A 144,179-nucleotide genomic window follows, 5' to 3' on the forward strand; every position below is an offset into this window, starting at 1 on the left:
CAATTATATAACACCAAGAGTGTTATATATAATCATAATTTTATAACCTGAATGTAAACTGTAAACTGAGGGATAAATTGAATGGGCCCATGCAGGCTCATCGATGGGAAGTAAAAAATGTACTATTCTTGTGGAGAATGTTGAAAAGGGGGAGGCCATATACATGGTATTGAAGAGGGGGAAGTTGGAAAACTTCTGTATTTTATTCTAATATTTTTACAACATCATCTAAAGACTCATCATGGCATTCTGGGTCAGATGTGAAAATAACCATATGGGACAGTTTAATATAACTGAAAGAACATAAGGGACAAGAAGATGCATATGATTAGAGGCAGTGATATTATTAATTCAGAAAAACAAAGGTAAAGGACTCACACAGACACAGTTGGCAATGAGCACCCAAGCATGAGGAGTTGGTGAAGAGAGAGCTGTTCTTCTTGGGACTTTGGATCTCCATCTGCTCATGGACAGAAATTTCACTCCTGGGAAACAGGGCATGCGAGGCTTTCCAAAGGCAATGCCATTAAACATTAGACTCAAACAACTGCCTCCTTTTACTCTTGACTCCATACTCACCAAGCAGCCTTCTGCTGACTTGGCATTGTGCACAGTTTATCTGCAGGGACGTTCTGATGAGTAATTCTACTCCATGCGATTGTTCATTTAAGAGTGGACTGCGTTTATTATTTGAGCCATCAGTATCTCAATTTCATTCATCCCTAGAAAGAAAGAAAATTTGCTCTGAGAGCTGACAAAATTAAAAATTTCTTTACTTGTCAGCCTGAGGACCAGCGTATAGACAGCCAATATTGTCTAAGGTAGAGGGCCAACTATTCAGAACAGTCAAAAAATCAAAGCATGTTTAGATTTTAGTAATTGAGAATCCTCAATTTTTATATGACAATATAACATTTTCTATGCCTTTTTTTTAGAGGGGAGGGCAGATGAGAGGCACACCTGACAATTTTCAGAGTCTACTTCCAATGTGATGTTTAGGCGTTATTTCTGGAGCTCAGGGGATCATGTGATCCAAATGATCAAACCCAGGACTTCTGCATACAGACATGAGCTCCAGACCATTAATCTCCATGGGCCAGTTTTTAATTCAATACTGCTTCATAATAAACCAGATGACACTACTTTGGGAGCTATGAAAAAGAGAGTGAGGATAAGAAAGGCCTGGGTTCAGAATGTAGAGATTGAGCATTGGAAATAAACACAACATTTGGAATGGAGATGCCCCCACACATGATATCTGTTTCACATACTATTCCTTACTGTGCCAACTACTCCAGCCTCAGCTCTTAACCACAATCTGTCTTCTCATCTATTAATGTGAAGGATGAACTGTTGAAGATACCAAGAAGCATCTTAAATTCAGGATTTAAAGTAATATTGGTAAGGTTAATGAAGGTGTACAGAAAAACAGATAAAAGGAGAAAAGTCAAGAGAAAACTACAGTCAATATGTCCGCATATGGCCAGCTTCATATACTCATTCTATTCTTGAAAGAGATATAATCCAAGGCACGAAAAATCATGGGCACACAGGCCATGCAGCTGAAAGCTGGAAATCCGAGGAGAGGGCAGACCAAGACCCCTGCCCTGCTGCACCCATCATCCATAATCACCAGTTCACTATGGCCCTGGTTGTGCGAGATACCAATCTGATCAAACTCCTGGTACAACAGTATATGGGCTGATATCATCAGGACTATTTTGGAGTGAGTGCAGGCACCCTCTCTGCTCCTTCTTGTACTTGTCAAAGACCTGGAAGCCAAAAGCATGCACCACAAAAGCTGCAGAATCTGTAACAGTGTTTTGAATTCCTGGACCATGTGGATACATTTGCAGCTGCATGACAACTTCATTCTCGTTTAATACCATGATTCCCATTGGAACATAGCACTTTAGATGTTGATGTGTGTTGTGTATGTAAATATTTTAGGGGATTACTATGTTACTCACCTGGTGATTGTGCCCTACCCTAGGGTGTGACCTGGCATTCTGCCCCCACCCTAGGGTAGTACTTGATTCTGCTTCCACCATTGGTTGGTATCTGATCCCACCATTGGGTGGTACCTGATTCTGGGGGATGAAAACAAGGGTCTGTGGAAGGCGAGGGGCTTTTTGCTGGAACTGAGGCTGAGTCTTTGGACTTCAGTCTTGTCCACCGAATAAAGCTAATATTTCCACAAGCCTGACTGTCTGCGAGCTGTTTACCCGCCGTTTCACCTCAGAACCCTCGGCTAGACAGGGTGGCAGACGCGTGCTCCGAGCTGGAAGAGAAAGGCCTCATCCTCCATCCCTCCATCAGTCAGCCTCTTCAGGGACTGACTTGCAACAGATGTGTAGCTGAAATCACTTAATGAATTGACAAATGAAATAACAGAATGGTCAACTAGCAAGCCAGAGTGATAGTACAGTGGGTAGGGTGTTTGCCTCAACCAGTGCTCGATCCCCAGCATCCCATATGCTCCCTACCAGGAGTGATTTTTTTTTTTTTTTGGTTTTTGGGTCACTTCCGGCAGTGCTCAGGGTTTCTCCTGGCTCTACACTCAGAAATCGCTCCTGGCAGGCTCGGGGGACCGTATGAGATGCCGGGATTGGAACCACCGTCCTTCTGAATGCAAGGCAAATGCCTTACTTCCATGCTCTCTCTATAGCCCCTCCAGGAGTGATTTCTGAGCACAGAACCCGGAGTAACCCCTGAGTGCTGATAGATGTGCCCCCCCCCAAAAAAAAAACCCTAGGGGCCGGAGCGGTGGTGCAGGGCGTAAGGCAGGCTAGCCTAGGATGGACCGCGGGTCGATCCCCTGGCGTCCCATATGGTCCTCCAAGCCAGGAATGATTTCTGAGCGCATAGCCAGGAGTAACCCCTGAGCATCACAGGGTGTGGGCCCCCCCCAAAAAAAAACCCAAACCAAAAATAAAAATAAAACAAAAAACAGCAGAACTGTCAATTAACAACAAGAACTAACTAAAGCTGACAATGACCTAATGACCTCATTGGAGATACAATAATTTTCACAAATTTGCTTATTGCTGTACTTGTACTTCATTTTATCCTTCTTGTCGCTTCTGTCTTCATTTTTTAAAATTTCTATTATTTTAAATATAATTTAAATCGCTCCTGACAGGCTCAGGGAACCATATGGGATGCTAGGATTCGAACCATCATTCTTCTGCATGCAAGGCAAACACACTACCTCCATGCTATCTCTCCGGCCCCTTTTAAATATAATTTTGCTCTTGGGACTAGAGTGGTGGTACAGGTGGTAGGGCATTTGCCTTGCATGTGCTAACCTAGGACAGACTGCACTTCCATCCCTTGGAGTGCCATATGGTCCCCCAAGCCAGGAGCGATTTCTGAGCACATAGCCAGAAATAACCCCTGAGCATCACCAGGTGTGGCCCCAAAACCAAAACAAAACTTTTTTTGTTCTCATTTATTTGGAAATGTCCTATGAGCAACAATGTCTACTATGTGATACATGCTTTTAAATAAAGTTTAAACATAAAGAGTAAAGAAAAGTAAAGTGGTAGCATTATATTAGTAAGGTGATAAGGAGTTAGGAGCTGTGAGTAAATCTTAATACTTAAATGAATTAGTTCATCTGTTTTTCCTCACTGGGATCCCAGGCAGTGGGGCCATCAGGATCATCTCAGCATATGTGGCAGCAGCATTGGGGATTAAACTTGTGGCCTCACACTTGTGGACAAAGCATATTAAATCAGAGTCATCTTCCATGATTTAAAAACATTTTTGTGTTTTGTCGGGGGGGTGGAGTGAGAGGCCACACTTGGCCATTTTTAGGGCTTATTTCTGACTCTACACTTAGAAATCACTCCTGATAGGCATCAGGGGACCATTTGTATTTATAGAAAAATTGAGAAGTACAGAAAATCCCTGTATACTACCTACTCAGTGTTTCCCTGTTGAATCACATCTTGCATCATTATCATCTATTTGTAAGATTTAACCATACTGATACGTTACTACGAAACCACAATCCATAGTAAGCAGTACCATAGATTGTAAAGTAAATGAAGGAAAACTGAAAACGGAGAAGAAATAGTAGGAACAAATGCAATTTTCACTAGATTCCATAAATGCAAGTGATAACAATACACAAAACCTGTCATTTAATTGTTTGTTAGTGTCTGGCTGTTTTATTTTGACCGATCACTCTAGCTTTGTATTCCCATAAGATTCCCACCCTTCCATGAAGAGTTTCCTATTTGAAGGACACCAAGTGTCCAGTTTACTGAGGAGTGCTGACTGGACTAAAATGACTAGGGTGATATCTACCATGGAACTTTGTTCAGGGAATCTGGGCTAGAGCCAATCAACATTGTTTTAAATACAGGAGTGGTTAGAATTAACTTATGAGTGTGAAACATTGCATTGTGGGAGTTGAAGGAGAAAATGTGTTCCCTTTTACTTCATCTTGTATCCTTGCTGGGAAACTGGCCCTTGGGGGATTGTCCAGACAGGAGAGGCTGGCACATGGCAAACTGACAGGCTCCTTGCAGGGAGTGAGTTTGAAGATTTATCTCTCCATCTCTATTTTGTAAGTTAATACTACATCCCTTTAATTTACACCAGTTTCACTAGCATCACTAGTGTGATAACTCCTGAATCATAACCAAGATCTCTGTCTCCTAAGGCTAATTTCCAAGTATATAAAACCATTTAACTCTGGACGAGCAATAACAACTTTTAATTCAATATGCAAAATCTGAACTTATTACAACTAAAAAACAACTCTTAACAATTCTATAGTTGGGTCTGGAGCAATAATAAAGCAGGTAAGGCATTTGGCTTGCATGTGACCAACCTGGGTTTGATCCCTGGCATCCAATATGGTCCCCCCAGCCGGCCATGAATGATCCTTGAGCTCAGAGCTCAAACAAAAAAATTCCAGTCTCACTTCTGCTAACTTTCTTTGTGCATTTGTAATTTCTCATCACCTAAATCACTGTGTACTTCTTTCAAATTTTTTTTGATTTTAAACAACTCTTTGTAAAAAATTCAAACAATATATAAAACATGTTTAATGGGGCTTCAGTGATAGCACAGAGGGTAAGTAAGACCGACCTGGGCTCAATCCTTGGCATCTCCTATGATCCTATATGGTTTCCTTAGCACCATCACTAATGTCCCCTAAGCACTGCCAGGTATGGCCCCAAACTATATATATAATAATGATTTATAAAAAATTGTGTAACTGGTCATGGATATAAAACTTTTGTGCTGTGCTGATTTACAACTTAAAAGTTTTCACCCAAAACAAAGTTCTTCCCTGGCTTCTTTGTTTACAACTTTTCTCACTCAAAACAGATTTTCCCCTACTTACTTCCAATTCTACATGTCAAAAGCCTATCTGGGCAGGACTAGCTCAAGTTAAGCCTTTTGGTTTTTATTCCTCACCCCGGGTTGGGTTGGTCTTGGTACTTAATAAAAACTTTGGGTCTCCCTCTCTACTTCCAAGAGTATTTCAACCTCTCAAGCTTGGCCTAATTTACTTCCTGCAGCACCCCCTGCTTCAGATCCATTTCTCTGGGGTGTACATATTCTGGCCTGTAGAGTCTTAGAGTGCTGCTCATGAATTATGTCCAGAGATACTCAGACAAAAGTGAATATGAAGCTTTTAAAATCTACACTATTAAAATGTTCAAAGGTAATGATGTTTCAAAGGTAATAGTATCTTGAAGATCTAGTTACTAGATTAAACCACAAAAAACAATTTGGCTGATGTATATCTTCTGAGGAATTGCGAGGTATTACATCATCCTGTAATACAGTGCGTCTGGCATTTGGTATTTGGGTATTCGTCTATGCTACCTAAAATTACAAGCATTTTTATTTCTCGGGTATGAGTGTAGTTTTCTATCATTTGCTTACTTAGGATTTTAAGAAATAAGTCAGAGTGACATTTTTTTTTTTGTTTGTTTGTTTCTGGGTCACACCTGCGGCACTCAGGAGTTACTCCTGGCTCTGAGCTCAGAGGTCACTCCTGGCAGGCTCGGGGGACCATATGGGATGCTGAGATTTGAACCAGGGCCTGCCCTGTGTTGGCCGCGTGCAAGTTAAATCGCTGTGCTATAGCTCTGGCCTCCATGTCATATGACATCTATTTTAAAATAAAAGGAGTGACTTTTTAATGAGGCAAATCATAATTTCCTCCCACCCCCTTGGCTACATAGCTATCCAGGGTTGGAGAGATAGCCCCATGAGCAGAAGCCTATGTGATGTTTGCTTTACTCTCTCGTCCCCTAGAGTCCCCCATACTTCGATTGTAGTCCAAAGACTATCCAAAAGACTATTTCTTCCAGGTTGAAGCCTAAACCTTCAGCAAGTCATGGCATGATCTGATCACTTGTAATATTTGTTTTGGCCACACCCGCGGCGCTAAGGGGTTACTACTGGCCTTGCCCTCAGAAATAGCTCTTGACAGGATCAGGAAATTATATGGAATCTGAGGATCAAACCAGGGTGCTTACCAGGCCAGCTGCATGCAAGACAAAGGCCCTACCACTGTGTTATCACTCTGGCCCACTTGTAATTTCTTGAATACCCAAACCAGACCTTGGGTTGTTTGAGGCTGGATACTTTTTCCAACTGTGAAGTGATGATTCAAAATCAGACTTATCACATGAAGATATCAGCACATAATATACAAACCATATTGCATGATTCTGAGTTAAAAGTATTGGTTGTTGCAGACAAAATGTTTTAAATGTATGTGTTGTCCTTTGAGATGTTTACTTGGATTTGAACATAATTGTTTTTGTTTTGGTTTATGGGCCATAGCCAGCAGTGCTCAGAAATTATACCTGGCTCTATGCTCAGTAATCACTCCTGGCAGGTTCAGAGGACTATATGGGATGTTGGTGCTGCATGCAAGGCCAGCTCTTAACTTGTTATACCATTATGGCTCAGGATTTTTAGCATCATTGGAACTTCCAATTTCACACAGTAAAAGGGGAAGAGGGTGTTCTGCATAGACTTGAAAACTGTGTGTGTGACTTGAGCCTAACTGGAAGCACCTTCAATCTCGCCCCTCCAACACAAGTCTGATTTGCAAACTTGGAAGGGGTGCATGCATGTCTCTATTTTCCCAAGACTTTCTGAAAGCCAGACTGACATAGTCTTGATCATTTAAAATGGGGTGGAGATTGCCAGGGATCTGCCCAGCCCTAGCAATTCCAGTTTCACAAGTTGCCTCCCTGCAGCCCTATCCTGCCTTCCTTCTGACCCTGGCCCCAAATTCAACCAACCAAAGTAGAAAGGCTGTGTGAAGAGCTTGTTCTGCAGCCACCTTCCATTCTTGAAAGGGTTGACCTTCCAACGAAAAAGTGGCCCTCACTCACTCGCACCCTGCAGCTCCACCACCTCTTATGCTGGCTAACTCCAGTAGCTCCCAAGAAGTCAGCACCCAGTTGAGTGGGGGCCAGAGCGATAGCACAGCGGCACACAGCAACCCACTCAGGATGGACAGTGGTTCGAATCCCGGCCTCCACATATGGTCCCCCCAAGCCTGCTAGGGGAGAGAGGTGATTTCTTTCTGCTTTCTTCCTTCCTTCCTTCCTTCCTTCCTTCCTTCCTTCCTTCCTTCCTTCCTTTCTTCTTTCCTTCCTTCCTTCCTTCCTTCCTTTCTCTCTCTCTCTTTCTTTCTCTCTCTCTCTCTCTTTCTTCTTTCTTTCTTTCTTTCTTTCTTTCTTTCTTTCTTTCTTTCTTTCTTTCTTTCTTTCTTTCCTCTCTCTCTCTCTCTCTCTTTCCTTCCTCCCTTCCTTCTTCCCTTCCTTCCTTCCTTCCTTCCTTCCTTCCTTCCTTCCTTCCTTCCTTCCTTCCTTCCTTCCTTTCTTTTTTCTTTTTTTTGATTTTGGGCCACACCCGGTAGTGCTCAGGGGTTACTCCTGGCTATCTGCTCAGAAATAGTTCCTGGCAGGCACGGGGGAACCACATGGGACGTCGGGATTCGAACCAACCACCTTAGGTCCTGGGTCGGCTGGCCCCAAGGGAGGTGATTTCTAAGCACAGAGCCAGGAGTAACCCCTGAGCTCCACTGGGTGTGACTCTCTACCAAAAAAGAAGGTCTGGAGAGATAGCATGGAGATAGGGCGTTTGCCTTGCATGCAGAAGGACGGTGGTTCAAATCCTGGCCTCCCATATGGGTTCCCCCCAAGCTTGCCAGGGGAGGGAGGTGATTACTGAACAGAGTCAGGAGTAAACCCCTGTGCACCAATGGATATGATCCCCCAAAAATTAAGAAAAAGGGGGTCTGGAGAGATAGCATGGAGGTAGGGCATTTGCCATATATGCGGAAGGAAGGTGGTTCGAATCCTGGCCTCCCATATGGTCTTGTGCAAGCCTACCAGGGGGGTGATTTCTGAGCACAGAGCGAGGAGTAAACTCCTGAACACCACTGGGTGTGACCCCCCCCCAAAGAAATAATAAAAAAAAAAAAGCTGTTCAGTAAATGTTTCTGGAGCATCCGGGGCCTCATGGGGCATCCCAGGCCCCAACGCAGTGACGTCACTTCCGGTGCGCGGGCCGGTGTGCAGAGGTCCGGAAGTGGTGGTGGTGGTGGAGCGCGTCGAGAAAGGCCCCATTCATCCATCAGTCAGGACGATGACGAGGCTTCGGAGGCAGAAGTTCCCGTCAGCGGCGGCGCAGCCGTCGCCCGGAAGTTGGCACCGCAGCCTGAGGGCGGACACTCACTAGGCCTGAAGAGAAGGCGCTTCCATTCCCGCGAAGCCGCTTCCGGAAGAGACGAGAAGAGAAGGCGCGAGAGAGAGCACGAGGGGCGGTGGAAGACGCGCGTGCGCCTGCGCGCTGGCGGCTCTCGCGACTTCTCGTCTTTTCTCGCGAGATTCCCGAACCGGCCCCTTCTCGTTTGTGTTTGTTTTTTTTTTTTTCCTCCTCCCGCGAAGTCTCGCGAGAGCGGCCCCAGGCAAGATGGCCGTGCCCTGTTTTGGGGCGTGAAGCGGCGGGCGGCGACGCGCGTCGGCTCGGTCCGTCCGTCCGTCCGTCCGTCCGTGCGTCCGTCCGTCCGTGTCCGCGGGAGATGCGCCGGTCCCGGGCTCGGGGGCGCGCCGGGAGTTGATGCTGCGCCGCGCGCGCCGGGCCCCCGCTCCGAGCGGCGATGACCGGGGAGAAGCTGCGCTCGCTGCGGCGGGAGCGCAAGCCCAGCAAGGAGGAGGACGGCGGCCTGCTGGAGCCCGGCGAGGACGAGGCGGCGGCGGCCCTGGGCGGCGGCGGCGGCCCCTTCACCCCCGGCGGCAAGGCGGCCCGGCCCGGGCCCCGGCTCTTCGGCCACCAGCACCCGCGCCTGCCGCTCAAGACGGCGCCGCCCGCCGCCCCCGGCCCCGGCCCGGCCCCCGCCGCCAGCCCCAGCCCCGGCCCCGGCCCCGGCCTCGGCCCCGCCGAGCTCTGCTACCCCGTGCACGAGTGCGTCTTCAAGGGGGACGTGCGGCGCCTGTCCTCGCTCATCCGCACGCACAACATCGGCCAGAAGGACACGCACGGTGAGGCGCGCTCCTCGCACCCCCCTCCTCGGCCCCAAGCGGGGGGCCCGTGCCTCTCCGGCGGCCCCCTCCTCCTGCCCCCAAGGGGTCTGTCTCCCTCTTTCCCCGAAGCCCAGCCTGCGGGGATTCGCAGATACCCCCCCCCCCATTCCTTCTCCAGCAGACCCCGTTCTCCTTCCCCCAAGGGCTCTCTCTCCCTCTTTCCCCGAAGCCCAGCCTGCGGGAATTCGCAGGTACACCCCCCCCCCCCATGTTATTCTCCTACCCCCCTCCTCCTTTCCCAAAAGGGGTCTGTCTCCCTCTTTCCCTGAAAACCACCCTGCGGGGATTCTCAGATACCCCCCATTTTATTCTCCTACCCCCCATTCCTTTTCCAGCAGACCCCCTTCTCCTTCCCCCAAGGGGTCTGTCTCCCTCTTTCCCTGAAACCCAGCCTGCGGGGATTCTCAGATACCCCCCATTTTTACTCTCCTACCCCCCCATTCCTTTTCCAGCAGACCCCCTCCTCCTGCCCCCAAGGGCTCTGTCTCCCTCTTTTTCTGAAAACCACCCTGCGGGGATTCTAAGATATTCCCCTTTTATTCTCCTACCCCCCCTTCCCCTTCCCCCAAAGGGATCCGTCTCCTTCTTTCACTGAAACCCAGCCTGCGGGGATTCTCTAAAACACCCCCATTTTATTCTCCTACCCCCCTCGGTCCTTCCCCCAAAGGGGTCTGTCTCCCTCTTTCCCTGAAAACCAGCCTGCGGGAATTCGCAGATACTCCCCATTTTATTCTCCTACCCTCTATTCCTTTCTCAGCAGACCCCTTTCTCCTTTCCCAAAAGGGGTCTGTCTCCCTCTTTCCCTGAAACCCAGCCTACGCAGATTCCCAGGTAACCCCCATTTTTATTCTCCTACCCCCCTCGCTCCTTCCCCAAAAGGGGTCTGTCTCTTTTCCTGAAAACCACCCTGCGGGAATTCTCAGATACCCCCCATTTTTACTCTCCTACCCCCCCATTCCTTTTCCAGCAGACCCCCTTCTCCTTCCCTAAAAGGGGTCTGTTTTCTTCTCTCTCTGAAACCCAGCCTGCGGGGATTCTCAGATATCCCCCATTCCTTTTCCTGCAGACCCCCTTCTCCTTCCCCAAAAGGGGTCTGTCTCCCTCTTTCCCTGAAATCCAGCCTGCGGGGATTCTCAGATACCCCCCATTTTACTCTCCTACCCCCCATTTTCCAGCAGACCCACTTCTCCTTCCCCAAAAGGGGTCTGTCTCCTCCTCTCTCTGAAACCCAGCCTGCGGGAATTCCCAGGTTTCCCCCCTTGACTTCCTTCTCCCCATTCTTTCTCCAGCAAATCCCCTTTCCTTCCCTAAAAGAGGGTCTTGTCATCCTCTCCCCCTAAAACCCAGCCTGCGGGGATTCCCAGGTACCCCCTTTATTTCCTCCCCCACATGCCTCCCTCTCACCATAAAACCCAGCCTATGGGGATTTCCAGGTGCCCCCCCCCCCCTTTTCCCCTCTTCTCCCCATTCTTTCTCCAGCAGACCCCTTCTTCCCTAAAAGGGGTTTGTCTCCCTCTCCCCCTAAAACCCAGCTTGTGAGGATCCCCAGGTCTCCCCCTTTTTTTTCTCTTCCCTCCATTCCTTCTCCTGCAGACCCCTTCTCCTTCCCTAAAAGGGGTCTGCCCCCCTCTTTCCTAAAACCCAACCTGCAGGTGTCCCCAGGCTCCCCCCTTTATTCCCCCACATTCCTTCTCCAGCAGACCCATCTCCTCCTCCTCCTCCTCCTCCTCCTCCTCACCTCACCTCCCCTCCTTACCCCCAACATCCAAGCCAGGTTGCCCTTTCTGTCTGCCTGCCTGCCTGCCTGCCTGCCTGCCTGCACTGGACAGTTTCGTCCATCCGAGCATGCCATGTTCAAGGGGATGATTGGTGCCAAGGAGAGTTTTCTGCTGTGTCCACTGCTCACTTGGCCTTTGGGGACCTGATTTGTCTTTACACTTTTTTTATTTTTTTTGGTTTTGGGGTCACACCCCGCTGCGCTCAGGGGTTACTTCTAGCTCTTTGCTCAGAAATCGCTCCTGGCAGGCTCAGAGGACCATATGGGATGCCGGGATTCGAACAACCGTCCTGCATGCAAGGCAAATGCCCTACCTCCATGCTGTGTGTTTTTGAGACAGGTGGACCTCCCAACACACACACATCTCCTCCGCTTTGTAGGTGTTCAGCTCTCCTTCAACTTGGTCTTTATTTACACCCTTTTGCTACTGACTTTTTTTTTTCTTTGCACCTCGATTGGCCATTGCTGTGTAGTTACAGAGAAGCTGCCCACCTGCCCAGTTAGCTTGGAGATTCTGGCCACCCTTGGAGACTGGTTGTCATTTCTACCTGCCACCGGCTTTTAGAAAAAAAGTTGACCGAGGGAACTGGCCTTTGCTTTTAAGAAAGAATGCATCAAAAAGAAAGAAAGAAAGAAAGAAAGAAAAGGGGGCCGGGCGGTGGCGCTAAAGGTAAGGTGCCTGCCTTGCCTGCGCTAGCCTTGGACGGACCGCGGTTCGATCCCCGGTGTCCCATATGGTCCCCCAAGCCAGGAGCAACTTCTGAGCACATAGCCAGGAGTAACCCCTGAGCGTTACCGGGTGTGGCCCAAAAAACCAAAAAAAAAGAAAGAGAGAGAGAGAGAGAACGCAATGCTGATAGTAATTGTCATTTTGATGACTAAAAACTATTATGATTTTTCGTAATAACTACTTGTTGGCCTGTTTATGATTTGCCATTCAAGGACTGTATTTCTATCTTTAGATTTCTCAAGACATCAATGGAAAACAATGTTGACTGAGTTAATTTTTAAGCTAAGATAAATTTATTAATGAGAGCTAATGTGAGCACTGGTATTTTAAAAGTTTAATAAATCATTTTAATAGTAGTTGGCAAATATAACTGATAGCTTTCCTTTTGGTTGACTACATTAGTCCTAGAAACAGTGTATTCAGCAATACATTATTCCTGTGTATACAATGGTTTGCTCAAATAATATAAAACACTAATAAATTATTTGCCTAAGGATACACACCTCTGATTCCATTGGAGTTTAGGCTTATCTGAAATAAAGGCAAAAGTTAAGATAGAAAAAAATAAATGAGGTTTCATTTGATGGCACAACTAGCTACGCGTTCTGAATTTTATTTTAAACTCCTCTAAAAAGTTCGTTTTTTTTTATTCCTACATTTGATTTATTACTGTAGTTGCACTAAACATAATGCTATTTGTTGATGGTATTTATAAACTAACCGTTTGGGAAACAGTTTTTTTTTTTTTTTTTTTTTTTTTTTTATTTTTGGGCCACACCCTGTGACGCTCAGGGGTTACTCCTGGCTATGCGCTCAGAAGTTGCTCCTGGCTTCTTGGGGGACCATATGGGACGCCGGGGGATCGAACCGCGGTCCGTCCTGTCCTAGGCTAGCGCAGGCAAGGCAGGCACCTTACCTCCAGCGCCACCGCCCGGCCCCTGGGAAACAGTTTTTAGTGAGATGTGTTAGGATACATTGTTAGGAAATTTTTAGATTTGATTTTCATTCTGAGGATGTTAGTCTGAAAATGTTTAATGACAAACTGTTGAAGTGATTTTATTGGTTCATCACTGAAGATACTGAATTGTAGTTATTGTGCCTTATATGTCTATATGTAGATATACGTATTAAACAGTGTATATGTAACCAATGATTCATTTAATTGGAAAGTTTCTATTGAAGGTGCTGTTTCTTTAATTCCTTTTAATCTGACTGCATAGCTTTCTTATTACTGTCATTCTTGGTATTTTTTACTCACCTGAGCCTTCATTTGCATTTTTAGAACATACCTCCTTTCAGATTGCAAAAGAAAGATGCCTTTTGAATTCCTTCAAACAAGTCATGCATTTGGGGTGTTATGACATGATCAGTGCATAGCAGAGCTGTATGGTCATGCCATTTCATATCACGTGGCTGATTACGGTAGAGATTCCTTTCACAATATAATGATTACTGTCATCATCACAGATATGATTTATTTCGTGTCAGCACTATGCTAAGCATATGTGTGCATTATCATATTTAATGTTCACAAGAACCCTGCAAAGCTTGTAGTTTTATCCTTATATAGGAGAGAAAGTAACGCCTAGAGATGGCTGCTGAGTTTGCATAGTTAAACTGGGAATACAGCCTTCAAAACAACCACGAGATTTTTTTTGTGAATATTTTTGTTCTCATGAGCCACTGCATTGAAAATAAAGTCTATCACGTATAAGTGACATTTAATAGCAGCCATTAATCTCTACTTTAGTAGCTCTGTGGAGACTTTCTGCCTTTGGACAGCTTACAGAATTTTATTTTCTCTTGTGTTTTTTTCTTTCTGCTTTTCAGAGCCCATCCCTCTCATTTATTCTCTTCTTTTTAATGAACTGGCTCAGTAAATTGAGCGACCTTGTTTACATGATAGCCCTTTAGATAGTTGACAAGAGCTATCATGTTCTCTGTGTCAAGTTCTCAGATGACATGGATTGTAAAGGGCTTGGAATGATCCTCGAATCATAGAAAAATGCACGGACACATGAAATGAAACAGTGAAAATCCAAATGATTGTATTTCAGCAAATCTACAGTTTGTTAACTTGTCCCTTGGAGAGTAGTGCCCACAAATAATTTTAGTGTTTGAGCTATTATAATAGCTTCATAAGCAAAGATGAAAAAAGAGATGGTTTTGCCTCTGAGCCATACAGATTTAGCAATATGTGCAATTAAAAGGCAGACATTTAATAATACAGTGCAAGGATATGTTGTTTTTTGATAATTTTTGATACTAGTTTTCTCAAGTGCTTGCCTTTTTCATTTATCTTCTGTTGCATTTATTTTTCAATACTTGATAAGATCTTTTTACTTTTTGAATACTTTATATCTGGTTACTTTTTTTTGCCCCCCCCCCCCCCCCTCCTTTTTGTTTTTCGGTGGCCATATCTGGCTGTGCTCAGAGTTTACTCCTGGCTCCTTGCCTAGTAATCACTTCTGGCAGGATTCGGGGGATCGTATCAGATGCTGGGGTTTGAATAATGAATGTTACTTTTTAAGTACCTTTAAATTGAGAATACAGAAGACAAATCTCATCAACAAGTCTTGATGGCACTTCCTGTTAAACTTGTAATTTTTTTCACTTGAACTGAATTAAATTTCCTTAGATGTCAAACGTGTAGACATTAGTAAGAAGTTCTGAGGTGCCAGTGATGGAAATCCTCGATATATGGATTGCTCAAACCAGCCGCAGCCTTTCTTAGAGGTGACAATGTTCTGGTCTATTCTGAAAGATTTGATCATTTCTACTCCCATTGCTTTTATTGCCCGGCACTCGATGAACCATTTTGTTGGTGCACAGAGAATTTTCATTTTTACCAAGGTGTATGGCAATCTTGAAGCTGTCTCATACTCTTTTTTTTTTTTTTTTTTTTTTTGTGGTTTTTGGGTCACACCCGGCAGTGCTCAGGGGTTATTCCTGGCTCCAGGCTCAGAAATTGCTCCTGGCAGGCACGGGGGACCATATGGGGCGCCGGGATTCGAACCAATGACCTCCTGCATGAAAGGCAAACGCCTTACCTTCATGCTATCTCTCCGGCCCTGTCTCATACTCTTAATAGAGATTTCAAATTGGGAAATTTGGTGGAGTCCTAATGAAGTAAGTGGTTTACGTGTAACATCCCTGCTGGTGGTTGAAGATGTTTTCCTCAGACAGAATTTTAAAGAATCTTAATTTCAGGAGGATTAAGACTTTATATTTGAGAATTGAGATAGTATGATTACGTGGTGACTGCTGGTATGTTTATTTTGATTTACTCTATATAGATCTTTAACCCTTCCTAAGATATTTATTCCTCAGGTACTCTTTCTCTCTGCTTTTTTGTTACTAAATATTTATGATGAGTGATAGAAGAACAATGTATAATATGCCTAAAAAGAGACCATTTAAGGCTAAACTGCATGCAATAAAGAAATTCTGAACTAAGACTCAAGTGAATAGTATCAGCTGATACAGTTAGGGAAGCAGATTTTTTTTTTTTTTTTGGTCACACCTGGCTCCATGCTCAGAAATCGCTCCTGGCAGGCTTGGGGGACCATATGGGATGCCGGGATTCAAACCAATGACCTTCTGCATGAAAGGCAAAAGCCTTACCTCCATGCTATCTCTCTGGCCCCGGAAGCAAATCTTTTAAAGCACATTAGAATGTTCTGTACGTATTTGTTCTTTTTCTATTTGTTTTCCTTTTGTAGTGATTCTGAACTGTGTTTTTCTAAGGCAGACTTTAATTTTTCGCAGGTTGGGAAAAAGTGGTTTCTTAAGCCCCAGTGTAAGCACCTGGACTCGTGAATTCTGTGATCTAACCTGCTGATGTGCAGAGGACCCTCTAGGTGTAATCAGTCTCCCTTGTTTACCTCCTGCAGAGTGGGAACTGACATTCTCCATGGCATCATTAGCACCATAGTATATGACATCCCACTTGTTTACTCTGGTGAGATGAATTCCTCTCTATTCTACAGAGCTGCTTCTGTGAGAGAGCAGTGTGTGTGTGTGTGTGTGTGTGTGTGTGTGTGTGTGTGTGTCTCTAGGGTGAGAACTCAAAGGACCAAAGTGCTTGCTTGGCCTCGGGAGGCTCCACTTTGGATCCCCAACACTGCATGGTCTCTCAGGCACTGCCGGATGTTGTTCTGGGAGCCCTGGTACTGCCAGGACCAAATTGCACCTCATCAGCTGGTCTCAGGACCGAATGAACATTCGTGACCACCAACCAGTTCTCCTTTCTTGTCCTGTACTGAGCTACCATAGAATCAGGAATTCTGACCTTCTAACTTGGATAAAAAGGAAATAGAAGTGAGCAGTTCTTGGCGATTGTGTCTGGCCATCCTCAGATTAGAGTGTCTGGAACACCCGTTACGATCTCCTTTAATGCAATGTATAGTTGAATTCTCAGGCTGTTTTAGATTCTAGGAATGAGTATAGTTCCTCAAAAAGTGACTAGGGCCAAGCAGACAGACACTGTTCCTATTCATATCTCATTTATTTCTTTCCGGAAAAGGTTGAACGTTAGGTTAATACAAGACTGACACATGTTAAAGGAATCTAGGATGAAAGGGCCAAAGTCTTCTGATGGTTGATTCTGAATAATGTGTCAGGATGCGTGAGGTTTAATGTTTTGGTTTGAGTTTTCTTGAGAATCTATTTTAGCTTGTTGAAATCCCCTGAAATTACCCACAAAAGCAAAATGTTGAATATGACCTGAGTTTGAGACCTTTTTCTACAAACTGGTTTTGTTTTGTTTGTTTGTTTGCTTTGAGGCCACATCCAGTGATGCTAAGGGGTTACTCCTGGCTATGCACTCAGAAATCACTCCTGGCTTGGGGGACCACATGGAATGCTGGGGATTGAACCCAGGTACATCCTGGGTCAGCTGCATGCAAGACAGACACCCTACCGCAGCGCTATTGCTCTAGCCCCTACAAACTGTTTTTTATGCGCTTATTCTAGCTACATAAATAAACTCTTCAGTCAGTTCACATATATGACTCATAGGGCTTTATGGACTCAAAAGGGAGGCCAAACTTGTCTCAACTGCCATTCAGCAGAAGGTAGTATTTTTGAGCCTTAGTTTGCGCTTCAGTGTTGGTCTTGTCTGATGCTTGAAACGTGCAGCTGTTCGTCTGTGGAGGGGTCAGTGGATCTGACTGCCTTACATCTCACCCTTAGTTGTTGGCACAATTCACATTAGTGTCTTGTCATCTTGGCTGCAGATGTGTTATCGGTTTTGCTAGTGCAACGGTCTTCAGACACTGGTCCATGGACCAGTTGCTCATCTGTAGGTTAGAGACAACGTTAAAAAGCAGTGGTCTATACTAAAATTGGAACGATACAGAGAAGATTAGCATGGCCCCTGCGCAAGGATGACACGCAAATTCGTGAAGCATTCCATATTTAAAAAAAAAAAGCAGTGGTCTACCACCACGGTTCTGTCATTGCGGGTCCCTGGGCCAGTGTGCAGGCTGGGCCAGCTCACAGGTACAAAAGGTGCTAGTGTCCGCTTGCTGTTATTCAGCACAGTATTCAAAGCCAGTCAAAGCCCCTGCACTGCCTTGCGTAACTGAAACATGAAGTCCTTTGGTTGGCTTTTCTAGAGGAATCCAGTGGAGACCTGCATTCTCCAGCAGTGAAATGCTCTTGGAGGGTAAGAGCAGGTGTTAGTATTCATCTAATGGTGCTTAATGGTCAGTTTTCTCCATTTGTCAGTCATTTGGTCTTACAGAGTTGGGGTGATTGTAGTAAACAGTGGCCCAGTCCCTCTTCTCTTCTTGTGAAGCTTCCATGGCAGTGGGGAAAGTTGGACAAGAGTCCACATGAGGACTGAGAGGTAATGCTACATGCAGAGTTTAATAGAATGGGATGAGGTTGGAGAGTGCTGGAGCACAGGGGCTGAGAGCTAGTAATTATGCTCTCACCAAGAGAAATTTAAATAGCTACCTAAAGAAGACTTGGGAGACAGTATCCGGCAGAACAGAATCAGGTGGAAAATAGCGGGCATAAAAGGACCCTGTTCTTGAAGGAATCAGAAAAAGACCAGAGCGACTGGAGGGGGTGGCAGGAAGTGGCAGGAGGTAGCTTTTTTTCTAAAGGGTAAGTGAGGGCATGTCGGACTTGTGTAGACTGTTGTGAAGGGTTTTTGCTTTTACACTGAGCAACATAAGAAGCAATTAGAGGGTTTTGAGCGAAGGAATGACATTCTGATTTTTAAAGGGCCTCTAGCTGCTAGATGAAGCAGAAAGCTGCGTGCTTAACAGACGATTGGACATGCTATTGATTGGGGGTAATTGTGGAAGTAATGAGAAAGAAGGTAGAGCTGACTAACAGTTGATGGATTGGTTTGAGAGGGGGGGGAGAGAGAGAAGAGAGAGGGGGGATGGGGATGGAGAGAAAAAGGGACAAAGTGAGGGAGGGATAGGGAATAGTATATTGTCATTTATGAGAAAAAGTGCAGAATTTCCCTTGCTTGGATAAAATTTGAAGGTATATGAACTGCTTTATGGTAACCAGTATCTGTAATTTTCGGCTTTGCTTTCTCTGGGGGAAATAAAAAATATTTAAACTATTTTTTTCTTTGTTTTTGGGTCACACCTGACAGAGCTCAGGGGTTACTCCTGGCTCTACGCTCAGAAATCGCTCCTGGCAGGCTCGGGGGACCATATGGGATGCTGGGATTCGAACCACCATCCTTCTGCATGCAAGGCAAATGCACTACCTCCATGCTATCTCTCCGGCCCCTAAACTATTTTTGTAATAATACAGCGTCATTGCTTGACTTTTGTACTGTCTTGACATTTTGCTGTATTAGTGATGGGTAAAATTATTTTTTTTTTTTTGGTTTTTGGGCCACACCCGGTAACGCTCAGGGGTTACTCCTGGCTATGCGCTCAGAAGTTGCTCCTGGCTTGGGGGACCATATGGGACGCCGGGGGATCGAACCGCGGTCCGTCCAAGGCCAGCGCAGGCAAGGCAGGCACCTTACCTCTTGTGCCACCGCCCGGCCCCGTAAAATTATTTTTTGATATTTGGGCTATACTCAGCCATATTCAGGGTTTACTTCTGCCTCTGTTCAGGCATCACTCCTGATAGAGCTCAGGGGATCATATGAGATGCCAGGGATCAAACTGGGGTTGGCATGTGCAGGCAAACACCTTACTTGCTGTCTTATCACTTTGGCCCCAGTGATGGGTAAAATTCTTGGAACCTCAGTGTGAATCAAGGCAACTGTTCTAGATGATCCTCCCTCCCCCCTTCTGTGCCTCCTTTCATGTGTGATCATCCCCAAATTTCCTGAAAGCCTGGGTAAGAGGACAGACAGACAGACAGACTGAGAACGGGGCAGGAAACTGGTTATGAGGAGGCCTGTCTGCGGCTTCTTCTGAATCTTCTGGCTTTGGGAGAGCTATGGAAATTGCCAACAGGAACTGGAATAGACATACGCAAAGAGAATTTATGATCCCACAATCTGCCCAAAGACAGACCTCCCCCATCCCCCAGATAGATGAAACGACTGGTCCAGAATGGAGGCAGAAGGCTGCTCTGTTTCAGACAGGCACCCCAGGCCAGGTAGTGAGTGGAATGGCATAGTTTCCCCTCCCCCACACACACACACACACTACACACACACACACACACACACACACACACACACACACACACACTCCTAAGCATTTTTTCTTTTTTGTTTTTTTGGGCCACACCCGTTTGATGCTCAGGGGTTACTCCTAGCTAAGCACTCAGAAATTGCCCTTGGCTTGGGGGATCTAACCGTGGTCCTTCCTTGGCTAGCACTTGCAAGGCAGACACCTTACCTCTAGCACCACCTCTCCAGCCCCAGCAGTTTTTTTTCTTTGCTTGGTTTTCCAATAAAGCCTCTCCCTTGGTCAGCCTGTTTGAGTAATCTGTTGTGTCAGACAACAGCCTGCCCCTGTCCATAACAAATGGAGCCTGAAGAGGGGGCTCCCTTTCCTCCCCCCTCCTCAGGCCTCAGCTCTGCAGCTACTGTGCTGGTGTCTCAGGGTGCTCAGAGATAGGCTTCCCGGCCAAGTGGATCAGGCCCCACTGCTGCCAGGGCCCTTTTGTCTCTGGGTCTCCTGAAGCGTGAGGGAGGGACTGTCCAGCGTGCCCTGACCTGGTCCTGGACAGAGGCTTGATTGTTCCTGCCTTTCTCCTTAGCCTCCTTATCCTGCCAGAGTTCCCTGCTCTTGGCCATGTTCCCTGCCTCCTCTACCTGTTTTCCTGCAGGACTTTGTTTGGTAGCATCTCCTCCCAAGCCTGAGGAGGTGGTTTGGGGCTTGGGGCCGGGGGTGTGGCTGGGGTCTGGAAATCTTACTTGGTTCAGACACTTGTTTGTGCCAAGGGCTGAGCTCCCATCTCCCCTTCCAGCAAACTCAGGGAAAAGACCCATCACTCCTGGACATCTCTATAAAGTCACCACTTTCATTTCTCTGTTCTTATTCTCTTTCCTGCACTATACCGTGGTGTGACCTCTGTTTCTCTCATTGATCCGCGCCCCCCTCTCCTTCCCCCAGCTTCTGGATCTTTGCAGGTGGGTGCCTTCCCAGTGACCTTCTTCCTGGCTGGGAAGAGACCCATGTCTCCCCAACTCAGAATTAATGGTGAAAATGCAGGGACTCATAGAACTTTTCCATGTCTGCTAGTTTCCAGTCATTGCTTTTGGGTCTGGGGGAAGGAAGGGGCTGGGGGAAGGAAAGTTCCCTACCATCCTGAGGTGAAATAATCCTCAGGGAAGACACATCATCTGCTCCCACTAGTGTGTAGAGACACTGGTAAGGGTCTCCCCAACTTAAACTGTTACATTCAGCATGTACACACTGCAGAGGGCTTCTCCCTTCCAGGAAGTTGTGGGTCATTTCTAGCCTCTATCATAGAGGCACCAGGAGAATTTTTAGAGATGACTCTGTTGGGGAAATCATCGACTGAATTCTGCTTTATTCATTTTTTTTGGGGGGGGGCACAAATGATGCTCAGGGGTTACTCCTGGCTATGTGCTCAGAAATCGCTCCTGGCTTGGGGCACCATATCGGACTCCGTCCTCGCTTTATTCTTAACTCTAGTTAGTATCTCAAAAAGTGGACCAATCACTTTATCTCTATTATGACTAAATGGCTTGTAGGTCACTTGCTAGCAGTTTTAGGAATTTAATTGCCTTTGCCTTAGAATTTAATGTAGAATTTCAAAGGCAGCAGGGAGAAGTCAACCTAAATTTGGATTGGGGTCTACAAAAATGTTCAGATCTTCTCACTGTAAATTCATTTCTTCTTTTTGTTTCATTTAGTTTTGTATTTTGGGCCACATTCACTGGTACTCAGCAGTTTACTATTGGCTTTGCACTCAGAAATTACTCCTGTCAGGCTTGGAGGACCATATGGGATACCAGGGATTGAACCCAGGTTGGCCGCGTGCAAGGCAAACACCCTATCCATTGTATTATTGTTCTGTCCCTAAATTAATTTCTTTTTATTGGGGGAGGGGTTAGTATATTTGGCTATGTTCAGGACTTATTCTTGGCCCTCTGCTCAGAGATCCTTTCTGGAGGTGCTCAGGACTTGTGGTATTGAACAAAGGTTGGCAGTGTGTAAGGCAAGAACCTTACCAACTACTATTTCTCTGACCATTATTGTAGTAATAATTACTACTACTTGACTACTACTACTGCTACTGCTGCTGCTACTACTTTTGTTATCTTTCAGGATGGTTTTCAAGGAACCATGAGGCGCCTGAGATTGAATCTGGGCCTCCCACATCCTGTGCAAAGTATGTGTTCAGCCTGTTCTCCAGCTCTTAATTTAAATTTCCTTTTTTTTTAAATTTAAATTTCTTAATGGAAAAAATTAAAAAGAGTGGGAGGAGGAGAAATAATTAAAGAACCATCAGTTAGCCAACATGATTTTTAAAAAACTTGAGATAATATCTTCACAAAGATTATAACCCTTGTAGTAGTTCCAAAAATACCTCTTAAGGTTTTGTGGCTTCTAGGGACATTCATTCGAGAGTTTCCAAAACATTTGTGCACTAACTTCAAATACTTGACATTCCAAATATTTCTTTAAGCCAATTCATGTGTTGGAAACCCCTTAGAAAAAGCTAAGAGATCACACTTTATGTTTCTTTTTAATGTTATTTGCCATTTGCACAACTTCATTACTATGCCTTAGCACACTTTACATTTTATTTTGTTTTGTTTTGTTTTGTTTTTTGCTTTGGTTTTTGGGTCACACCTAGCAGTCCTCAGGGGTTACTCCTGGCTCTAAGCTCAGAAATCGCCCCCGGCAGGCACAGGGGACCATATGGGATGCCGGGATTCGAACCACTGTCCTTCTGCATGAAAGGCAAACGCCTTACCTCCATGCTATCTCTCCGGCCCCCTACATTTTTTTTAATGTTTGTATATTTGAATTACACTCAGGGCTGCTTAGGGGCTCTAGGTCAAAACTAATGTTGCCCGGGTGTCCATGGAGTGCTGGGACTTGACATTGGGTTTTCTGTGTAAGTCATGGACTCCAGCCCTGTGACCTGTCTCCCTAGCCTAGCCCAGTTTTAAAAAAAAAGTTAATCTGGATGATTTTGATAAGTTAAAAAGAATTAATTCTTTAGTTTGAAACATCCATGTCTCTAAAGTTATAAAATTGAGTATAACAGTCCCCCCCCCAATTGTTGTTTATTGTCTGACTTGTTATCTAACACGGAAAGTTGGGCCATACGAGGTGTTTTAGTTAAGTTGGAATTGCTTGTGCTAACTTCACCCAGGAATGTTAGTATGAAATACGCAGGTCAGTAACTTAGCCAAAAAAGGTAAAAGATTAAGCTAGATGAAAGAAATCTCTAACCTGATATTTTTAATGACTTGAAATTTTAGAACTTTGTGATGGGCTAGAGCAACAAAAGGGGCGATGAATCTTCATGAGGGAAAGGAAGGAAGGAATTCTATTTTAAAGTGAAAGTGGATGGTCTGTGAATCGGATTAAAGGGCATAGGACAGACTGAAAGAGTCTTAAAGAATTGTGTAAAAGGTTTGTGAGAAATCGTAGGAAAAGAAACCTGATGGTCAAATTGGTTTAAATCTGATGAATTCTTATAACTATTTTGTAATTAAGCTTCAGTGTCTAATATGTTTTAGTAAGTCAGATTTTTAGTATTTTTTTTTTTTTTTATTTTGTGTGTGGCTTTTGGGTCACACCTGGCAGTGCTCAGGGGTTACTCCTGGCTCCATGCTCAGAAATTGCTTCTAGTAGGCACGGGGGACCATATGGGACTCCGGGATTCGAACCGATGACCTTCTGCATGAAAGGCAAACACCTTACCTCCATGCTATCTCTCTGGCCCCAGATTTTTAGTTTTTGTCAAAAGGATGAAAGTAAAATGGTGATCAGACTGAATTGTTAAGTAGCTTGCTTAGTAAGTGGAAGGTATATGTTGTAACTTAATATATTAATAATTAGTATATTAGCTTAATGTATTTGTATCACTTTAACCATCAGGTCTTTAAGTAAACTGTACCTTGGTTTTAAAAGGCTCTGTTGATGTATTTACAGTTGGTTTTGGGAATGGGGTTGTTGGGGTCTGAAATCGCACCCAGAGTCTCACACACGCAAGTCCAACGCTCTACTTCTGAGTAGCCTTAGCCTTAGCCTTAGCCTTAGCCTCTTGCAGTTTTCAGGTCTTTGCCCCTTTGGTTAAATGGGCAATTGAGTATTGCTTTATCAGAACCTGTGCATTTTTGTACTTGTGGCAAAACTTGCCGGAAATCAAGATTTCTAAATAAACTTAGTTAATGGGAAAGTGACTATGGAAGTCTTAGAAGAGCTCCTAAGGCATTCCATAATTATTTGCTCCCCTTATGGAAAGGGAAATACATATGGATTAGGTCTGTTTAGTTTACTAAAGCTTTATGAAGTGCCACACAGGCATGTTTAACATTTTTAACATATATGTAAATAGCCATGTGGCTATTCTAAAATTATATAGTACTGATGAAGAACCCAGGTCTGGATATTTTAGGAAATTGTTTGTCATAAAGTTGCACAAACTTCTTTACCAATTATGTTATAATAGGATCGTTAATTTTGAGCCTGCTAAAGCTTTTTGCCACTTACAGAAGTGTTTTATCGCATTGTTCTCAGAGAAATCTGCAGGAAAAAAAATAAACTTTGACAAATACTGCAGAATGCAGTTTTATCCTGAAACTGAAAAGAATTGTAGCTTCTGGATAGATTGGGCACTTAAAAATTGCAGGAGATCAAGATTTTTTTCACCCAGGACTAAATAGAATATTGAAAGTGGATACAGTTTTTAGATTTTTTTTTTTTTGGGGGGCCATACCCGGCGTTGTTTAGGAATTACTTCTGGCTATCTGCTCAGAAATAGCTCCTGGCTGGCATGGGGGACCATATGGGACAACAGGATTTGAACCAACCGCCTTAGGTCCTGGATCGGCTGCTTGCAAGGCAAACACTGCTGTGCTATCTCTCCGGCCCCTAGATTTTTTTTTTTTTTTTTTTTTTTTTTGGTTTTTTGGGTCACACCAGGCAGTGCTCAGGGGTTATTCCTGGCTCCAGGCTCAGAAATTGCTCCTGGCAGGCATGGGGGACCATATGGGACGCCGGGATTCGAACCGATGACCTCCTGCATGAAAGGCAAACGCTTTACCTTCATGCTATCTCTCCGGCCCCAGATTTTTTTTTTTATGGTTTGAAACTATTTTACTTTTTGCGACTTAAAAACTTTATCTTTTTAACTATGACTTGCATACTTGATAAATTGCATGTAATTGTGAGTAAAACTGGTCTATTTTTCCTTTTTCCAGACAGATCTTTATGCCTCCATGGCATTATGTTTGTTTGCATAAATTCAGCAAGAAATTCTCTGTAGTAAGAGTTTCTGTTGCTTCCTTTGACTTAGCTATTAGTGCCCCAGAGGCCCTGATTTGAGAAACTTTCCGTTCTGCTCTGGGAAGAAGCCAGTCAGTGGGACCTCTTAGTGTCCTAAACCAGTGTTCTACCTGTTAGGAATCTGCTTCTAATACAGAAAGGAAAACACAGAAGCAGAAGTTGTCTACAGGACCCTAAAGCTCTTTTCCAGGGAAATGGAAAGTACCATAATTACTTTCTCTCCTTAGTACATTAAAGCTTTATGGAAAGTGTCACAGAGGATGGATGCATGTATCACAGAGAGGGCATTAACAAAGTGTTGTCATCGTAACAGTAATGAATAAATTTGGAATGTCTTTCAGTTACTTGGGTGTTTTTTAATATTTTCCATTATCGGTATATAGTTTTCAGAATATATAAGTCTTAGACCATTCTCCATATCTTTGATTTTAATACAGCAGCTCATCTATCCCTCAGCTATTTGATTCTATTTTGAATTGTCTAGAATATTAAATATATTTTGAGGAGCTGGAATGATAGTACAGTGAGTTGGGCGCTTGTTTTGCACACTGCCAGCCCGGGTTCGATCCCCAGCACCTCGTAGGGTCGCCTACGAACTACAAGGAGTGATCCTGACCACAAAGCAAGGAATAATTCCTGAACTCCCCTGGATGTTGTCCAAAAACCAAAATGAGCAAACAGAAATAAACTTTGAAAAGCAGGTTCAAAATACCAGTTTGTACTTTTACCTTCAGAGTTTAGGGCTGGGTTTTGAGTAGAATTATGCTATTGGATGAAGTGAGGAGAAACGAATGGCAGTTTGCTTGTCCTTTACCCTTTAGCTTTGAGTATATCTTCATTCCAGGATTGATGAGCAGGAAGTAAGGTATTTGAGTGAAAGATGTTTACTGTAAAAGAAGTGTCATTAAGCATGTCCTAAAAATATTGTTAATAGCCGCAAAATAAAAAATTTAGAAAATAATTGCTTTGTTTTCTTTTGGTAATCATATAAATCAGAATTGTTCCTAGCCAGATACTGGCTTGTAAAATTAACAGTAGTACTCTAGCAGATTGACTATTGTGATAGTTCTGAAAAACAATATTCAAAGAAGTGTCTTATCTGTAAAAGGTGAGTTTAAATAACTATTCCAAGAAAGGAAACACTATCACAGAAAAAGCCTGACAATGAGCCTTGAAACCAGTAGTACCATGAGTAAGTCTAAATAAGGGTTAGCAGATATGATTATAATTTTGGGGAAAAAACCCCCAAAACTGAAGACCTTTGTGTAAGCATTTTAAAAGGTGACATTGGATGGGGCCACAGTGATAGTACAGTGGTTAGGGCATTTGCCGTGGCACATGACCTATCCAGGTTCAATCTCTGGCATCCCATAAGTCCCCCAAACCTGCCAAGAGTGATTCCTAAGCACAGAGTCAGATAAAACCCCAGAGTGCTACTGGGTGTGGCTCCCAAATAAAATACAACAACAATAATGAAGCAAAAAAACACATTGGATCAGAAAAAATCTAGGTCACTGATTAAATGAAACAAAAATGGGGCATGGAGGGTTGGAGCGGTAGCGCAGTGGTAGTGTTTGCCTTGTACGCAGCTGAACCATGACAGACATTGGTTCCTTCCCTGGCGTCCCATATGTTTCCCCAATCCAGGAGCAACTTCTGAGTACATAGCCAGGAGTAACCCCTGACCGTCACCTTCCAGAAATATGGGCATAGAGAATAAATAAAAGGAGCACCCATGTTTCTTGTAAAAGGAATCAAAAATATTTTCCTGGAACTTCGTTATCTAAATATGGCTTTTAAATTGCTTGTTAAAAATTTGTTAGTCTCTTAAATGGACTTTAAAGTATATCTATTTACATTTTATATAATGTAGAAGAGACATTATTCTATAAACCAGATAATCAAAAAGGGTTGGGGAGGTGCTCAAAGGTCTGGAGCACAAGCTCTACACGAGGAAGCCCCAAACTCTATCCCTGATACCACATGGTTCCTTGAACTTGGGTATCACTCTTTGAAAAAGAACATAAGAGGGGCCGGAGAGATAGCTTGGAGGTAGGGTGCTTGCCTTGCATGCAGAAGGACGGTGGTTTGAATCCTGACATCCCATATGGTCCCCCGAGCCTGCCAGGAGCGATTTCTGAGTGTAGAGCCAGGAGTAACCCCTGAGCGCTGCTGGGTGTGACCCAACCCCCCCCCAAAAGCCATAAGAAAAATGAAAGCACTTTAAATATAGAAATATCCTGAGGTTTTATTATTGTATATATGAGTAACATATTGCAGTTCAGTTAATGATAGAAAAGTCACTGTAAGCCAGCATCCCAATTCTATTTATTGAGTCCTTTAACTGAAAATGATAGGATTGGTGGGCAATATTATGCCCAGATCTACTGTAGTAATGATTTTTTTTAAGAATCGTAGCTTTGCCTTCATGTAGAGCTTCATTCTTTCTACTGCAGTACTTGAGTTTATGTCTGTTTTCCTTTTTTCTGTGGTGGGTAGGCCCATTGCACACCATACTCATGGGATACGCCTGGCTTGATACTTGGGGTCACTTCAGGTCTTGTCACATACATTGATGTATGTATCCCTCTGTGCTGTGCTCTCTCTTCAATCCAAAATAGAATTTAATAAAAAAAAAAACCCAAAACCAATAGTTTGGGCTAGAGCTGTGGCACAAGCGGTAGGGCATTTGCTTGTATGTGCTAACCCAGGACGAATTGCGGTTCAGTCCCCTAATGTCTCATATGGTTCCACCCCCCACCCCCAGAGCCAGGAGAGATTTCTGAGCGCAAAGCCAGAAGTAACCCCTAACGTCACTGGGTGTGGCCCAAAAACAAAAATAATTTTTTTGCTGTGCTGGGAATCAACCCTAGAACCTCATACATGCTTGATATTCAACCATGAGTGCTCCCCTGATCCTGCACTTGAAGTTTTATGTGGGATTATTCTCTGCGGTTGGAATTCTTAGTATTATTAGTTAAACCAGTGTCACCATTGGTTTTGTTCCTTTCTCCCTCCCTATCATCACTGTTCTTTTGATGATCACAGCATCCTCCCCAGTTTTGACAACCAAAAATGTGGCTGACGGAAATTTAAAAATTTAAAAAAAATCGGAAATTGAGCTTCCATTGATCCAGCTATACATCTCCTAGGGATATACCGTATTTGCCGGCATATAAGACGACTGGTCGTATAAGACGACCCCCTAATTTTGCAGTTAAAACATAGGTTTAGGCCTATATTCGCTGTATCAGACTGAACGTTCCTGTGCTGTATGTGCTGCATGTGTCTGTGCTCATGTCCCAGAGTGAGCCAATCACAACAAGCAAAGGTCCAAAGGTTCTACTCTCATAGACGTCCTCTCTGACTCTGGCCAATCAGCAGGTTTTTTACAGTGTAGATTTGGGTCCAGAACATTGTCTAATTTGCATGCATAAAAGCCTGCTTGGATTGGCTGAGTTAGAGAGGCGGTCCGAGCAGCCTTCAGTGATTGGTGCAGAACAGTGTCTAATTTGCATGCATAAAAGCCTGCTTGGATTGGCTGAGTTAGCGAGGCGGTTCGAGCAGCCTTGCAGTGATTGGTGCAGGATTGAGTTGGAAAATTCGTTTTGTGGCAATATTCAGACAATTTTCGTTTAGCGGCATATTGAAACATTTTTCGGGATATACTCGGCGTATAAGACGACCCCCGATTTTCGGTTGAATTTTTTTTTTGTTTCAAAAGTCATCTTATACGCTGGAAAATATGGTACCCTAGGAACAGAAAAACACAATACAAAAAATGCTTTCTGCACACCTATATTCATTGCAGCACTATTTACAATAGCCAGACTCTGGAAACAACCAAGATGCCTGATAATAGATGAGTGGCTAAAGAAACTGTGGTACATCTACACAATAAAATACTATGCAACTGTCAGAAGAGATGAAGTCACGAAATTTTCTATACATCGATACTACAGATACTCCTTGCTTAACGACCAAGTTCCGTTTCACAGACTTGGTTGTTAAGCAAATTGGTCGTTAAGTGAGGAACAGCATGTACTGTATACAGTAATACAGTATATGCATAGTGTTGGTGTACCTATCAACACATAGTACTTGACAATACAGTATTCTGAATAAGTAAAATAACAAAGATCAAACTGAAAACTTCCACTTGTTTTAATTTGCATAGGTTGTATAATTTACACACAGTGCTGCAATGAACAATAAGTTAGTAAAGCAGCAAAAACCACAATATACTGTAGAGTGTACAAGATGGAAAAAGGATATTTAAAATAAAATAAAATAACAGTGAGGAGATGGTTGTAAGTGCGAGCGTTCGCTAAACAGGTAGGTTGTTAAGCGAGGAGTATCTGTATTACGCTGAGTGAAATAAGTCAGGGAGAGAGATAGACACAAAATAGTCTCACTCATCTGTGGGATTTAAGAAAAATAAAAGGCATTGTTGTAATAACACCCAGAGACAGTAGAGTGGTGGGGCTGGAAGGACCAGCCCACGATAGGAAGCTTACCACAAAAAGTGATGAGTTCAGTTAGAGAAGTAACTACAGAACAACTATCATGACAGTGGTAGTGAGAGAAATAGAATGCCTGTCTTGAATACAAATGGGAGGGGGAGGGGGAGGAGGGAGATGGGAGGCATTGGTGGTGGAAATGTTGCACTGGCAAAGGGGCGTGTTCATTTTTTAATAACTGAAACCCAACTACAACCATGTTTGTAATTATGATGCTTAAATAAAGATATTATTTAATTAAAAAACCCAAAAATGTGGCTGATAGCTTCATTTCCCTGGCAGGTTAAATTGCCCTTGATTAAGAATCACTGATCTGGGGCCGGTGAGGTGGCGCTAGAGGTAAGGTGTCTGCCTTGCAAGCGCCAGCCAAGGAAGGACCGCAGTTCGATCCCCCGGCATCCCATATGGTCCCCCTAAACCAGGGGCAATTTCTGAGCGCTTAGCCAGGAGTGACCCCTGAGCATCAAATGGGTGTGGCCCGAAAAACAAAAACAAAAAAATAATCACTGATCTGTGTGTAGAGTATGTGTGACCCTATCCTTAAAAACCCTTAAAAAAGGATTTGTTAGGTAGAGAGTAAGAGAAAATATAACCCAAACAAAACACTAACAGAGACTAAGTTCCTGAAAGGTAAGGAAAGAACTTTCACAGACATATCTTAAAAAGAGGGTAAAAATTGGAAATTTGGGGGCCGGAGAGATAGCATGTAAGGCATTTCCCTTGCATGCAGAAGGACAGTGGTTTGAATCCTGGCATCCCATATGGTCCCCTCAGCCTGTCAGGAGCGATTTCTGAACATAGAGCCAGGAGTAACCTCTGAGCGCTGCTGGGTGTGACCCAAAAACCAAAACCAAAACAAAAAACAAAAAAACAAAAAAAGGATATTTGATTGTTGGGTGAATGGTAAGTAAAAGTATGACAAGTTTAATAAAATTGAATTTGAATAAAAGGATGAATTTGAGATCATGATTTAAGTGCAAAGAGAAGGGTTATTTTTTGATGGAAACTCTGCTGATTAGTGCACATAAAATGATCCCAGTGTGCACCAAGTAGAATTTTTGCTTCTAGTAATAGTGGACACTTAAAACTAGTCTTCTGGGCCGGAGAGATGTGTATGCAGCCAACACAGGACGGATCCAGGTTCGAATCCCGGTACCCAGATGGTTCCTTGAGCCTGCCAGGGTTGATTTCTAAGTGCATAGCCAGGAGTAACCCCTGAGCACTGCTGGGTGTGGCCCAAACTCCCCCCCCCCCCAAAAAAAAAAGCAAAAGTAGTCTTCGGATGCAGAAAAAAAGTATTTAATTTTAATGGCATTGGAGTTCTGGTGAGGTTGATCTTTCAATACCTGACAAGACTTGGATATCTGAATATGTAATTGTAGCATTTTAGGTTCTAACCCTCTGTATGGGGATTGTCTCCCAGTGTTCAGGCGGCTTTGGGTCTCCTCCCTACTGATGTGGCCAATTAGGTCTGCGGGTTCAGTGCAAGGTCCTGAAGATGTGGGTTGCTTTGTGATGCCAGAGATTACTCAGACCACTGCAGGTGCTTGCAGGGCTATAAGGGCCACACCCTGCAGTGCCTGATCAGAGACCTCTAGGGCTCTACCCAGTGATGCTGTACAGCCCACATGGGGCTGGGATTGGACCCCTGTCTCCTGTATGCGAGACATGCACTTTAATTTCTCGACACTCTCTAGTCTTGGATCTTTTGTAATCCCAGAAGTGACTGAGAGACTAAACAGCACATTTGACAGTCTTACTAGGCTAAGGATAGCAGCTGGAGAGCAGGGCCAGGTATGGGATATCTCTTAAGCCTCCTGTTTTTTTGGCCCTGGAACTGGAAGAATAAGGGTGAACTGAGAGCCAGCTCTGAATCAGATTGTATACACAGTTTTGAATTAGTTACAAGGGCCGGTGGGGAGGGTGGGGGGGAGGGGATTAATCCCTGGATTTGTTGATCCTAGAGTCTTGTATCCTAGTCACATGCCAGAAGCAAATGAAAATTTCTGGAGGATTTATTTCTGAACTGTCACATTTTTATGTAAATAATTAAATATACTCAGCTTGTAATTTAGGATGGTTTGCATTATGAGGTATCTGAATAAATGAGACTCAAGAGTAACTAATAGGAAATAAATGATCAGAATTTTAATATAATTATTTTTAGACAGAGACTTGAAATAATGTTTTGTTTTGGGACCATACGCAGCAATGCTCAGGTTACTCCTGGCTCTGCTCAGAAATTGCTCCTGGCAGGCTTGGGGGACCATATGGGATGCTGGGGTCGAGCCCAGGTCAGTCCCGGGTTGGCCATGTGCTAGGTGAATGCCCTATAGCTGTGCTATATCACTCTGGCTCCTTGAAATAATGTTTTTTTTTTTTTTTTGGTTTTTGTGCCACACCCGTTTGACGCTCAGGGGTTACTCCTGGCTATGTGCTCAGAAATCGCCCCTGGCTTGGGGGGACCATATGGGACGCCGGGGGATCGAACCTCGGTCCGTTCATTGGCTAGCGCTTGTACGGCAGACACCTTACCTCTAGCGCCACCTTCCCGGCCCTGAAATAATGTTTTATGTTCTTAAGAAAGAGGAATCATTGAATATTTTATTAAGAACTGTATATTTTTAGAAAATGAGATCTGGGGCTGGAGAGATAGTACAGCAGGTTGGGTGCTTTTTTTCTTGTGATTAAACTGGGTTCAGTCCCCAGCACCTCATACAGTCACTCCAACCCAGGCCAGGAGTGATTTGTCTGAGTGCAGAGCCAGGCGTAAACCCAGAGGACCATTAAATGTGGACAAAAACAAAACAAAATTACAACCACATATTTGAAAATGTCTCAATAATTCTCAGATGGACAAATAAAACAATTGAAATTAAATGCTAAATACAATTTAGATTGGGGAATACTAAATTGAAGAATAGATATGAAGAAAATAGAATGAAATAGAAATAAACAGAAGGGTAAAAGAATTTTAAATGAATCCTAGGTGAGAGATAGGGAGGGACTAAAGTAATAGTTGAAGAGGCAATTGCTGAAATTTTTCCAAAATAATGAAAGACTTCAATTCAGAGACTCCAGAAATTTAATTAAAGCAGACTAAAGGAATCTGTAGTAGATAGAGTAAACTGATTAAAAAAAATCAATGAAAATGACCTTAATACAGCCAGAATATTTTTAGAGGAACAGTAAAAAGACAGCTGATTTCTCAATGAAAAAGGAAACAGAGCCTGCGGTGACTGGCAAAAAGTGCCTTTCTTGAAGTGTGAGCACACTGACTGTTATCTCGGTCCCCCATGAAATCTCTGGAGCACTGCAGCTCTGTTTTTGTGAGCACCATAGCTACAAGTGTGTGATCTCTTAAGAGCAACACAATCTGACATTAGCTCAGTGAACTCTACAACCAGAAATGCTTGTGCACTGTGACCAAAAAATGTGAATCTTGGGAAGCATGTGTGTAAGTATCACAGTTTCAAGTGTGTAACCCTTGGTGAGTACCATGGTTAAATGTGTGGACACGGGGCCAGAGAGATAGCATAGAGGTAAGGCGTTTGCCTTGCATGCAGAATGTCTGTGGTTCGAATCCCGGCATCCCATATGGTCCCCTGAGCCTGCCAGGGGTGATTTCTGAGTAGAGCCAGGAGTAACCTTTGAGCACTGCTGGGTGTGACCCAAAAACAAAAACAAAAAAAATATTGTGTGAACACGACTGTGTGTGTATTTGTGTGTGTGAGAGAGTTGTCATTTCATCATACACGACTGTGTGTGTGTGTGTGTATGAGAGAGGGAGAGAGAGTTGTCATTTCATCATAATAGCACAGTGATAGGGAAAGCACTTTAGATCTCATAGATTCAGAAGAAAATAACACCAATCAAGAATTATGTACCCAAATATGGATAGTTATTCTTTCACAAAGGAGCAGGAGTTATAAAGTGGAGCAAGAAAAGCGACCAGTGTTTGGTATCAGGAAAACCAGTTTGTCACATTAAAAAAAAAGGAGCTCAGACCCTTATAGCATGTACAAATCAAAATGGATTGAAGACCCTGTTATCAAACCAAATCCATAAATTATATTGAAATGGGCCAGATTGATAGCGCAGATAAGGTGTTTGCCTTGCATGCACTGATCCAGGACAAATCTGGGTCCGTTTGATCCCAGGCATCATCCCATAAGGTCCCCCAAGCCAGGAGTGATTTCTGTGCGCATAGCCAGGAGCAACCCCTGTGCGTCAATGGGTGTGGCCCCCTAAAAAACAAACAAAAAACATAGGTAGAATATTTTATGACGAATATAGAGCTGTCTTCAGTGATTCAATGCCTACCAAAAGAGAAGCAAAGACAAGCAAATGGGACCACATTCAATTAAGCATCTGCACAGCAAAATGGTGAACAAAATAAAAAGACACCCCCCCCCCGACTGGGAGAATGGAGAAGGTATTTGCTCATCACTCATTTGTCAAAGGGTTAAGATCCAAGACATATAAAACATTGGTACAATTTAATAAGACCAAAACAACCTCATCAAAAAAGGGAGTTGATGAAAGAAACTAATTCAAAGAGATCTGGATAAGTCGAAAGGTTTATGGAAAAATTTCACTGTATCACTAATCATTAGGGAAATCAAAACAAGATACCATCCTGGGATGCCAGGAATCAAATTGGGGTCCATTCTGTGTTGGCCATGTGCAAGGCAAATGCCTTACCACTGTGTTAGCACTCTGGCCCCCGGCATTTGCACTCTTATATTCATTGCACCAGTCTTCCCAATAGCCAAAAATTGGAAACAACCCAAGTGTCCAAGAACAGGATAAAAATTGGATAAAGACACTAGAACCCTTCAGTATCGCAAAAATATTTAGAAGGGGAAAAAAAAGGGAGGAGAGACAGACTCAGTCATGAATAACTTTGTAACTATCATGGTGCTTCAAAGTAAAAGTAAAGGAACTTGTACTATATACACAGTGGGATAATGCTTGGCTATAGGAAAACCAAAACCATACAGTTTGCTGCTTTGAATCTGGAGAGTACATGCTGAGTGAAGTTAGATAGAGGAACAGTTACAGGGGTCCTCAAACTTTAAACAGGGGGCCAATTCACTGTCCCTCAGACCATTGGAGGGTCTGACTATAGTAAAAACAAAGCTTATGAACGAATTCTTATGCACACTGCATATATCTTATTTTGCAACGAAGAAACAAAATAGATATAAATACAATATGTGGCCCGCGGGCCATAGTTTGAGGACCACTGGTTAGAGTGATGTCCCTCACAAGAAATATATAGATATACTGTAAGGAAATAACATACCTAAAGGCAACAGAAACAGAATTGTCCATTGGTAGACAGTTTACCTCAGAAGGGTGAAGGGGGATTAAGTTGGAGGGCACTAGAAAAGTGGCAGAGGGAATTGAACACTGGTGGAAAGTGCGGTACTGGAATTTGTTACGAATGAGGTCCCATCATTAACAGTATTGTAAATCTGCCTAAAATAAAATATTTACAAAATGGGACAAATTGGGGCCGGAGAGATAGCACAGCGGCGTTTGCCTTGCAAGCTATGGACCAGGACCTCAGGTGGTTGGTTCGAATACCGGTGTCCCACATGGTCCCCTGTGCTTGCCAGGAGCTATTTCTGAGCAGATAGCCAGGAGTAACCCCTGAGTACTGCCGGGTGTGGCCCAAAAACCAAAAACCAAAAAAAAAAAAAAAAAAGGGACAAATTGGGGCCGAAGAGATAGCATGGAGGTAGGGCATTTGCCTTGCATGAAGAAGGGCGGTGGTGCAAATCCCGGCATCCCATAAGCTCCCCTGAGCCTGCCAGGAGTGATTTCTGAGTGTAGAGCCAGGAGTAACCCCCCGAGCACTGTTGGTGTGACCCCTCCCCCTAAATGGGACTAATTTCAGATTGGTAGATATAAATAGCATCAAACATTGGTAATGAGATAAAGGGTAAAAACAAAATGCCCCCCCCCCCCAAAGAATTGTATATTCAGTAAAATACCTTTTAAGATTACAGATATTTGCAAAATCCAAGAGAATTCATTTGTCAGTCTGTCACTAATAGAGGATGTCCGTCAGCTCAAAAGGCTGACGGAGGCCTGGATTGAATCTGTAGTACCACATAATCCTCTGGGCACTGCTCAAAGTGACTTCTAAGCTCTGCTGGGCATGATGACCCTGGAGCAGAATAAGACTGAAGGACATGTTTCAGATTAAAGCAGAAGTGGTCATGATGAAAGAGGTATAGGGAGGAAGGAAGAACTACAGATGGTAAATCTAAAATATTTTTGCTCTTAGACAAAAAACTGTGACCTAGTTCAACTATTGGCATGGATTGGTGCCATTCTGCAGGGGAAGAAAGTTTAAAAACCACTGGTCTACTTTACTACCTTGCTTATAATTGCCATTGGGCAGGTTATAAAAATGTCGAAGAAGGCTAGTCTAGACCATAAAATATGTGAACACCAAGTCCTAGCTCTAAAGTGGATTAAAGCTTGCACAAAGTCTTGCTTATTCCACCTAACCAAAAATAGATTTATAGGGGCCAGAAAGATGACACAGCAGTAGGGCATTTGTCTTGCACATGGCCAACCCAGGTTGCATCTGGATTTGGTTCCTGGTGTCCTGTATGGTTCCCCAAGCCTGCTGGGAGTATTTTTCTGAATGCATAGCTAGGAGTAACCCCTGAGCACCGTCAGGTATGACCCAAAAACCAAAATTAAAAAAAAGGATTTATGTTTCTCTACCTGTTGGAATCTGAGGTGAACTTTGTGTACTGGACAGCCTTGGAGGTGGTTCCAGACATCTCACTTTCTGTTCATTCATACCCTTTTATAATCTCCCACTGTGAATAGCAACTGTTGCTGTGTGAGGATCAAAGGAACTTGTGGAGTTGATGGAGACTGATTTTGCTCATGTGGTGTGTTGGGGTTTCTGTGAGTCTCCAAGCACTTGCTCTGAGGGCAACCTGCTGCCATGTTGTGTAGATACTCAAGTAGCCCAAGGAGATCCCCAGGTGTAGAAGAAAAAGCATCTTCCCATCCCCAGAAAACACCATTTTGCCAGCCAATGGAGTGAGCCACCTCAGAAATGAGCTTCCAGTTCCAGATAAGCCTTCATGTAAGACTGACATTTTTGGGGCACTCTTGTGAGATAGCTCAGCAAAACGGCTTCATGATACTTCTTAACCCACAGGAATTGTATGAGAGATGTTTCTGTTAGTTTTAATGCACTGTTTTGTTTTGCCTTTTTTTTTTTTGGTGGTTTTTGGGTCACACCCGGCAGTGCTCAGGGAAAACTCCTGGCTTCATGCTCAGAAATTGCTCCTGGCAGGCACGGGGACCATATGGGGAGCCGGATTCGAACTGATGATCTTCTGCATGAAAGGCAAACACCTTACCTCCATGCTGTCTCTCTGGCCCACCACTCCTGGAAGGCTCAGGGGATCCTATGGGATGCTGGAGATCGAGCCCAGGTTGGCCACATGCAAGGCAAACGCCCTACCTCTGTGCTATTGCTCTGGCCCCTGCAGTAAGTGTTGGGTGAATAAATGTTGGGCCCATTTACTTGCTTGTAAGTCACAGAAGTTCTTTTCTTGGGTTTGGTGTGTGCCTGTCCATTGTATGCTGCTTACTTGATTGTCTCAGCTTTCTCTTATTGGAAGACTAGCATTTTTGTCCCTCCTACCTTGGTTCTTTCCTTTTATTTCTGAAGTACTCCAGACAACTGGTCCTCTCAAAGCTAGGGAATAAAATGAAATGATACACATAAACATTTGTGATGATAGTAGTAGAATTTACATCTGAATGGAGGGAAGTAAAGGGTAATGAAGTGCAAAGGATAATGAATCTTGAAAAAAAATTAAGGATGTTCTGCATGAAGAAAGCTCGGGTTCAGTACCCAGCACTGCATAGTCCCCTGAGCATCTATAGGATCAGCCCCCAAGCTGGAAGTAGCTCCTGAGCACTGCTGGATGTGGCCTGGAAACTTTTTTAAAGTCTGAATTACTGTAGAAATTGTTGTGTGAAGTTGAGATTGAGAAAATAGAAGAGGTGCTACAGCTATAGTGCAGCGCGTAGGGCATTTGCCATGTATGCGGCCGAACCTAGACTGACCCAGATTCAATCCCAGGCATCCCATATGGGTGTGTGCCCACCTCCCCCAGCCCCCAGCCTGCCAGCGTAGAGCTAGGAGTAACCTCTGAACCCTGTTGAGTGTGCTCTCCCCCAAAACAAAAGAAAAAAAGTAAAGAAAGTATCAAGAATGTCTTATGTTATCTTAAAAGGTAAGATATGAACCTTTTCCAGTTTTTTAAGGGAAATGGTTTGTTTTAAAATTAAGCCAGAGTCACTTTAGAGAAGATTGAAATAGAGTAAGACTTGAAGTGAAGTGAAGGTTTTTTGAACTAGGGATTGGGATAAAATGATGATGAGAGGCTGGAGTGATGGCACAAGTGGTAGGACATTTGCCTTGCACTTGGCTAACCTAGGACAGACCGTGGTGATGCCATATGGTCCCCCAAGCCAGGAGCGATTTCTGAGTGCATAGCCAAAAATAACCTCTGAGTGTCACCAGATGTAGCCCCCCCCAAACCAAAACAAAACAAAAAGATGATGATGAGAGATAAGATATTTGTTATTAGAGAGGATAACTCAAAAAAAAAAATGGGCCTCAGGGCCCGGAGAGATAGCATAGAGGTAAGGCGTTTGCCTTGTGTGCAGAAGGTTGGTGGTTCGAATCCTGGCATCCCATATGGTCTCCCGAGCCTGCCAGGAGCAATTTCTGAGCGTGGAGCCAGGAGTGACCCCTGAGTGCTGCCAGGTGTGACCCAAAAGTAAAAAACAAACAAAAAAAAAGTGGGCCTCTATTTGTTTTTGAAACTGATTTTGTCAGCAGATTTATTTACTTTTTGTGACATTTTGGGTCTTGATAAAATTACAGAATGTGAGTCCAAATTTATGAAAGCCCATTATTTGGAAAAAGGAGGAGGATCTTTACACTGGAAACTACTTTTTGTCCCACATCTAGCAGAGTTTGGGGGATGGGGTACTCCTGTACCTGGCATTGAAGTTGGTGTGCAGAGATTTCAGCCAAAAATTGCTCTCCTTAACCTGTTTCTCCAGCCCCTGTGCTGAAGTTGGACAGCACTGAATAGTTTATTAAGCTGACCCATAGAGTTTTATTAAAAAGTCAGTGAATGACGTTTAAAATTGTTCTAAAGTTTTTTCATTTAGTGTTTGAACCAAGTCTATTAATCAGTCTTGGTAAATTATGCATCCCTGAAGTTCCTTCTTCAGAAAAGTTAGCTGAGTGTTTTCCTCACAATAGGGCCTCTCCAGGGAGTGAGAAAATCATCTCTGCCATCATTTGTGTTTTTAAGAGTTTTTCTTTTGGGTCTTTGGGAAATAGATACATGCTTTTAACATAGGAAGGGAGAAATCAATCAGGTTCACTAAACTAATAAAACATTTTTATTAAGCAAAGTGCAGTGAAAAATAATTTTCTTCATAATGTTGAAACAAAATTCTCTTTTAAAACCAAAATACTTGATTTGCCTTGTTCTTCCTTACCCTTCCCCATGTGAGAAGATTCCTAAAAGTTCTGAAATATTGGGAGGGAATTTTTGGCTTTTCTGGGGAAAATAATATTACAGTAACTTGGCAACTATTGAAGCTAATTTAAGAAGTATAGTGAGCAAAATATACTGGGGATGTATGCCATGTATTCCTATTAACTACTTATTATCATGACTTCCTGGTGTCAGCTAGGGCAGGAGGGAAAGAAGGTGATGGTATATTGCCCAGCTGCTAATGAGAATTTGTACTTCAAATAATTTATTTTTGAAAAACACTCTGTGAATTATGTTTAACATGTCTCTATTCCTAGTAGTGAAGACCTAGATATTCACTGTAATCGAGGGTTTTGTTTTGCTATGCTTTCAGTAAAATTATTATTATTATTTTGGGTTTGGGTCCATGCCCGGGTTGCTCAAAGATTATTGCTAGCTCTACACTCAGGGATCACTCTTGCAGGCTGGGGACCATATGGGATGTCAGGGATCCAACCCAATTGGCTGTATGCAGGACAAGTATCCTACCAGCTGTTTATTGCTGTTTATTGCTCTGGCATCTTTAGTAAAATTATTTAGAAGATTTGAATTTAGGGAATTTCTGTTTTTAATTTTATGCACAAGATTGTGTGATTTGCTTATGCGCAAGCATTCTCCTGCATTCTCTTGCCAGTTTTTTAACTTTTTTTGGGTGGGTGGGCGGGTGGTTTACTTCTGGTTCTGCGCTCAGAAATCACTCCTGATAGGCACAGGGGACCATATGGGATGCTGGGGACAGAACCTGGGCTAGCCCCAGTCAGCCATGTGCAAGACAAATGCCCTACCACTGCTATCACTTCGGCCTCTGTGTATGAGTTTTTTGATCAGTGTCAAGCTGATTTTAATGACCTTCATTTTTCATGTGGTGCTTTTATAGAATTGCTATTATCTGAGAACTAGTATGCATGTATTTTTTCCCATTAACCTCATTTTCAAATACTGTCATAGCATTTCTGTTTTGTATAATCATGAGGCTTTTTACAATATAAGTGTGGTTTGGGATATTGTTTTGAAATTGGCCCATTAGTTATAGGATTATATCCAAACTCTACTGTAACTGTATACATCCTATTGATTTGTCCTTAATTGTTTTCTGATTTTAATATTTGCTAATCTACAAACGCTTTCTCCCCACTGGCATAGAAATGTGTTTTGTCGGGGCCCGGAGAGATAGCACAGTGGCGTTTGCCTTGCAAGCAGCCGATCCAGGACCAAAGGTGGCTGGTTCGAATCCCGGTGTCCCATATGGTCCCCCGTGCCTGCCAGGAGCTATTTCTGAGCAGACAGCCAGGAGTAACCCCTGAGCACCGCCGGGTGTGACCCAAAAAAACAAAAAAAAAAAAAAAAAAAAAAAAGAAAAAAAGAAAAAAGAAATGTGTTTTGTCTTCCAAATATTGGTTGTCTGGATTTTTTTTTTTTTTTTTTTTTTTTTTTTGGTTTTTGGGTCACACCCGGCGGCGCTCAGGGGTTACTCCTGGCTGTCTGCTCAGAAATAGCTCCTGGCAGGCACGGGGGAACATATGAGACACCGGGATTCGAACCAACCACCTTTGGTCCTGGATCGGCTGCTTGCAAGGCAAACGCTGCTGTGCTATCTCTCCGGGCCCGGTTGTCTGGATTTTTAATGATTTCTTTTTCTTTTCTTTTCTATTCTTTTGTTTTTCCTTTTTCCTTTTTTTTTTTTGGTTCTTGGGTCACACCTGGCAGCACTCAGGGGTTACTCCTGCCTCTGTACTCAAAAATCGCTCCTGGCAGGCTCAGGGGGACCATATGGGATGCCAGAATTCAAACCACCGTCCTTCTGCATGTAAGGCATGTAAGGCATGCTCTCTCTCCAGCCCTTTTAATGATTTCTTTTAAACAAGGAAGATTATAGTTTATGTCGCAGACAAGGTTCAAACCTATTTTTTTAAGACTCACTTCATTCTATGCCATTGTCAATATTTGACTAGACAGACAAAAATGATTACTTCTGCCCTATATCCCATTATGCCCTATATCCTATTTATCCCTGATAAATAAATAATGACAGTTGTTTCCATGAAGACTTCCAAATAGTTTGAAGACTGGTATATATTCTTGGAATGAGAATATAAGCAGTTATAATATATTACATAGTAATTTAATAATAGGTTTAATGTATTGTTGGCATTTGCAGTGTTGCCTAATGAACAAGGAATGGTTTGATAGAGAAATTAGAAAATGAGATGTTGAGACTCTATTTGAATAAGAAATCTCAGGAGTAAAATGGGCTTTCCTGGGGGAAAGGGAGCTTTTGGGTTCCCAGTGGTTAGAAACCAAATACTTTGGACTCGCTGTCAGCAGTTGAATCATTTTTTCAGTCACCCATTTTTCCTGAAATCTCTTGGTGAGAGTCTTCAGAATCCTACCATTTATCTATAGAAATTTTGCCATGACTTTTCTCAGCTCTTGTGAAATGTGTTGGAGGTAGGGGTGGGGGAAATAAAAATGTTTTTCTTTGAGAAACCACTCAGTGAAATTTCTGAAGGAACTGAAACTACCTTTAAATAAATTGACTAATGTTTATTTCAGTATACTAATTTAACTTTATTTTCCCTTAATTATAGGAAACACTCCTTTGCATCTTGCTGTGATGTTAGGAAATAAAGGTTAGTATATATTTTTCTTTTTATGTTTGTTATTTATATGTAGTCAGTTTAAACATTTTAAGAGAAATTTTTTTTTTGAGTTTTAAAAATGTAAGTGGATCATTTTATTTACTGAGTTTAGGATTCAGTATAATAAAATTAGCATTTTGATTTTCTCATTTTCCATAGCACTTTTCTGAGTTAATGGAAATCCTGTATTAACTTTCAAGCTTCTTGAAAACTTTTAAAAAACTTGACTAAGAGATTCATTTTTCTAATATTAGAATTTACTATTTTAATACTTGGAACATTTTAAAGTTTCTTTACTATGATTGTCTTATGTATCTGTTTTTCGGGAGAGTAGGGCCCACACCTAGTGATGCCCAGAATTACTCCTGACTCTGCACACTGAGTTTACTCCTGAAAGTTTTCAGGGTCTATACAGTGTGCTAAGGCTTGAACTGGGATAAGCTGCATACAAGACAAGTGCCCTCCTTGTACTATTGCTCCAGCTTCTATCTTGTGTATCTAAACTTAAAGGGTTAGCCTTTTGCATTATAGATGATTGTAAAAACTTAATTCTTGTTTATTCTTTCTTTATTTTTCTTTAAAAAATATGGAACGTGGGGCTGGGGGTGGTGGTGTAGTGGAATGGCATTTGCCATATGGTTCCCCAAGCCAGGAGCGATTTCTGAGTGCATAGCCAGGAGTAAACACTGAGCGTCACTGGGTGTGGCCCAAAAACCAATATACATACATATATATATATATATATATATATATATTATACAATATATATATATGGAACACTTCATGAATTTGTGTATCATTCTTGTGCAGGGGCCATGCTAATCTCTGTATGGTTCCAATTTTAGTATATGTGCTGCCAAAGCGAACACTGTTTATTCTTTCAATTAAAGAAACCTGTTAGACAATTATCAAGGGGTTTACTTTTTAAGACTATTCCTGGGGCCGGAGAGATAGCATGTAGGTAAGGCATTTGCCTTGCATGCAGAAGGATGGTGGTTCGAATCCTGATTTCTGAACATAGAGCCAGGAGTAACCCCTGAGTGCTGCCGGGTGTGACCCAAAAAACAAAAGCCTTCCTAGATTCACTAACATCTTCAGTTATCTGGGTTTCTAGTAGTTTTGGATAGTGAGGATTCCAGATAGTTGATGGCAGTACTTCTGAGTGTCAGGTTTAAAAGTTTTGAATGTATTTGATAAAGATCTTATTAAAACATGCTCCAACTGGAGAGATGGTTCAAAGGGCTGAGTATGTACTTTGCATGTTGCAGTCCTGGGGTTCCATCTCTGGCATTTCATGGTCCCCTGAAAACTGCTTGGAGTGATCCCCAGCACTACCAAGTATGGTCCAAATACCCCTATATCCTCCTTAAAAACAAACAAACAAACAAACAAAAAAAAACCAAAAACAAAACACCCCCAAACAAAAACAAACCTTACACATTTGATTAGGAGTGTAATTCTCGATTTCCAGTTTTTGGAGGAATCTCCATATTGCTTACGACCCAGCTATACCACTCCTAGGATTATACCCTAGGAGCACAAAAATACAATACAAAAATCCCTTCCTTACACCTATATTCATTGCAGCACTATTTACCATAGCAAGACTCTGGAAACAACCAAGATGCCCTTCAACAGACGAATGGCTAAAGAAACTGTGGTACATATACACAATGGAATATTATGCAGCCATCAGGAGAGATGAAGTCATGAAATTTTCCTATACATGGATGTACATGGAATCTATTATGCTGAGTGAAATAAGTCAGAGAGAGAGAGAGAGAGAGACGCAGAATGGTCTCACTCATCTATGAGTTTTAAGAAGAATGAAAGACATTCTTGCAATAATAACTTTCAGATACAAAAGAGAAAAGAGCTGAAAGTTACAGCTCACCTCATGAAGGTCACCACAAACAGGGATGAGTTTAGTTAGAGAAATAACTACGTTTTGAACTATCCTAATAATGAGAATGTACGAGGGAAATAGAAAGCCTGTCTAGAGTACAGGCGGGGGTCGGGTGGGGAGGAGGGAGATTTGGGACACTGGTGATGGGTGGTGTTCTTTACATGACTGAAACCCAAACACAATCATGTATGTAATAAAGTTGTTTAAATAAAAAAATTGTATGTATGAAAAAAAAAAGGAGTGTCGTTCTGTGGTAGACACTTCCTCGCAATTGGGAGGCCCTGAGCTTGATCTGTGGAGGAAAAGAGCAAGAAATACAATCAAAAATACTATTAAAATTTTAAGACTAATTAACTTATATTATGACATTCTAATGATCCTGAATTACCGTGGTGAACATATGCTGTTAGTATAGTTCCTGAAGTTACAGTGTAGCTACATGTTGATAGAACTGTGGAACCCAATGTGTCACACTGTATCTTGATCACATACATTTCTGAACTTTGCAAATGTCTTAGTTTTGATTCTTAAAGACTCACTTTTTTTTTTCATATTTGGTGGTACTCAGTTTACTCCTAGTCCTGTGCTCAGGGATCACTCCTGGCAGACTCTGGATCGAACTTTGGTTGGCTGCCTGCAAGGAAAGCACCTTCCACTGTACTATCTTTCAAGCCCCATTAATGGAAGCTTATTTTCTGTAGGGTAATTGCATTTCATTTTACTTCTATATAAATCGATGACTTGTTATTTATCTTTTTTTACAAGAAGCAAATTTATTTTAGTAACTTTTTTGTAAAGAAATTCATGAAGAGGCTTCCTCATTCCAGAAGTACAAGATTGGCCTCTGCTAGGCTTTGGGGAGAAAGAGACAGTTAAGGAGATCAGTCTCCACCTCTTCCTGTCTCTTTTCTCTCTCCGGCCCTGTCAGTCTGTCCATCTGGCTGTTGTGTTTCCTCTGCTGTCAGCTATTTTGTCTGTCTGTCTGTCTCTCTGTGTGTCATCTTCTTCCTCCATGGAATTTTCTTTGTTCACTGGAGTTGAACAGGATACAGAAAAACTGAGAGTCTTAACTCTTTCTGACCTTTGGTTTCCGTTCACTACCAAGTTTGATGTAGTTCAGTCTTTTAAAACAAAACAAAACAAAACAAAACCGAACACCCTCTTTCTCACCCGCAGATTTGTGAAAATAGAGTGTTATTTCTCAGACTAGTGAAGCAGGGCGCTGTGTGTGCTGATCTCTGCAGGCTGGTGCTGTGTTGCTCCTGTTACTTGATCCAGGCGTACTATATCCTGAGTGGCAAGAACTCTATGGAGAGGGCAGGAAATTCCTGTGGCCTGGCATCGACCCCCCCAGAGCAGTGGTTGAAAACTTCTGATCTAGGTCATCTCAAGCTGAGCTGTGACTCATGCATAGAGTGACTGGCAAGCTCATGCAGTTAGCCTTTGGTCTAATTGAAGACAGCTTTGTTTGGTCCCGCTGACGTGGGGTGGGAATTGGGTGTGGGAGAGGATATTGGGGATACACAGAAGGATGTTTGTTTAGCTGGGATGTAGTAGGTGGACCACAACCGGCACGGTCAACTGTAACAGTCTTGTTGAAACTGGGTCGTGTAGTTAGCGAGGTTTAACCAATACACTTGCACTCTTTTGTTTGTTTTTTTGTTTTGTTTTGTTTTGTTTTATTTTTTTGGGTTACATCCGGCTGCGGCACTCAGGAGTTACTCCTGGCTCTGTGCTTAGAAATCGCTCCTGGGGGCCGGGCGGTGGCGCTGGAGGTAAGGTGCCTGCCTTGCCTGCCCTAGCCTAGGACGGACCGCGGTTCGATCCCCCGGCGTCCCATATGGTCCCCCAAGAAGCCAGGAGCGACTTCTGAGCGCATAGCCAGGAGTAACCCCTGAGCGTCACAGGGTGTGGCCCAAAAACCAAAAAAAAAAAAAAAAAATCGCTCCTGGCAGGCATGGGGGACCATATGGGATGCTGGGATTAAAACCATCATCTGTCCTGGATCAGCTGCATGCAAGGCAAATGCCCTACCCATGTGCTGTCTCTCTGTTCTGTATGTTTGTTTGTTTTTCTTTTCTTTTTCTTTTTTTTTTTTTCTTTTTTTGGGTTTTTGGTTTTTGGGTCACACCCGGTAGTGCTCAGGGGTCACTCCTGGTTTTACGCTCAGAAATTGCTCCTGGCATGCTCAGGGGACCATATGGGATGCCGGGATTCGAACCACCGTCCTTTTGCTTGAAAGGCAAACGCCTTTCCTCCATGCTATCTCTCCGGCCCCTATTTGTTTTTCTTAAGGGCACATTTGGACCAGAACTTCGGGAGCAATCTAATACATACTGGTCATTAACTCTTTTTTTTTTTTTTTTTTTTTTTTGGTGTTTGGCAATGCTGGCAATGCCCCTGGCAATGCTCAGGGGTTACCCCTGGCAGGCTTGGGGGATCATGTAGGATTCTGGGTATCGAACTCGGGTTGGCTGTGTGCAAGGCCATTTTACTCTTATGCTCTTATCCTTATATATAAAAGTATATATGTTAGGGTATATATACTTATATATAGATTTATTTTTATACTTTATTTTTTTTGTGGGACCATATGGGATGCCAGGATTCGAACCAACGTCCTTCATGCAAGGCAAACACCTTACCACTGTGCTATCTCTTCGGCCCCTACTTTTATACTTTTAGTGCTTTCTGCACATTCATTTATTCAGTGCAAAAACTATCTGAGAGAGTGGTTTTCTCATTTACCAGTGAAAAATGTTTGCTCTGATAAGTTAAGCAACTTGCCCAGAACCAAGTAGTAGTAGAGTTTTGACTTAGCTAGGTATCTGGCTTCAGAGCCGAGTTGTTCCTCTTAAGCAGAACTCATTGCCTTCCTTTTTTCCCCACTGGGAACTTTTGAGAAAGGAGCGTTTATGCCAGAGTTAAGATTCAGCAGCAATCTTTTCTTCTGAGTTCAGGACCGTTATTTGTTAGCAAGTCTGATTGCTGTTCAATTTGTCTTCAGGAAGGATTTGCCAGGAATTGAACGTTGAAACAAAACAATTTGTGTGGTTCTAGGTGCGCTCTCTTGGAGGTGGTGGTTTTGGCGACCCTTATCTTAAGTTTTTAATAGCCTGTACAGAATGCATTTCACGCAGCATTTACCTTATGACACGTTGAGAAGCATTTAAGTGAAAATACTGTTTTTGCTTTCAAGAGGTTTAGAAGATGGTGGGTTGAGAACTAGTTCTTTTCTTTATTACCTTTTTTGAGTTTACTGTGTTAGTCCGTGACCTCAGTGGGCCGAGGTATGGATATAGTAGTCATTTTCCCCCTCTAATCACTGGATGTTTGTTCTTTGTCACAAGTCTCTCGGGATTCTAGAGTTTAGCGGAAATTATTTTGGGAAACACTTGCTTAGTTGAATCAAGATCTATAAATACTATTGGTATTTATTCTTCTGAGTTCTTTTCCTGTATAGTAGGTTCATCCACTAACAGGCGGATCTATTTATACTTTTCTGTTTCACTTGTGTAATTTTTTTAATTTAATGACCTTTTTACATTGGTGGGTGGTCCGCGGTTATCCTCAGCAGCAGGGCTTAGGGACTGTTCCTGGCTCTGTGCCTGGCATAACCCCTGATGGTGCTGGGGACTTTATTTATTTATTTTTTGGGGCCATACCCGTTTGACGCTCAGGGGTTACTCCTGGCTATATGCTCAGAAATTGCCCCTGGCTTGGGGGAACCATATGGGACGCCGGGGGATCGAACTGTGTTCTGTCCTATGCTAGCGCTTGCAAGGCAGACACCTTACCTCTAGAGCCACCTTCCCGGCCCCGGTGCTGGGGACTTTATGTGATGCTGGGGTATTTGTACCAGGAGGATTGCTGCATGCAAGGCATGTAAGGCAAGTGCTTTAGCTCCTATTACTGTCTCTCTAACCTTAATATTTTGTTATTGGGTTGCACAGGTGTGAGATTGAGTTTTTTTTTTTCCCTTTGTACGTAATTATCTTGTGATACTTTTATTTTGTCATGTGATTGTCCTACTTTCCATCACAACTCTTTGCCTGCAGACTTTAGTATCTATTAAGGACCTTTGCCTAACTAAATCAGTACATTTCTGCACTGGGATTGTAACATGCTGATTTTTATAATTTTCTCATTTCTGTTTTTTGGGGGTATTTTTTGTTTGTTTGTTTGGTTTTGGATCACACTTAGTGGTGCTCAGGGGTTACTCCTGGCTGTGTGCTTGGAATTCGCTCCTGGCTCAGGGGACCATATGGGATGGTGGGGATTGAACTTGCATCCGTCCTAGGTCAGCTGTATGCAAGGCAAACGCCTTACCCCTGTGCTACCACTCTGGCCATCTTAGATGACTTTTGGTTACTTGAAAGATTGTCCAGATTTGTCTGAATTATACAGTGTTTCTGGCTTTTTGGCTATTTTTCTCAACTAAAAATAATGTAAAGTTTGGGCTGAAGTGGTAATACAGTGGGCAAGGTGCTGGGTTTGATCCCTGGCACAATACAGGGTCCCTGAGCTCCCCCCTCCCCACATGGAGTGATGATCCCTGGAGTGATCACCCGGAGTGAGCCAGGAATAAATTCTGAGCACAGCCAGGTGTGACCCAACCCCCCTTTACAAAAAGAGGTGAAAAATAGTGATTAGGTAAACATTATTGATCCTTTAGAATATGGTAATATTGTCAGAATACTTCATTGTTGGGAGTCATTATTAGGGAACATAATGCTTTCTTTCCTCTTAGTTATCTGGGATCACAACTGGTAGTGTTCAGTACTTCTAATTAAGTGTTTGAGATCATGTATCAGACTTATTCTCACATGCAAAGCATGTGTTCCAGCCCAGTGAGCTCTCTCTAGCGGGAATATACAGAATGATCCTCTGGTGGGGCAGAGAGAGAGTACATTTTTTGCTTGTGACTAGCTTGGGTGCCATCCCTAGCACTTAACATGGTTCCCTGAGCCCTTGTGGCCAACCTGGGTATGATCCCTAGCACATATGTGGTCCCCTGAGAGATCCCTGAGTACAGTCAGGAGTAAGTTGTGAGTACTGCTGGGTGTGGCCTCAAAACAGAACAAAAAGAGAAAAATCCAACTTGTTTCAGTTACCAGCATGGACACTTCTTGGATGGGAGGATATGAAATAACCTGGTTTAAAATAATAAAAATAATAGATCTAATTCTGTTAATTTGTTTCTTGAATTTGAACATGATCTTTATTCAGAGATTGTACACATGGACTGTGCTTGATATTATTTCCACTTTTATTTTTCAGAATGTGCCCACTTACTGTTGGCTCACAATGCTCCAGTAAAGGTGAAAAATGCTCAGGGATGGAGCCCGCTGGCGGAAGCCATCAGCTATGGAGATAGACAGATGAGTAAGCAAAACAGATGTTGACTGTCATTCTGGGGGATTCTCAAAATAAGATGTGAAAATCTGAAATGTTCTTATTGGAACATTTCATACCTCACATCTTTTCAGTTATATGTGAACTCAATTGAATTATTCGTGACTTAGAAACTTGATCATTGGGAAGTGTGCACTGAAACACTGAAGTAATTAAGGAACCAGTTTTGTTTTGAATTTTCTTTCTTCTTTTTTTTTAATGCCATACCCAGCAGTGCTCAGTACTCATTCCTGACTTTGTGCTCAGAGGACCTTATGATGTGCCAGGGATTGTGCCAGCCACGTGCAAGGCAAACACCCTTCCTGCTGTCTTATGACTCTCATTTTCCCTTTCTTTTGATACCATCTGCCCTACGGATATTCTTTAATTTAAAAATAAAAATTTATTCAGGGGTTGGAGTGATAATACACCTGGTAGGACACTTGTCGTATACACAACCATATGGGCATCCCATATGGTCTCCCCAGTTTGCCAGGAGTGAATTCTGAGCCAGAGTCAGGAATAACCCCTGAGCACTGCTGTGGCCCCCGCCTCCCCAAATTTTTTTATTCAGAATTTAAGACCTTTTTTAATTTTGAGTCCTAACTCATTTTTGGTAACTGCTTAATTATATGTCAAATGAATTGGAACTGAAAAAATTTATATTTATATTTACAGCTTTTATTGCTGTATATAGACTCAGCTGGGGAACAACTGTTTTTGTTTATTTGGGTCTAAAAGGATTTAAAAAAAGTCACCTACTTTTTAACAATACATGATTAGTTACTTTACTCTCTCTTTTTATCCCTCTTTTTTTAAAAAATTACCTGTTTTATTTTTTCAAGAACATTTTAATAGAAACTAGAGGGATTACTGTGGGTAGGGTGTTTGCCTTGCCCGTGGTTGACCTAGGTTCATCTGGCCCCCTTTGCCTCACCAGGAATGATCACTGAGCTCAGAGCCAGGAGTAGGCCCTAAGCAACCACTTGTATTGCCCCAAACCAAAACAAACAAAAAAAGAAAATCTTAATAATTGATACACTTTAAAATCTCAATGAATGTTATTTAAGTTTTTAACTGGTAATTGGAGACAACATGATCAGTTAAATCTAGCTTTTAGGAGCCAGAGCGATAGCGCAGCGGTAGGGTGTTTGCCTTGCACACAGCCAATCCATGATGGACGGTGATTTAAATCCCAGTATCCCATATGGTCCCCTGAGTCTGCTAGAAGAGATTTCTGATTGCAGAGCCAGGAGTTACCTCTGAGCGCCACCAGGTGTGGCTCTAAAACAACAACAGCAGCAAACCCACATTCCAAAATTGTTTAATGTTATGCATTTCTTAATAAATGTCAAATATTTTATTGTTCTCACTACAAAGCTAGGTTTTTGTTTTCTTTTGTTTTGTTTTTGGGTCATACCTGGTGGCGCTCAGGGGTTACTCCTGGCTGTGCACTTAGAAATCACTCCTGGAAACTGGAAACTGTCCACCAGGCAGAGTAAAATAAAATCACCTACCACAACCAAAAAAAAAAAAAAAAAAAAGAAATCGCTCCTGGCAGACACAGGGGACCATATGGAATGCCAGGGATTGAACCCAGGTTTGTTCCGGTTCAGCCACATACAAGGCAGATGCCCCACTGCTGTGCTATCCAGCCCCAATTTCGGAATGTTTTATGGATTTTTTCATTTTGATGCCAGATTTGGGAATTTGATGCTAAACTTCATATGTAATCCACAGAATATTTTTTTCTGAACATTTTGGGCAGCTCTTAATGGTGAAGATACATTTGGGTTTAATGTATAATGTAAGATAAAATTATCTTAGTTCAACAATTATTTGATAATTTATTTTTTGCTATTCATTGAGAGTTGTCCTTTTGGAACAAACATTAAGATACACTTGGGTACAAAACTATACTACTAATAAAATTATTTTATCTTTTGCCTTGGAAAGTTAGGATTAGTTTAATTTATTAGTTTTTTTTTTTTTTTTTTTTTTTTTTTTTTGGTTTTTGGGCCACACCCGGTGATGCTCAGGGGTTACTCCTGGCTATGCGCTCAGAAGTCGCTCCTGGCTTGGGGGACCATATGGGACGCCGGGGGATCGAACCGCGGTCCGTCTCCTAGGCTAGCACAGGTAAGGCAGGCACCTTACCTCGAGCGCCACCGCCCGGCCCAATTTATTAGTTTTTTGTTGCTGTTGTTTTTTTAATTTTTTAAATTTTTTTGGGTCACACCTGGCAGCACTCAGGGATTACTCCTGGCTCTACACTCAGAAATTGCTCCTGGCAGGCTCGGGGGACCATCTGGGATGCCAGAATTTGAACCACCGTCCTGCATGCAAGGCAAATGCCCTACCTCCATGCTGTCTCTCCGGCCCTAATTTTTATTGTTTTTTTTTTTGGGGGGGATCACACCCAGCAGCACTCAGGGGTTACTCCTGGCTCTATGCTCAGAAATTGCTCCTGGCAGCCTCAGGGGACCATATAGATTCAAACCACTGACCTTCTGCATGCAAGGCAAATAAATGGCTTACCTCCAGGTTATCTCTCTGCCTCCCCCCTTTTTTATTTTTAAGTCTGTTTTTATTGGGTCACACTTTAGCTGTGCTCAGTCTATTCCTGACTCTGTACTTAGGGAGTGACCTTAGATGGTACTTGGGAACTATATGTGGTGCTGGGGACTAAATGCAGTCAGTGACATGTCAAGCATGTGGATTAAAACACACACACACACAGGGGACTAAATGAGGTTAGTGACATGTCAAGCATGTGGATTAAAACACACACACAACACACCTGTACTGTTGTCTGGTCCTACAGATGTTTTAAGCAACTTCTGCTCTTGGTTATCGACTTAAAGTAATTTGAAAGAATTTATATTGTAAACTTTTTTATGTATATGGAAAAATATATGAGGACCAGAAACAATGTGAGTTACATACTTTTCCCTCCTCATTGCCTGCTTCCTGTCAAATTAAGATTTGCTCAGCTTATTTATTCAAATCTACTATTTTACCTTATTTCATTAAATGTTAGAAATAGATTTTGTTTTGTTTGTTTTGGGGGCCACACCCAGCACTACTCAGGGGTTATTCCTGGGTCTGCACTCAAGGAATCATTCCTGGTAGGCTTGGTGGACCTTTTACCTGTCCTGTACATTTTACAGTATAGCCCTACTGTACTGTTGCCTCAGCCCTAGATTTATTTTTTTAAACTATAAACAACAAAGATAGTCATAAGACAGTTGTTTCTGGTGTTCAGTGTTTTAACACCAATCCCACCACAAGTCTAACCTTTTCTCCATTTTCCCTTGACAGGCACAAAATAATTCATATTGCTTGTTTATAACAAAGGGTAAACGAGATTAACAAAGAAGTCATTAAGTAAAAGGAATAGTTATTCACTGTAGTGTTATGAATGTCATCACCTGATGACTTAACGAGCTGTTTATTGCTAGTTGATTCTTGTTGTTTTTACTTGTTGAGTTTAGTGGGCTTCTCTGCTACTTTCCAATCTAAAATGTTATGCTTCTTACTGAGCTGTCAGTATTGTGGCATTTGGAGGCATTGTTCTAGGAGCACCAGAACTTGTAGAACTGGGATGATCCTCGACCTGCTCCACTCCAAGAAGGCCCAGAGTTTTCATCCAGAAAACCGACATACCTGAGAGTTTTATCTAGAAAACTGACAGACCTTAGTGTCTTTTCAGAGATTAGTCATGAAGCAATGAAGTCGAGCTGTTTGTAGGGCAGTGGCTGTTGGGTATGGATGTGGCTGCCAAGACTTCAGTAGGGGTTCGGCCCACCCCCTTTCTGAGTTTTCCGCTGGAAGATGGTGTACCCATGAGTCCTGTTGTTTGGCGTGGCATCCCTTCCAAGATAAGTCATGAAGCTGAGCTATTTACATGGTCACAGCTGTCAGAAACTAGTAGATTTTTGCTAGTCAAACTTAGACATTTATTAAAAAAAAATTTATACTTATTTCATTTTAAGCATCATAGTCTGCATTTTTATATTCAGCGGACCCAGTAACTCCATGTAATAGATTTTAATTTGTTCTTAATGGGCAAAAAAAAAAAAAAAAAGAAAGAAAGAAAAAGAAAAGAAACCGAAGCTTTTCTTTAAATTTTTTGTTTGTTTGTTTTTTGGGTCACACCTGGCAGCGCTCAGGGGTTACTCCTGGTTCTGTGCTCAGAAATCACTCATTGCAGGCTTGGGGGACCATATGGAATGCAGGAATTCGAACCATCTACCTTCTGCATGCAAGGCAAACGCCTTACCTCCATGCTGTCTCTCCAGCCCAGAATTGAAGTTTTGATTGTCATTATGTTATGCTTCCTTGTTTACACAAAATCAGTAAACAGGAATGTTGGGTGCTACTCTGGGTCAGTGTGTCTGTATCTAAATTTCTCTTTTGATAGTTGAGGGCAGACTTCAGGTCTATGTGATTGTTTAGATTGCATAGGATTCTTTCCTTCCCCTTCCCCTTCCTCACCATTCAAGCAGTGCTCAGCAGGCCCAGGGGCCCCTCCCAGTGATTCACCCCCAGCTGGGCTGGCAGTGCTGTGTCAGGGCTCACGCAAGGTTTTGGTCCTATTAGGTGGTGAAAGGGCTCAGACAGCATTCGAGGTGTGCACTTGACCCCATCTTTAGTATCTTTGTTTTTTAAGCTATATTGGTGATAATGTGAAAGAATAAAGAACAGATGGATCTGGCAACAATTGGAGATTAGTTACCTTTTTTAGAGAAGGGCTAGGTATCCCTTGGAGCTTCTGATACCCGGATTTGTCTTAGGGGTCAGTGTTCCAACGCAGTGTCTGATGGAGACCTGTGCTGGCGTCACTTATCTCAGTGAGGATTGCCTCATTGCAAACCACAAGCTAGGAAAACTCAGGTGAACGTGCTACAAGCTCATAGAGATGTTTTTTCTCTATTTCTTTTGTGAGTCATAACAGTGTGCCCAAATATTGATTTTGACATCTGTATTTTCACTGTGTATCACTTACTATATCTGTGTATAAGCCGGCAGTGTTTTCTAATTGATGACCTTGATTTTATATTAATTTTTTTTCTTTAAACTTTAGTTACAGCTCTTCTAAGGAAGCTTAAGCAGCAATCCAGGGAAAGTGTTAAAGAAAAACGACCTCGATTATTAAAAGCTCTGAAAGAGGTAGGCTGTATTTTTGTGTTGAGTTTTATAACCCTACAAAGTAATTTGACATGAACTTTTCAACATTTTTTTTTCAAAACAGTTTAATTTCTCATTGATCATTTAGACTCAATAAATGGTATAAATTCCTGCTTGAATGAAGTAGTTCATGTAGGAAAATACTCTTATTATAGCATATGGATGTATTCTTATACAAAGCATTATGTGCTTGGAACTAGAGTTTGCAATAAAGCAGTCAAGTGCTCTAATAAGATTGGGTGTGGGGAGAGAGAGAGAGAGAAGAGAGAGAGAGAGAGGAGAGAGAGAAGAAAGTAGACAGGACGAGAGGGAGGTTGGTTGGTTGGGTGGTTCTCTACATCTTTATTTCTGAATCTTGGAAGAACTGTGGGGAAAAGATTAGATTTACGACAATATTTTTGGAGGTATATTTCTTCTCCTTTTAGTATTTTTTTTTCTTACACAGATGATTTTGTTTTGGGGCCACACCCAATGGTGCTCAATGGCTGTGTGCTCAGGAATTATTCCTGGTGGTACTCATGGGACTATATGAAGATTGAATCTGAGTCATTTGCTTATAGGGCAAATGCCCTATCTGCTGTACTATCACTCTGACTCCTATTTTTTGAGATCTTTAGAAATTCTTAATGGTCACTATCTGATGTTTCAATTATAGAAAAATTTTTTTTTCTCTATAGCTCTCTAAGATTTTAAATTTAGAAAACTGTGCTACCACTTCAGAAGAAAGATTCCATTGCATGGTCCATTTTTAAAAGCAAAACAATTCTTGTGGGTATACCAGTAATCGTTTTGAGAGACTGAAGCGATAGTAATAGCAGGTGGGCTTTCCTTGCATGTAGCTGTCCTGGTTTCAATACTGGCAGTCCCATATGGCTCCCCCCTGCCAGATGGTCCCCCCAAGCCTTTCCAAAAGTGATTCCTGAGTGCAGAGCCAGGAGTAACCCCGAGCATCACTGGGTGTAGGCCCCTGCCAAACAACAGCAATTATTTGAGAGCCTCAAAAATATAAAGTACAGTGAATTAGGCACTTGTCTTTGTGTGTCTGACCTGGGTTTGGTTCCCAGAAACCTGTGTGGTCCTCTGAGCTTTCTGGGAGTGATCCTGAAAGCAGAGTCAGAAACATGTCCTGAGTACTCCTGAGTGTTCTCCAAAACTAACCAAATAAACCAAAACAAACCAAAAAAAACACCCCTTTCATCATTTTGGTTGCCATTTTTTGGAGGCATGGGTACTCTGAAGCAGTGCTCAGGATGTCCAGGGGCCTCTCTTGGCAGTGAATTTAATCCCAGAGCCTGAAGATGCAGTGCTTCATGGGCCCTGATGTGCCAGGGGTTATCTGATCTACCCTGGAGATGCTTTAGCACCTGCAGGACTGTGTGGGGACCAGAGGTTGGGGTGGGAAGTGTGTTTGGGCTGTCTCTTCACCTTTACTAGCTTCCTGACCATGTGGTAGTTCTTTATTTTTAAGTAGATGGATGGGTGGGAGGGAGTGGGGGGAGGGTGTCCTTCAAATTCAGAGGTCTCAGGTCCCACCATGCAATTCTTGGACAAGCAGAAGGGTTTGGTTTGGTTTGGCTCGGTGCAAGGGCCTTGAGAAAGTGTTGTTGCTCGGGTCCTGCAGGCTGGGAATTATCCTGACACCCTGCTGGTGCTGAGGCTTGCAGGACTGTTCCCTAAAAGACGGGGGATCATATGCTGGGAATCAATCTGGATTGTGTACTTGCTAGTTTTGCACCTCAACTGCTGTATTGTCACCTCCTGGAGCAGCCTCTCATTGTTATAACTCTTCTAAAGTTGACTACTTGGGCCAGAGACATAGTACAGTGGATAGGGTATTTGTCGAGCATGACCCCAGTATGATTCAGTACCCACGTATTTCCCTGAGTACTGTAGAGATGATCCCTGAGAACAGAGCTAGGACTAAGGCCTGAGCATCCTGGGTATGGGACTGTCCACCCAAAATAACTAAAGTATTTTAGAGCAGTACTTGTTTTGGTTATTTTGGTTATGCTGACAAATGAATTTTTTATTGATACAAATTAATGTCTTTTTTGTTTGTTTCTGAGCCATACCCAGCGACGCTCAGGGGTTAATCCTGTCTCTACGCTCAGAAACCATTCCTGGCATCATATGTAGTTCTCCAGGCCCTTCTCTGAGTAATTCCTGAGTCCTGAGTTAGGAGTTATCCCTGAGTATCACCATGTGTAGCCCAAAGGGAATCATATGGGATGCCGGGGAATGAACCTGGGTCAGCGGCATACAAAGCAAATGCCCTACTCACTGTGCTATCGCTCTGGCCCCAATATACTTAATATTCATATGCCTAAAATGACATATAATATGTAACATGATCCAGATAAGACTTTTTTGGTTTTTAGGTCATGCCCAGCAGCACACAGGGGTTATTCCTGGCAGGCTCAGGGTACCATATGGGGATGCCAGAGGTTGAACTCGGGTCAGCCCTATGCACGGCTAACACTCTACCGGCTGTGCTATCGCTTCAGTCCCAGATAAGAACATTTTAATCAAAGGTTGTAAAATCTACAATGATGCATACTGTGTGTTAATAAGAGTAGTTATTTGTGCTATTGTAATGTTTTATTTTTTGTAGTATCGCAGTTTAAAATTATGTCTTCAGTTTCAAACACCACGATTTGTTTATTTTATGTTTATAGACCTTAAGTGATAATTGATTTTTTAAAAAATGTTAGCAAATACAAGAATGAGTCATTAAGTTATGAACAGTAACTATTAACATTTCATTTCTCAGCTAGGTGACTTCTATCTAGAGCTTCACTGGGATTTTCAAAGCTGGGGTAAGAGTGCATTATATTTTACTACAAAATATGTATTAGTACATAGGAATACAATTGAGAAATAAACTATTTTGTAGGATGTTAGCATGACAAATTTATACTTGCCCTATGAAAATTTATACTTGCCCTAAGGATATGGAAAAATTCTTAAAAGTTGAAAATTACTTATTAATTTTTTTAGTATGTGGTTTGTTAAAATGTAATGATCTCAGGGACTGGAGAGATAGTATAGTGGGTACGGTACTTACCTTGCCTGGGGCCTACCTGGGTGCAGTCCTGGCATCATATGTAGTCCTCCAGGTCCTTCTCTGAGTAATTCCCGAGTGCAGAGTTAGGAGTTATCTCTGAGTATCATCATGCATGGCCCAAAAGAAACAAATAAATCTAAAGAAAGTAATGATTTTGTTTAAGAAATTTTCAGAAACTAAGAAAACTGAAAAATATAATGATTTAAGATTCAGAGGGAGGGGGCCGGGCGGTGGCGCTAGAGGTAAGGTGCCTGCCTTGCCTGCGCTAGCCTTGGACGGACCGCGGGTTCGATCCCCCGGTGTCCCATATGGTCCCCCAAGCCAGGAGCGACTTCTGAGCGCATAGCCAGGAGTAACCCCTGAGCGTCACGGGTGTGGCCCAAAAACCAAAAAAAAAAAAAAAAAAAAAAAGATTCAGAGGGAGGCCAGAGGCATAGTACAGTGGGCAAGTCACTTGTTTTGAATTACCCAACCTGGGTTCGATCTCCAGTATTAGGTGTGGTCCTAGGACGGTCCTGTGAGCCCACAGGAGTGATCCCGGAGGCTCCCTAGCCTGCACCACCCCCTCCAAAAAGGGGAATAGTTATTGGCTTATACTATTTGGTTGCACACTGTTTTAAAAATTAATGAAAGCTCTTAATTTTGAAAAGTTTTGTGGTCATTTGTAGGTTTCCTGGTTTAGTAAGTTTCTCTTTCTCTAAGAATTATGCTTAGGGAGCATACGGCCTATTACGGCCTATTACAGCCATCTCTGATGGTGGCCAAGGGTCATCCCTGGCAGTGCTCAGTGAACCAGGCAGTACTAAGAATCTAATCTGGGGGTTTTTGTGTACAAAGCAAAGCAAAATATATACTGTTAATCTATTTGTTTGGCACTCAGATTTTTTTGAGGGGGGTTACACTCGGCACTGCTCAGGGTTACTCCTGGCTTTACGCTCAGAAATCGCTCCAGGCAGGCTCGGGGGACCATATGGGATGCCGGGATTCAAACCACTATTGTTCTGCATGCAAGGCAAATGCCCTACCCCTATGCTATCTCTCCAGCTCCTGAGATCTTTTTTTTAAGATTAAAGAAATGTGGGGTCTGAAGAGATAGTACAGTGGTAGGGTGTTTGCGTTGCATGAACCTGGGACGGACCCGGGTTCACTCCCTGGCATCTCGTATGGTCCCCCGAGCCTGCCAGGAGTGATTTCTAAGCACAGAGCCAGGAGTAAGCCCTGAGTGCAGCCAGGTGTAGCCCAAAACCCTCAAAATAAAATAAAATAAAGTATTCTTTCAAAATAAAAAGAATAGGGCCGGAGAGATAACACAGCGGTGTTTGCCTTGCAAACAGCCGATCTAGGACCTAAGGTGGTTGGTTTGAATCCCGGCGTCCCATATGGTCCCCTGTGTCTGCCAAGAGCTATTTCTGAGAAGATAGCCAGGAGTAACCCCTGAGCACTGCCAGGTGTGGCCCAAACCCCCTCCAAAAAAAGATTAAAGAAATTTATAGAGATCAGAGCTATAGTACAGCAGGAAAGGATTGCACTTGACTGACCCAGGTTTTATCCCCAGCACCCTGTCTGGTCCCCAGAACTTTTCAGAAATGATCCTGAGCACAGTTGTAAGTAAGCCCTAAGCATCACTGAGTATGGGCCCCTCCCCCCCCACACACACACACAAATCATAGAGGGACTGGAGAAACAGCATAGCGGTAGGATGTTTTCCTTGCATGCAGCCCCAGGACCAAAGGTGGTTCAAATCCCGGCATCCCATATGATCTCCTGAGCCTACCAGGTGCAATTTCTGAGTGCAGAGCCAGGAGTAACTCCTGATAGCTGCCCAGTGTGACCCAAAAAACAAACAAACAAAAATCAAAGAAATGTAATTTATATAGGTTTGCTTATCACAAGCTTATATATATGTGTGTGTGTGTATATATAATTTTTATGATATAAAGATATTTGAATGTTTAGGAGTATTTATTACCAAAATAAAAAAATATAAAGTGAACTTGAAAATGAATTAGATTTTAGCAGAAGAGAGAAAAATCAAAACAAAAAACCAGATACTGACAACTTAAATTTAATTTTTGGAATATGTATGTGTAGATAATTTTATATTTTAGATAGCAAATTGCCAATTTACAAGTGGTTTGTCTAGCTTCTACTAAATAAACACAATTTTTGATTATTATATAAAGCAATAGAATTTTTAATTTTATTTATTTATTTGTTTGTTTGTTTGTTTTGGGCCACATGTGGTGATGTTCAGGGATTATTCCTGGCTAGGGGCTCCCGGCTTGGGAGACCATATGGGATCCCAGGGGATCAAACTATGGTCCGTCCTGGGTCAGCCACATGCAAGGCAAACGCTTTACCGCTGTGCCACTGCTCCGGCCCCAGTTTTAGTTTTAAATCCCTAGTGAATCAATAAATACAATTTTTTTTTTTTAAATACAACTTGTTTTGAAACAGATGACATTTCTGTTTCTTGTTGACTTACTTTTAGTATAATGGGTAGGGTGTTTGCCTTGTATCTGATCAACCCAGGTTTGATTCTCTGCATCCCATATGTCCCCGAGCCTGCCAGGAATAATTTCTGAATTTAGAGCAAGGAGTAATCTCTGAGCACCACAGAGTGTAGTTCCCCACCTCCCAAAAACTAATTGTGATACTGGAGATAGAAACCAGGACCTCACAGTTGCAAGTCAAGTGCTGTGCCCCAGCTTCTTTTGTTGACTTGTTGTAATATTCTAGGCTCTTACAGAATACATTACCACACAGAAAATAGAAGTTAAGTGCTTTACTTCCCCCCTCAGTCTCTGGCTCCCCCTGACCCCCCACAGCACCACTGGCTGTTACGTGGCTTGTCCTTGGCATTGCAGGACCCAAACAGCACTGCGTCCTACTAGGCCCTAGCATCTATCACTAGGTTTGCTTGGCTGAGAAATTTCTGGGAGTAGCCCCTGGGAGCACCCACCCACAGGCAAGTAAAAATAGCACAAATAACCCAAGCAAATGGGATAACAAATCACCATGAGGATAACTTATAGACTTCTTTTAGAGCTATGATTACCAGATGATAAAGGGAGGTAGGGAGAGAAGAAAGGGGTCCAGGGGTCAGTCAGTATGATCTTGGGAATGGTATGTACAGGGAGGATCATACACAATAGGAGCTGTGAGGCTGTACTCCTGAATTTGTTAGAGTAAGCCTAAAGTAAACAATAAGTTTAATTAAAAAATAAAAAGAGGGGCCCTGAGTGATAGCACGGGAGGGTGAGGGAGGTATTTGCTTTGCACATGGTCTATCCGGTTTCATTCCCTGGCATCCTATATGGTCCCCTGAGTTTGCCAGGAGTGATTTCTGAGCACAGAGCAAGGAGTAACCCTTGAGCACCACCAAGTGTGATCCCCAAACCAACCAACCAACCAACCAAAATAAATAAATAGAGAGAAAGCTGGGACAATGCTTAGCGGTAGAGCCCCTGAAGCCTTGCTTTGACTCAACCCGAGCACCCCAGGAATGACCCTTGTGACCCCCAGCACTGCATGAAGTAGCCTCTTGCACACCATGGGGATGACCCCTGACCCCCAGTTAACAAACAAACTAACCATTATAGAAATGGCTGGATTTTTCCTTTGTGATAATGCTGGTGACTAAATCTGCTTGGAACCACTTTTATAGAACCTCATCTTCTGAGGGAAGCCCAATCGTTTTTAGTTATCATGGTCATTACTTCCACTTGGGCATTGTGTGGTTTGCATGCTTGGATGGAAAAATGAGAGAGTCCACATATATGTTTGCATTTTATAATCTGTAGGACCCATCCATTCTGTATGTTAATGAGAACCATTTACTTTTAGGGCCAAAAGATTAATAAAATGAAAATGAAATGTAGAGGCTCTTTACTGTTCAATCCAGTGGCTCATGCTACCTTTGAGTACTGCCTTGCTAAATTCTCTGACTATGCTGAAGCAATTTAAGATGTACAGAGCTTGGGCTTGGAGGTGCCTCAAAGGGCTGGAGTACATGCTTTGCCTGTAGGGAGCCCCTAGTTTCATCTCTGGCTCCACCTGGCCCTTCCAGCTCCAAAAGTTTATACAGTTGAATTGTACAGTATAAGTGGGGTGGAAAAATTTATTACATGGTTGGGAAATTGCTGATTGTTCTATATGTTTTTTTTTTTTTTTTTTTTTTTTGTGGAGAGGGGAGGGCAGAGAACCCACACCTGGCAGTCCTTAGGGCTTTATTCCTGGCTCTGCACTCAGGGATCACTCCTGTTGGGGCTAGGAACACCATAGGCGGTGCTAGGGATTAAACCTGGGTTGGGTGTATGCAAGACAAGTGCCCTACCTGCTGTATTAGTCAGATTTTTGGAAATGCAATGAGAATCTTGTAAAAAAACTTTAAAGAAGACTTTGGTGATTCTCCTTTTCCTTTTCACTTGCCATTTGCTTCTCATTTCTAAGTTTCTGTCTTCATTCCTCCTGTTTTCCTTTTCTAGTATTTTAAAGTGAGTATTGGCATATGAGGCTTTTTTGTGGGTTACTTCATTATTTCAGAAGGCATAAATTTAGTTAAATTATAGTGCTATAATACTTCTGGAATGGGAGACATACCCAGCAGTGCTCAGGGGCCCTTCCCTTCTGCCTTTGCACTCAGGAATCACACTTGGCAAAACTCGGGTGGATGCTGGGAAATCCTGGGTTGGCCACAGGTAGGGAAGCGCCCTGCCCCTTGTATTATTGCTACAGCCTCTATATAAATTATACTTTTGTTATGTAAACAAATTCTATTTCAAGGATCAGATAAAATCAAGGTTCGTCTGTCCATTTATTCAGAGAACTTTTTGCCACAGAGCATTGTTTTCTCATCTATAACAACATCCTGCTATATGCCTCCAAAGAGTGGTTATTATATTGATTCTGCTACTCCTGTGGGTTTTCTTTTCCTTCTTATTTTTGGTTTGTGGTTATGTAGACTATCTAGCAATTACAGTTAAATAGTAGATATTTGATGTGGCCAAGAATTGCTTTTTATACTACACTCTGAGTTAGAAAATAGCATTGTTTAAGAAAATATTATTTTAAAGGAAATTATTGACTGGTGCACATGTAAAATGTTTAATTACTCTTCTCATTTAAAAGTTCATAGTGTCTTGGAACCCTAGGTATTTATTATATTTTTTATTATTTTCTTTCAAAAACTGCAGTGCCTTTACTTTCCCGAATTCTGCCTTCCGATGCATGTAAGATATACAAACAAGGTATCTATATCAGGTAAGACTGATTTGCTTTTTTATGTCTAACCCAAAATTGTGATTTAGAGGAAACTGTTCTTCCTGTTGTAATAATATACATTCATTTTGATATAGTACTTTAGACCTTGGATGTGCTTTACTAGATTTAACACTATTTAATATCATTTTTAGATACTCTATAGATAAGAAATAAAAGGCTTAAATTCACTATAATGAAAATTTTACTCTTAGTTGAACTATAGATTCTCTAGAGGACAAATAGTACAGGTGAAGATAGAATACTAAGAATAGGGGCCAGAGAGATAGCATAGAGTAGAGCATTTACCTTGCATGCAGAAGGACGGTGGTTAGAATCCCGGCATCTCATGGCTCCCTGAGGCTGCAAGGAGCGATTTCTGAGTGTAGAGCCAGCCTGAGCACTACCAAAAACCAAAAAGAAAAAAAAAGAATACTAAGAATAACCAGTCCTGTCTTGCTAAGGACATGTAGGGTTTCCTGACCTTTGTCCATGTCCCCATCCTTTTTCTGCCCTCCCCTGCTTATACCCAGCCATGCAGCTGCTCATTTGTCTCTCTTCTGTTCTTTCTACTGAATGCTTAGGGCAAGTTTTTGTTTTCTTCTGTTTCCTTTTAATACTAAGATTGATGTTTGGCTTTAATGGGAAACCCATTTATTTTATTCATTTTAGAACTTTGCTTTTATCATCTTTTATGTTTTTTAGCTTAATACTAATATGTATGTATTATATATACATACACACACACACACATATATATATATATATTTTAAAGTAAAAATGTTTTTCTTCTGTTTGAGTCTAGGTTTCATTTAAAAGGAGCTTCTTTAAGAATTTGTTTCCCAGGGCCAGAATGATAGCATAGCAGGTAGGGCATTTGCCTTGCACGTGACTGACCTGGATGTGATCCCCGGCATCCCATATGGTCCCCCGAGCCAGCCAGGAGTGATTCCTGAGCTAGAGTAACAGAGCTAGGAGTAACCCCTGAGTGCTGCCAGGTGTGTCCCAAATCTAAAAAAAGAAATTGTTCCCATTTATTGACTTGAAAACTAAATGTTTTATACACAGCAAATTTAATGTAGTTAGGAAAACTACAAATCGGTTAAAACAGAGGCGTGAAAAATAAGAGCCTGAGTGAATGTCATTATTTTGAAGTATAGAGTATTAGCTACTTTGATTAGGCAAGATACTCAGATTGGGGCTTACAAGCCGCTGAGGGTGAAGTAATAATACTATCATAGATTCTGAAGGTCTCGTTGCCAGGAAAAGTTTACCAGATTAAAAAAAATGCTGTCTTTTAGGATGCATGGCAAAAGCTTTGTGAATAAGTGATAAGGATGTTTGTACAGAAAAAAATTACTGCATTAAATTAAAATGTTTAGATTTAAATGTAATGGGATGTTTTCTTTGAAAATTAAAAAGTCACTTCAAACAAAACTGACTTTTAAAATATCTTCAAAAAAAGAGTTGAAGTTTGCTTTATTTTATGGTAGCCAAGTGATCATTCAAAAAAAAAAACAAAACCTCTGGTGTTAAGGAGACGTTAGTGCCTTGGTAGTAACAGGAGACTGATCCACTTTATTGTGAATGTTTACATTTTTAATATTATAATTATGAACTAATCCTTCTAATTACTGCATTCTAAAGTAATTATAAGGCAGTGAGTGCAACGACTTGCAAATTTTGTCCCATTTTTGTTTTTTTTTTCTAGCTCAGAGGAAGATTCTATTTCTCTTATTAATAAACTTTGCTTTGTTTTAGGCTTTTATCTTAAAAAGAGCCTTTTCAGATTTTTGCATTTGATAAGAGATATTTTTGTCAGGGATGATTGAAAAATTTAAAACACTAGTTTTAAATAAAAGTAGGGACTAGAGAGATAGCATGGAGGTAAGGCGTTTGCCTTGTCTGCAGAAGTATTTCAAATCCCGGCATCCCATATGGTCCCTCAAGCCTGTCAGGAGCTATTTCTGAGCGTTGAGCCAGGAGTAACTCCTGAGCGCTGCCGGGTGTGACCCCCTCAAAAAATAATAAAATAAAAGTTGAGGGGCTCGGCTGAAGAGATAGTACAGCAGGTAGGACACTTGCCTTGCATCCCATATAGTCCCCTCCTCCCCCAGCACTGCCAGGAGTAATTCCTGAGTGCAAAGTCAGGAATAACCTTAGACACCACCAGGTGTGGCCTCCAAACAGAAGAAAATTAATACACCAGATTAAAATGATTATGTTGAGGCATGTATAATTCATCTAGGAGGTTATCTAAGATGTCAGGGATGTTGTAGAAGCTTTCATCTGTCTTGGTTGCAGATTATGGAAGTACAGATGAAATTAGAATGGATTGTAACTGATTTTAGGAGGAGTCAGCTGAGCTCACATTGTCACTCTGTCAGTCTATTTTCATCTCTGTCTCTCCATGCACCTCCTCTCTCACTTCTCCCACCCCCACCCAGAAACCCGCTGCGATTCTGACACAGGATTAGTAAGAAGAGAAGAGAAGAGAGTGGAGGCAGAAGTCTTGTCCAGACCTATGTCAGGTTTTATAGGGGTTTAGATTTCTCTGGTAGCTTAAGGTTAGGGTCCAAATCATCCACTTGTATAAAGGAGATGTTCATTTTTATGCTATTGGAACCTGACCTCTCAGAGAGATACGAGCCCTTCATGGCTAATTTTCTCTTCAGCTGGGCATGCAGGCAAGAATGGTCTGAGATTAGTAGGGTAAGAAGCAGACTACAAAGGAAGGTTTTTTTTTTTTTTTTTTTTTTTTTTTTTTTTTTTTTGCTGACCTGTTTTGGGGCCACACCTGGCAGTGTTCAAGGGTTACTTTTGGCTCTGCATTCAGGAATCACTCTTGGTAGTGCTTGGGGGTAGGGGTGGAGTGATATGAGATGCTGGGGATCATCAAACATGGGTCAGCTGCATAAAAGGCAAGTGTCCTACCTGTTGTACTGTCACTCTGGCCCTCTAAAGGAAGGGAGTTTTTTTTTTTTTTTTATAGCAGCATCAGGAATTCATCTGCAGAGTTGATCTCTCACAGATGTGGGTGGAAGAGCTTCTCTAAGGCTTTCCCAGTAGAGTCTTCGTTTTGAGTTTTGAGCCTATCCAAGTCCTGGTGTACTGGCAAGGATCGCATGCCTAAACAAAGCTTTCCAGAGGAGTTGGGAACTTGTCTGTCCCTAATTTTAGCCAATTAGGACTAGATCAGATTGGGTCTTGAGCATGAATCTGTTACTATTCTAGCACAGGGATGCTATTTCAGGCTTTTAGGCAATACAGAGTATTGTAAAATAAAATACGGGGAATGAGAATGATGATTGGAGTCTGGCAAGTCAAACAGAAAGGTTAGCAATTTGGAGTAGGTTATTCAGTGAGGTTTAGCAACTCAAAGAATGAAGCAAGATTTGGTTCCCAAAGGTTACTCAGATGGCACCGAGTAGCTCAAGAAAGCAAATAAAGGGACTCACAGTCCTTCCTCCCGAACTTAGTACAGCCAGTGCTGTCTCCTTGTGTTTTCTGCTAAGTTATCACCAGGGGTTTTAAGGGATTAGAGAGGGTCAGATTTGCTGTCATTTTTCTGCTGTTCTCAGGTCCTAACTTACATATGGAGTAGCCACAGGGAGAAAAGTAATAGGGAAGAGGACTTACTGCTAGGGAAATATGGTAGTGACGGGGGAACTCATCTTTTTAGATAAAAATCATCTTTTTAGACGAAGTGTATATATATGTATATAAAGAAAAGACAAGTGTAGGTAAAATGAAATAGTTGATTTTGTATGTTTTGCTAACAAGCTATTTGAAATTTGGCTTTCTGTTGTAAATTTGACGCTGCACTTTGGGTATTTGCTGTTGGTTTGAGTTGCAAAGAAACAACACTTGTCTGGTGATGAGAGTTTTGTTGAACTATGATGTGTCCGAGTGTCTCATCTTCCCATCTTTCGCAGGCTTGACACTACTCTTATAGACTTTACTGACATGAAGTGCCAACGAGGGGATTTAAGCTTCATTTTCAATGGGGATGCGGCACCCTCTGAATCTTTTGTAGTATTAGACAATGAACAAAAAGTTTATCAGCGAATACACCATGAGGTGAGCATGCGGTCTTTATCAGTATTCCTCTGAACGGTTTTCTGAAATGTCTGTGCATGTAAACCAAGCATCAGTGTAAAAGTTTTCAAAGGCACCAGGTACAGTCAAAATGGCTCCTTTTCAAAGTTGTGGTTGCTTTACTGGTGAATTTAAAACAATGTTTATTTATCATGTTGTCTCCTTGTAGACTGGTGCATTGAGTCTACCAGCCTGTATTTCACTGATGATTTGTTTCTTAGTTAAACGAACCCCAGCTTCTTTTATTTCTTGGTTTAGTTCTTGTCTGTTAAATTGCTGGCACTTTCGCCATTTATGACCTTTCTTCCTGGAATTTGAATGAGACCACCCCATCTCCTTGGTGTGAACACCTTTTGACTATCTGTGCTCTTCTCCATCTTAAACTCTCGGGCTTCCTTCCACTTTATTTTTCCTTATCTTTTCTCTCTTTTAGGCCACTTATCTCTCATCATGGATACCTTAGGTTGATGTGATGATCTTCACAGCTGCTATAGAGAAACTTTATGCACCTTTTTTCTTACCCTTTTTTTCTGGAATGTTCCTTTTCTGCTATCATAAGCCATTGAAAATACCTCAAATTTTTTTCTGCAGTATCTACAACTCTTTTTTTAGTGCTACAGATGTTTTAAGTTAATATTTTATGTGATCCCTCCTCCCTTGTTGGGTCTGTCATCTCTTCATTTCCTGACATTGCTATTTAAACTTGCTCTGGTTCCATCTGTCCATCTCTTTTATCTACCTTAGGCCTTCCTTTGACTGGATCTGTTGCCGAGAATTTGCCACCTTATATGTACTGTGGAAATAGTTTCCAACTGGCATTGAGTAGTGAAGATTGAAATTGAAGGAGGACAAGGAAGAAAGAAGGGCATTCCTTGTGAATGAAACTGGGTGGATAAAGTCTAATAACTTTGGGGAATAGAAAAGTAAGCTCTGATCATGGTTTTTGAAAACTTAAAAACAACAACAAAAAAAGCCTGATAAACGGATGCTGTTAGCATCAGATGAAACAAGGTATTGATGGTCAAAACTAATTTAAATGACTCAGTCTTGGGCCCTTGCCTTGCATGCAGGCAATCCCGTGTTGTATCCCGGTGTCCCATATGGTTCCCCGAGCCTGCCTGGAGTGATGCCTGAGTGTAGAACCAAGAGTAACTTATGAGCACCACCAGGTGTGGCCCCCCCAAAACAAAAAGAAAATAATAGAAAGTACCTTAAGTAGGGCTGGAGTGAAGTGATAGCACAGCAGTAGGGTGTTTGCCTTGTATGTGGCTGAGCCGGAACAGACCCAGGTTTGATTTCCTGGCATTCCATATGGTCCCGAAGCCTGCCAGGAGCAATTTCTGAGCAAAGAGCCAGGAGTAAGCCCTGAGCACTGCCGCTGCCAGGTGTGGCCCAGTATCTTAAGTATTTCCACCTCTTTTTCCTTCCCAAACATCTATTGAGTACTGCTAGAGAATGTTAGGTTCTTAGGTTGTCATAGTTAACTAATAATGTATATCCAATACTTTCTTCTTAAACATTATTTACCATCATATTGGGACCAAAGGCATTTTATAGCTCTTTTCATTAAGTCCTTAAAGTAGCCTGTCAAAATAAATAGCTTAATGATAAGTTAATACCCAGCAGTACTCAGGGAAGGATTACTCCTGGCTCTCTGCTCCAGGAAGCTCCTATAGTGCTCAGGGGACTGTAGATTGAGCCTGGACCTCCAGAGGCAAATTTGGCATGTACTTCTCTCAGTCCATTGAGCCTCTCCTGGGCTCTTACAATCTTCTTTTCATATGTGAGAAAATTGAGATTTGCAGATATTAAACGACATCTTTCAGATCACACAGCGAGTTCACTGGCTGTGTGATCTTTTCTAAAGCTGGCTAGGAAAAGAGAGACCAGAGTTGGAAAATCATAGGGGGGGGGCACATTACAGGTAGATAGTTTAAAGGTGCTGAGAATTTGACTAGGAAGCTGTAGGGCAGGGGTCTCAAACTTGCGGCCTGCGGGCTGCAAACGGCCCTCCATACTACATTTTGTGGCCCTGCCCTAGAGGAATCTTTTTTTGTTTTGTTTTGTTTTAGGTGTTTGGGTCACACCCCCCAATGTTCAAGGCTTGCTACTGACTTTGACTCAAGGATCACCCCGACTTTACCTCCTGTGGCCCGTAGGTAAATTGAGTTTGAGACCCCTGCGATAGTTAAGACTCACATTTCTAAAATTAAATAATAGGACGTGGCAATAGTTTTAATATGAGTCTCAGAAAAGTCTTGGAAGCATTCACTGGTTACTGACAGATCCTGTTTGGAAGATGGTGGGCCGGCTGATGGAATCCGCATGGTTGGTGTTTTGGATGATTCATTTTAAGTCCATTGCTGAGATAAGTGTACTTCCTTTCTCCAGCTTGTTCTCTGTTTGACTTCTCTAAAATAGTTACTATTAATGGTAACTTCATGCTGGAAACTTTCATTTCCTTGTTATTTCCTTGCGGTTAATGTTCTTTCACTTATCTTTCTTGTTCTCCTGTGTTCCCTTTTTCTCCTGAATATTGGTGTGCCGTGACATAACTTCATTTCCACCAACTGCCACAAGAATTTCTTCCATTTCCATAGCTGTGCTTCCTTCCCTGTGGTTCATTCCAACAATTCTGTTACTCAAATCTCAGATGAAACTTCCAAGTGGGGACATCTCTGCTTAAATACCTCAGAATATCATATGTGTCACCCCAAATCCAGCTCTTTTAAAACGAAGCTCAGTCTTTTTCCCTCACACCAGCCTGGTTTTTAGTTTCCTTTCTTTTGATTGATGACTTCCTTCTCTATTCAGCTGGAAAACAGGAAGGATTTTTGTTATCTTTTCCCCTGCTCGAGTCTTTCCTAGTCAGCTAACATGCATGGCCATATTTCTGTCTTAGTGTCTTACAAGTATTCTTTTACTTTTTAATACTATTTTTGCCACAAACGAGATACTCATGATCTTTCAACTGCTATTGCAAAATGTCACAAATTCATTCATTCCTTAAAGGTACTTTCAAAGTTCCTGGTTCCCAAAGTGAAATGAGTATTTCTTGTCATGCTTCCTTCTGTGGTCTGGCTTCTCTTGCTGCTTTTTCTTACCTGCCTGTCTTAGAATCCCTCATCCTGACTATGCCAGCCTAATTGGTACTTCACCCTTCATCACTCTGTCACATTTCTCAAATGATTTTCTTCTGACGCTCTCACCCCACCTGGGGGTCCACTGCCCCATCTCCTACCTTCAAGTAACCTTTGACTATTCTTTATCTCACCATCCCATTGATTCATTTGCTTATATGACTTTCTCCTGCTGGGGTTGACAGTGCCTCAGATTTGTGGGTCCTTTGGAATGTAACCTTGGCTCATATTGGAGCATTAGTACACTTGAAGCCGTATTTTGGCCAATGCTTTCTGTCAGGGAGAGTAAGTATGTTTAGGTATATCTTTAAGAATTTTAGATATATCTTTAGGTACAAAGATAAAATATCTAGGTATTTTATACCTAAAGATATATCAGTAGGACTGGCTGTTTTCATCACAACTGTCCAACTCTGCTGTTAGGAGCAGAAAAGCAGCTGTTGACAATATGTTAGATTTCTAAAAAGAAATAATTGCCTGGATCTGGCTTGCATGGTTTTGGCCCTTATTCTAGATTCTCAAGGGAAATAGTTAATAATTTGACCTGTTTGCACATTCATTGACAAGAGGGTAATTAAATGGGTAATATGATATTGGACAACTGGCTGTGTGCCCCCATTCTGGGTTGCCCACATCATAGCTGGGCATGCGTAATCCCGTGCTTTGACTTTATGGAGGTACCCTCAGCTCTCTCTCCTCAGGAGAGGCACATCTTCTTTCTTGAACGTGTTATTCCCTTCCTCTCCATATTCCCTAAATGAAATTATTTTACTAAAATATTCCACATAAGCAAAAATAGTCAGAGGTTGCGGTATAACTCAGTGGTCGAGCACATGCCTAGTATTTGGAAGGCCCTGGATTTGATCCTTGGCACTGAGAGGTCCCCGGGCGTCTCCAGGGGTGCTCTCCTGGCTCCATAAAAGATAAACCAGCTCTTACGGGTAGTATGTGAATGAGTGCCAGTGAAATGTCCAAATTAGTGATAAGTATGATACGTGTGCATTTTATATTGAAATAGTGCAGAAGAGTTAGATTTTGAACAAAAATGCAGAGGGTAGAGAATATTTTTATTTATTTATTTATTTATTTATTTATTTATTTATTTATTTATTTATTTATTTATTTATTTATTTATTTATTTTTTGGGCCACACCCGGCGGTGGTCAGGGGTTACTCCTGGCTGTCTGCTCAGAAATAGCTCCTGACAGGCACGGAGGACCATATGGGACACTGGGATTCGAACCAACCACCTTTGGCCCTGGATCGGCTGCTTGCAAGGCAAACGCCGCTGTGCTATCTCTCCGGGCCTGAGAATATTTTATTTTTATATGGACATGGAAGCAATAATTTTGCTTGTGTTTATTGATGAATATTATTTTCTATTCAATAATTTACTTGTCTCTGATGTATATGAGAAGCTATTTTAAAAGTTTATTTGAAAATAGGGTATTGGAACTAAAGGCAAACTTCTTTATACATGGTGTTCTGTGTATAGTATTCTTCCTAAGCTATTGTGAACTCCTAAATGTTTCATATGTGTGACATACAATATCGAAACTATGTCAGCCAATATTTTTCTTTAGAAAATTGTGTTAGAATAGACTTGTGTTTCCAGGAATACATTTTGACCTATTATGGGCTTGTCATTAACATCAAGATTTTTTTTCATTCCTTACTTGAGAAGAAATGAGCTACCTTAGTGTCAAGGTATTGCTCATTTTCTTTCTATAGACTCATAGGTTGATAAATCATACATATAAACTTGATGTATGTCGATGAGAATTTCTCTTGGTAAACTAGAATCTGCCTACTTGCCCTACTTTCTTGAAGTAAGCACACATGTTTCCTTCCCTTTTTTTTTTTATCACAAAAGTGATTATTGGGGCTGAAGAAATAACTCAGCAGAATTGGCTGCAGTGCATGGTCCATAGACAGGAATCTAATGTTTTTTCCTATCTAGCAACAGCTGGTTCCTGAGCACTTTGATGGTGTAACACCGCCTGCCCCCAAAACAAAACAAAACAAAACAAAACAAAACAAAACAAACCTTGAAAAAACGGAAAGATTGTCAGGGCTGAGGATGGAGCTTGGCAGCAGAACACATGCCTTGCAGGTGGAAGGCTCTGTTCAAACAAAAACCAAAAACCAAACTTGAAATCCAACCATTATGTATGTCTTATTGGTCAGTCATATGTCAGCACTATAGAACATGTAGAACATAAATTACAAAGTGAGACTGTTTATTAAGTTTACAAGTTCTGGGTTGACTTTCTTTCTGTAGTAAGTATAGAAAAGATGGGTTGGAGAGAGAATACAGGGGAAGGGCACTTGTCTTGGGTTCAGTGGTTCAGCCTGATTTGAACCCCACCACCCAGTCTGATCTCCACAAACATGGTCGCAGTCACTTTTTTTTTTTTTCCTTTGGTGTTAGGTCACACCTGACAGCGTTCAGGGGTTACTCCTGGCTCTCGGCTCAGAAATCGCTCCCGGCAGGCACAGGGGACCATATTGGGTGCCAGCATTTGAACCACTGTCCATCCTGGATCGAGTGCATGCAAGGCAAATGCTCTACCACCGTGCTATCTCTCCTGCCCCCACAGTCACTTTTGAGCACAGAGCCAAGAGTACCACCTCCAAGTGTGGTCCAAATTCCCCTCTGACACTCCAAATTAGAAGATCTCTTCTGGTTTCTCTTCCCATCCCTTCTTTTCTCCTTTTTGTCTATTCCTTATTCTCCCTTCTTTCTGCTCTGGATAATTGGAAAAGAATAAAAAGAAATAGAAAAAAAATTGGGAAAGAAAGGTTCAAGAGATACTGGGGTAGAACTAAGAATCATTTATACTTAAACCAACCCTTCATAAGGACCTATTGTTTCAGCTCTGTCAACTTTATTTTTATATTTTTGCTTTTGGGGGGGGGGGCACACCCTGTGGCTGTGATGCTCAGGGATTAATCCTGGCTATGTGCTCATAAATCGCTCCTGGCTTGGGGGACCATATGGGATGTTGGGGATCAAACCCAGGTCTGTCCTGGATTGACCATGTGCAAGGCAATCGCCCTACCGCTGTGCTATTGCTCCGGTCCCTGTCAACTTGATTCTCACAGCATTCTTTTAAAAGTTCTGTAATAGCTATACTAATATTGCTTCCATTCCGTATCTCTTAGCAGTCTCTATGTGAAAGTACTAAAGTTTATGCCCTGTATTTAGAGGTTCATAAATAGTGCTTAGAGATGTGAAGTTTAAATTTCTGTAACTTTTAGGATGAATGACTTCCCATTTTTTAAAACTCTGTTCTTTTTAAAAAGACTCATGACATTTTGTTATACATTTTTATATAGTACTAATGACTGTTGAGAACCTTGTTTCTTATGCTCAACTTTTGCCTCCACCCCAGGAATCAGAGATGGAAACAGAAGAAGAGGTTGACATTCTGATGAGTAGTGATATTTACTCCGCATCTTTATCAACCAAATCAATTTCTTTCACACGTGCCCAAACAGGATGGCTCTTTCGGGAAGATAAAACCGTATGTGAAAATCAGATTCTAAACTTCAATGATTGTATATGTTTGTATTTAATGTCACCATAATATGTGATGGAAATGTGCAAGAAGGTGTAAGCACTGAATTGTTTTCAAGTAATTTAGTTGATGTTGTCTTACTGGTGTTGAGGCCCGGCTGGTTCGAGTTGGAAGCTAGAAGCAAGGAGAGTCATCTAAATTCAATGTCGAGTAAGAGTCTTATGTCAACAGTTTTGTGTAATACAGAGAACTTCTTATTTCTTACATGACTCCATTATATTTTAAGCGATGTATTTCTAGCTTTGGGACCACTTTTGTAGGGGTTACTCCCAATAGTGCTCTGAGGACCCTGTGATGCTGGGGGATATAATTGAGGTTAACTGCATGTCATGCAAGTGCCTTAATCTTTGGCTTGTTGCTCCAGCCCTAGTGCTTTACTCTTTAAGAAGGCTACACATTTTCCTGGCATTTTTTTGGTTTTGTTTTTGGGGGGTTACTCCTGGCTCCGTGCTTAGAAATCATTCTTGGTAGACTCAGAGGACCATATGTGATACTATGAATTGAACCCGGGTCTGTCCTGGGTCAGCCTCATGCAAGGCAAATGCCCTAGCGCTGTGCTATTGCTCTACTCTTGGACTTTTTTTTTAATTCAATTTCAGGACCGCTAAACTATTTATCACTCGGTATCTGTTCTCAGTCTGTATAAGTGATTCCAGTGAAATAACCTCATGTTTCAGCAACACTGTCATTACATTAAATCTCAGTGAAGGTTTTCCCCATCAGTGATTTGTAATTTGTTTTTGTAATTTGTAATTTTGTGCTCCAAAATTTGTAATTTTGTTTTGTAATTTGTTTCTCCTGTGAACTAGAGAGTTTATAGTACAGTTAAAGATATTTCTACAAATGTAACTTGCATATAAAGAATTACATTAAAAATTTTTTTTAAAGTCACAAATAAGTAATCCAGGCTGGGAAGATAGCTCAGAGGGCTGGAGTGCATGTTTTGCTTGAGGGACCAGGTTAAAAAAATAAATAGAAAATGAAACAAATAAGTAATCCCCCCTCTCCCAACCAAACTGCTAGGTGCTGGTCTGGGGGGAGTCAGACACGTGGCTTTCATTCTAACAACCCTGGTTCTATCCACCCACCTCATGTAGGATTTCCCCCGAGCAGCACCAGGATAGATTCAGGATAGAGTCAGGAGGAACCCCTGAACATCACTGGGCATGGCCACCCTCGCACAGCAAACAACAGACGGAAACCAAACAGTCCCATTAGATAACAGCCAAGATTTATGGCTTTCACAGTGTGTTTAGTTTTGAAATTACACTGGTAAATATGAATCCGTTTTTACTGGAAAACAAAACCAGGCACCATTAATTATGATTTTCTGAGAAACAAGTTAGTCATAAATTACCTTTTCCTTCCTCTCTCCCCCAATATATTTTATATATCAGATATGTATAGAATATGTTTGTTTATAATTCATAAGACAGACTTTGCATTGTGACAGTAAAAAAAAGAATGGCTGGGGGCCGGAGCGGTGGCACAAGCGATAGTGCATTTGCCTTGCCTATGCTAATAGGACAGACTGTGTTTGATCCCCTGGCGTCCCATATGGTCCACCAAGCCAGGAACAATTTCTGAGCTCATAGCCAGGAATAACCCCTAAGCATCACTGGGTGTGGCCGAAAAACAACAGCAAAAAGAAAGAGAAATAGAATGACTGGATGATGAGAAGTAATCTTTACGTATGCTTTTTTTTGTTACAGGAAAGGGCCCCGGGTGAGGGAAGCACATACTGGTTTATTTATTTTGGGTTCATACCCAGGGCTTATACCTTGACTCTGCTCAGGCATTACTCCTGGTGGGATGCAGGGAACTATATGGGATGCTGGGGATCAAACCTGGGTCAGATATGTGCAAAGCAAATGTCCCTGAGACTGATATATTTTAAGGCTTTGGTTTATGTGATGGTCCAGAATCGGGAATTGTACAAACTGGGATTTCAGACAGAATGTCTCTTTCCCTGTTGTAGAAAAGTTGGTTTTTTTTTTTTTTTTTTTTTGCTTTTTGGGCCTCACCATATGATGCTAAGGGGTTACTCCTGGCTATACGCTCAGAAAACACTCCTGGCTCTGGGGACCTTATGGGATGCCAGGGATCAAAACAAGATCCGTCCTGGATTGGCCACATGCAAGGTGTTTAAACACCCTACCGCTGTACTATCGCTCCAGCCCCAAAAGTTGCTTTTCTTTTGCAAGCTAATTTAGTCTTGCTCATGGGACTAACAGTTGGATGAGGCCTACTCACATATGAGGTGGGACCTGATTGACTCCCAAGTGGATTTACTTAAATGCCAATCATTGATTACCTTTGCCTTACCCTATCAACAGGTGTTTGACTAACCAGTTGGGTACCATAGCCTCGTTAGTGAGCTTGACATAAAATTAACTACCTTACACACTGGGCTATAAAGTTTCCCAGGCACTAGTCACAATTCCCAAAGCACTGTAGGGTTATCTGTTTGGTATCCTCCAGAACTTTTAGGCGTTTCTTACATACATAAACATAAATCCCTCATAATATGTGGCTTTGGTTGTTTATATTATTTCATAACATAAGTGTAAGCTGTGATTTATCCAGTCTCTTATTTTTGAAATATTTAGATGAATGCTTCTGTTTAATTTTTTTCTTTTATTTCTTGTTTTATATTTTATTTTATTTTATTTTTTGGTCACACCCTGGTGACACTCAAGTGTTATTCCTGGTGGTGTTCTGGAGACCATATGGGATGCTGGGGATTGAATCTAGGTTGGGCTGTGTACAAGGCAAGAGCCCTCCCCCCTGTGCTATATCTCTCCAGTTCCTTGCTTCTGTCTAAATTTCTGCTAGTCAAAATGATCAGCCTTTGCTAATTTTATCTTCTTCATGCTTTTGCATTGTCTGTGCCTGACATGAGAGATGAATGACTGGATTTTGGAGGACTGTGTTAAGTGTCTACACTTAAAGTTTTTGATCGGATAATTTATTCCCACTAAAGTTTTTCCATTGTACAAGATTTCCAAAATTGCTTACTATTACCTGGGTATTCCCCAGCCACAGAAAATTCCTCTTTATGTGACCGAGGCTCATCAAATTTTCTCTTTAAGCCCATTTGGCAGCAGATAGCATTATAGGATTTCCAAGATATGAGACCCTAACAATCCACTTGTTGGCTTGAAGTCTTATTTGTTTGTACTCTGTTCTTCTGGACAGCCTTAGAAGGATCACTGCAAGAGAAGATTTAATTAAAAAAAATATTGCAGCTGCTGTCCACCTAGTGCTACTGCTCAGCAGTGCAAAGCTCTTGATCAGCGTCTAGGTGATCTTCCTAAATCTGTGACAGGTAAGGAGGGAGTCAGAAATGCTGCGGTTCCCATTTTGTAGGTAGAAACTGCCATGGAAGGCTTGGCTTTCTGGTGACTGGGAAAAGGGCCGTGGAAAGTAGGCTGCCATGGACACAACTCCCTCCAGAATTTTGGAGTGCCCGGAAGTAGCAGCAAAATGGTGAGCAAGCAATTTAGCTCCACGTCCAACTCGCTTGTTCACGGTGAGTCCTAGTCTTTGAAGGTAGATATATTTAAAAACTCTGACCACCTACGGGTCTGAGAAAGGTTGAGATTTGTGTTGACACAAGACAACCTTGAAAGGAATTAACTTTGTCTTGGTGTCCTTTATACCACTTTAGTTTCCCTGTCCCCTCCAGTCCTCCCGTGAACATAACTGAATTTGTGTTCATTCTCCTTTGTTGAAGAAAGCATCTGTAGTGGGAGCTTGGGTCCTGCTAGAGAGCATGGGAACAGGTGATTGATTCTGCTAGGTATTTCAGTGTGACTTAGACGGTTTATTTTGATTACAAATTTTGCTTTTTCTGTCTATAAAATGGGAACAGTAATTACCCCTGACCTCTCCTTGTTACTTCGGAAGCTTGACTAGCAGCTAACTAATGTTTTCAGATGACTGTGCTGTTTTGGAGCAGATTTTAAAGGGAGACTGTGTGACTTTCATTGATTTACTTCACTTGTAGTTTAACTGCATCTACCACCTACCTCTTGTCTTTTTAATTTTTTTTCACAGATTTAAAATGTGTGATTTTATGTATTTTTTTTATCGTACCGAATGTGTAATATAAGTTAATTTTAAGTACTAAGAAAACTCTTTATTTTCACCTAAATGTTACAAGTAAATGGAGGGAAATGTATATAATACTGTGAAATGTCTAGACAAGTCAAAAACAATCTTGATTTATTATTCTGAAATCTTTTGTTTTTCTTAGGAAAGAGTAGGAAACTTTTTGGCAGACTTTTATTTGGTGAATGGACTTGTTTTAGAATCGAGAAAAAGAAGAGAACATCTCACTGAAGAAGACATTCTTCGAAATAAGGCCATCATGGAGAGTTTGAGTAAAGGTGGAAACATTATGGAACAAAATTTTGAGGTAATAATTTTCACTTCTGGTTAATAATGTTTCCTTTCTGGTGCTCAGGAGTTTGTGTAAGCGTACTTGTAGGTCATATTTACTGTGTATCACCTTTCCGTCTTTTTGTCATCGGCAGGATCTTTGGCCATTGTTTCTGGCCTTTGAGTCTTCCATAACAAAGAAATTTATTAAACAGGGCACTGGTGTTAGCTTCTAATCCACATGTTTATTATATAATTTTTTTCTACTTCAGTTGAAATGTGATATTGCTTTGGTAGGTCAGCTTCAGACTGACCTATTTTATGAAATCATTTTGAGCCTGTACCTTCTCACATGTTTTTTTTATGCAGCCTGTGTTTATTGGGAGTTTCTACATAAATAATGCATGGGTGAGAGGAGGGAAAGGAGAAGGAATTTAGGAACCATGGTAGTATAGAAGACAGGGAATGACCTCTTATTCCTTCATTAGATGAGTAAGGTTGGATTTTATTTTTATTTTGATAGGGTTTTTCTTTTCTCGTTAGGAATTTTTTTTTTTTTATTTTGGGTGATGTGGGCTGGGATGGGATGGGGGCACAACTAACAGTGCTTAGGGACTACTCCTGGCTCTGTACTCAGTAATCACTTTCGGCAGGCTTGAAGGGCCATATGAGATGCTTGGATTGAGCCTGGGTTAGCCACATACAAGGCAAGCACTGTTATTTTTATTATTTTTTAGTGAATTACAAAGTTATTCCTGATTGGGTTTCAGGTGTATAATGTTCCTGCATCAGTTCCTTACCCAGTATACACCTCTATCCAACTATTTTCCTCTATCTACCAGCCTCAGGTGTGCATTCTTAGTCTTCTTTCTCTCCACCCCCATCACCTCTCTCTTTTTCTCCCCTCTCCTTTTCTCTTTGTCTATCAGGTATCATGCATATCATTAACCTTCTTCAGTACTCAATTCTCTTCCAGAGTATCCAGTCCCCCACCATTGTAGTGTTCTCTTTCCTGTCCTGCCTCCTTCCCCAGCGACAAGCAAGAAGAATTCTCGTGCTTTTTGTTTTCATTGCCTTTGGGTGCTTGTTTGTCCTCCATTGTTTCTTTACATCCCACTTGAGGTAGATCATTCTCTATCCATCTCTTTCTGACAAACTTTATGCAGCAGTATACTCTCCAGATCCGTCCATGTAGCAGTAAATTGCATGGTTCCAAAATTTTGGGGGGGTGGAGGTCACACCCTCAGTGCTCAGGGGTTACTCCTGATTCTACGTTCAGAACTCGCTCCTGGCAGGCTCGGGGGACCATATGGGATGCCAGAATTCCAGCCACCGTCCTTCTGCATGCAAGGCAAACGCCTTACCTCCATGCTGTCTCTCTGGCCCCCTGGTTTCAATTTTTTAATTTCACTGTTTCTTACTGTCACATAATATTTCATCATGTATATGTTTATCTAGTCATCTGTTCTTGGATACTTGGGTTGTTTCCATATTTTGGTTATCATGACTAGTGCTGTAACAAATTAGGAAGGCAGGTGTTTTTTTCTTTGTCATCTTTGGGTCCTTGGGGGTATATTCCAAGGAGTGGAATTGCTGGGTCACATGAAAATTAGTTCATAGTTTTTTGAGGAAGTGTTTATATTGTTTTCCCAAAGCTGGGCCAGTGGATATTCCCACTAGTAGTGAATGAGGGTCTCTTCTCCACCCCTCCTCGCCAACATTTATTGTGCTTTCTTTTTCTTTTTCCGCCTCCTCCTCCTCCGCCTCCTTCTTCTTCTCCTTCTCTTCCTCCTCCTCATCCTTCTCCTCTTCCTCCTTCTCCTTTTTCCTCCTCCTCTTCCTTCTCTTCTTCCTCCTCCTCTTCCTTCTCCTTCTCCTTCTCCTCCTCCTCCTCCTCCTCCTTCTCCTCCTCCTCCTTCTTCTCTTCCTCCTCCTCCTTTTTCCTCCTCTTCCTTCTCCTCTTCCTCCTCCTCTTCCTCCTCCTTCTCCTCCTTCTCCTCCTTCTCCTCCTCCTCATCCTCTTCCTCCTCCTTCTCCTCCTCCTCTTCCTCTTCCTCTTCCTCTTCCTCTTCCTTCTCCTCCTCCTCCTCCTCCTCCTCCTTCCTCCTCCTGCTCCTCCTCCTCCTCCTCCTCCTCCTCCTTTCTTTTTCGTGATACCAGTCTCTTGGGTGTGCATCAATCTCTCGGGTGTGAGCTTGTTGTTATGATTTGTTGGCACTTCCCTGATGATTAGGCTAAATTGCAGAACATTTTCTTTTTCCTATGCCTTTTGGCCATGTGTATATCTTCTTTGAGGAACATTCTGCTCATCTCTTCTTTTCACATGGGTTTGGATGTTTAGTTTCTAGTCAAGTTCTACCACTGCTTTATATATCTTGAGTATTAAGTCTTCGTCAGATGAGTAGTAATCAAATAATTTTTCCCAGTTTGTGGGTTGTCTTTGTGTTCTGGGTATGGGCTCTTTTGAAGTGCAGAAACTTCTTGACTCAGTGGAAAGTTCTGCCTTAGTTTTCCCCACTGTATGTAACTGATCCTCATCTTAGCAGTGTTGATGAGTTCCAGTGCACCCATATCTGAGCAACTCCATGTTGAGTGGTGATAACTTACTTCAGACTGGCAGGAAGTTTCTGCAGGTTAGGAGTAGTCCTTCCAGGCCTTTATAAATGTTTTTTAGTTTCAACACTTATTTTGCCTAGGAAATTTTCAGGGACTGTGAAATAGGTCTATAAACTAGGTGTACAAGTTTACACTGAGTGTACAACTAAGTGAAAATTTCAGGGACTGTTTATAGGTCTATAAACTAGGTATACAAGTCAAATATTTGCTAATAATAAATCCTGAGGAAAATTTCATCTAAAATGAGTCTTTTAAGTAGTACATGACCCCCTGTGGGGCAGGTACTCATTTGCAGGGGTCTCAAACTCAATTTACCTGGGGGCCGCAGGAGGCAAAGTCGGGGTGATCCTTGAGTGCAAAGTCAGTAGTAAGCCTTGAACATTGGGGGGTATGACCCAAACAACTAAAACAAAACAAAACAAAAAAATATTCCTCTAGGGCAGGGCCACAAAATGTAGTATGGAGGGCCGTTTGAGGCCCCTGGAAGGGCTCTGGATTCCTGTCAGCACTCCACCGATCCCAGATTACAATGAGCTTCCTGCTGTGCATGTCTGTGAGACTTCTGCAAGACGTTTCCTTTCTCCTCAGATTTTTCCTTAGCTTCCGAGATTATCAGTGATTATCCCAACCGAAAGAAACCTTTTCTTTTTTTCCAGGCTAAATTTAAGTCATCATGTAGATACTGAGTTTTTGTTTTGTTTTAACTTATATCTCATCTGGTGAGAAAATTCCAAGTCATATCTCTAAATTTAATTTCCTTTCTTCTTTGCAGTTGTTCCCCCAATGCCTACTTACTAGTTACTGGATCCTTTTGTCTGTCAGGCATGAGTCTCTTTTCCCACATTGTATCCTTGAACTCTTTATTTTGTTTTGTTTTAGTTTTAGTGTTCAGGGCTTACTCCTGCCTAGCTTTGTACTCAGGGATCACTCCTGGTGAACTGGGAGGAACCATTTGGTATTCTAGGGATCAAACCTGCTTTTGCCATGTGCTTAGCAAGTACCCTGCCTGCTCTACTCTTGTTCTGGCAAGAGTATATTTTAGGGGCCAGTGAGGTGGCGCTAGAGGTAAGGTGTCTGCCTTGTAAGCGTTAGCCAAGGAAGGACCACTATTTGATGCCCCGGCATCCCATATGGTCCGCTCAAGCCAGGGGCAATTTCTGAGCGCTTTGCCAGGAGTAACCCCTGAGCATCAAATGGGTGTGCCCCCCCAAAAAAAGGGTATATTTTAGTCATATAATAATTTATATTTTTAATGTTATTTGTGTTGTATGGTTGTTCTCCCCCCCTTCAGTTCCAAGCTTTAGACTTCTGAAGGTTAGGGTTAGGTTTTAAAGTTTTTATATTCTTATATTCAGCCTCAAGTATAATGAATGAATGCCAGGAACATTTGAGATGATGAAAACTTACACGAATCAATTTTGCTACCTTTATGCTTATCTTGAGATTCTAATATGTTATAGGGGCCAAGAGATATAGCACAGCAGGAGGGACACTTGCCTTGCATGTGGCCAACTTGGGTTCAATTCTTAGTGTCCCATATGGCCCCACTAGTCTGCCAGGAGTGTATGAGCAAAGCCAGGAGTGACCCTGAGCACTGCTGGGGGTGGTGGCTCCAAGCCCCAAAACAAAACAAATGGCAACAAAATCATAACCCTACTGATGAACTTTAAAGACATTGGACTATATGTGACATATTATTTTTTTTTAATTTTTATTTTTGGGCCACACCTGGCAGTACTCAGGGGTTTCTCCTGGCTCTGCACTGAGAAGTTGCTGGGATCATATGAGATGCTGAGTATCAAACCTGGGCAGCCTACAAGGAATGCCCTACGACTGTGGTATTGCTCCAACCCTAATATGTGACATTTTGAAGTGTTTATGTTGATGAAATCAAGTTGATTAGTGGGTTGCGTAATTTATTGTGTTTTATTTTTTTGAAATATGTTTTTTGGGTTCGATTGTTAGTACAGCGGGATGGGCACTTGCCTTGCATATGGTGGACCTGAGATTGATAACGTGGCACCCTGTATGCTCCTCTGAGCACTGCTGGGAGTGATCACCTAGAGCAGAGCCAGAAGTAACATCTTAGCATCGCTGGGTGTAGTCCAAAGACAAAAAGGAGACAAAAACAAACCTTTTCATTGATTCGTCCTCCCTACTCATCCTTTCTCTTCCACCTGTTTTTTTTTCCTTCCTGACAGCCGGTTCGAAGACAATCCCTTACCCCACCGCCTCAGAACACCATCACCTGGGAAGAATACATATCTGCTGAAAATGGAAAGTAAGCTCTTTGGCTTGTTTTTAATTTGTGTCTCATTTGGTGTTTAGAGATCGCCAATGTCAAAAATAAACTCTGGGTATGATTGATGTTTATAGTTCTTCTAGAAAGAGTCACTAATGGATAGTTGTCTGAAGTGGTTTTTCTGTAAAGACTTAGGGGGATGTTCTAAGAGAAATTTCCGAAGCCTCTGGGTAAGCCGGGAGCTCCCCCATGAGAGGGATCCACCCCAGAAAAAAGAAATTTAAAGCTGAGGAAATGCCAGGGGAGGAGCTGCCTAGCGCAGCTGCTTACCTGACTGTTTTCCATTTGGTGAGGGGTTTCTAGATCTTATTATCCTCCCGAGTGGTGTGAAAGACATTTTGAGGTTTGTCCACTATTTTTTTCCCCTTCCTAAACTCATCTGCTATCATTGCTTTCAGTCAATGCTTGACTACCTCACCATCCTTCCTCAAGTCAAGATGTTTGCTTAATGTTAATTTTTAATACTTAGCATTTGTATTCAGTCAACAGTCAATAAAAGGACAGAGGCATAGTTTAAAGGAAAAAAAAAATCGGGCCTGGAGAGATAGCACAGTGGCATTTGCCTTGCAAACAGCCGATCCAGGACCAATCCCGGTGTCCCATATGGTCGGTCCCCCGTGCCTGCCAGGAGCTATTTCTGAGCAGACAGCCAGGAATAACTCCTGAGCACCACCGGGCGTGACCCCCCCCCCCCCAAAAAAAAAAATCACTTTTTTTTCTGCTGAGCATGTGAAAGAAAGTAGTCAGTTGGTAGGAAATATAGTTATGAGATGTCTTTTTTTTGTTTGTTTGTTTTTGTTTTCGTTTTTGGTTTTTGGGCCACACCTGGTGACGCTCAGGGGTTACTCCTGGCTATGAGCTCAGAAATCGCGCCTGGCTTGGGGGACTATATGGGACGCCGGGGGAGCCAAACCTAGGTTCGTTCTAGGCTAGCGCAGGCATTACCTCTAGCGCCACCATGCAGGCCCCGTCTTCTTTTTGAAATTACTTATTGATTGAGGTAATGTTGGTTTACCAGTATTTACATTTACATCCCAGTAAGTGTTTTCTGTGTTTCAGAGGGCTAGTGTTACCATGTTAACACCCAGCACAACAGTGTGATAACCCTGGATCACAGTCCTTATTTAGGTCCCTCCTTTCCATGTCCCCCTCTTACTCCCTCAGTAACCTCAGTCCCACGAACAGTCTCTGGGCTTATTCTCATGGCACAGTGTCATTGTCTGCTTCTGCTCTGTGTCTTTATACTCCACGTGTGCGTGAGGTCAGCAGGTAAAGACTTCATAATACTTCATAATACTCTCAGGATTCATCTTTATATTTTCCTGTTGTGGCAAAGAAATTACCTTGTCCCTTCAGTGAGAAGTGGTGACTTTAAAAATAAATCAATTACTTAGTTACTTTTCTAAGTTTTAAATGTTTCTGATTATTTTAGAGCAAAGATCAAAAAGATAGTGCACAAAACTGAGTGCATAGGGAGGCCTGGATTTGAGCCCAGAACTGCGTGGTCGCCTCACACCTCTGGGAGCAACTTCTGAGCCCAAAATTGGGAGTAGCGCCCACGTGTTGCTGAATGTGCACTAAATCTCAGATTGAAAGATCTCTCTAGTTCACTATTCTTTGTATCTCCTCTTTCTTTTTTTTTTTTTTTTGGTTTTTGGGCCACACCCTGTGACGCTCAGGGGTTACTCCTGGCTATGTGCTCAGAAGTTGCTCCTGGCTTCTTGGGGGACCATATGGGACGCCGGGGGATCGAACCGCGGTCCGTCCTAGGCTAGCGCAGGCAAGGCAGGCACCTTACCTCCAGCGCCACCGCCCGGCCCCCTCCTCTTTCTGATCATTCTGAAAACTGTAGACAGCAAACACGATTGATTACATTCGAGAAGTGGTTCTAAGATGATAACTTTAAAAGTCCCTCCAGTGATTTGCTTTGTTCCTAAAAATAATTATTAAAATTATGTATCTAAGATAAAATGTTTTTGAGTTGTGATTTTTTTTTCTGAATGTTTTCACTTTGTTATTTCCTTTTTATTTATTTATTTTTTTTGTTTTTTGTTTTTTTTCGGGCCACACCTGTTTGATGCTCCGGGGTTACTCCTGGCTAAGCGCTCAGAAATTGCCCCTGGCTTGGGGGGATCATATGGGACGCCGGGGGATCGAACCTCGGTCCTTCCTTTGCTAGCGCTTGCAAGGCAGACACCTTACCTCTAGCGCCATGTCGCTGGCCCCGTTATTTTCTTTTTTAATCTTACCCAGGTTTGAAATATTCATGAGTGTCATTGGAATGTCTTCAAATGTGGGAGTGTGCAAAGAGTTTCTTAATAGTTTCTTGGGTCTGAGAGATAGCATAGTGGTAGGGTGTTTGCCTTGCATGCAGCCGATCCAGGACGGAGGATGGTTCAAATCCCAGCATCCCATATTGTCCCCATGTCAGGAGCGATTTCTGAGCAGATAGCCAGGAGTAACTCCTGAGCGCCACTGTGTGTGACCCCAAAATACCAAAAAACAAAAACAAAAAACCCCCCAAAACTTAATAGATTCTTTACTTTTTTTTCTTAATTTTTTTTGGGGGCCACACCTGGTGGTGCTCAGGGGTTACTCCTGGCTATCTTCAGAAATCGCTCCTGGCAGGCACAGGGGACCATATAGGACGCCGAGATTCAAATCAACCACCTTAGGTCCTGGGTCGGCTGCTTGCAAGGCAAACGCCGCTATCTCTCTGGCCGGCCCCTCTTTACTTTTTTTTTTCTATTTTCATTGTAGAGCTCCTCATCTGGGTCGAGAACTGGTATGCAAAGAGAGTAAGAAGACTTTTAAAGCCACGATAGCCATGAGTCAGGAATTTCCCTTGGGAATCGAGTCGTAAGTGTGTTACTGGACATCCGGGTTTATGAAAGCGGCCATGAAGCTTCAAAGGCTGTATTGGCACCTGAGTGGGTTATCTGAATGATGCCTTGGGAATGTGGAAGCAAATAGCTATTGCTTTGCTAGTCTGTGCATCCTTCTATAATTTTTTTTCTTTTCTTTGGTTGATATAACATTATGTTATGACAGGCAAGTATTTTCATGTGTGCATAGCTAGAAGTCAGCACATGTATTTTACATGTTAAGTTGACCACAAGAAATTTAGTTTTGGGATTACAAAAGTTAAGCTGCTGAAGAATGAAATCCATCCAACCAAAAATTAAGGAGAACTTAGAATATAGTATTATAATAATGACTTATACTCTAATGAATTTAGAGAATAAGAAAACTATGATAATACTCATGCAATACTCAGTACCAACATTATAGTCAAGAGAAAAAGTACACTGAAATTTTAGCTCAGCTAAACTTTGCAGCAGGAGAATGGTTTGGAGGTTCTTTGGTCACACCCCGTGGTTGGTTACTCCTGGCGAGCTCAGAGACCATAATGAGATACTGGGAATAAGATCCAGGTCGGCTAGAGCCCTTTTTACTGTGCTGTTTCTCCTGCCCTAGGTAAGCCAAACCTTAGGCAAAAAAGAAACACTTTTGGGGCTGGAGAGTTATATAGTGGGCAGAGTGCTTGCCTTCTGTGTGGCTGACTTGGGTTCAATTCCCAACATCCCATATGGTCTCGAACACGGAGACTGATTAAAGACTTTGGCAATGTGTGGACTTCAAAAAGTTGGGTATAAATTTGGTTTTTGTTTTTTTTTTTTTGGTTTTTGGGTCACACCTGACAGCATTCGGGTTACTCCTAGTTCTACGCTCAGAAATCACTCCTGGCAGGTGTGGGGGACCATATGGAATGCCGGGATTTGAACCAATGACCTGCATGCTAGGCAAGCGCCTTACCTTCATGCTATCTCTCCGGCCCCGGTATAAATTTTGAAACCACTTAAATGAATACAGAATGAAATTGAGGCAAGAGTGGAAATTAAGGCCTCCTAGTAAAATGCTAAAGTTAGGATCTTTGATACAGTGGAAAGAAGAAAACAAACTGAGGGGAAGTAAAGAGGTACCATTTTCTCCTCTAGAAGATAATAATGTGAAGTTTGAAGCAAGAAAACAGAAGGACACAAACTGATTTGAGAAATGAAAGCATGATTTTTCTCCATCCATTTTTCAGATTATTGAATGTTTTGGAAGTAATAGCTCCTTTCAAGCACTTTAACAAGCTCAGAGAATTTGTTCAGATGAAGCTTCCTCCAGGCTTTCCTGTAAAACTAGGTAAGAGCAATGTTTATGGACTTTCAGCATTGGTTAGAAGTAGGGAGCAGTTCACTAGCGTTTAATTAGAGTGAAAATTCAAATTTTGTCGGAGTTCATGTTCATGGGATGTGGGGGATTCAAACCTTGTTGGCCATGTGCAAGGTGAATGCCCTACCTACTGTGCTATTGCTCCGGCCCTGTTTGGATAGTTTGTTTGTTGAATCCCCTGGTCTGCAAACAGGCCTACAGACTTTCTCTAGTTTCATGTAGTTATTTGTATTGCTCTATTTACTTTCTGCTAGACATATAACCTGCCTGAGCGCATGAATGATATATATGGGAACCACTCCCTGCTTGTCACTCCCAGAGGTGTCTGGAGCATCTTGTACGGGGCTTGAACCCTGAACTCCTGTGTGCAGAGCATGTGCCTAGTGCATTGAGCTGCCTCTGGCCCTGGAGACACATTTTTTTTTTCTTTTTTTTTTTTTTTGTTGGGTCACACCTGGCATTGCTCAGGGGTTCCTCCTGGCTCTACGCTCAGAAATCGATCTTGGCAGGCTCGGGGGACCATATGGGATGCTGGGATTCGAACCACCGTCCTTCTGCATGCGAGGCAAGCGCCTTACCTCCATGCTATCTCTCCAGCCCCTGGAGACACATTTTCTTTTTCTTTTCTTTTCTTTTCTTTTCTTTTCTTTTCTTTTCTTTTCTTTTCTTTTCTTTTCTTTTCTTTTCTTTTCTTTTCTTTTTTTTGGTTTTTTGGGCCACACACATTTGATGCTCAGGGGTTACTCCTGGCTAAGGCTCAAAAATTGTCCCTGGCTTGGGGGGACCATATGGGACGCCGGGGAATCGAACCGCAGTCCTGATCCTTGGCTAGCGCTTGCAAGGCAGACACCTAGCGCCACCTCGCCGGCCCCGGAGACACATTTTCATTGCTTTCATTGCTAACATTTAAACCTCATCCCCTCAAATTTCCAACTTTTGGAAAGAAATACTTTCTGGATGGAAAGGGTTTTAAACCCTGTTTCCAAATGATCCCCACGTTTTCCCATTGTTCTGAGAAAGCACAGGTCACCCCATGTCTGCTTGGAGAGACTGGTGCGGGGTCTTGGTCAGACGCAGACACAACAGTGCTGCAGACTCAGACACAGGGATTCCCAGATGGTCTTATCAAAGCTCAAGCCCCTTCTGGCACTTTCTAGCACCTGTACCAGTTCCAGCCTTGCACTCACTAATAGGTACTGAGATGACAGAGGTTGAATCCTTGAAATTTCCAATTTATTCTATACTCATGTTTCTACATCTTAAACCCAAATCGAGCCCTAACACACTATGGACTTTTATGTATAAAAGATAATTTTATCAGTTTTGCTGTGGAGGCTTACTCTTGGATCTGCACTCCTGGTAGTGCTCAGGGAACTACATGGGATGTGGATATCAAACCCAGGTCGGCATTGTGCAAGAAACACTACCCACTGTACTGCTGCTCCAACCCTTAATACAGGTCTTCTGCTCCAAGCTCCATCTTTTCTTTCCTGTCTTTCCAGAAGAATTGATGCTTTGCTTGGATAATTTTTTTTGTGGGGAGAAAAGGGGCAAACCCAGCAGTGCTCAGGCGTTACTCCTGCAGATTTGGGGAGACCAAGTGGGATGTGGGGGATTCAAACCTTGTTGGCCATGTGCAAGGTGAATGCCCTACCTACTGTGCTATTGCTCCGGCCCTGTTTGGATAGTTTGTTTGTTGAATCCCCTGGTCTGCAAACAGGCCTACAGACTTTCTCTAGGATAGTGCAGGCTTTGGGGGTCCTATGGCTCATGTCCCTGCTGCTCAGGCACATTGGAGGCAGAAAGCATCTATTCACACTAAATAAAATGTTCCCATGTTTCAGTCATATTTGACTTATGAACACTGAGGCTTGAATTTCATGCAATTTTATCAGCACAAAGATTTTCTTGAAACATTAGACATGCCAAGTCACGGCTCATGACACTTTTAAAAATAGACCACCCAAAAGGCCTTGTTTGCTAACTCCTGACTTCCAACAGCAACCTGGGAATCCAAGTAGAACTGGAGACTTACTTTCTGAGTGTTACTCAACTTACCACAGTCCAAATAAACTGAACTTAGAATAGATAGGTCTTTATTTAAACACACAGGTTTGTTTTTGACTGCCTTTAGCCTGCTGCTCATGTTGAACTTCCTGTGAATGATGTAAAAAATACCCAAAAGGACTTGGCAGGAAGAAGGTTCCCACTGCTTCCAGGTGAATCCTGGCCTTCACTTTCATAGACTTTAGTTTTGGAGTCAGAGATAATTTATTTCGTAGATGAAATAGCTCAGGCCCTTACAGAATGAGAAATTAGCTTTTACAATTAGTGTTCTTTCCTGTAACTCATATTAGGAATGATACTAAACTAAACTGAATGATGAAAATTTGTTAGTGGTTTTTTTTTTTGGGGGGGGGGTAGGGGGTCACACCCAGCAGCACTCAGGGATTACTCCTAGTTCTGTGCTCAGAAATTACTCTTGGCAGGCTTGGGGTACCAGAAGGGATGCTGAGGATTGAACCCAGGTTGAACACATACAAGGTGAACATCCTACCCACTTTGCTGTCACTCTGGCCCATTTATTTTTAATGTTCTATTATATTACTCATAATTTCAGCCCAAGTGTACTTTATTTAGAAGAGTTAAATGATTGTATGTAATGGCATGGTGTTACTCCTAATTTAATGAGATTTCCTATTGTGTAGATATTTAAGTGATGAATGTTTTTCATGCATTAGAACAAAATAGGATGGATGCTTTTTCATTTGTGTCTAAATCAAAACAAATCAACTTAGAGTAATAGATACATTACACTTTAAAGGGAAAAAAAAATTCAGAATACATAAAGAAAAATGTACCAAATTCTCAGCTGGAAAGAAAAGAAAGGACCTGGTAGATTATTTGAATTACAGTAATAATTGGGAAACAGTATAATCTTCTGATTTACAAAGTTGTTCATAATACAATTGTTTCAGATATTCAGTTTTCCAACACCAATCCCACCACCACTGTGACCTTCCCTTCACCAGTGTCCCCAGTCCTCTCTCCCCCCTGATTAATGCCCCCCCCCCCCCCCCCCCCCCCCCCCCGCCAAAGCCTGCCCACTTTGCAGGCACAAAGTCATTTACTTTACATTGCCTTGCCTGTTTTGTTTTTGTTGATGTTTTGTTTTGGGTCCACACCCAGTGGTGCTCAGGGGTTACTCCTGGCTCTGCTCAGAAATCACTCCTGGCAGGCACGGGAGCCCATATGGGTGGGATGCAGGGATTCAAACCACTGCCCGTCCTGGATCGACTACGTGCAAGGCAAATGCCCTACCGCTGTGCTACCACTCTGGCCCCATTCTCTTGCGTGTTAACATTACTAGTCATTGAGGACTTACTGTGCTATTAGGTGCCAGTTAAGCCTTGTGTTCTTATTTTCACTTCTATGCTACTTTCTGTCTCGTCTGCTGTGCACCTGTGAAATTAGGAGTTTAAGAAGCAGTGAGACTGAGAGGATTCAGTGGCTTGGTGTCTTTTTGAGATTAGTTGTGGGACCGTGAAGTTGGGCCTTTAACATGCCGAAGGATGTTGAGTGTGGGTGGGGTGTTGGGGTTCTCTGCTGGGCTTGCTAATGCCCCCCCCATTCCAGAAGGCTCCAGAGACCTCAGTGTTGGAGACCAGGCTTACCTGAGACAGCACAGATGAGTTGAGTCCAGTTGTTGGCTTAATATCTTTTGTTTCCTCATCACCAAACATTGTCTCTCGAGTATATAAACTGAGACAAATGCTAGAATTTATCTGGTTCTTAGGTAATCATTGCTTTTTTTTTTATTTTTTAAGGTTTCAAAGTGTTTCGTGTTTATTTTTCAAATTGTGTGTTGATTTGGGGCTTCATCTGACAGTCTTTAGGGGCTACTCCCAGCTCAGCGCTTGGGTGTCAGTCCTGGTGGTGCTTAAGAAGCTCTGTGGTGCTGGGGATTGAACCCAGTGAATCCAGTGCTGGCCTGTCACGGTATCGCTCTGGCCTCTCACCTGGTTCTCTATTTTTGTGGTCAATAAATTGAGTGACATGTCATTTGACCACCTTGTCCTATGTCCTCTTCAGACACACCCGTGTTTCCGACGATCACAGCCACTGTGACTTTTCAGGAGTTCCGCTACGATGAATTCGATGGTTCCATCTTCACTATCCCTGATGACTACAAGGAAGACCCAAGCCGGTTTCCTGACCTGTAATGGCTGTTACGCTGCCGAGGAAACCAGGAAAGCAAGAGAATTCAAAGATCCCAGATGTGTTCCCAAATAGAAGAAAAGGGAATTTCCACATGGGACTGACCCATCAGGAATATAAGGAAACAGGCCTCTAAGGATTTCAGCAGGTTTCCTGGTGGGCCATTTATTCAGGCTTTTTCAAAGTAAACCTATTATAAATGAAATTGTTTGACACCTTAATGACCCTCAGTCCTTCTTATGTAAAACAGCTCTGAGTGCTGATTTGTTTTTAAAAATTTTTACACTTCTTGAAATATATATGCATATAAATATATCTATATATCTATATCTAAAACACTCCTGGACCATTAACATAAATTAAATGTCTTAAGAGATAAAAAAAAAAAAGCCCTTTACAACTGGTCATCTTATATTCAAGGTGACGTTTATAAATATTCCTTCGAGCTTTTGTTTTCATAAAATGTAAACTATGTAACATTATGTATAGTTCAGTCATTTGAATGTTTGTTCAATATAATGAACTAGAAGGAATGCCGTTTCATCTGTAGAGGATTGAACCAAATGGTAACCATTAAAACAATTGCATTTAAATGTTGCAATACATTTCCGAGGGAGCGTTCTCTCTGCAGGGAATAAGGGACCTCCTTGAGCACCTGAGTGCAATTCATTGTGGTGCTATTTGTTTTTACCTGAATTCTTTCTCCAATGGAAAAGGTTTGTTACTAATCTTCCTTTCATAGAATCTATTTTTTTTTTTCTAAACTTGAGTTTGGAAATCTTTTTTGTGTGTGTTCATAAGGTATGGGTTAGCATGCTTCCAAATATTTCACTTTCAGATCTCAGCACTTTAGAAAAATCCCAGATTTTTTAACTTGGCTTCCTCATTCTGAATTTTTTTTTTTTTTGTAGTGGAATAGATGTGTTAGTCAGTTTTAAAAAACAAGATATATTTTGGATGTCCCTACATAAATAATGCTTTCAGAGTTTATCGGGTTAAAACATTTTTGTATGTGAACAGACTATATTTATTAGGAGTTAAATTCCAGAATCATACATGAGACTGATAATTCCTACCAGATTTTTATTTTATTTTTATTTTTTGCTTTTTGGGCCACACCCGGCGGTGCTCAAGTGTTACTCCTGGCTGTCTGCTCAGAAATAGCTCCTGGCAGGCACGGGGGACCATATGGGACACCGGGATTTGAACCAACCACCTTTGGTCCTGGAACAGCTGCTTGCAAGGCAAACGCCGCTGTGCTATCTCTCCGGGTCCCAGATTTTTATTTTTAAGTCAAAATAGTTACACGTGTTCAAATTGTGCTTTAACTAATTCTGCACTTCAAAACTTTCATATTTATTCCAGAAAATGGTTTGAAGGTCCAAGAATGAAAACAAATTAGGGAGAATAATGTATAAGCATTTTCAATTTTCTGTTGTGTTCAAGAGCTTAGTTCAAGAAATGTTTTTATAGTGTGTCCTGATAAATTGTGTTAGAAAGAATCTGTTGCGGCATTTTATTTTTTAAGATCAGTGGTTTTCAACCCTTTTACACCTGCAGACAGGTGAAAATAGAAATATTTTGTGGATCACTTAGGCAGAAATAAACCCCATTATTTATGAGAATATTTATAGATCCATATTTATAGGTCACTATTTATAATAGTTGTTGCATGATTCAGCTGAAGTGGCAATGACTGCTTTGTTGGACCAGCAGGAAATTTTTGTGAACTGGCCCAGGCCTGCAAATGGGCGGTTGAAAACCAGTTTTAGAGTGATGAGTAGTTTAAATGTTTTCTTGGATTTTTAAATCAGTTGAATTAATGTAGAGATCTTTATTGAAAAGATGATTTATTTAAAAGTCCAAAGCATCAACCCTAAGAAGAAAAACTTTATAATAAATCTTTTAACGCTGCACCTTCTATCCCGAGACATGCTACATTGCACACGCTGACCTTCTGTTGAATATTTTTCTCATGAAAAAAATAACACCACGTTAAAAATTCTAGAGACCAATCACAACCTTGTGTCGTGGGTCTGTTGAATTTTGTGGAGAGTTAGTAAACCCAGACTAGGTTTCATGGCTGAAGTTGATCCCTATTCATTGGGATAATTATAGATAATTATAGATCAAGTGGCAGAGAGCTTTTGTTGTTCCCTGGAAGGTGGGGACCCCCATCTTCGGCTAGTTTTCGGTTTAAATGTAAGTACTGGTAAATTTAGTGGGAGAAATGTAAGGTAAATTGCATTTTAGGACATAGGGATTTTCTCAAAGCAGTGGGATATTTTGATGGGGGGTGGGGGACACACTGGAATTAAAAGAAACTACTGAAAATGTGTGCACTGGATTTTGGTTTCAATGCTTTCTTTCCCAAAGAATAATAGAAAGAAATGATCCATTCCCAGATGTCTTTTACAAAGGAACCAGCATTTGCTGGTCTAAGCAGGGCGAAAACAAGGAGCAAATTAATGCAAATAAACTTTTCAAAATGTGCCTTTTAATTGGTTAGTGAAGCTGTAGATGCTGTTTTGGTTAAGTAGAATTAAAAACCATCATCATGATCATCTCACATCAAAATCTGTTAGAATTGGAAACCCATAAAATTATTTGTAAATTATTTAAACGTGGTGGGGTGGGAGTGGTTCTTCTTCTTTTTTTTTTTAACTTTATTTATTGATTGATTGGTTTTGGGCCACACCTGGCAGCACTCCGGAGTTACTCCTGGCTCTGAACTCAGAAATCACCCCTGGCAGGCTGGGGACCAAATGGGATGCGGGGAATTGAACCGGGTCCCTCTGGGGTCGGCCGCAAACAAGGCAAACACCCTACTGCTGTGCTATCTCTCTGTCCCTGGGAGTGATTCTTAATTCAGTTGCTCTTTAGAAATACTAAGTATTTCTGCCACCACTATGTTGTCACAGAAAGTTCTGGTCTCAGAAAAAAACCATCCTCTAGTTACTACTGTATTGCTTGTCTATGGAGTTCCATATGCAGAAAGTGGCTTATCTTTAGCACCTTGAGGAAGCTTAAAGCAGATGTGGGTGATTGTATGAATGCACCAAAATATATATGAATACAGATGTTCAGAGAGATGCTGAACAAATTTCTGCTTAGACTTGATAACTGAGCACCTGCCACTCACCACGGTAAACATGTATGTCCAGGGCAGTGTGAATGCCGTGAGTGGGGGCTAGGAGTGAAGTCTGTTTGATTGCTTGGTGAACTACCTTAGTTTGGGGCGACAAAGCTGGAATAATATTCATCAATAAATTACGGGGTACTTTTAACTCATTTTGTTACTTTTATGTGCAAACTACAAGGGAGAGTTGGAGAAATTGAGCATTTGTTGCTGCTTGTCCGCTGTGACAGCTTTGGTAACCTTGAAGATGCCGACATTGCAGACTGAGGGCCAGTGTGCGTCTCCCTAACTCCAGTAAGAGCATTTTAACCACCAGAAAAAGAAAGCTTTTTTTATCCATACCAAAGCTGCTGGAAACTCCTGGCACACACACTTCACAGTGCATCGGAGACCAAAGGTCAGAATTTAAAGACAGCAGAGCTAAATGGCAGGAAACGTGATACTCAGAAGTAGTAGCATTTGTAGCGTATAAATGGCAAATTATTGGCTTTTATGAAGACATCGTCAGGTCTTGTTCTACTTATCTTTTTTACCGCTGTGCCACCACTCCAGCCCCTCAGAACACTCTCAAGTCAGAATCTCCTAAGGGTTTTTTTTTTTTGGTTTTTGGGTCACACCCGGCAGTGCTCAGGGGTTATTCCTGGCTCCAGGCTCAGAAATTGCTCCTGGCAGGCACGGGGGACAATATGGGACGCCGGGATTTGAACTGATGACCTCCTGCATGAAAGGCAAACGCCTTACCTCCATGCTATCTCTCCGGCCCCTCCTAAGGGTTTTTAAGCAAGGTACTTGGTCATCAGTTCTGAAGTTGGATGCTAAAAATCTTAGGTGGAATTAAAGGGGCTTCAAGTGAAGTGAAGCCAAGCCCACTCTTTTCCTTAGGTCCCCTTGAGTGTGTAGGGGAGTGTGTCAGGAATAACGAATGGTTGGTTATAAGGGTTTGCTGGGGGCAGAAGGGCCAGCTGCAGCTGCCATTTTGCATAAATCCTTTTCCTTTCCCACGCCCCCCCCCCGTCCCCCATCCCCCATTCAGCATCTCCCTCAGCCAAGCAGTCTGGTTCCTGGAACCCTTGCTACCTAGGGCTGGTCAGTGGGTTCTGTCACTTGTGGGTCTGACTCATTCTTGCCAAACCCCCACCCCCAATCTCATCTCTTTTCCTTCTGCCCATGGGCTCTCCAATTCCAGCAGACTAATGAAGCTGGCACTAACCAACTCCCAACAATGAAAGTCAAGTCCCCGTAACCCGCATTGCTCATAGTTGCTGACATTTCCTCTGACCCCCTTTTTTGCAGCCATGGGGGGGGGGGTCACAACCTTGGTTGTGGTGCTTGCACGTGTGCTCGTCGGGGGTCGCACTCTTAGTTGTGAACGCTGGTAAGAAAAACCTGCTTGTCTTCAAAAACTCGGTATTTTAAGTATACAAATTTTAACTTTGTTAACTTGTCTGTCATGACCGAAAGGCAGTTTTTATATTTAATGTATCTGAGAAACTGACATCTTGAGATAACCTGACAGTAATAACATTAAACATCATTTGGAAAACCCCATTCTGTGTGACCCTAGACCTTTGCTTTCTTTCTGCTCAAACCTGCACTTGTACTACTAAATGGCTTTCAAAGGATAGGACGCTAATTCCGGTGTGCTGGGAAAATAACCTTGAAAGAGGCTTTTCTTGACTGTGAACATGTCACTTGCCTAATTACTTTTGTATAGCTAGCATTAAAGTCTTTTCGATTTCTTTCTCTGAACTGTTAGCCTGCTTAAAATATACTTGCTGTACTCCCAAGTATATTCTTTAGAGTATTTTCACTGGGAAAGAATCAGCAGTTTCTTCCCGAGAGTATCTACAATGAATTTCATAAGAGTAAAACTTATCTACAACTCCAGAATGAGTCTTAGGTTAGAGAAAATCACCTCCAGAGTAAAGAAAGCCTTAGAAAAGGTATCCAAACCTCGGCATAGCCAACTACAACTCATGGATATTTGGAGAACTATTTTATATAGTTCAGGTTAGGGATGGCAATGCTTTAGCTAGGTTTAACACTGCAGAGATCTCAAATTCATCTAAAAGCTATAGCAATCTGAACTGGAGTCACCAGGATACAAGGCAAAATTTCTCTCTGGTCTCCTCTGCTTTTTTTTCCTCTCCCTTAAAATGCCTGGTATTTCTCTAACTTGCCACATACATAAAAACCAGTACCTGAAAGCTTGTCAACCAAGAAAATCCTGACCAAAAAAAAAATCATCTTGGGCCCGGAGAGATAGCACAGCGGCATTTGCCTTGCAAGCAGCCGATCCAGGACCAAAGGTGGTTGGTTCGAATCCCGGTGTCCCATATGGTCCCCCGTGCCTGCCAGGAGCTATTTCTGAGCAGACAGCCAGGAGTAACCCCTGAGCACCGCCAAAACAAAACAAAACAAACAAACAAACAAAAATCGTCGACAACGAACTCGGCTGCAATTCAGCATGCTTAAAAGCCTATTTTTTGACAAGCTTCGGAATAAAATGGAAGGTGCCATTCATAGAACTTAACATTTTCCCTGGCTACACTGCAAGGCAAATTATCACACATTTTACAGAGAATTGCAAAAATACTCGCCACTTGTGAATAACAACCCAAATTCCTGAGTGATTTCATATTGCCATTGACATCACTTTTTTGTTTGTTTTGGTGCTAAACCCAATGGTACCCAGGGCTAACTCTGGCTTTGCACTCAGGGATCATTCCTGGTGGGCTCAAGGGACTACCTGAATGGGGCACTGAGAACTAAATTAGGGTTGGCCTCCTACAACACAGTGATATCCCATCCCCTGTATTATCACTCTGACACAACCTTAACTCACTTATGCAGAATTTAAATAAATAGCACAATCATTTTTCTAACAAAACCACTTTTATTTTTAAATCATTTTTACTACCAAATACAGAACAAAACTCAACGTGGAGGCAGTGTTCACTTGATTTCAACTTTTCTGTGTTAAAGGCTTTGTGTCCCAGTGCGACCTTACCTTGTGCATAAAATGGTCACCCCAAATGTGTGAATTCCCTCCTCACTATCATCACGTTCAATTAGTGGTACTACTTCACAGCCCAGTCTTTCTTACTCTCTTCTAAGAAAAGGTAGCTTCGTATTCAGAATTTCCAAGGGAAAAGACCAATAGGTTTAAACCATGTGATACTGCCGATGATTTTGCTTTTCTTTTGTCTTACAAAAATGGCAATGTCAGATGGTTCGGCTTACCTACTAGAAAAGTTTAAGCAAATGGCATTTGCGGTCAACTTTGTTGAAAACGCAGTGATTATTAGGACCACTACTAGAAGTTTTACTATACACAAAATCCCTTTCGATAAAATCTTTAAAAAGTTACCTACTACAAACTGTAAAAACAATGCTGCTCTTCTATATGGCATTTCACTTTTGAAAGTTAAAAAATGTACACTTGAACTTGGATCCATTTTCCAACAATTCCAAGTTTTCTTTCTTTCCCCTTAAACTGCAGCCACTTAAAACACTACTCATTTTGTAAATGAATAAATATACTATTTAGTATTGTACAGTAGATATATACCATTGACAGTTTCTATACTATTCCAAAAAGGCAGATATTTATATTTCACTGAAAATAGAAATTTACTAGATACAGATGGGTTCAGTTTATTGTTTCTCAAATTCAATGCCTTTTCCTCAACCTAATCCTACACCCAACAGGAGAAAAAAAAAAAATTAAGACTAAGACTTCTTTAAAAAGGAGACACTAACACACCAGCAGATGGCAATTCATCACCATCATGACGGACTTCATCTCATTACTATTTATAAAATGTGGGTCAGAAGGAGAAAGAACTTGATTTGTAAAATGAATGAGGTAAATGTCATACATTCAATAGCGTAAATAAATACAAATACAGTTTTACAGGAACAGAACATAAGTTTAAGGGTTTTATTATCAAAGTCTTGTAAAACAATTTCAGAAACTGTACATCAACATGGCACAGACCGTGTAGCCTACTTTTGTTTTTAACCGCACAAAAGTGAAGCCTGAAAGTCCTGTAACTAAGAAAACGGTTTTCTAACTAACTACTTTGCATTTTTAACATGGAATCACTGTGCGTAAGATTACTACTGCAAATACAGTAACACAAAATTAATTGGTTTTATACAACTTGAGATCAAATAAAAAGTACATTATCAAGTAGATCTGTCTTATTTTAAAAGCATATGAAGGTCAATTTAAAATGCACTACCCTCTTTTTCCAACACTGAGGTTAAAAGAAATTAATAAGGGAGCGGGGGATTGAAAATCAGGACAAGAGATGCCTTTCTTTTACAGGTGGATTCAGGATGGGCAGACAACTTTCACTGATGTTTAAGTGTGCAATTGAGTACTTCTGGGAAAAAAAGTTCCAGACACTTTATGAAAAAGTACACAACTCTACTTTCAAAATATGCTATTTACTCACTGTCAAAGACAGCGCCATTTGATATCTTATTTCTGTAAAGCCTAATTAGCCATCAAAAGAAAAAAAAAAGGTTAGTGCATATATAACCTTTTCAAAGTTAAAAATAAAAGCCACGAACATATAGCCACAAGGCTGAAAGGTTTATCTATTTCAAATGCTCATTTTTTTCAGATATAACTAAAAGAATGTTAATTTGTCATGTCAATGAACAAGACCAAAAGTGGATCCCTCGTGGAGATATTAATGACACGTAGGATATTCCTGCCACAATTCACATGCAATCAGTGCATTCCCTACATGGCTCTATTACGGCAACGAATCAAATTCTAGAAAGACGCTAAGTGAACTTACTTAAGAAAGGGGGGGGGCCTACAACATAAACAATCCATGCCTGCTGGAGACGCATGCAGCTTTTCTTGTTTGTTTCAAGGACGCAGCACCAGGATAGTAAAACTGCTCCGTTTTACACGATGGTATCTCACCATGTCAAGAATTAGTTACCCACGGATCATTTTCTAGAAGCTTTTGGATGGAAGTGACTAGTATCAATTATCAGCTTTAGAAACCATTTAGAACTCAGAGCTGTGCACACTTAGGGTTGAGATGACCGGTACAGCGTTAAGAGATCACGCACAGGAATGACGCTGATGCATGGACCGGGCGGGGTCCCTCGGCGGCGGTCTCAGTCACTCATGTCCATGTCTTCTTCGTGGTGATCGTCCCCGTTCACTTTGGATTCTCTTAGCAAGTCGCCAGTTCCCTTTTCTACTGAACATTCTTTCGTTTTGGGGGACCCTGGTTCTGTTGGCTTCTTCTCCTCCCTTTTCTCTTTCTCGCTGTCATAACCCTGTTCCTCTTCGTCATAATCCCGTGTTACCTGCTTTGTAGAGGAGAAAAACCCAAGTCAGTCTTTTCCCAGAAAACTCACTCCTGAGGAGCACCAGCGCTCCCCCAATACGCTAAGGCAAGTGGACCTGTAAACTTACTTTTATATCTTTATCACTCTCGGATTTTCTCTCCCGCTCCTTTTCTTTATCTTTACTCTTCTTCTTCTTGCTGGTTGATCGTTCTCTTTCATCTCGGCCTCCTCTTTCTTTGTCTTTATCTTTCTTCTTCTCTTTTTTATGTCTAGGATGACAGCAAAATATCCTCCATTACAAAGATGCCTTAACAGAATTTAAAAAGTTCCAGCCTTACCTCTTCAAATTCTCATTTCAGTGGCTTTCAATGGCTAGTCCAAATAACTTTTATTCAACACAAGGGACACAACTGGCTCATCTAATAGATTTAAACACAGACACAGAGATACCCTTATTATAAGTAATGGTGTTCCATTTTTGCCTTAGTGGCCCACAAAATCTTTTTTTTTAAATCTGCACGTAGATTTAAAAAGCCATTGTTTTTGTGGGTGGGTTGAACCAGTTTATGTAATAAAAGAGGATAGCAAAGATGCAATTTCCAAACACTGGATACAGACTGAATACAAGTATTACAAGCAAGAAATTAACTTCGCTATAGATTGCTTAATCTTAATACTAGTCACAAGGAATATAAGCCTGCCAACATCTTCAATTAGCATTGCAACTAAAAGCATTTTCCCCTTTCAGTTCCTTACGAGGCAGTAAACTTTTTAACTTTTGCAAAATATGAACTTTATTATTCTTTGAAGGCAACTGTCTTCCCTGTAAACGTGTGCTTTATAATCGCTACCATAACATTAATGTTTTTCTAGTTCTACTGTACAGTGTCACCATCACTACCAGGTCCAAGACCCTACTCAGTGTCCTCATGGCTCTTCTAGCTTGCCCACTTATTTCCTCCCTCGGCCCTTCCCGTCCCTACCAGGTCAACTCAGTTCTGTAACACGCGGACATGGTCTTTTCCCTTGTTTGGCTTCCTCTATGTTCCACAGTGAGTGCCAGCACCCAGAGCATGTCCTTCCAATAACTCCTTTTTTGGAACACGACCTCCCCTCCCCCCCCCAACACCTACAAGTTAGGACTGCACTTCATCTTTCCCAAGGGCTGCAAAACACACCATTGTGTGTATGTAGCACAACTTGGTTTATTCACCAAGTTTGTTATTCAACTCAAAAATGAGTTCCTGGGGCCGGAGAGAGAGAGAGAGTTTGCCCTGTATGGAGCCAACCCCAGTTAGTTAGATCCCTAGTACTACCCTGCACACAACCAGGAGTGAAGCTCCCTCTTAACTCGGAACAATGGAAACTTGTGCATCTCTCCACCCCACCCATGTTCTTACCTCCTGGGAGATGGTGAGCGAGAGAGTTTCCTTTTAGGAGACCGTGGCTTCTTAGGAGACCGGGAGCCACTCCTGCTGCGCCGCCGCCGCCTCTCTCTAGGGCCCAGAACGGGTAGACTAGATTTTAAAACAGAGCATTATCTGCATGCAGGCCCTTGACGGCAGATCTTTCTACGAGCAGGACAGAATCCACTACATAGGACTAAGATCATCAAGGACCCATTCCTGGCTTTGTCCAAAGAAATGAGTTAAAAAACTGCAACTTTAAAAAAACAAAAACAAAAAACAAACAAAAAACCCTCTGCAACTTTGCCAATAGTCTATCCTTGAATAACCACAAGAAAGCCCAATTCTTAGCATTTCTTTTTAAACACATAGTTAACAAGACATGGAGGGAGGATAAAAAATTACTTTTGGGGTACGAGAGAATAGGGGTTAAAGTGGAGGCCCTGCATGGGCCAAACCTGGTTCAAATCCCAGGCCAACGTATGGTTCCCTGCCCCACTAGGAGTGACTGCTAAACACGGAGCCAGAGTGAGCCCTGACTACTGTTGGGTAGGACCCCCCCAAAAAAGTCTGGAGAGGAAAGCATTACTTTAACTCATCACATAAAATTGAGAGAATTAAGAGTTAGTGGTATATTAGGGGTCAGAGTGATAGTAAAGCGGGTAGGGCACCTGCCTTGTGCGCAGCTGACCCGGGTTCGATCCCTGGCACCACATATGGTCTCCCGAGCCCCGCCAAGAGTGATCCCTGAGCACAGCCGGGTGTGGCCCCAAAACAAAACAAAACAAAAAGTTAGTGGTAATATTAGAGACCAGGGTCGGAGCGATAGTACAGCAGGTAGGGCACTTATCTTCCACGTGGTCAACTCAAGTTTGATCCCCGGCATCCCATATGGTCCCCCTAGCACCATCAGGAGTGGTTCCTGACATCAGAGACAGGAGTAACCCCCCCTGACTCCCCTAGATGTGGCCCCAAACCCAAAGCAAATACAAGGTGATCCAACTGATTCATACCCCAGCGCAGACCAACCCCACTTTGCTCTAAAAAGCAACTGGTCTTAAGCTGTACCATGGCCGGCTCTTCTCCTTAAATTGTTTCCAAATATTCTCCAACAAAAGATGACCATAACAGTAATTTAGGAATAAACAAAACAATGAAAACACTCTACTTTCACTGTACTCAGGAATCACTGCTGGTGGTGCTGGGGGACCATATATGGTGCCAGACAGAACCTAGGTCAGCTGCGTGCAAGGCAAGCACCCCACCCGCTCTATCTATCCAGATAGTGCCTGATTGGTTTGGGATCCCACCTAGCAGTGCACGGGCATCTGCTCCTGGAAGTACAAGGAAGGAAGCAGGCAGTGGTGGGGTGCTAATGGGAACCCAAGGTCCCTGTAGCGTGCACGTGTGCAGAAAATTTTTATTGAGAACTTATTCTGAAAGAAGTGAGAAAGGGTTTCAAACAGACTTTCCAAAGTGGAAAGAGGCAAAGAGACAGAGTCCGAGTACAAGGGAGAAGCCAGGCTTAAACAAGCCCCAACTCCTGGCTTTTGGGGTAAGAAATAAGGAAGGACACGCTGCACACCCTGCTCCTCTGGGTGAGCATCCCCTCTCGCATTTACACCGTGCCCCTCCTTTCTCAGACATTTTTGCTTGTTCAAATTAGCTTTAGTTGTACAATGATTCAATGCTTCGTTTATAATACAAATTGCAAAATTTGTTCCACTTGGCACTAATCAACGCTCTCAAGTATTTCTTATTTGGAACATTTTCAGGAGCGGAGCGACAGTACAATGGCCAAGATGTTTGCACTGCACACAGCTGACCTGGGTTCAATCCCCAAATCTCAGAGGAACATCCCCAGGAGTTCTTCCTACGTTCAGAGCCAGAAGTAACCCAGGAGAATAGCTGGTTATGGCGCCCCAACCCAGTAACATTTTCATTACTATTAAGAGAATTCCTATTTCATTACTGTTAAAAGAATTCCCATACTCTAGCGACCTCTCCACTACTTTTTGGTCTTTTAAAAATGTATCTATTCTGGACACTGCATCTAAACCACAATTCTGCGGCCATGAACACTGGCACACACATTTCTGGGGAGATGTTTTCGTTTCGCTTTGGGAAGTCCGTCCCTAGGAGCGAAGCTGCTTGGTCCAAAGATGCTCTTAGCGCTAAGGAAATGCGGACTCCTTCCCAATGCAGACACACCAACACCTGACACAGAGGCCAGCAGTGCAGGGCTCTAACTCCGCCTCACTCGCATCCCAGAGCCGCCATCTGTTGTCATGTTAGAGAGGAGCAATCTGGAAGTTCCTATGGAGCTCTGGCGGGCATCTCCCTGCCAACACTGACCACCTCTCAACAACTTCTCCGACACTTCCAAGTACACTTAGAGATGGTCCAGGCAGATGCTGTTTTCTCAACACAAACCCCTGATCTGTATAAACACACAAGTGGCAACTATTTTCTACTAAGAGCTACTTTGGGGGAGTCTAATTTCCAGTTCACCTAGATTAAGTACGACTACAGCCGCTTCTATAAAGCACATATGAGATGGGAAGAAAATGGAAGGAGGCAGAGACACAGGAGTCAAGCCCTTACCCTGCACATGGCTGACCCCAGCTCAGACTCCAGCACTCCTGAGCAGTCAGAAACACTCTACACTAGGGGCAAGGTGGCCCCAATTCCCATTCCCCGCCAAAGGAAATTAAAGAATGAAGAGAGGAATTAATAACGGACAATCGTGATCAATGGGGCCATGAGCTCAGTGTGAAAATGTCTGAAGCCTGCAAGAATAAACTTTCTAAAGACAGAAATCACTTTTTTGAATGTCAAATCAGAATTTATAAACTCTTAGCAATGATCTTCGATACAGCCAATTTCCATTCTTGAGCACTAATTTGAAAGTTTTTAGTGAAGGGATCCTTTCCAGCAGTACTGAAGGCGAATGATGCTTCCCAGCTGCAGTTTCCACGATCTGATCCCCAACCCTGATCCCACAGCACCCCCTTGTGCTCCCAGTTACCTCCGGTCCCCATTCTGCAAGTGTGTGTCAGGCTATGTTTTCATGGGTGAACCCCAGGGTTTTAGCATATGGGAAATGCCTTTTAATGTGGCACTTTAAATACTACTATAATAAAGTGAGTTTAATACTTCAGAAAATTATCAGTGTCTGGGGCTGGAGAAATAGCTCAACAGGCTGAATGGCTGCTTTGTGTTTTGGAAGGCCCAGAGTTTGATCTTGTCTCCAAATCAGGAAGAACACTCCTGCGACCCAGAACTAAATGTGGTCTCAACACAGTAATAAGGACATTTCAATGTTTAGGGCAACAAAGAAAAAAAATGAGAAGTATGTAGCAAACACAGAAACTGAATCTGCTAAGTTCCACGTTATTCCATATATATCGTACATCATTAGTGAAAACTAAGATGTTTTAGGTTGAAGAAAGAGAAGAGGGGTTAAGGTGCCTGCTGCATATGAAGTAGACTATGGTCCGAATCCCCAGCACCACATATGGCCTGCTAAGCACCACCAGGGGTCACTCCTGAGCACAGCCACAAACAGCCTCTGCTCCCCCCACCCCCAACTGATGTGGATCAGCACCCCCTCACCCTAAAGATGCTTCCTGGTGTCCAAACTCCTTCTAAAACATAACCTTTCCTCAACCTCCTGTACAAAAATGCAGGGAAAATATCCACATTCAGTATTTTGTTAGTCTTGTAAGTGAAGTTTAAAGGAAATGACAAATTCCAAAGCCACCATACCTGCTTGCGCTTCTGGAACGTCTGGCTGTGCTGTAACTTTTGGGAGGTGTTTTAGAACGTTTCTTTTCTTTGTCTTCTTTCTTTTTGTCTCTGACAAAGGAACAACATTTATGAATGAATTCAAAGATTCAGTAAGAATAAACAGAGCAGTTCAGAACAGTCATCATTTTGGTGTGTTTAACACCTCAAATGGCACCAGCACTCAGTAATGTAAGAAATGTCCCATTTTCCTGGCATTCCACACAAAAATTTCTCTCCAACAGACAGAGCAAGGCAGACAGACCACAACTGATCGCCAGTCAAGTTCCTTGCTATGTATGTCTGGCAATCTTACCACTTTAGGGAAGGGGAAATCTCCTATACCATAAACATACACACACTTCTCCTCAAACCTACAATTTTAGAAACGAACGTATCCTTTATATTCCCCACCCTGTTTTACTTTCAATCCTCTGAAGACTACCTCCTGGCTCAGAGAAAATTGTGCCAATATAGCTGATGTCTGTGAATAGGCCTTCCTAATGCCGTCGTGTCCCAACTTCCTTTAACGACCACCACGATGGGGGTCCTGGGCACTGAGTTCTATCCCACCCTTGCTAGGAGCTAGCCCACTCACCTGTTTTTCGACGTGCTCCTTGACCTCCGACCCCTCTCTCTGGAATGAGACCTTCTCCGCCTTGGACTCTTGGATCGCCGCCTACTCCTCGACTTTGAATGTGATCTCCTCCGTGATCTACTCCTTGAGCGCCTAGATCAGGAACAGGGAGTCAACAACATACACAGGGCTGGATGGACTCGGCCAGGGGCCCAACCATCAATGAGTGGGGCCCACTGCCCAACAGTTATCCCACTATGTTTTGTTCGCACAGTAAATGTCCCGGGTATGCTAGAAACTCGAAATAACCTTCAGTGAGTGCTGGGAATGTCTCACCTTTTGATCTTACACCCAAAGGGGCAATGTCAATTGTCTGATAAAGAATAGCTATTTCAAAACCATCTACTAAACTCAACAAATCTTCATTTTAATCCACTTATCACAGGCCATGGCTCCAATCATCTAAATCTTAAGTTGCTTTTCATAGACATTTTATTTGCTAAGACAGCAATGAGGTGCCTATAGCCTAAGAAATTCCAATATAAACGTTTATCTACAGTAAAGACGGGCATGTTAATTCACTATTGTACTGAGCAATTACAACAGTGCCTGATTTTTCTTTTTCATTTGGGGGAGAGGGAATTGTTGGGCCACACCTGGTACAGCTCACAATCTGCACTCAGAAATCATTCCTGGCAGGCTTGAGGGAACATACGGGGTGCCAGGAATCGAACCCTTGTCAGCCGTTTGCAAGGCAAATACCCTACTCACAGTGCTATCATCCCTGGTACACTGTATGTCTGAATGAAATACTGGTCTTATAAAACATTGAAATTGCTTTCTTAAAGGATAAACCGATGTTATTAGAATTTTCTACTATGCATCTTTTTAGAGTGGACTTAAAAAAATCATGAAGCATTTTATCTAAACCAAGTCACATTTTTCTACCATCTTTTAAAAATAATTCTTTTTTAAAATGTTTTAAAATTTTAGTATGCTCAGGGCAAGGGACCTTTACAAGTAGTGCTCATGGAGTTTGGAGGCCCTTTCTGGCAATTCTGGCCAACGTAGCCAGCTACGGTTCGATGTTGAATCCAAGAATGTGGCGCCTCCTCAAGCCTCCAGTGCTGTGAGTACAGAGTCACCATGGAATGGTTGGTCCTCAGAACCCCAAAGTGATGCTTGGGGACCCTCAGGGCTGGGCACAAAGCGAGATAAGTCACATGTCTTGTCATGTACAATTTGTTGACCCCATTATTTGATAAATTTTAAATTATTTTTTTAAAAAATTAAAAGTTGATTAATTGATTGGTTTTTGGGGATACACCCAATGATGCTCAGGGGTTACTCCTGGCTCTGTGCTCAGAAATCGTTACCGGCAAGCTCAAACAACCACACGGGAGGCCAGGAATCGAACCAGGTCCGTCCAGGGTCGGCCCGCATGCAAGGCAAATACCTTATTGCTGTGTTCTGTCCGTCCCCACTACCATTTTTTTAAAAATAATTTTTATTGAGACCAATGTGAATTACAAGTCTTTCACAGTTGTATTTAAAGCACAGGATGACATTTTTCTACCCTTAATGCACATGGAAAAATCCTGTACTCTAAAAAGCAAATACAAATATAAAAAAAAACAATAGAGCATTCTTTCTTATAATTTATGTCCTAATAAAACTGCAAAATATAAACTTGGCATCACATATGGTCTCCTAAGTGCCACTAGTAGACCCTGAGCACCACCGGTTATAGTTCAGAGCACCTCCTAACTATTATTAATGATCTCGTATGATATACCAGCAGTACAAGTATAAGTACAATGAGAACTTGTACTATGTGTGGAGTACATTACCAAACTGAGAACATTCACTTGTCTTACTACCGTTCACTAGAAAAAGGGTGCATTCCTATTTTACAGGTCCTGGAACTGATGATTCTTACTAACAACACTTCACTTTAGAATAAGATTTAGCTGTATTTTGTCTAAAGAGAAAGGACTGCCGGTGGAGGTGAAGGTGTGGAAGAGAAACAAGCAAAAGCAGCAGAAAGAAAATGACTCTCTGGGGGCCTGAGCGGCAGGGCTAAAGTTAAGGAGCCTGCCTTGCCTGTGCTAGCCTAGGATGAACTGCGGTTCAATTCCCTGGCATCCCATATGGTCCCCCAAGCCAAGAGTGATTTCTGAGCACATAGCCAGGAGTAACCCCTGAGTGTCAACAGGTACACAGATGAGGGAGGGAGGGAGGGAGGGAGGGGGAGAGGGAGGGAGGGAGGGAGGGAGGGAGAGAGAGAGAGAGAGAGAGAGGGAGGGAGGGAGAGAATGAGAGAGAGAGAGAGAGAGAGAGAGAGAGAGAGAGAGAGAGAGAGAGAGAGAGAGAGAGAATGACTCTCTAATTTCACTCAGATCAGCAGTACTGACAATTAACTACTTCATATAAGAAAGAAAAAGTGTGGAAAGATAAAGCCGGCTTGAGTAGTAGGAACTGGGAAGGACAGTTGGAGGTCTTCCTTATTATGTTACTAAGCAATAGACCTATTACCAAATCCATATTTGAGTGTTTGGGACAAGCAGGGAACAAGTGGCAGCTAACAGGGATAAGATCTATCGGACAACCCTGGAACTGTGGAATTGGACCAGATGTTTCCATTCTACTAAGCGCTTCTGTGAAGCTCAATTCCTAGTGCTGATGTTGTGATGGAGAGTCCCGGCCAACTGATGACTCCTAGCCTTCATGAACAAATCAGACTTAATTCCCTTATTAAACAACAATCTACAAAATCTCTCAAACTACTCGTGGGCCCGGAGAGATAGCACAGCGGCGTTTGCCTTGCAAGCAGCCGATCCAGGACCAAAGGTGGTTGGTCCGAATCCCGGTGTCCCATATAGTCCCCCGTGCCTGCCAGGAGCTATTTCTGAGCAGACAGCCAGGAGTAACCCCTGAGCACTGCCGGGTGTGGCTCAAAAACCAAAAAAACCAAACCAAAACAAAAAAAAACAAAAAAACCAAAACTACTCGTGGAAAGGTAGCAGGCTCAGAAATCGAAAAAGGAGATCCTAACTGGACATCAATGTGTGGCCTGCCTCAATCAAATATAAAGACCCTGTACACAGGACACTTTGCCTCATCTGCCTCTACAAGGGTAAGAACATAAGTCACCCATCTATGGCTTCCTGTTAGAGCAGTACAATGGTCTATACCAAGTTAAAAATGACTTCACTCAGGGGGGGCTGGAGAGATAGCACAGCGGGTTGGGTGTTTGCCTGGCAAGTGGCCAACTCAGGTTCAACCCCACATCTCATAACCTGCCAGGAGTGATTTCTGACTGCAGAGCCATCCGAGTGCTGCTGGGTGTGGCCCCCAAACAAAAACCAACAACAACAACAAAGACTTCACTATGTCCTGGGGCCCAACAAGGCCAAAATTACTTCCAGATCATATCCAAGTTTCTTTGTCCTTATCTTCTTTCGCCTTATCCACAGGGAAGACACTGCACAATGGCACAGGACCAAGGACAGGCAGAGTTCTTCACACTGCTCTTGGTCATTGGCAGCTTAGCCCAAGTCAGGGCAAAAGTAATTCAATCTCGTAAGGGTTGATCCTTAATGGAACAGCCTGGTATACTAGTAGTGAAAAAGGGGCATTTTGACTACAGCCTGGCTTTGCAAAACCACAAAAACATGGATTTCATCAAATCTGGTCTCTCGAGTGATGTTCTGTGCAATAAAATGTCATTTTACACACCTAGGAAGTTCAATGGCTGAATAAACGAAGACAACACTGGACCTATGGACCCCTCTTGAAAAACAGCACCCTTAACAAACCGAGACCACAGCTGTTTGTATCTCTCTCCTCTCCCCCTCCAATTCATTTATTTGGTAGACTTTCGGATGAAGAGAAAAAAGCTAGCACATCAAGGAACACAGAGCACTAAAACCTAATTCAACCCACCAAAGGCTTCCTTCCCAATCCTCAAAATGTTCTTCTACTAACCTTTATTTTCCAAGCCACCAATTTATACTATTATAGTTGATGACTGGAAAAAGACCTATTCTGAGCATTAGGAGATACCTTAAAATAACAATATTGAAGGCTACGGATTCACACAGCTTTCTGTAACTCTTTAAAAATCATGACTTGTTGGGCACTTTATTCCTTGGGTACATGATGGTGCCCAAATCTCCCTCTTGAGATCTGTTTTTTCCCACTTTTTTTTTTCTTTTGGGTCACACCCGGCAGCGCTCAGGGGTTATTCATGGCTCTACACTCAGAAGTCGCTCCTAGCAGGCTTGAGGTGGGGGGGCCATATGAGATGCCGGGATTCGAACCACCATCCTTCTGCATGCAAGGCAAATGTCCTACCTCCATGCTATCTCTGCAGCCCTTTTCCTTTCTTTCAAGGCTAGTTTATGGACCAGGACTTCTCTCCAACTTTACTTGTTATTCTTATTCTCTTCTCCCCCTTCCTCAGTAGCCCCAAATAAATGTTCTTATGAACACTCCCCAATCCCCAAGAAAGTAGTGTGCATCACTTGCCCAGGCGGAGAAATTTTAGTATGAGAACTGTGTGTGTGCCTGCACACAGAAAGCTTGGGTGTGGGTCCCTAAGCATCTGCCAGGAGCAGTCCAGAGTCTAGAGCAGAAGTATCCCACAGCATCGTTTTATTATGGGCTCAAATACTTTTCCCTCTCTCTTCAAGAAACTACCACTTGTCAGCAAGGTTGCTTTGTTGCTTTCAACTGCAATAACTGTAATAGATTGCTTACTTGTACTTACTTACTGCCCCTTGTAAGAAGAAAGAATAATTCTGTGATTCCCCTTACATTAAAAGTTAAAAACATTTGCAAAGAACTAAAAGTCACTGTGAGTTTGGACTAATATTAATATGAATGGGTTTATTGTTATTTCAAATGAAGAGTCCTAGATTTAACATGGCCAACAGGAACTGCTTTTAGTTCAGCAAAATTTCTTTAGGCACTTGCATGTTTCACAGATCCAAAGAGACATTAAGTTTCAGGGGCACAGTTTTCTGGGGAACCTTACACATTTTTACAAGGTTGGCCAGTGGAGAATAGACCTAATTCTCTCTAGGCAGGCCCAAAGAAGACAGTAAAAATGAGTAATACAGGAAACTCAGGAGCCAGCAGGTTAATAGGAAGCAAGCGAAGAAGAAAATTAAGTGAAGCACAGAAAATATTTTCATCTACAGCAGTGTTTCCCAAAGCAGGAGAGACCAGGAGGTGCTCGTAACTTCTGGTGCAACTGGGGAAGTTCAATTCTGCACCCATGGCCCCCCTCCCCCAAAGGAGGCAGTAGGCCAAATCAGCCCAACAACTTCTAGTCTAGAAATTAAAAACCACGAACAGCCATGGGTCTGACCTGTGCCTGGAAGACGAGGGAGTCCGCCTCCTCCGAGAACGGGACCTAGACCTCGAGTGCCTTCGCTTCTCCTCTTTCTTATCTGGATTGGAGAGAAACCAGCATCGGTAAGCAGCCACAGGGAGAAATCTTCTCCCATTCAAGAGTTTCTCTAGAAATGAATCATCCACTTTTACAGAACCTAGGACTCTCTTTAAGCACTCATTTTACAACCACAAGCCATCAGTTATCCAGGCTTTTGGTAGCTCCCAACAGGTGGTGAAGTGTGGTGTGTAAAAATCACCTATTTCCTTCTCGTGGGGAGGCCGCTCCCGGGCAGTGCGGGATGCTCTAGCACCTTGGGCCCTCTACCCACTAGATGCAAGTGCACCAGTAGGACCACTACATGGTTCCAGGCACTTCTGAATGTCTGAGCAGCCAAAGCCCTACTCCCACACACAGAATCATTCCACCAATCTTCTGTCAGAAATTGGAAAGCAAAACATAAAAACGTTACTAGCATACCAGTCATCATTATGTTTGCCAATAATCACACTTTGAAACGTCAATGCCAGCGGCGGCATTGCTCGGGTTTCACTGGGCGAAGACCCGCCACAGCGCACAAGCCCATGTACCTGGCTCGATAGCAGCAGAAATGAGAGACTGCGCTTCTCGCACTCTCTTCATGGCTTCCTCTATTTCTTTACTAGAGGTATCTGATTTCAGGCTGGGCGAGACGAGACCAGCAGCGACATGATTCAACCTAAAATGAAACCAATATATTTTAGAACAGCGCTTCAAATATATGTTTCGGGCAATGTATTATCAGTTAGTTATTCTCTGGGGACATATGGGTTAGACAGTTTTATAAGCAGCTTAAATACCAAACCACCCATAGTTCCAATAATTACAATGACACTGGCATGTTAAAGGATTTCATATGTCTGGAATAAGCAAAGATCTATTTAATTTTACCAAACATATCAGTTAAATAGGCATTGTTGCATTTTCAGAAACACCAAAGCACAAAAATATGCAAATGCAGAACGAACATTTTGGACGAACAACTCTTCCTAATTTTGTTGGTGTATAAACTCCTGGGCCTGCACATGGGGAAACCCTAAAGCAGTGACTACGGCCACATCCAAGTCAGCAATACATTTCTAAAACACATACTACATATTGTGCCAGTTAAGTTACCTTCAGTGGAAGCCCCCAGTGAACATATAAGCAGCATTTTATTATTATTATCTTTATTTTTTAGTATTTTATTATTAAAGAAATCTTTAGGGTTTGCACATGAAAAAAAGGACTACTTTTTTTTTGTTTGTTTGTTTTTGGGTCACACCTGGCTCTACACTCAACCTGGCAGTTCGGGGACCATATGGAGATGCCCGGATTTGAGCCATTGTCGTCCTGCATGCAAGGCAAATGCCTTACCTCCATGCTATCTCTCTGGTCCCAGAAAGGACTATTATTTGAGGGGGGAAGTGGAAATGTAGACAAAAACTGGTGGAAAGTGACTTTCAATACTGCTGCTATATGATTTATACGAAATCACATTTCCTATTTCATAAATCAGTCCTACATGCTAATTTTAATATTCAAAGGATTTGCTGGTCAAAACATCTTGTGAATTGGTTCTCGTCAAGTAGGAAAGACTTAGCTGCATGAAAGGACATGCTCACTGCACCTCAAGGTTGTGCAGGTTGTGCTGCTTCGTTCCGGGCTACCCTTCCTCGCTTCTATGAACCCATAAGGGCTTAGCCGCTCTGACTGCAGAACCTAACTTTGTGGGAACCAATCCCCAAAGCAGGGCCGTCCACTAGCTTTAGGCTGGATGCAAATGCGTTCCCTGACTATCATTAAGACCAGAAACAGAATGAAAGAGCACATCCTGGCCTCAGTGCTCTAGTTTTTTTTTTAAAGAGATCACACAAAATCCAACACCTTTTTGAATGAACTTACCTCTAAATTTTTCTCTTTTCTAGAAAACAATTAAAAACAGCAAGCCTACAAGTAAATTTATTTCAGCCATAAAATAACTTCTCAAACATTCATAGCATACACATGTTAGTAAAAAAAGAAAAAAAAATCCTTACTTGGGATCAACAGTACTCATAAGTTTCAGCAACTGATCTGCCGCAAGAGACTGTGAAGACAAAAACAGAAATTTTTAAAAAATCCTTATTATTTCCCTTTCATTATGTTTAAGTGTCCTGGCACAACTCTGTAAATCTAACTTTGTCCTTCTAGGCTCTCCATTGACGAATATTTTAGTAACTATATTATAAAAAATAGGCAACATACAGCACAAAATTTTTTAGTAACTGCATTATAAGAAAAGTAGCAACAGGTAAGACTTTAGAGTATTAGAATCTAGAACTATTTTTGACAAGTTAAATATGAAAATATGAAGACTTTTGATAAAAATCAAGTCTTATTTGAGAATAATTTTTTTGGGGCCACTCCCGGTGGTGCTCAGGGGTTACTCCTGGCTATCTGCTCAGAAATAGCCCCAGGCAGGCATGGGGAACCATATGGGATGCCGGGATTCGAACCTTAGGTCCTGGGTCGGCTGCTTGCAAGGCAACGCCGCTGTGCTCTCTCCGGCCCTGAGAATAATTTTTTTAAAGCACTAAACTACTTCAAAGTGCTAGTGTAATAAATTATTCATCAAGGACTACAAGAAAATGTGTAAGTAAATTACAAAAGAAAAAAAAAAGATAAACGAGTTAACTGGAAAATAAATTAAAGATCTCTGTGCCCAACTTTTCTCAGCAGTTCACTGAGAGTCCAGACAGTCCAGTGATGTGTCAGCTCAACTTTCTTTTCTAATTCTTTAATTGGTTTGGGGTTAACAATAGTGATTTGGAAATCAAAACACTTCGCCAAAAATAAAACTTACTGTCAGAATGTAACTTTATGTATCACCTGTTGCTGAAATGACAACTATGAAATGTAATTCGAGAAATGAGCTGAAAGATGAGGGATACAAAACAGTCCTACCTGAGAGTTCAAGTTCGCTCCAGGAAGCCCCAATGCAGCGAGGGCAGGGTCAAGAGTAGGAGCTCCCAAGGCAGCCAAAGGAACTGCGCCAATCTGGAATGACAAGGCATCGTCCTGGTTACCTCTGACCAGAGACCCACTTTCCCCTGTCCCCATGGGCCCTGCCAATGACCCAGCTATGCAACTGGAGCTTGTGGCCGTCACAGAACATACGAATAGGGAGCTGTCGTAACCAGTAAGAGAAGCAGGGTCTGGACCATTCCCACCTCATGGCCTCATTTTTCATCAGAGCACATTTATCCCGAAAACAAAATGTAGTAAAAACACATTTTACTGTAATATTCTTATGCATTTTTGCTTTTCGGTTGCCAGTCACAGATCTCCACTCTGCTCTGCTAAGTTGAGCGACGCCTTATAAGATTCTTTCCTCAAGCAGATGTTTTCATCTGCAGGGGCACTCAAAGGACATCACTGGGGAGCCCTTCAGTTCCCTTCACTTCTCTTTACCACAGCCTCTCAGTCTCTCCTCAGAGCTGAGAGCTTCTCTAGCACCTAGCACCCATGTTCACTTTTTAGGTATGAATGGAATTAATGGGGAAGATGATCCCACATCTCAACTTTCCTTCCTTTTTCAGTCCTTAAGAGTACCTGTCTCTCCTGCCCACAATTCCAATAGTCATCAGTTACTTCCTATTACTAGTTACTATGTATAAACTTTCCTTATAAAAGTTGTTTGTCTTACCTGACAAAATTCAAATTCCACTATAGCTGAATACAAACAATACCCCAAAACCTTATATATTGTGAAGCGTTTTGCTTGAATTTCTCAAGCAGCACTGACATAGTTCCATTCTAATGAATATTTAATAAATATAAGGCACCCAACTTTGTTACTCAATAGTCCAAGTACTACTAAAACCTCTATCCAAACATCTATCTTAATTATTCAACAAAAGCCAAAGTCTTGAACATAAAAAAGAATTCTTAGTTTTATACATCAAAAAAAACCTAGGATTAAATTAGAGTGATTATTCAAAATGCCAGAATAGTTCCTCTAATTCTCCACAATACTATAAAGTCAGTAGTATAACTTCAGTAGACAGGGTCAGTAGATAACTGATTTAGGATGGCAAAATAATGGAATAAAAAGAATGCCACTGTCTGTGAAACAAATGGGCAGTTTTAGTCTCTCAGCACAGGCCAAAGGTATGGATGAGACTCAAAACAAATCCCAAAGTACAGATTCTAGGAGTGTAAATTGTAAGAGAGCTATTCTAGTATTTCTTTGGGGGGGGGAGGGGAAGAGTTTAGGTGTAGACTGACACCCGGCAGAGTTCAGGATACCATATAGGACACCAGCGTAACCTGGGGTGGTTGATATGACCAGGCAACCCCTTCCTAACATCCTATCTCTCTGGATTCACCATATCGCCTTCTTTATTATTAGCAGTATTGTTTTTTAAACAGTGTTGGGGTTGAACTCAGGACCTCCATATGAAAAGCTTGAGTCACACTACGAGCCACATGGTCCAATAATCTTAATGTTTTTGGGGTCACACCCAGCAGTGCTCAGGGGTTACTCCTGGCTCTATGCTCAGAAATCGCCCCTGGCAGGCAGAGGGGACCATATGGGATGCCAGGATTTGAACCACCGTCTTTCTGCATGAAAAGCGAATGCCTTATCTCCATGCTATCTCTCCGGTCCCAGTAATCTTAATCTTAATGCTACTATGCATGTGGGATACCACGCTCTAGGAACCAGAATCACATCGCTTGAACTGACTTGACTGTTCTTCCTTCCCATCCTGGAAGGATCTAAGAGCGCCAATACCTGTGTCAGAGGATTAGGAGTAGGCAGGAGGCCACCACCAGGCAGAAGACCTGCCACTGCATTAGCTGGTGCCAACAGAGACAAAGCCTTAGTCTCATCAGGAATAACTCCTGCAGAAAAATAGACACGCATTAGAACATACACTTTTGCAAAACAGAAAACACACAAAAACACCCAGAAAATGTCTCCCTGATACACCACCTGAGTTTGTTGAAAAGTACTTATGTTCGCTAAAATATAAAGCTTGATTTCTATGATTATTTATCATTACTTTTATGTCAGAATGAAAACTTCAATGTGTGAAACTTTGTTTCCTTTTTTTTCTCTACAAATGGTTAAGTTTCTAGAGTAAAAAAAAATAGCACAATACACACTACTTTTTTGTTAACACTGCCAAGATTTCATCACCTGTACTCGATTTTTAAGTCATGAACCAAACGTAAGCAAGCACAGTCGTTCTCCAGGGGTGTGCTCTCAACTTTCAAAAGCTGTTTTATGAACAACGACTCGTGTCGGCTGCTTCACTATAAAGCACACAGAAAAATCAAGATACAGAAGACAAAAAAGTTTGATTTAGGGGTTAATAATATGGTACAGTTACTATGATTTTCTTTTACACCTACCATACAAATTTTGTCAAATTTAAGAGAAGAAAGTATGTAAAGGAAATAATTCTGTTGGAATCAAGCGTAGGGCTTTTGCTGACTCATGAAAATGAATATGAATGTTTCTGATGGTCTCTGAATACACACAGGACGTGTGTGTGGGGAAGGGGGAATGAGAAAATTGGTACAACAGCATGGCACATTCCTTACCTGTAGAGTAAAATGCTTTATGATCCAGCATGTGCCATGCTAACCATACCCAAAAATGCTATCTAGCGTCAGTTCAAAAGCTCATTTAGCCAAACTCCTCAAGCCCAGAACGACATGTAATGTCAATTTTTCAGCCTAGTCTGTGTATTCAGATAAAAATCTATGGGCCCTATGACAAATAATCATGTAGACAATTTCAATTCTATCCAACAGCAAAAGCCCTATACAGATGGATTAATCTGTTAATGTGCCCAAGCCCCCAATATGAGAGAGTTCAATAAGACAATTAAACTACATATTTGCAAATACCAGTAGTATGTCTGTAATACATTATTAAGAAACTGCATCTCATCATAAAACATACAATATGTACAGGGCACTTAAGAGAAACTGGATAAGCTGCAGAAGAAAACTGTTGGGTGGTATTTTCGGCAGGGCCTGGTATATAGTTCAGGCTGAACCAGGGAAAAGAACTGTAAAACACAACAACAAAAAAGAAAAACCACTGTTAAATAAAGGTAATGGTTCCTTCCACCTATACTGAGAAGTGCCGATAATCTAAACAAACGTCTACTACACAGCACTGTTTATCTTGCTTGTTTGTGCCAGAGCTGTCATCAATTTAGATACCAAGAGTTATGGAGGAGGGGGAAAGGGAGAAGATCATTTAGGGAGATATATAAATATAAATATATAGGGCACTAATGCATCAATTATTAACAAACCTATCAAGATTACGGGACAATTCTGCATGCAAAATTAGGTCTCAAGAGGATCACATTAGGTATCAACATCTTACTCAATCAGTGCATTCGCAACATTTCTGGCAAATTACAATCCTCTTGAATTTATTGGGAGACACCTGATAGAAGATCTGCATCCATTAAAAAAAAAGTCATGCATCTGATCCTCTGATTAAAAAACTACTTGAAAATAAAACTACAATTTAAAAATAGCAATGAGGCCCCTCACCAGTTAATTTTCATGCGTCAAGAGTATTTTTTTTACTGCTGCTTTGATAGAACCATGAAATACTGCATGAATGTGTAGAAATGAAAGAAAAAAGAAACAGACAAAAGAAACAAACATTAACCAAGGAACCTAAATAACCCCCAAATCCATTACTATTACGAGTTCCTTCCAAATTCAGCTATCTTAGTTTTATCATTTAAGACTATTCCTTACCGTTGACTGCCTATTGTTCTAAAACTCTGACCAAGAACCAACACCAAAAGTGTAGGAGCTAAAACCAGGGTGAATTGTGACAAAAGGGTTGAATACATCAGTTATTCAATGGAGATAACATTAATACAGCATACCATACCTATAATCAAATACACCAATCAGATTCTGAAGCTAGCATATAGTTCTGCACATATTCCCAAAATATTTCACTTCAAAGGATCTGAAAAATTACCAGTCTCAAAATGGTTATGAAATCTAGTTATGATATACTGTATTATGTTCAAGGCTCGAAACAATAAAACGGAGCCAGTAAGAATTCTTTCAATTTAAAAACTACTGATGTTCTGCAAAGTAGTCACATTTGACCCTTGTCTCCAAAACTGCATTTATATTTTATATTTCATTCACACTGATTTTGAATTCTATAAATTTCCCTTGATGATAAATCTTAATCTAAAAGAAGCATACTGACATAAGAGAATTTTCTTAACCAAACACACTAAGTCAAAAATTTATCGGCATATATATATTTTAAAACCTTAAGAGTTGGGCACACACTTTAATATACAGGTACTGCATTATATAGCAAGATTTAAACCCATGAGTGCAACTTAATTATTTTCTTTTTGAAAACCCGAGTCAAATTTTCTAAGTTTTAAGGACATTTCACAACTTTTACAAATATAGGGTAAAGATTCACATTGGTACCCAAAGATCTAAGATAGCATCTAAATGGAATAATATCAAGATCAATGTTTCTACTGACCAGTTAATTAAAAGGAAAAGGGAAATCACTAAATTCTGGTCAGCTGTTTGTTAATTTATATTAACTTAAAACCCAGTAATTCTATCATAGTTCAGTGATTTATAACTACCCCGAAGCAAATAAGTTAACAGTACATTTGGGAACAATTTAATTATAAATATGCCTTAGAAATTTTCACAAAATGGAATTAAAATAGTGCCCTCCTGTTACAGTGGTTTTCTTTTGACCCCCAAACCCTGTTTGTAAGTTCTGTCAAATTACTTTATTTAAACAGCCTAAAATGTAAAAAGAAAGAAAATGTAGTTAACAAATGGTTACACCAGGAAAACACTTGGGGGACTTGAGTGCTTGCTGGCCTTTAGTTAATGTCTAGAATCCCCTGTAGATGCAGAGGACCCACTGTTTTTCAGTCATCTGGAAGAGTTTTGCATTTGCCTTCTCCACTACAAAAATCACACACACAAATAACAGAGAGAAGAATTTATTATTGAGAGATATTCTAGAAAATATAGCAAGAACGAACAAGAAAACTTGGCATAAAAACAAAAGACCCAGTGCCCACTTGGCACCTAAGCTACCGGAAATCTTGACCTTTCATCAAAACCAAAATCATTGCAACCCTTGGTATACTGGAATTTTAACATGGGGAGGAGTTTTGGTTTGGGGTTTTTAAAGTTTATGGCGAGCAAAAAAACCTATGCGGTAAAGCCTAGCCGTTACTTCTAAAACAGATATCATATCATGCATTTATTTTAAAGCGACTCTGAAAATGTGCACGAAGCCATTAAAACAGCATTAACTAGGGAGCAGTAACTAAAGAAATTACAAATAGGGACATGATCTCTCGGTGAAGGAAAGAGTCGTAATTTTTAAAAAGAAGAAATTAAAGGGCTAACTTAAGAAGGAACAAAATCGGGATCCCTCGGTTTTAGAATAGGGACCACAGCATAACAAGGGTTTCAAAATGTTAATAGCTAGATTTGTTTAACATGCTACTACTAGTGCTCGCTCTACAGCTAGGCTGAGGTAGATGATGGGCCTCGAAGGACGCCCCGGAGGTAGTTAAACAAAGCACAAACCTTCTGCATAGGGTACGACTATCAAAGCTCTGTCAACGAATACAGTGTTTGTCAGGTGCTGCGCCACAACTGCTGAGTCCGGATCATGGAACTTAACAAAGCAGACACGGGAGGAAACCGGCAAAGGCGAATCACTAGAAAACAGAGCAGAAACATGAGAGAGCATCAACTACAACACAGACATCATCAATTCCCAAGGAAGTGACATTTCAAACCAAGAACTGCCCACTGAACGCCTGTGGAGCAACAGAAAAGCCCCCTAGCCTACTGTTTGCTGAGGCTGTAAGTTAACAGCAGTTGAAAATTAAAGTCTCGAAGCAGAATCCAAGTGTAACCAATGTTTTGGTAACACCAACAGCATTTTAAGTACGGAAAATGAATAATTAGTTTTGGCTCACCAATTTTTCATTATAATCAACATTTCTGGGTTAGAAATATTTTTTCCACCTTGGAGACAATACTGCTGATCAAGATACATATTTGATGATCAATTGAATGTTCCTGACCTGACTAAAATGCCCTGACTTCTCTCATAGCTTGTAAGAATTCTTAGATATTATAAGTAATTAAGGCTTTCTGATGCAAAGCTTCTAAGACACAGCAGGACAGTATTCCGCCCTATAGTACTATTACTTTAGCAAACTGGTAACTAAGAAAACCCAACTGCAATTATAGCAGTACAAGGCAGATAAGGCTAGGGGATGGGGGGTTTATGTGTTTTGGGTGGTTCAAATTTCTGCTAGTTGCCTTTTGTACAAAGAGGAAGTGTATACAAGGCAGAGATACTTTCAGCCCCCCCCCAAATTATCCAAAAATCAATAGGCTATGACAGTAATTACATTGTTCTTGGTTATCAGAATCATCTGTGCTGAAACAAAACCCAAATTTTCCAACTTTCCATCCATTAAATTCAAATCTCTGGTGAAGAACTGAGGGCCTCTTCTGCCTTTAATTTCCTAGATAATTCTTCCTTTTTTTTTTTTTTTTTGGTTTTTTGGGTCACACCCGGCAGCACTCAAGGCTTACTCCTGGCTCTATGCTTAGAAATCACCCCTGGCAGGCACAGGGGATCATAGGGGATGCTGGGATTCGAACCACCATCCTTCTGCATGAAAGGCAAACATTTTACCTCCATGTTATCTCTGCAGCCCCTCCCAGACAATTCTAACACATTCCCAGAATAAAAAGAAAACAGTGCTTTATTACAAGCCATATGCCATCTTAAGAAAAGGAACCTTTATGGGGCCGGAGAGATAGCACAGCAGTAGGGCATTTTTGCCTTGCACACAGCTGACCCAGGATGGATGGTGGTTCAAATTCCAGCTCCTGTAACCCCTGAGGCACCGCTGGGGGGTGGGGTGAGAGGGGGCACAAAAACAAAAAACAAAAACAAAAGATTATAACATCAATATGATTAGAATGGAGTTATGGTGAAATTTGCTAGTAAGATAAAGTTATTTATAATGAAATGATTTAAAAACTGAGTCTATATAATCTGAGAACTTAAATCCTGTTGAACTGAGCTGAGTGTAACTTCAATATTTGTAGTGAATTTCCCTAATCACATCGCCAACATTAGACACCCTGATCCAGACCCAAAGCAAAATGGGTAATTTATCAAAATGTAATTAAAGCCATCTTGCTTGCCATCAATGTTTTATGGGGCTTTTTTTTAAGTTTTAAGATGAAGCATTACGAATAAAAATTTAATGACATTGTACCCAGTGGGAAAGATGCCATTTTAACAGTTCTAAGACGATAGATGCTGTTTGTTCCCTACACACACATATTTCAATCACTTACATTAACAACAAATCCCTTAACCAGGCCCTTCAATTTCTTTTAAAAAGTGACTATCATTTCTTACAGCATGGTTCATTGTCATCTGACTAAAAGGAAAAATAAACTATAAAATATTAAATGGTCTTAAAGAATATTAATATAACCAATAGTTCATTTAATAAAATTAGAACCAATTATCACCCACACGCTCACAAATGGAGCCCATGCATTTAGCAATCCAAAAATGATTCATATTTTCTTACCTGCTCATGTCATATGACTGCTAGTTATAAATCTGCATATATCAAAACATGGTGAGATAAATGATTTAAGTACCACAGAAAAGAGAGCAAAAAAAAAAAGATGAGAGCAAGAAAACACGAAGAACAAAAAATTCGCTCTTCCTGACTTTAAATAGTTTCAAGTCATTGCTACTTGCCCTAGCAATTATGTTTTTTCTAGGGCGCTTGCTTGTCTTGCATGCATGGAGCCCATCTAGGTTCGTCTTTGGTATCCTATTAGGTGGTACCCCAAGCCCACCAGGAGTGATTCTCAGTGCAGAGCCTGGAGTAAGCTGAGTGCTTACTGAGCCAAGCTGGGTGCAGTCTCCAAACAAACTATTAGGGGCCAGAGTGGGCAGGGCACTTGCCTTGCATGCTGCCAACTGGGTTAGATTTCCCAGCACCACATGTGGTCCTGAGATAACCAGAATCTTTGAGTGAAGAATAGGACAAAGCACAAAGTCCTGAACAGTGCAGAATTCAGGACTGAGGTTTGTTGTTTCCCTAACAAAATTTTATTGATTACAAAATAAAATCAGTTTTTACATCGTAGAATCTGTGCATATGCTACTTCTAAGATGTAACTTCAACAATCTAAGAATCTAGATGAGGATGAGTGAATTGAAAAGAGCTGAGAAGCAAGATGGCAAGAGTGACCCCTGTGAGATTCTTTCCGAGGGGGGTAGCATGGGGGAGATTGGGCCAAACTTGGCGATGTTCAGGGGACTGACTGGGGATCAAACCAGGGTAGGCTGCAAACAAGAAGTGCCTTAATCCCTAATCTCTTTTCTCCAGTCCTGTGTAAAGCTTTTCACTTAACGAAAATCCACACCTCCTTGTCCCATTTTCAATCTCAGTTGAGTTTGAGAATTCTTTTTTATTTAGAAGGTCTGTTCATTTGTTTATTTCAAACTTGCTTGGGGTCCATGGAGAACCCAGGCCTCCTGAATGCAAGTACCTAGTCCCCGGGACATTAATTTTTATAGAGGGCCTCCTTCAGCAATGCCAGAGTCCTGACTGGGACCTGAAGGAGGAGCCATGTGGGGCCCTCTAAGCTGCCTTCGGGAGGGCTTCTCTGTTTGCTGCTTCAGATCACTGGCATCACTCTTCAAATTCCCATTGTAATAGGTGAGCTAAGCATTCCTAAACAGAAATACTTGAGCTTATAAACAATGATATTTCTACTTCCACTTTCTGACCCTCACCTCACAAAGCAAATCTAAACCAATGACCTAATAAACTGCTCAAAACCGGATGGGATTGATCTTTGTGTTTTTTATTCAGTTAACAAAAAATGAAGGTGAAATAAAAATAGCAAATTGTTAAAAAAAAAAAAAAGGTGTAATAAGTCACAGGGAGGAGGAGTATTTGGGGGCCACCATCCAGATGTATTGAGGATTCACCCCTGGCTCTGTACCCAGGAATCACTCCTGGTGGTGCTTGGGGGACCACATGCGTGGGGTGCTGGGGAGCATACCTGCATCAGATGCAAGAAAAACAAGATCCTACCCACTGTACTCCCTTTAAAATTAATGTGAGAGAGAGAGAGAGAGAGAGAGAGAGAGAGAGAGAGAGAGAGAGAGAGACAGAGAGACAGAGAGAGAGAGAGAGAACGCATGCGTGCGCGCGCCAGGATCTCTTCCATTTTACCTAACTATGCCAAGCTCCTTATTTCTTTTTGGTCCCTGAAAAGCTACTGATATAGTTACACTGACCTGCAGTTGCTGTTAACTCACACACAGCTTCCCTGGGATCAAAAGCCCATCACTAGAACCAACACTGAGAGTGAAAACCACCCATGTGAATTGCAACTGGCTTGTAAAGCAGGATAAAATGTATTTTTTCCTCCTAATTAGCAAGAACTTCCACAATGTAATTCAGGAACAGCTAGAAAGTAACTTTTACTGTAACAATAAATACACTCATGGGGGGTAGGTGAGATGGGGTGGGGTGGTGCAGAGGGGAGCTGGGAAGGCACTTTTCTGGCATGAGGTGGGTTCAATTCTTGGCACCACATGGGATGCACAGGAGTGACAGACACCTGGGTACAGAGACAGTCCTAAGCCCTGAATACTGAATGAACTTAACACCAAGAAAAAGCTTCAGATAACTTTTGGGCTGTCACACAGATTAAAGGGTCAGAATAATAGTGTGACAAACCATTGGGAGATTTTTTTTTTTTGGTTTTTGGGCCACACCCTGCAGTGCTCAGGGGTTACTCCTGGCTGTCTGCTCAGAAATAGCTCCTGGCAGGCATGGAGGACCCTATGGGGCACCGGGATTTGAACCAACCACCTTTGGTCCTGGATCGGCTGCTTGCAAGGCAAACGCCGCTGTGCTATCTCTCCGGACCCACCATTGGGAGATTTTATGGGTAAATGTTTGCATCGAAGAACCAAAAGAGACAAGCAATAGATAATGAAATAAAAGAGAGCCTAATCTTAATCTGTCACTGATTTCAGTGTCTGACTAAAACCCCATATTACCCCCATACCCTCCAAAAGACGCTTAGAACTAAAATTACAATTTCAGCAGGTGTTGGTTGGGGCTCCTGTGATGCACCAGTACTTTAGAAATGCCCCTAAGAGATCAGGATGATCCTATTGGCCTGCATCTTCTAGAAGAGGGAAGAAGTTGGAAGGCCACATTATCACCCATCAGGTGCCAGAGAGAAAACAAGCAGGAGCGAGAAGGCCAGGAAGAAAGAGTGGAAAAGGAAGGCGTCCCCACTGCTCATGACCGAACACAAGAAGCCACACACACAGGAACAGGAAAGAGAAATGAATTCCATCTCTCTCCCCTCCCCTCCACCTTCTCTCAGCAGGAAATGTAATAAATGCAAATTTGTGTATTCAATACAAATCTTTAGAAATGTCTTGAATGAACACATCAGGACTGTTAGTAATCAATCCATCAAGATCATTCCCCCTGTCTGCTATTACTGAAAACTGGAGTGAGTTTCAGGTGGTCACCTATAAAGGTATTGTCACAACTGGGAAGACCACTAAAGTAACACATTCTATATACTTATATTCCATAACTTTGTATGATTTCATGAGGGTGGGGCTGTGTGGCTACAGAAAGGGGTCAAAGACCAAGTATGTATCACTATCTTCTCTGGAAAAGCATCCCTTTAATGAAAGCCAGAGCACTAGAACATGTCATCTGGCACAGACAATGAGGAACTTTTTACTTATCATGCTGTAAAAAGAAGCAAGTAACTGCCTACACATCTTCTTCGGTACATTTCTTTAAAAATGCATCCATCACTGGGGTTGAGGAAAGTACAGCAAATAAGGGTGCTCGCCTGGTCCACAACAAACCTAGGTTTAATCACTGGTACCCTACCCTACAGCACCCCCCCACCCCCCAGCTAAGAGTACATGCAATTTTGTACTCCACCACCTACAAAAAATAAAAAATAAAAACAACCCAACAACATAAAACAAAAAAACTCTCACAGAAAAAAAAAATCTCTAGAGAAAAAAAAGTATTTTCCACTTAGAAACTGTAAACAGATCTTCAAATCAAGGGAAACAATTTTCAAATACAAATCTTGTATCCCAAAGCTTCTGAGCATGAAACAAAGTCGTCAAAGAGATTGTCATTTTCTGCCATTTTAACTGTTTACTGATTTGACTAAATAAAGGGAACTCTAAGAAAGTGGAGAATGGTGTTACAGTCTAAAACCTATTCTTTCATTACCAAAGCAGCACAAGTTTCCATTAATAAAATGCTTGTTCCAAGAATTCTGTGCTTCTGGCAAGCTAGTCTAACTATGTAAACTCTGTCCACTGTGCATAGTGGAAAATAATTACAGCGGGCACCAAAATCATGCGTGATCAGCCATTATTTTAAAGAAATGATTAACGACTGGCTTCCGTGGGGATTAATTAGGCTGTTTAGTACTTAAATGACATCATAAACCTCTCAAGGTACAGTGGGCACCACGTGTTTACTGAGTGTTAACATTTGAATTCCACAATGAATTCACTCCCCCAAAGATCATGGCTACCTAATTATTTCAAACTTTCGCTTTGCTATTCATCACATCTCCTCTCGGATTATTTCCTGAATAATTCTTAATCACAGTCAAGTAGCACTTGAGCCATTAAAATGCTGAGACATCAGGGGAAGCCCAATGGCCAAACACACCTGTATCATCATTCTGGTTTTGGGGGCCCCCTGCGCTCAGGGCTCACTCCTGGCCTGGGCTTTGGGGTTGGGGAGGGAGGACCATCTGGAGTGCCAGGGGGATGGAGCCTGGTTCTGCAGCTTGCAAAAGAAGCGCCCTCCCCGCTGTATATTATGGCTCCGGCATCTCCCCTTCTCCGCATGCACTTTTTCCAAGCAGATATTGAAGCTCGCAAGAAAATCCATCTCAGGAGCAATGGCCAAGAACTTCAAACGTGCACAACAGTAAACAAAGGAAACCCTGTTGCAGTGAGGACGTGTGTGTGTGTGTGTGTGTGTGAGAGAGAGAGAGAGAGAGAGAGAGAGAGAGAGAGAGAGAGAGAGAGAGAGAGAGAGAGAGAGAGAGAGAAACCCTGTTGCAGCCAGGATATATGTGTGTGGGGGGGGCATTACAAACACTAAGTATTCGGGATTCACTCCATCCCGTTGCAGTGAGGACCATTGTGTGTGTGTGTGTGTGTGTGTCCATTACAAATGCATGAAGTATTTGGGAGGACGTGTGTGTGTTAAACCCTGTTGCAGCCAGGATATATGTATGTGTGTGTGTGTGTCCATTACAAATACATGAAGTATTTGGGAGGACGTGTGTGTGTGGGGGGGGGGGGCATTACAAAACTAAGTATTCGCGATTCACTCCATCCCCTGTTGCAGCGAGGAACATTGTGCGTGTGTGTGTTTTTTTTGGGGGGAGCATTACAAACTCCAAGTATTCGGGGCTCACTCCATCCATCGAAGGTCGGGCCACTGAACCTTTCCCAGCCCCATTCTCCTTAGTCGGGAGGAAAAACAAATCAAATTAAAAAAAAAAACAACAACACCCCAAACCACATGGGACACCCGTCTAAGTCAGAAGCTGGGCCTCCAAGGCCCCGCAAAGCCTCCGCTCGGCCTTCCAACAGCCCCGCACTCACTCGGGCGGGAAGAGGCGCAGCTCGTCGATCTTGCCCAGGAAGCCGAAGAGCGTCCGCATCTGCTCGGAGCTGGCGCTGGGGGACACGTTGGTCACCTGGATCACCTCGGTGCCGCCGCCGCCGGTCCCGCCGCCGCCGCCCGGCCCCGGGCCCAAGGAGCCGGCCACCACGCTGGCGCTGGCGCTGCCGCCGCCGCTGCTCATGGCGCGCTCGGCTCGGCTCGGCCCGGCCCTGCTTCAACACATCAAACACACAACACAGTGAGAGGGAGGGAGGGAGGGAGGGACAGGAGGGCCCGGCACGCCGAGGGCTTGGGGGTCCCGCCGTTGCACGACGGCAGCCGCCGCCGCCGCTCCTCCGCCGGCCCCGCCGCCCGCCCGCCCGCCCGCTCGACGACGTCGGGAGTTCGCGAGCAAACAAACGGCCGCCCGCCCGACCTGCGGCCCCAGAGAGCAGGCCCGGCCCCACAATGCCCTGCGGCGCGCGGACTTGACAACCGCGCGTGCGTCGGCCCTGGCCCCGCCCCCTCAGCCCCGCGCAGGCGCAGTGGGCCGCGCCGGGGAAAGGCGGGGAGAGCCCTGGGCGCCCGTCCGCCGTCTCCTTCACAGCCGAGCAAGATTTTCTCGCCTTCCTTTCTCCTAAAGAAAACACACATAAAAGCGACCCGTCACGTGGAAGATGCCCCGCGGTCGGTCCCCAGGCGTCTTCCCAAGGAGAGTGGCCGGGCCCGGAGAGATAGCACAGCGGCGATTGCCTTGCAAGCAGCCGATCCAGGACCCAAAGTGGTTGGTTCGAATCCCGGTGTCCCATAGGGTCCCCCGTGCCTGCCAGGAGCTATTTCTGAGCAGACAGCCAGGAGGAACCCCTGAGCACCGCCGGGTGTGGCCCAAAAACAAAAACAAAAACCAAGGAGAGGGGCCGGCCCACACTGGGCTAAACCAAAGGAGATCGAACTTGGCCTCCCAGGCACTGGAGAGAGTTTTTTGGTTTGGGGCCACCACACCTGGGGACGCTCCTGGCTCTGCCCTCTTCAGAAATCAATCCTGGCAGTCTTGAGGACCACATGGGATCACCTCCGACCTGATTTTCTTTCTTTTTGTTTTCTTCCCACCATGGGACCTGAGGATGATCCCACTTTTCCATTTGCATTCAGAGTTGTGGTGCACCCCTTTAAAAAATAGTCGTTTCCCACCCCGACTGAGGGAAGCTGGGGGACCTGAGGATGATCCCACTTTATATTTGCATTCAGAACCGTTGTGCACCCCCCCCCATCCCCAAAGTCATTTCCCACCCGACTGTGCCTTATGATGATGCCCCTGCAAGCCAACTTTCCACTTCCTCTTGGCTGCTCAAGTACAGGTGGGCAGAGATGACCCAGAACCCTGGACTGAAAGGAGGGTGGGAGAAATCAAGGGGATAAGTTCCAAAACCAGCCTGGCCTATGTCACTGCTCAGCAGGACCCACTGCCATGGATTGTAGGCCAACTATGAAATAATTTGCTTGATCCAGAATATTTTTACAGTCAGGTATTCTACCACTGAGCTATGCCCCCGATTTTGGAATATTTTTGGCAGCTGAAACTCCAGATCTTACAGATTATGACCATGTGAGGTCTACTTACCAGATGAGTCACTTCTGCTAGCTAGCTTTTAAATACCCTGTGAGAATACTGTCGGGGTTTGCATCAGTGGCTGTCAAATACAGACAGTTTAACAGCAAAACTTCTAATAGCTCCAGACCCAATCTACTGAGATCTTTTAGGATAACGGGGCAAATTGTTCACACAAAGGGAGGGTTTTCAGACCTCTATTTTTCAAATGCCACCATATGGGGCTTGAACCAGGACTCACTGCGTCATGCTTGCATGACAGTGTGTGTGCTTTGCACTCAAAGGTTTAATCCCCACCACTGCCTGGTTCCTTCAACACCACCACTGAAATAGTTTCCCAAGTAATGTGCCAGGCAAAGTAGCCTTTCAGCATCATGGGGTGTGGCTCCGAATCAAACACCACCAACCCTAAACAAGGAAAGTGAGCCCAAGAAGGTTGAGAGAGGTTGTTATGGGCCCGGAGAGATAGCACAGCGGTGTATGCCTTGCAAGCAGCAGATCCAGGACCAAAGGTGGTTGGTTCGAATCCCGGTGTCCCATATGGTCCCCCGTGCCTGCCAGGAGCTATTTCTGAGCAGACAGCCAGGAGTAACCCCTGAGCACCGCTGGGTGTGGCCCAAAAACAAAACAAAACAAAAAAAAAAAGAAAGAAAGACAGAAAGAAAGAAAGAAAGAAAGAAAGAAAGAAAGAAAGAAAGAAAGAAAGAAAGAAAGAGAGAGAGAGGTTGTTAGAAGGGTTAAGGTGCTTGCTCTGAATATGGCAGACCATACAGCTGCACACTGCCGGGAATGGTCCTTCAGCACAGCATTCCATGATAAGGCCAAGGATAAGGATAAGGCCAACCCCACACCCCCACAGCCAAACAACCCCCCACAACTGCCCTGCCATTTTGGGATTTCTTAAGTGGGCTTCAGAGATCCATAGGCCCCACCAGTGATTCTCAGCCAACTAGACCTGTTGCAAGGGTCCAGAGATGCCATGCGGTTCGGTCCTACAAAGTCTGGGATACCCCCATGATGCTGAAGGGTCATGCGAGGCTGTAAAGCGAACCCAGGTCAGCCTGACACTGTACTATTTCCTGGCCCTGTTCTATCATTTGTTATAGAGGACTGGAGACGATTTCTTTTCCCTTCCAAGACCTTCTTCAGATTAGACAGCACAAAAGGATCATGTGCATGCTATGTATGTGGTAGTCTGGGGTTCAACCCCAGCACTTGCATGGCCATGGAGCACTGTGTGGCCCTTAAACTACCCCCCCCCAAGAGCCCCCACATTAAAAATCAACTTCAGGCTAGAGCTGACTGAGGAGCAGAACCATAATTTGAAAGACTCTTGGGTCAAATACTTTATATAATCTACACCATTATCATCTGTTTCCTGTAGACAAAACAAAGACAAATAACAAATAGACCCAAATATAAAATAGACCCAATGTATAAGCACTTTGGGTATGTTTAGGCTACTAATTTAACCCAACTATAAGCAATGCAGCCTCAGAGAGATAAGTTCCTAAAGGAGCACCTGTGTGGGCAGGCACAAGCCCTGAGCACTCCCAGAATCTCAGATCACCAAGAAGGGAAGCCTCCTTTCAAGAAGTTCAGGACCCAGAATGGGATGAGAGCTGTTTGATGCCCTTTAGCCCCAGTCCCAGAACGTTCAGAAATAAGTTCTTAAGTTCTCAGAAATAAGTTCCTTTAAGTACTCTCTTTCTTTCCCACAATTGTTGCCAGGAGTTCCCTAGTTAGAGCAAAGGCAAGCTGGGGCCTGAGTTCATGGAACATCATCAGGTCGAGGTGGGCAAACTGTCAAACACGTAATGAAGAGGCCAGAGAGTTTTGTGCCTCCATAAAAATAAAATAGGACTAAAGCTTTTGGAGATCTAAAACAAGACAAAACAAAACCAAGAGGCAGCAGCAAAGCATTTCAATTTCTGGGGAATGAGTAGCCCTTGCAGCGGAAACAGCCAATTAGAAAGGTCCTTAAGGGATCCGCAGCAATTTGAGGCTTTCAAGAAGTAGGAAACCAGTTCTCAAGCAAATGAAAGCTCTCCAGTTGCCCAGGCTCCAATGCAGAGTGCCAGGATCTCGTGATGGAAGTGAGGGGAGGCTGGCAAAAGGGTGGTTTAACTTAAAAGGGGATGAGGGAAGAAAGAGCAAAGGGGAGCTCAAACCCAGGCCTTACATAAGGGCCTACCAATGAGCCCCAGTTCCCCATCTTTGGCCTAAACAGACATACCACAGTAAGATTGTAGCAGGCTTTTGATACTTCCAAGAGGGTATGAAATGTGCCACTTTAGGCACTGATGTTTAGATAGCGGAAGTGCTACTAAGTTACTAAGAAAAATATGTAACAAGCATCAAAAGGGTAAGAGAAAATCCACCAAGTGAGATGGGGGGGGGGGGCGTTATCATTTTAACAATAGCTTTCTAATCTTTTGCATTCAGGTGGGAGTTCTGCTAAGAAAGATGGACTCCTTGGCCAATGACTATCACCAGTTCCCAGCTGAGCAAACTGTCACGGATTTAGATGAAGTTCGTTCCCTCATGCTAAAGGAGGTGGGATTCCAAACTGATTTTGCTAATCTAAACTAGCAATAAGCCCCGGCCCCCAATCAATTTAGTCATCAACAGCTCTCCCACTGTTGCAAACGTGTTTTAATTTGTGCTTTTATACCAGAACAGAGTGAGCATTTGACAAGAACTCACTGAATATGATCTGTATCCTAAAAACTTTACAAATTCAAAAAAAATGATAAAATAAAGAAAAACTTTGCAAATACTTCAAATTAACTGCCCCCAAAGGCAGAGTTAACTGAGACAGGAATATCCTTGGTAGGTTTACGGGGAAACATGATGATGAAAAACTTTCAATGTCTAACAGTGGATTTCTCCTAGAGCTTAGAAGCAAGGAAAGCTGTGGGAGAATAAGATGCTGCTTACAAGGAGGTAACTGTAGAAGAAACACCTTATCTGGGATTCATTTTAATTTGCATTCCAAGTTTTAAAATTTATAGTAGCTCTAATTCTATTAGTTACAAAATTCTTGAAATAATAACATCTTTTTTTTTTTTTTTTTTTTTTTTTGGTTTTTGGGCCACACCCGGTAACGCTCATGGGTTACTCCTGGCTATGCGCTCAGAAGTCGCTCCTGGCTTGGGGGACCATATGGGACGCCGGGGGATCGAACCGCGGTCCGTCCAAGGCTAGCGCAGGCAAGGCAGGCACCTTACCTCTTTGCGCCACCGCCCGGCCCGAAATAATAACATCTTTTACAATCAGAATGAAGAGGGAAAGGAAGGCTAAAGACACTCAGATTGATGGGCAGATGATGAGTTAATGACAAAAAGAAAATATACTAGTAGGACAGAAAAAAAATAACCATTTTGCTTTTTTATGGTTAAATTTATGACATCTATCAATGGCAAGGGAATCTGAGTGTGCCCATTTGTTAAAGTTTTGTTCTTATGATTGACAGAGGGGAGAAGTAGAGCTTTAAAACACCTTTTTGTTTTGTTTTGTTTTTTGGGTCACATCAGGCAATACTCAAGGTTTACTCCTGGCTCTATGCTTAGAAATCACTCCTGGAAGGCTCGGGGGACCATATGGGATGCCAGGATTCGAACCACTGTCCTTCTGCATGCAAGGCAAACGCCTTACCGCTGTGCTATCTCTCAGGCCCCTTAAAACACTTTTTTTGTTTGTTCGTTTGTTTGTTTGTTTTGTTTTATGGGGCCACACCCAGTGGTGCTCAGAGGTTACTCCTGGCTGTCTGCTCAGAAATAGCTCCTGGCAAGCACGGGGGACCATATGGAACACCGGGATTCGAACCAACCACCTTTGGTCCTGGATCCCCTGCTTGCAAGGCAAACGCCGCTGTACTATCTCTCCAGGCCCATTTTTTTTCTTCTTAAAACACTTTTTACTGAATTCATATACACAGTATTTTAGCAGTGTATAAGTACAGGTTGAAAAAAAAAGTCACTATTCTGATTTATGTGGCTTTTGGCTTGCATGGGGCCAACATGCGTGGGGAAACTCCAGGTACCGATCCTGTGTCCTCTATGTTACAGAAAAAAATTTTTGGACACTCAGTTAGGAAAAAGGCCTTTAGAAGAAATGTTTCACGATCTTAGAAATAGAAATAAATTAAGTGGGACCGGAGTGATAGCACAACAGTAGGGCATTTGCACGTGGCTAACACAGGACCAACCCAGGCTCGATCCCAGTCATCCCATATGGTCCCCTGAGCCTGACAGGAACGATTTCCATGTGCAGAGCCAGGAGTAACCCCTAAGCGACACTGGGTGTGACCCATAAACCAACTCCCCACCACCACCAAAAAAAAGAAATTAAGTGGAGGATAAATCCTGGTGGAGGGTCTGGAGACCGTACAGAGGGTAGAGCACTTGGGTTGTATGAAGCTACCCAGGTTTGAATCCCGGCATCCTAGATGATTTCCCAAGTAGAGCCAGGAGTTAATTCCTGAGTGCAAAGCCAGGAGTAACCCTAAGCATTGCTGAGTGTGACCAATCCCAAAAGGGGAGTTAAATATATCTTTAAGTTGTTTCAAGTATTTTAAAATTAGCATCCCTTAATCAAACAATACACCCATTTGCTATTTGAAGGGAAACTGTTTCTAAAGAGTAAAAGAAACAAAACTGGCAAAAACTGAAAGTGTTGCCAGTTAGGGATTAAGAGGGCGGGGGTTAAGAAAGATAAGAGTTAAGGAGCTCATGAATGCTGGGGTGACCCCAGCACCTCTCTATTGCCTTGCTCCAGATCTCCAGGGCTTCCCCAGGCCACATGCCTGGGCAAGCCAGCGAGGTGGGTCCCTTGGCGGAGCTTGAAGGTTGCCCTAGGCTTTTCCCCCATTCCCCACTCCTTAGGGAGGGTCTGGGTGGGGGCCCTGAACTCTGGCCTCCCAGCTTCTTGAAGGTTCTCTTTCCTTCCTGGGAGCTGGGAGTCTCTACCAGCATGGGGTTCGGCAGGCCTCGGCCATGCCAGAGGCCTTCTTAACCAGGCCTGGGGGGGGGGGGTGCGGGACTTGGGTGACCCCAGCACCCCTCTACTGCCTTGCTCCAGATCTCCAGGGCTTCCCCGGGGCCACATGCCTGGGCCAGCCAGCGAGGTGGGTCCCTCCTCAGAGCTTGAAGGTTGCCCTAGGCTTTACTTGTGTGTTGCACTAAAGCAGTCACTGGTAATCTCTTACCAGTCCATATTTTCAAAACCGCGCGGGGGCGCTACATTAATAGTTCTCACTATCACTGAATTATGTTTTTGCGTATGCAGAATGTCCATTTTGTACTCTGCCCTTTCACACACCCCTACAAAAGATCAATTTTCTCTTAACTCTCTCACCCCCTATCATCATTACTCCACATTTACCCTTTTTAACTTAAGTACTGTAGAATCCTAAGTCACAGACCAAAGTGGTGCCCTGGAGTTAACACCCCCCCAACTATTCCAAAAGGCATAGAATGTACACATAAGTCTTTTCAACATTTTATGTATGTTTTCTTTGATGGCTATAACTCTTGCTGAATATATTCTTATATACTGACGATTCCCCCCCGCCCCTTCTTTATCTTCTCTTTGTGAACTATTCAATAGGGAATTTGGTGAAAGAGTCCCTCAGTTTAATGCTTATGTTTGAACCAAGTCATGGGCATTGTTGGACGTGTTCTTACGCCCCCATATACTCCGATAATGCCACGTGGCTTTATTTCTCGTTTGCTTAGGCACATTAAAATGGGAAAATACTATACATACAAATAAGTTCTTATCTAATAGAGATGGGAACACACAAATCTTGTAGTGCAATGGGATCTTACACCCTGAACATTGACATGGCAATGACCTGGCACAGGCCTCAGAAGAATGGGCATTCTCCATTCACCCCTGATCTAGGGAAGACATCTACAAAACATCCAAGGTTGTCTATAACATCACCTGGAGGCAATCCTCTACCAGGGAAGACCCTACTGCTGCTCTGACATCGACCTACTCAAAAGAGACTTCCCTTAACACTGAGAAGACTTAGCAACAACAACGACCTGCTTACTGGACTGGGCTTTCTGTATTGCCCCTTAATTGTGAGGTGAAACTAGAGGATACTCCACACCAACCTGACTTCAATGTAAGATGTGCAGATCCCACGATCTTTAATACAGAAACCTGATGCCAACAATAGAGACTGCGTGAAAAATAAGACTGTATTGGCACTACAATGACTTGGATTGAACAAACTAGTTTGCCTGGAGCCTAGACTTGGTCTTATGCCAGGAAACTTCAGGGGTAGGGTCTCCTTGTATTTAGACCAAGGCTTTTCCTTTCCATGTCCCCCATATTTTGGTGGGCCTATGCAAACAATATTTGCCACTCTAACACCGTTTTTACTGTGCTCCTTTGACTCTAACCCTTAAAAAAAAACCTCTTAAACTTCTGATGTTAACTTAAACCAATATGCATGTGCTTGAAAATATAATAAAATACAATGCCTTCAATGTTTAAGGAGTCACATAAATTTCATGGCTTTAGATTGCTTTGTGTACTGCTAAGAAATGTTATAATGTACTACAATCTGGAGACTTGTTGATAAAGTAATTGTACATGGGTTCTGCCTTATTTTTCTTAATGTTCTTTGACTGTAAGTTCAATATTTAGGCGTCATCAAGGGGATTTCTTCTGAGAACTCTGTTTATGGGTGATTATCCTTCCACTGTAACTTTACCTTGTCCTCTTTGCATCATTGTTCTCATAATTAAAAATAAAAAATTAAAATAAAAAAGAAAGATAAGAGTTAAGGAGCTCATTGAATTCAGCAACAGCAGCACACCCCACAACCAGCAGGGGTCACTCCCGAGCACAAAGCCAGGAAGAGCAGAGCACCACTAGATATACCACCACTACTCCACTCCCCTTCCCCCAATAAAAAATAGAAAAGAAATGCAATCCAACACTTCTGCACCCCCTTCATTAGCTCTGGTGGCCCCTGAGCTGGACAAACCTCCAAACCATAGGCCACATCAGCACCACCATATAACAGAGCATCAGCTGGTGGGGTTAAAAAGCAAACTAACAAAAAAAAAAAAAAAAGTCAAACCAAAGGGGTTCAACCACCCATGATGAGGATTGTAACCGCTGATTCATTACCTGCGCTCTCTTTTCCATGCTGAAAAATTGGAATAAAACAATGCCCACCTTATTGGATGTTTGAGAATGAAAACATTAACAGGACACTCAGAAAACGTAAACAGTTTTGCTATTATTATTAGCCGGAGCCTACGAGCTCAAAACCTTGAAGGGCCAGAGCAATAATATAGTGGTTAGAGCACTTGTCTTGCTTGTGACAGACCCAGATTCACCCACCCCTATTTCCAACCCTATATGGTCCCGAGCACTGCCATCATAAATGCAGAGCCAGGAGAAAGTCCTGAGCATCGCTGGGTGTGGTCCTCAAACAAACCAAAGACCCTTACATTTTGAAAAAACAAAACGCCACTTCTATCTGGGTGCTAGTTCACACGAGCATTATTTTAGTATGTGGTTTTGAACGAATTCTCTACCATCATTTCCCAGGGCTTTTATGTGAGTGGCCTATTAAAAATAACACTGTAAAGTAACAAGTGTGAAAATATTAAACTATATGGTGTAAACAAAATTCCTTTACTCGAATCCCCTGAATATATACTTAACAACTCTTAAGTATTGTTTCTAATTAGCCATGTGGATCCCATTCCCTTAGGTGGAAAATAGAAATAATGAGATCATTTTGTTTTTAAAGGCCAAGAAATATCTTGCTCCTGGGTAGCAGGCTTGATAGCCTAAAATCATGAAAGGAACATCTCAAGTTTTCAACCTCAGGGCCAGAGAGGTATAGTGGTAGGGCATTTGGCCGACCCAGGATGGACCTGTGTTCAATTTGTAGCATCCCATATAGTCCCCCTGAGCCTGGCACGAGCGATTTCTGAGCGCAGAGCCAGGGTAACTCCTGAGGGCTGCCCGGTGTGGCTCCCCAAAAACAAAACAACAAAAAAGTTTTCAACCTTATCTTTTTGATGGATGACAAAATTAATATCCAACCTACGCACATGAATGCAAACATGAACAAACTTTGCCATCAGTGAAGAGGCAGCAAATGTGTAAAATATCTTCGAACTCTTTAGTCTTTTAAGAGAACCCTGCAGGGGGCAGAGCGATGGTGCAGCAGTAGGGTGCTTAGCGCCTTGTACATGGCTGACCTAGGTCGGACTACTGTTCAATTCCTTGGCATCCCATATGGTCTCCCAAGCCAGGAGTAACCCCAGAGCGTCTCCAAGGGTTACAAATCAAAAAAAAAAAAAAAAAAAAGAAAGAAAGAAAGAGAGAGAGAGAGAGAGAGAGAGAGAGAGAGAGAGAGACAGAAGGAAGGAAGGAAGGAAGGAAGGAAGGAAGGAAGGAAGGAAGGAAGGAAGGAAGGAAGGAAAGAAAAGAAAAGAGAGAGAGAGAGAAGAAAGAGGAAAGAAAGAAAGAAAAGAAAGAAAGAAATGAAAAGAAAGAAAGAAAGAAAGAAAGAAAAAGAAAGAAAGAAGAAAGAAAGAAAGAAAGAAAGAAAGAAAGAAAGAAAGAAAGAAAGAAAGAAAGAAAGAAAGGAAGAAAGGAAGAAAGAAAGAAAGGAGGACCCAGCAGTAGAAAGATGACATCAACAGCCTCAAAATTTTATATTGCACTTTGACCCCGAAGCAACGCAAACTCTGGGCATAAATAGATTAGGTTTTACAAAAAAAAAAAAAACAGTCCTTTCATCAGACACAAATGTGCCCTGAAAAAAAAAACTATTTCTAGGAAGGTTCTTTTTTTCCTTTTCCACATTTTTTTTCTCCCAGAACAAGTTTTGTTTTTTCTCCTCTTTCCTTTCCCCAATTTTTTATTTAGGCACAGTGGGTGATTTTTAAGATTGTTAATAACAGAGTCGCAGGCATGCAATGTTCTAACTCCACACCCACCACCAGTGTCAGCCAGCGTCCCTCCACCTCATCTCAAGTTCCCTTCCCACCCCCTTGAGAGTTATTTTTAAAAGGCACAAACAACTACATTATGCTTGATTAATCGTTAAAGAAGAAAAAGGACTGACATGGATCAGAGCAAGACTGTCAAAGGACCAAGGCACAAAAGAAAGAGGAATCCATCTTCTTAAGAGCTAAATATTGCTAAAAGTGTCCGAAAGAACACCTGGCTTTGAATTACTGCTAACCCCGAAGGTACCTGTGTTCTGAAACCCCAAATATGCTACTGCGATATCGGAACAGGAAAGATCTAGGTAGGGTAAGACCAGGAAGAAAAGCCCCCCGCCCAGTCCCAAAACAGCAAGTGTGGAGAATAGACATGAGGAGGACAATCTTGCCCAGCATCTCCCACATCCTTTGTCCTATCATCCTATCAACCTGCATGCTTGAAAACCCAATGCAAAGTGCTCCCCTGATGGTCCCATTTAAGAGACTGAAGAAAGGCAGCTTTTCTCCCATCCCTGGCATCCTAGTTAAGGCCGTGCCTCGGTGCACTTGTCCAGCCCTTCCTTTCTTCAAATCAAGGTCTTCCTTGGGGGCCAAATCTATAGTACAACAAGGAGAGAGGAGGACTTACCTGCCTGGCATGCAGCACACTCGGGATCCATCCCGGGCATCCTATATGGTCCCTGAGCCCCACCAGAGGGATTCCTGAATGCAGACCCAGGAATCAGCCCTGAGCACTGCTGGGACCCCAAACAAAAAAACCCCAACAAATCAAGGTCCTACTGAAATTGGCCCTCTCCCCATTGGTCTGGACTACTTGGAGGATGACAGTTGAGAGCACCAGAATTCTGCCACCCCTTGCAACTCTTCAAGCAACTATGAGCTCACATCTAGGCCTGCACTATGTGGAAGGAAGTAAGACAGGTTGGGAAAGTAACTTTCTAGGAACAAAGCTAAAAGCAAAGTCAAAAGGGGACAAACAGAGCAGTGGTACAGAGGGTAGGGTAGTGCCTTGCTTGCTTGCATCCAACCAATGTTGGATTCCTGCCACCCCACGTGGTCCCTTTTGTACTCCTGGGAGTAATTCCTGAGTGCAGAGCCAGGAGTGTAATCCCTGAGCTCTGCAGGATATGGCCCAAAAAGGGAAAAAAAAAATGAAGAGACCAGAGTGATAGCATAGTGGGTAGGGCAGCCCATTTAGTCCCCTGAAGCTGCCAAGAGTAATTTCTGAGCACAGAGCCATGAGCAACCTAAGTGCCACCCAAGGTGGCCCCAAAACAATAAAAGACAAAAAGCCAGCATTGCTGAAAAGGAAAGAATCAAAGCTGTAGGAAAGGCACAAACATTCAGTGAGGAGTACACAATGGGGATCTCCAGAAAGGAGGGGAACAGCTGAGGTCACAGATTGGAACCGTAGAGACCTAAGTATTTCAACATCCTAATGACGTTGCTGTTCTAATCATGTAAGGAAATGCAATTGGTATTTTAAAGGCTAGGAAAGCGAGTGAAAATAAAACCTGCAGTCTTGCAGGTAACATGAAAGCTAAACTAGCATTTATAATAATTACAACTGCTGAGTATACGTGCGTACGCTATCTTGAAACCAGAGTATCTAGTCCTTAAATAAACTCTCTTGATTTTTGTCTGTCACCAATCCATCAAATTCCCATTTTTCTCCCTTTCCAACTTAAGTTGAGACTAAGGATCAAGTCTCTGGGGCTAAATTTTATCTAAGGAAAGCTATCAGATGCCTGGTTCATCCAGGACCATATCTGCATGAATAATCATTTAATGGGCCTCTTTAAAAAAAAAAAAAAAGTACTGACCAGTACTAGGAGCCAGAGAGAAAGTACTGGAGTTAAAGGTACTTGTCTTGCACATGGCTGACCCCAGACGGATCCTATACACTGCTTATGAGCCCCCCAAGCACCACCAGAAGTGATTCCTGAGCATAGCCGAGAGTAAGCCTTGAGCATGGCCAGATGTGGTTCCAAAATAAAACCCAAATCAAAACTACTAAGTAAGAGTTGTAAACCTAAAACAATAGAACAAAACTGTTGACAGTGATAAAAAGAAACTGCGTATGCACGAACTATCATTAACAGTCCTATAAATTGGTACTGCAATAAAAAGGAGGAAATACAAAGTTAAACTGAAAAAATAGCCCACGAGGGGATTGGAGAGATTGTATAGCACTTGCCTTTTGCATGTGGCTGACCCAGGCTTGATCTGTGGCATTTGTATGGTCCCTGAATAATTCCTGAGTGCAGAACCAGGACTAACTCCTCAGCATTGCTGGCTGGATATGGCCTCCCAAAAAAGCAGATTTTGACAAACTATTTCTTACACAGATTTATCATTAATAATTTTGCATTAATCTAAAGATGAGAGGTACATGCTAGAAACTGGTGCCCTGATTTACCTCTTTACTATTTTCAAATGAAAATACTCACAGAACTCAGCTCATATGCATACAATTTATAATTAAAAGTAAAATAAACCATAGAAAAAATAATCCTTGAGAAATCAACAAAAAAACATTAAAGAACACAAGAATGATTAAGAATTCTGGAATGAAGGGCCAAAGAGACAGCACAATAATAGGGTGCTTGCCTTGTATGTGGCAGACCCAGGAGGGACCCGGTTCAAGTACAGACATCCCATATGGTCCCTCAGCCTGCTAGAAGTGATTTCTGAAAGCAGAGCCAGGAGTTCAGCTGGGTGTGGCCCAGCAATCAATCAATCAATCAATCAAAAAAGAGAGTTTTTTTTAAAAAAAGAATTCTGGAACAAGGAGGAACATTTTGAACTAATCTTGGAATAAGCAATATACACCACTACAAACTATTTTTCCTTCCTCCCTCCTCTTTATTTTCTTTCTTTTTTTGCTTTTTGGGCCACACCCTGTAGTGCTCAGGGGTTTTTCCTGGTTCTGTGCTCAGAAATAGCTCCTGGCAGGCTCGGGGGACCATATGGGATGCTAGGGATTGAACCTGGGTCTGTCCAAGTTAGCAGCATCTAAGGCAAATGCCCTACCATTGTACTATCACTCTGGCCCCTAGTTTCTTCTTTTTATTTTTTTCAGTTGCACCCAGTATGCTCCGGGCTTACTCCTGGTTCTGTTCTCAGGATCACTCCTGGCAGGGCTTGGGACTATGTGGGGTGCCAGGGATTAAATCTGGGTAAGCTGTATGCAAGGCAAGTGCTCTGCCCACAGTATTATACTGAGTCTCACCACAACGCTTTTCACATAAGCAAGACTTCTTGACAGCCTCCTATCCTGCATTTCAGTTTCTATTTTAACAAAAGGAAAAAAAAAAAAAACAACAAAAAACACACCGTATCTTCCAAATGCTGGTAGACTACAAGAGATATTAAAACGCAATATTGGAGTCAAATATTAAATCCTCAGTGCCTCAAGATTCAAAAATAGGAAAGAGCAGAGGGAACAAAATACATACACAAATAATTCAGAAAACGTAAGTACCAAACTATCTCCATCGGAATAATTATGGATCACTATGAGTTCCACAAAGCATAACTGAAAAATCCATTGGAATGCTATAAAAATGCAAGCGATGGGGCCTTCAATAAAATTAAGACTGCAAAAATAATTCTACTATTTTCAAAAGCTGACTTAAATGTGAAGTCACATGTGAAACCTCCACCTCAAAATTCTGATGCAGTCAAGGGATCTGGTTTACAGGCACCCCTGAACCCTTTACATTTCTCCCCTCAATTTGAATATTTTCAAAGTAGTTACTGGGGGGTGCGGGGGTCCAAGGACCAGGGGCTGTGGCCACATCAGGTGATGCTCAAAGGCTATTTATTTATTGCTGACAACAGAGCTTTACTTTCTCCATTCTTCTGAAATCATCTCCTACTCCTCAAGCAAGGAACTGGAGAATGTACAAAGTCCTGCTCCAAACCATTTATTTCACCAACAGCCCGTGTTAGATGCCCTGTTGATCAAGTTAAAATGTTTTCTCAATAAATCATTTTTTGCCAACACGTCGCTGAGAACATGTCAACTCCAGACCATTTGCTGAACAGCAAGTACTAGATGCCACACTCATCAAGTTAAAATGTTTTGCTCAATCCATCATTTTGCCCTCACATCGCCAGTCTCCCCGACAAAGCAATATTCTCAAAGATAGAAGCATTATGGGAGATCCCAGACCTTGCTTCAAAAGAAGCGGAATCTGTACTCTAGATTTAAAAAAAAAAATCGACTTCCTAGAAAAGTCTGAGAAGCAAATTTATTTTTACTCTGACTTGATAACATCTTTTAATATGTGCATGAAAGAGCCACACAAATGAATGTGGTTTTCTTTACAATTCTCTTCTCACTTTGTCTCAGTAGCATCAATTGTGCAAAAAACAAAAACAAAACAAAACAAACAAAAGGTAGCATGAACAAAGTTACACAAAGTGATACAACCAGTTTTAGAAATGTCTTAATTTTTCATGGCAGAGACAAACCACTTGCCTATTATGTTATCTTACTATGATGAGTCTTACTTTCCGCTATGAAACAAAACTTTCGGTTTCTTTTCTCATTTAGCAAAGCTGTAAGTAGAAGCTTCCTTCAGTATTAATTAAACGAACGTACTAAATTAGCTACACAAATGTAGTAATATCTAGCTACTTAAAAAGGAGACATTCATCCTGTATCATTTTAATAATCTATAAAATTTTTGGATTTTTTGTTTGTTTTTTGGGCAGTGTTCTGGGTTTACTCCCTGATTACTGTCAGGAGACCATATGTTGTCCTGGAGTAGATTCAGGGCTAGTCACATGTAAGGCAAGTGCCATACCTACCTGCTGCTTGACTATCTCTCCACCCTGCTCCTCACCCCGTTTTGTTTTGTTTCGTTTTGTTTTGGGCCTATTCCCAACTCTATGGGACATTGGGTGCTCAATGGCTATTCTCAGCTAGTGCATGGCCACAAAATGAGCCTCAGCCTCTTAGATACAAAGTACACACTGCAGCACCTTGAGCTATCTCAGTGCTAATATAGTTTTCTTATTAAAAAGAAAGTATTTTAGCTTAAATGATCATATTGGAAAAGGGCTGGATCTTCACATTTGAATGGGTTCCTCTTAAAAAGTAGTAATTATATTAAAAGGCACCCATGAATATAACTGTAAAACTTCGCTTTCCAAGAGAAATGGAATCCAGCTGTTACGTTTTTGCTTGCTGTCAAATGGAGATCAAATATTTTTCAGGTTCAGCAATAAAGCTTCAGGCCCTGGAGGTTGAGCCCTGACACCCAAAACAAAGACAGAACACTTCACTTTCCCAAGTTCTTATGGTTCTTTTGTGCAACAGAATCTTGATTAACAGGTAGGCCACAGTAGTGATTTCTTTACATAGGAAATCGACTCCAACTACACTGCCACCTTGGTTTTTCCATTCCTTTGTCATGCATGGAACAGAATGCTTTTGTTTGACATAAAAATGTATCTCAACTGGGGCCGGAGAGATAGCACAGCAGCATTTGCCTTGCAAGCAGCCAGATCCAGGACCTAAGGTGGTTGGTTCGAATCCTGGCATCCCATATGGTCCCCCGTGCCTGCCAGGAGCTATTTTTGAGCAGATAGCCAGAAGTAACCTCTGAGCACCGCCGGGTGTGGCCCAAGAAAACAAAAACAAAAAATGTATCTCAACATAATACTGTAATTAAGGGCTGGCAATTAAAAGTTAATTCGTGTAGAAGCACAATAAAATAAAAAAACGTGTGCCATGTCCCTTAAAGTAATGTTATACTGTACAACCTATGGTAGGGGCAGGGATGGCTACTACCCAAAAAACCATTTATTTTTAATATATTTATTTATATAAGTATAATAGATATGGTACTTATATAATATTTATCATGTATTATAAAATATATTTTATACTTCTTTATATATTAGTAATTTATTCTCAAAAGATAGGCAGTAAAATCTTCTAATGGAGAAAGAAGTGTTTCTCAAAGAAGCAAATCTCTTGAAATACAATTGAAGCACCCTATAAAAATGGTTTAGGACAAAGCAAATTGAAGGGAAGAACTAGACCAGCAAATCACACTGATTAAAAGAGAAGACTTGGAACAAGACACAAGTTCAAATTCTTGGCCATATCATGCGAAAATCTGACACCTTCAGATTTTAAAGTCACAATTTCTTCATTCACAAAACTGATGTGTTTTTTTTTTGGGGGGGGTGGTCATACCTGGCAGTCCTCAGGGGTTACTGCTGGCTCTGTGCTCAGAAATCGTCCCTGGCTGGGTCGGGGGACCATATGAGGTGCCAGGATTCAAACCACCATACATCCTGGGCCGGGTGCTTGCAAGGCAAAAGCCCTACTGCTGTATATCTCTTGGACCCCAATACTGATGTGTTAAGTAAGAGACAGCAAGAGTCTAATTCACTCCAGAGCAGATCACTCAGTAAAGGCCAACTTGCAAACAGGCCCACTAAGGGAACTCAATCATGGCAAAGAGTTCCCCCCCCCCCACCCCGGCCCCCAGCCTCAGGACCATGTCCACCCCCAGATCCCATTAGTGACCTTGCAAAACTGCTAGGGTCCTTGCTTTAAAACCCACTCATTGCTCACTAGGAGGTGTCAATGTCTGACACTTTCCTGCTGCTCACTTTCAATGTAAGGGACTCTACAGAACAAAGAAGAAATCAAAGAAGGAAAGAGTTCAAAAGTTTACATTACAGGCAGAACCCCGACTCAGGCAAAATTCGGAGCAATGATGCAGCCCTGGAGGCGGCTTGGCGGGAAAGACTTTTGCCATGCCTGGATTTGATTCCTGGCACCTGGCACCGCAAAAAAAACCCCCCCAAAAAAAAAACAAAAAAAAAAACACACAAACAAAAAAACCAACCAAACAAACAAACAAAAACAAGAAAGAAAAAGAAAAAAGAGAAATAAAAAAGAGAAAGATTTCTACAAGCGAAAGAAGGCTCTTTCCCTCGACACCATGAAAGAGAATG

At 42.3% G+C, this 144,179-nt stretch overlaps 2 protein-coding genes and 2 non-coding genes across 6 annotated transcripts; 2 read left to right on the top strand and 2 right to left on the bottom strand.

Moving 5' to 3' along the window:
• Positions 1 to 9,154: 9,154 nt before the first annotated feature.
• On the top strand, positions 9,155 to 91,757 carry ANKRD13C (ankyrin repeat domain 13C). The gene is made up of 13 exons (XM_049775328.1): positions 9,155 to 9,536; positions 41,734 to 41,775; positions 48,971 to 49,075; positions 54,171 to 54,256; positions 57,045 to 57,090; positions 62,534 to 62,600; positions 66,533 to 66,677; positions 73,231 to 73,362; positions 77,675 to 77,836; positions 82,617 to 82,696; positions 85,478 to 85,576; positions 86,808 to 86,908; positions 91,031 to 91,757. The coding sequence occupies exons 1-13, from the start codon at positions 9,155 to 9,157 to the stop codon at positions 91,159 to 91,161; spliced, it is 1,578 nt and encodes a 525-aa protein (XP_049631285.1). The 3' UTR covers positions 91,162 to 91,757.
• LOC126013065 (U6 spliceosomal RNA) lies at positions 17,399 to 17,507 on the top strand. Its single transcript, XR_007497399.1, has one exon. It is a non-coding gene; the product is annotated as a U6 spliceosomal RNA (small nuclear RNA).
• LOC126013177 (U6 spliceosomal RNA) lies at positions 42,550 to 42,653 on the bottom strand. The gene has a single exon (XR_007497504.1). It is a non-coding gene; the product is annotated as a U6 spliceosomal RNA (small nuclear RNA).
• Positions 91,758 to 97,171: 5,414 nt separating the features above from the next.
• On the bottom strand, positions 97,172 to 126,726 carry SRSF11 (serine and arginine rich splicing factor 11). Of its 3 annotated transcripts, none has more exons than XM_049775331.1 (13): positions 126,593 to 126,726; positions 119,425 to 119,558; positions 115,580 to 115,689; positions 113,749 to 113,841; positions 112,842 to 112,891; positions 111,375 to 111,502; positions 110,761 to 110,842; positions 105,408 to 105,539; positions 104,792 to 104,881; positions 101,699 to 101,770; positions 101,018 to 101,134; positions 99,745 to 99,886; positions 97,172 to 99,638 (listed from the first exon to the last, which is right to left on the bottom strand). In XM_049775331.1, the coding sequence occupies exons 1-13, from the start codon at positions 126,649 to 126,651 to the stop codon at positions 99,441 to 99,443; spliced, it is 1,407 nt and encodes a 468-aa protein (XP_049631288.1). In that variant the 5' UTR covers positions 126,652 to 126,726; the 3' UTR covers positions 97,172 to 99,440. The 3 variants fall into 3 exon arrangements, with proteins under 3 accessions (XP_049631288.1, XP_049631289.1, XP_049631290.1); XM_049775332.1 differs by having other exon boundaries at positions 101,018 to 101,109; positions 101,695 to 101,770; XM_049775333.1 differs by lacking the exon at positions 101,699 to 101,770.
• Between the last annotated feature and the right edge of the window lie 17,453 nt (positions 126,727 to 144,179).

Source organism: Suncus etruscus, chromosome 6 (genome assembly GCF_024139225.1).
Source record: "Suncus etruscus isolate mSunEtr1 chromosome 6, mSunEtr1.pri.cur, whole genome shotgun sequence".
In the NCBI taxonomy this organism is placed as follows: domain Eukaryota; kingdom Metazoa; phylum Chordata; class Mammalia; order Eulipotyphla; family Soricidae; genus Suncus; species Suncus etruscus.

Bases quoted from the DNA above. Each gene is read 5' to 3' on its own strand.
- SRSF11 (XM_049775331.1), bottom strand. From the start codon at position 126,651: ATGCGGACGCTCTTCGGCTTCCTGGGCAAGATCGACGAGCTGCGCCTC. The intron at 115,690-119,424 runs GTTTGTGCTTTG...ATTTTTCTGCAG, and splicing joins AGTCGTACCCTATGCAGAAG to GAGTTATTCCTGATGAGACT. The intron at 99,639-99,744 runs GTAAGTTTACAG...TCCTCTACAAAG, and splicing joins AGAGTGATAAAGATATAAAA to CAGGTAACACGGGATTATGA.
- ANKRD13C (XM_049775328.1), top strand. From the start codon at position 9,155: ATGACCGGGGAGAAGCTGCGCTCGCTGCGGCGGGAGCGCAAGCCCAGC. The intron at 62,601-66,532 runs GTAAGACTGATT...CATCTTTCGCAG, and splicing joins AAACAAGGTATCTATATCAG to GCTTGACACTACTCTTATAG. The intron at 85,577-86,807 runs GTAAGTGTGTTA...TCCATTTTTCAG, and splicing joins TTTCCCTTGGGAATCGAGTC to ATTATTGAATGTTTTGGAAG.